The sequence below is a fragment of the Monodelphis domestica genome, chromosome 4 (assembly GCF_027887165.1).
Source record: "Monodelphis domestica isolate mMonDom1 chromosome 4, mMonDom1.pri, whole genome shotgun sequence".
NCBI classification, from domain to species: Eukaryota; Metazoa; Chordata; class Mammalia; order Didelphimorphia; family Didelphidae; genus Monodelphis; species Monodelphis domestica.
In genome coordinates this window covers 154,152,212-154,283,387 of record NC_077230.1, presented here as the reverse complement: position 1 = coordinate 154,283,387, position 131,176 = coordinate 154,152,212, and the positions used below count along the sequence as shown (strand labels likewise).

The following is a 131,176-nucleotide window of genomic DNA, read 5'->3' as shown; positions in this document are numbered from 1 at the left end:
GCCCTCTAACTCTGCCAAGAAAGGTGGGAAGGGGCAGGGGTAGATGCAGGTTTCTTCATTTCTCTTTTTGGGGACCACTCTTGCTCATTCTAATTTCTGAAGCATTGTTTCTACTGATTTGTAGCTATTGTATCTATTAAAAGAAATAAAGTCTCAAGTGAATTAGGGATAGAAATGATTACAAAAGACAAAGACCATTTCAATTACATGCATAATTCAGAATTAATAGGTTACCTATGCACAGAACATTAAAGAACTTTGGTCTTAAAGTCTTCTAGGATTTCCTGAACCTTTTTTATCTACCCATCCTCTCTCACTCTCTCTCTTTCTGTATGCGTGTGTTTATTTTATATCCTATAACACCAAATTTGAAATTCTGAAAATCAAAGGAGAGATTAATAAAGATGACAGGAAAAAATTATTTCCCCCTATAACTCATTTAAATTCTCCTTTAAGAATCTGAACGGCATTCAATTTATGAATATATATTTAATATTGTAGGGATTAAATTTATGGTTGGATTACATATAAAAGAATGTGGTTACTAATTAAAAAAATAATACAGCTCAATTCAACATGACTGTTTAGCAGCTTTATTTACAAAAAGAGAGGAAGAGTGAAAGTAGAGAAATATGAGAGGGTAGAGTAAAATATCTAACCTAATACACTAAATATTTGCGATGGCCCTGGCTCAAACCAGGCAGGGCTAATTAGCTCTCAGCCAAGGGATCCTCAACCTGAGGGCACAGTGGTGAGTACCCCACATGGCCTCCTCCAAGACAGGGAGGCCTCTCAGGAAACTAATCTCTCCAGAATCCAGGAAAGGAGTCAGTTTTTACTGACCCAAGCAGTGGCTCCAAAAGTAGAAGATCCAAGAGCAGTCTTACTAGAGTCCCCAGTCTTTCATTCTACAGATTCAGCCCAAAGATTTCCTGACAGGAAGTTTCAGCCTCTTTTAAAGACCTTTCTTAATGTCACTTCCTGTTCTTTTCTCCACTTTTGGGGGACCATTTGCATTCTTTAGATTTGCTTAGCACTGCCCAGGGGGCAGTCAGTTGCTTCTGGAGGTGTAAACCACTTTAGTAAGTGGTTTGTGGACTTCCCATACTTAACATTAAATATGGAGTCTTGCTTTTTGTTGATTAAATTTACAAGTAAGAAGGGGAGAGTTAATTCCATCTTCACAATATTAATATTTGTTTTCATTTTCAATGTATGAAAAGTGAATCAAACTCTCTTTGTCTATCAATAAACAACTTTTAAGTTAATCAAAAACTTAGGTACCTCTACTTAGTATCTTACCAGTCACTAAGTATGAAAGTTCACAAGTCACTTGCTAGAATGGGTGAAAACTCCAGAGGTCACTGACCCCTTTCCCCCAGTGCTAGGCAAATTAAAAGATTGTGATTGATTCCCATAAAGAGGGTAAGGGACATGAAGTGATGTGGAAAAGGGCCATAAAAAGTCCTGACTTCCTGTCCAAGGGACTGCTCCTTGAGGCTTCTTCTTTGGACTTCTTCTTTGGAGGACAGCTCCTTGGATCTTTTGGACTTCAACTTTGACTTGGAGCTTTGGACCTTTCAACTGGAGCTTTGGGCTTTGTAACCTCAACTTTTGGCTTTGGAGCTTCTTGGAATCAGGCAATTAAGCTCATGAGAGTTTTTCAGCATTGGGACCTTGCCTGAATCCTGCCCAGATTGCTGGTGAGTGACTAGGATTTCCACACGGAGATTGGAACTCTTTTGGGGAGTGAGCTTCATTTCACCAGATCAGCATTTAGGGTAGGTTAGGCATACTCCTACCTCTTTCCCTTCCACATTTCCCTCTTTTTACTGTGGAGATTGGATTTAGTAATTGTAATAATGAAGATACTTAGCTCTTCCTTTATTGTGAAGATTAAATTATAATATCCTGATTGTAACAATGAAGGTACTTAGCTCTTCCTTTGTTGGGAAGATTGAATTGTAATACAGTCTATTTTTAGATTTTAATCTACAAAAGGTGTTAACTAAGTATTTGAAATAGATCTACCCATTTTAACTAAAAAAAAGGTATTAACTATCTACAAAAGGTGAACTAACCAAAAAAGGTGTGAACTAAAGAGTGGGCAGTCCTGGAGAGGAGCATCTGCAGTGATTGGTAGAGGTAAAATTTAGGGGAGTGACACAAGAGAAAAAGATCTTTAAAAAGAGGACCAGAGGGCAGAAGAGTAAATTCGATTTGAGTTACATCAAAGAACTCTCATTTAGAGGAGAGACTGGAAGACAGATATTCGGACTTGGCTGTGTAACTGAATCCCTGGAAGAGTTCCTGCAGGAGACCTCAGACTGCTTTCCTTTTAGACAATCACCGTTGGTGAGTGATAAAAGGCTGACTTAGTAACCCTGCCTTTCTCAGAGGTGTAAACACCAATTACATTTTACTTTAGTAATTCATTTTGGGATTTAGAAATTAAATCCCTGGTGACCACCTAATAAATATATTCAAGTCCAACCACAATTAAATTTAACATTACTAATATTCAAATTAAACAAAATTGTTAAAAGCTGCTAACACTTTTTCTGACTTAAGGGATAATAATTGGTGACCACTTTTTTATAACTCTCTTATTTAGTCAAAACACTAATTTAACCATTATATATGATACCACTTAATAAGATATACTCTCCTTCCATATCTCTTTTAATTAGATCTATTTTTGCTTTTGCTTCATCTGAGACCATAATTGCTACCCCCTGACTTTTAACTTTAGCAAAAGCATCACAGATTCTACTCCAGCCCCTTATTTTTACTCCATGTGTGTCTCCTGGTTTCAGATATGTTTCTCGTAGTTGGAGTTTGGATTTTTACTCTCTCCTTTCATATTATGGGTAAGTTAATCTCATTCATATCCATAGTTATGATGTATATATATATGATGTATTATACTCCCCCTCCTATTTCCCCCACTCATCTTTTCTCTCTCTCTTATGGTCCCCTTTTCCCAAATGTTTTCCTTCTCTTTCACCTCCCCTAATTTCCTCTTTTTTCTATTGTTAAGGGTAAATTTTAGGGTTGAGACTGAATATACATTTTTATATATATCATCATCATCAGGTCATCAGGGTCATCAGGGATTTAAAATCTAAATACCAAGGAAATACTCAAGTCAGAATGGAATTTTATGGTGGTTTATTTACAATAGAAGGAAGAAATTAAAAATGAGGGAGAGAGAGAGAAAGGGAAGATCTGCTCTGGCCAGGTCTGAGCCAGGGGGAGTTCAGAGGCCTCAGCCAAGGGGCCTTCCCAGAAGATTAAATCTAGCTCAGCTTCTAGTCACGAGGCCTCCTCCAAGATGAGGGGCCTCATTGGAGACTGGTATCTTCAGAAAGGTCAAGGGAAAGGGGAGTTAGTCTTATCACTCACCACATGGTCCTTTCGGGAAAGCAGTCTCAGGTCTTACCTCCTCCAAATCAAGTTCCACCTCCAAAGTGTCTCTCATAGGAAGTTACTCAAAATATAAAGGCAGTTCTTGGCATCACTTCCTGTGTCTCACACATACCAATGGTGGCTTAAACTTGGCTTTGGACAGCCCAGGGGGTCAGTCAGTTGTTTCTGATTTGTCACTTGCTAGCACATGTGGGTCATAGACCTTCCTCCCCCACAGTTAATACTTAAATGGGGGTGTATACTTTCCTGGTTGCTAAAATTCTAAAGACTAAGCAGGGTGGAATAAATCTAAAATTCACACTATCAATTTCCACCCTCTTCTCTTCTCTCCTTCCCTTTCTCCTTTCTCATAGGATATAATAGATTTCTATACTGAAATGAATGCAGGTGTTTTTTCTTCAAGTCAATTCCAATGAGAGTAAAGTTCAAGTGATGCTTGACACCCTCCTATCTTCCTCTCCCCTGTAATAACTATTTCACACCCCCTCATGTGAGATAATTTGTCTCATTCTACTTCTCCCTTCCTCTTCTAGTGCATTATTCCTCATCCCTTAATTCTTATTTTTAAAAATACATGAACATTATATTCAACTCACTCCAATGCCCTCTGTTTATGCATACTCTTTCTAGCTATCCCAATAGTGATAAAGTTCTTAAAAGTTACAATTTTCAGCTGTGTGACTCTGGGAAAGTCAGTTAATCCCTCCCTCCCCCCCCCCCCCAAGCCTAGCACTTACAGCTCTTCTACCTTGGAACCAACACCCAGTACTGATTCTATGATGGAAAGTAAGGGTTTGGGTTGTTTTTTTTAAGAGTTGCAAGTATCATCTTCCCATATAAGAATGCAAACATTTTATTTATTGAACCCCTTAAATTTTCTCTTTCCTGTTTACTTTTTATGCTTCTCTTTCATCTTGTATTTGGCTGTTGATTTTTGTTTAGCTCTGGTCTTTTCATCAGGAATTCTTAAAAGTTCTCTTTTTTGTTAAATATAACTTTTCCCCCTGAAGGAATATACTTAATTTCACTGGGTACATGATTCTTTGTTGTAATCCTAGTTCTTTTTCCTTCTAGTATATCATAGTTTAAGCCTTCTGATCCTTTAATGTAGAAACTTCTAAGTCCTGTGTTTGACTGTGATTTCAAGTTTGAATTGTTTCCTTCTGGATGCTTACAATATTTTCTACTTGCCTGGGGAGATCTTGAATTTGACTAAAAATATTTCTGGAAGTTTTTATTTAAGGATCTCTTTTAAGAAGTGATTCATAGATTCTTTCCATTACTATTTTCCTTTCTTCTTCAAAAATATCAGGGCAGTTTTCCTTGTAAATTTCTTGTAATTTGATGTCCAGGCTTTAAAAAAAAAAATTATGGCTCTCAGGTAGTTCAGTAATTCTTATATTATTCTCCTGGATCTATTTTTCAGGTTAGTTTTTCTTTCCAATAAGATCACATTTTCTTCAATTTTTTCATTTTTTAAAAAATATGTTTTATTGATACTTGATGTTTCATGGAATCATTAGCTTCTACTTGTCTAATTTTGGTTTTGGGTTTTTTTTAGAAAACATTTTCTTCAATGAGCTTTTGTACTGTGATAGAGGCTGGCATTAGAGAAAAAGTGCCAGACTGAAGAGTATGTGAAATTGATCACCTCAATGGGGGAGGGGCCCAAGGAGTGAATTTCCTGAGGGAGAAGACTCTGGCTGGAGAACAGTGAGGGTCTCTCAATCTTGAGACTTGGAAGAGAGAAAATGGATAAAGTCTTTCTTATGAGGGTTACTCACATTTCCTTCTGGTGACCCCCACTTTTCCTGCTGGTGACCAAAAATCTTTCTCCCCAACACTTCCCAATTGAAGGGACTTTCTGAAGAGAAACCTGAGCAGACTTTACCTCAGCTCCTGTTGCTCAGGGGTGAGTCACACCTGACTTTCTTTCAGGGGGGCTCAGGCTCCCAAGGTCTGAATTCCCCCCCAAACTTGAGGGAGGAAAAGGATTTAGATAGAGACAGGGACCCCTTTTCCCACTTTACTTTTCCCATTCTTTCCTGCCCATTATTCCTTTTGTATTATCTGATTGAGTTAACATTAAAGTTATCTGTTCCCCAAGCTGAGTGTGAGTGAACGGATCAAGGGGAGACCTTTTGGACTCGAGTAGTGGAGGGCAACAAGAGGGACAAGAGTGAATTTGAGAGAGCAGTTTTAGCTAAGGAGGGAAGGCAGAAGGCAGAAAATCTTCAAACCCCCTCTCCTCTCTCCGAGTCAACCCATTACAGCTGTTGTCTCTCCTGAACCCTGCTTTGTGAGAAGGGGGGGTTCTCTTCTTTTTCCCCCCTCTCTATATCTCAGGGTCCAAGCTCCCCATCGGAGTACATCCCTTCCTTTCCCTTCCCTCTCTCTTTTCTTTTTTTAAGACAGTACTCCCTTTTCCATTAGGTCAACCCTACTTTTTAGAAAGTTTTATTAAGTGAATTTTTATGCCTCTCTTTCCATTTGACCATATCTCTATTTTAGGAAGTTGTTTTCTCTGGTGAATTTTTGTACCTTTTTCCATTTTTTGTGTTTCTTTTACCAAGCTATGAACTCTTTTCTTTTGTGATTCTCTTGTATCACTCTCATTCTTCCCCTCTCCCCCAAAGATTTCTTCTATCTTTCTTATATGATTTTTAAAATTCTTTTTGAGCATCTCCAGAAATTCTTTTTTGGACATGATACCTTTTCATCATTTCTTTTGTGGTTTCACGTGTATCCATTTTGATGCTATTGTCCTCTTCTAGATTTGTATTTAATCTCCCCTATCATCACAGAAACTTCTTATGGTCAGCTTTTTTCTTTGTTTTTTGCCATTTTTTTCAGCCCATTCATCAGATGGAGGGGACATTGGTCCCAAACTTCCTGTGCTAGGACCTGCTCTGGTGTGGAATGGCCTGTATGCTGGAGGGTTTGCCCCTGGTTCATGTGTCTATCTGCCTATGGGGCTATGCTAGTTTCAGGGACCTGGATGCCTGGTGGGGCTGTGTACCTCATATGCCTGACTTCCTGGGAGGCTTGGGGGGGGGGGCATGTGCCTGGCTATTTGGCCAGGTGAGGGGTAACTGCCTACAGAGAATGGAAGTCTTGCTGGTGTCTTTCTGGGACCCAGATGCTATCTACAAGGGAATGTACTCTCCACTTACTCTAGTAAGAGGGATCTTGCCTGCTGCCCTTTTCTGTTATGTTAGGATAGAGAATGAGTTCACCTTGCCTTTCTGTTGATACTATTGCTCCAGAATTTGTTTTGAGGAATTTTAAATAGTTGTTTGGAGGTGAATTTATGAGGGCTCTGCAGATTCCTTCCTTAACCTATCATCTTGGTTCTAGAAGCCCCAGCATCATAACTTCTAGAGATCTAGTATAACTCACCTCATTTTACACATAAGAAAACTAAGGAAAAGAAACTGTATAATTTCTCCAAGGACATACAGGAAATGATTGCAACAGCCTCTGACTCCAGTCAATAGTCTTTCCACTGTACTATATTGCCTTCACACCTTGACAGTGTGAGATTTAAAATGGTTGAGGTCTTAAACTGTAGTGATTAAAATAGTGGAAGATATAAATTGTGATAGATATAAGAGAGGGTGAGTAAATTTGACCGCAGAAAATATGTTTCACTACAGTTTCTTGGTTTTAAATCAAATATAAGGTCGTCGCCAGGGAAATATTCCCAATTATTCAAATACCCAAGTCAACTGGGTTTTATAGAGATTTTTAATTAATAATATAATGAGGAATTTGAGAAAGAGTAGGAAATGAATAATTATGAAGGGCCTCAAGCCAATATGGCCTAGACCTGAGTCTTAAGAGAATCAGTCAGTCAGTCTTTTAACACTCACCACAATGTCTGCTTAAACAAGGATTCTAGTGACACCAGGCCAGCTCCATCTCAGCTGACTTCACCAGAGAGAGCTCCAGAGAGACCTCCTTAGAGATTGTCCTCCAAGAGCTTCCCTTCTCCAGAGCCTCTCTCAAGAGATTCTTCCCAAGCGATCCTCATCAGAGATCCTCCAAAAGGATTTCTCCAAAAGGAATATCTCCTCAAGAGATTCTGCTTTTTCTTATATAGGGATTTTTCTCCCATGTCACCTCCCCTAAGTCCCTACATCTACCAATTACTGTAGACGCTTTCCAAAAGACTGCCCATCTAAATTCCTGCTAAGTCGACCAATCTCCTCAGTAAGTCTGAACAAGAGAAAACACAGCTGAGTCAACTAATCTCATCAAGAGAAAACTTGCCGGACCCTTTTAGGTACCTAGCATCCAATTGTATCAATTCTAAAAACAGGCCTGGCTCAAAGAACTCCTTGCCTTATTATAAGCATGGATCCAAGTACTTTCATTGTTTAGCAAGGAGTTTTCTCCCCTAAAGCAGTCTTAAGTACGGTTGGAGTAGAGGTCCTCCCATTTCTGATCCTGGCGAGTTCTCACATCAAAATGGGTGTTTCTCAGTAGGGAATTTGTTCCAATTAAGAATTCCCCGATGGGGAAATTTTTAACATTCACAAGTCTGAGAGATTTCAAGATTTACAACAGGAAACTGATGGAATGAGGGTACCTATTAAGATGCATATTCTTAGGTTTGGTCAAAGTGTGATTTATCTTGCTAAACTGTATTTGCTATAAGAGAGGGATTTAATTTGAGTGAGATGAGATGAGATTGATATGAGAGGATGGGAGTCAGAGAGGAGAGACAATGATATATTAAAATGGCAGAAGAGTATCAATTAAATTTTTTTAAAATTGTACAAAAAAGAGCTGAACTTCATGAGATAAAATAGGACAGTGTTAGAATTTCTGCATTAATATATATATTTTTTTCTTTTGGAATATATATATTTTTTGAACCTTATCTTATTTGGTCATTTTCAATTGGAAACAAAGATCATTTTCTTCTCCCCCCTCCTTCCCACCACCTCTCCCATAGCCAATGCGCAATTCCACTGGGTATCACATGTGTCCTTGATTTGAACCCATTTCCATGTTGTTGGTATTTGCATTAGAGTATTCATTTAGAGTCTCTCTCAGTCATATCCCTTCAACCCCTGTACTCAAGCAATTGCTTTTCCTAGGTGTTTTTATTCCCACAGTTTGTCCTCTACTTGTGGATAGTGTTTTTTCTCCTAGATCCCTACAGATTGTTCAGGGACATTGCATTGACACTAATGGAGAAGTCCATTACGTTTGATTGTACCACAGTGTATCAGTCTCTGTGTACAATGTTTTCTTAGTTCTGCTCCTTTCGCTCTGCATCACTTCCTGGAGGTTGTTCCAGTCTCCATGGAATTCCTCCCCTTTATTATTCCTTTTAGCACAATAGTATTCCATCACCAACATATACCACAATTTGTTCAGCCATTCTCCAATTGAAGGGCATTCCCTCATTTTCCAATTTTTTGCCACCACAAAGAACACAGCTATGAATATTCTTCTACAAGTCTTTTTCCTTATTATCTCTTTGGGGTACAAACCCAGCAGTGCTATGGCTGGATCAAAAGGCAGACAGTCTTTTATCGCCCTTTGGGCATAGTTCCAAATTGCCCTCCAGAATGGTTGGATATTAATATATATTTCAAAAAATATTTTCTTTTGGGGACAAATGGGTATCTCAGTGGATTGAGAGCCAGGCTTAGAGATGTGAGGTCCTAGGTTCAAATCAGACCTCAGATACTTCCTAGCTGTGTGACTCTGGGCAAGTCATTTAACCCCCAATGCCTAGCTCTTACCACCCTTCTGCCTTGGAACTAATACATAGTATAATTTGGGGGGACTCTTACTGCTTAGATGGAGAAATAAGGGTTAAAGGCAGTGAGGAAAGGGTTGATGAAAATGGCTTCTCTCACTACTCCCACCGAAAGTCCCTGAATTACTTGAGGGAGACAAAATGGAGATCTCCCCTCAGGCTTGCCCCTTGGTGGCCATACTGGCCCTCAAGGATTGCAGGGAAGTCTTCTCTATAAGGAGAGGTATGAGGGACCTCAATCTGGATATGTGCTGCTTTGGGGCATTCACAAGCCACCCTCTCCTGTCTTCTTGAAACCTGGCAACAAGATGAAGTCTGCCAATGGGCTTACTCTCTAGATGTAAATTAAAGGAGATTGAATTCACTATCTGACTGCTTATTTGATTTAATTGTTGATTGGGGTAACAGGGAAGAGGTTAGAGGGATTTTAGGTTACTTTAAATCTTTTTCTAAATAATCTAATTACTGAAGTAAAAGGTTTTCTCATAGGCAGGAGAGAGGTAGAAAAGGGGAGAGCACTGCTCACCAATTTGAATCCAGTGTCTCAATAGTTCATGGAATGAAAGTCTTTGAAGAAATTAGGTTTCTTGAAAGGAACCAGCAATGTTTTAAACAGGAACCCAGAACCCACAATGTTAGGATTTCTGTCAATGTCAGAAATCCCCAAAGGTGACTTGAATGGTCCAGAGAAACAGCTACTCCTTCCACTCCCCTCTGTGTCTCCGTACCCAAGACCCCCCTCCTCAGGAGAATTTCCCCAAAGTCCTTCTTCAGTTCCCAACTGTCATTCTTGCCTCATGTACTGTAGAGCTCTCAACTTCCATTTTTCCCCAATGGTTCTTTTGTCCTACTCCCCATCATTACAATAGTATTGATTCTAAGGCAGAAAGTAAGGGTAAATAAAAAAATAATTTTTTTTTCTTTCCTCCCAATTACATGTAAAAACAATTTTAATATTCATTTTTGAATTTTGAGTTCCAAATTCTCTTCTCCCTCTGTTTCTCTCTCTTCATTCTCCTTTCACTGGGACAGTAAGCAATCTGATATAAATTTTACATGTACTATCACATAAAAAATATTTTTCATCTTGGTCATTTTGAGGAAGAGAATTCAAACAAAAAAAATGAAGAAAGTGAAATATAGTATGTTTTGTATTCAGTCTCCATCAGTTCTTTTTCTGGAGGGTGATGGAATTTTTTTCATCATGAGTCCTATAAAAAAAAGAAGCTGAGATACCTTTCTGGGTAAAATTCTGGATTTTTTTCTTTTTGTGAGCAATGACAAGGCCAGAGGTCTGCAGATTCCCCAGTTAAAATCTGAGACTCTGAATTGAAAAATTCACACACTTATGGTTTCATGTCTGTCCCTAACCCCCCACAAGAGGTCTCAGAGAGGGTGGTCACTTTCTGACCACCTGGTTTCCAGGGACTTGATGACCTTGGCTATATTCACACACTTAGGATCAACATAGTATCTTACGATTAATATGACAACACACTTTAAATTACTATAACAATAAATACACTTGAAATTATAACTTGGGCATTACCCTGGGACTACATTGGTTACATACAGACTTGCTGGGACTTAAATCTTACTAGAGATTACATCTTATAGTTCTAAGAATCACACAGCAAGCATTAATTAAGCCATTATTAATTATTAATTTTCTGGTTACAGCCCTTTGGAATTATCTTGGATCACTATGTTGCTGAGAATGACTAAGTCATTCAAAACTCTTCATTATACAATATTGCTATTATTGTGTAAAATGTCCTGGTTTTGCTCATTTCACTTTGTATCAGTTCATGTCCTTCCAAATTTTTTCTGAAATTGTCCCGTTTATCATTTCTGATACAATAGTTCTATTACAATCATATGCCACAACTTGTTCAGCCATTCCTCAAATGATGGACATTTCCTCCATTTCTAATTCTTTGTCATCACAAAAAGAATTGCTATTCTTTTGTACAAATATGTCCTTTTAATATATATATTTAAAGCTGCACACAATTGAAATTCACTATATCATAGTTTTTTCTTTTTAGAATGAAATGTTGATAGTTATTGATGTTTAAGTTCATAATAATAAAAAAAATTTTAATGAAAAAATAGTACAAGGACTTAGATCTAGGCTAGAAAAAGTGTTATAATCTTACATGCCTTGAAATTAATTTAAATATAGTGACTAATTATAGAGGCTGATGTTTAATGTTATTTCTAATAAAATTTTTAATTAAAAAAAACTTTGTCATTTTCTAAATGCTTATTCAAATGACCAAGGCTAAAGTGTTCATAGTTATTGTATAAATGGAGATTTTGAACCTTTGAACTTCATCCCCCAGAAGTGCCTTAGTATTTCCCAGAATTCCTTTTACTATCTCCTGCGCTTCCACATTTGTGTGATCATGCTATTGTTATAATAAGTGGCTTTAACTCCTCTCTCTTTGACCTGCGACTGGGCTGAGTTCAGTTAGTTTTTTAAATTTTAGTTATTATTAAAACTTAAAATGTTATTAATTTTTAAAACCCACATTATCAAGCCATAAGCCAAGATCACCCCTCTGTAATCCAGAAGAGAATTTCAGAAGTGACCTGCTTCTTGACCTCCTTCCATCACTACTAGATCCCAAGTATTGTGAGCTGTTTGCACCACTTGATATTCCCAGTTCTCTTCCTAGGATGTAGAGGGGACCTTGGAGGCCGTCCAGGCCAATTCCCTCAGTTTAAGAGACAAGGAAATCTCTAGAATTTATAAGAATTAAAAGTCTCTGGAGACCTTAATTTTTAAATTACTTATAAAATAGCAAAAAGCAGGCCAGAGAGACAACCCTAGGCACTGTCTAGTTGTTGGGAGAGCTAGAGCTTTGGGTCCCCCCACTAGCCAGAGCCTCTAGTTGCCAGGTGTGGGAGCAGATGAACATGCCCAGAGGCAGAACACCAAGGCCTCCCAAATCTGGAAAAAGCCCCGACTTTTTGTCTCCTGTATCATCTTAAACTCTTCATGATGTCCCTTGTAAGGGCCTCTGTGATTGGAGGATTCAGACATCAATCAGGACAAGAAGTGGGTCCTCCTGCTGCCAAGACTCCGGACACATGGCTTTTTATGACCTCATCTCTCAGGGAGTGGCTACTTAGCGTGGCCTTCATCTTTATAACAAAGACCTCAACAAAGGGAAGGTGGACCAGACCCATTCTGATGGCCTCGGGGACGTACAGTTTGATCTAATTAAGAATCAGGCTGTTTTTCAGGAGGGCTGAAAATCATTTCAATTCAATATGTATTTTCTAGCCAACCCAGATCTTTTGACTCCAGTATTTTTTTGACCCTGGCAGCACAACCAGAGGAATCTTCTATTGATTTCAATGTTTTATTTAAAATTTAATATTCTACATGGGTCAAAGGGATACAGTTGGGGATGTAGACTCTAAATGAACATCCTAGTGTAAACATCAACATGGAAATAGGTTCTGATCAACCTATGATCAACAAGTAATACCCAATGAAATTGCGCCTTGGCTGTGGGAAGGGTGGGTGGAGGGGAAGGAGGGAAATAATGTGATTATTGTAACCAAGGAATAATGTTCTAAATTGACTAAATAAACATATTCAAATGGGGGGAAAAAGGAACATCAGGAAAGAACCCATGGAAATGGAAAAAAATAAAATTTAATATTCTCACTAGAATCAACTAAGCTTGATAACCACTTACTTTCATTGAATATGATTTTCTCCTCTTTTGTCAGTATCTGCTGTTTCACTTCCTACTCAAGTGGAAGCACTCCCATAATATGAAATATAGACAAGCAAGACACTGATCAACATAGGCTATTCTAAGAGTGCACACCTGGTTCTGTATCTCTACTCCATCACTATGCTTCATACTTGGAATCATGATTGGTTATTAATTTGAACAATTTGGGGGCCTTTCCTGGTTCTGCTGGCTTCACTCTGCATCCTCTGAATGTGGTATTTCAGCATTGCAACGAAATTCCATTACATTCACAGGCCATAATTTGTTCAGCTCTTCTCCAGTCAACGGGCACCTATTTTCAGACTGACTACAAAATGCTATTATATATTTTTATACTTTGGGTCCCCGACTGGTGAAGATTACTAAGTCAAAGAAAATATGCAATTTTATGATTTGAGGTATAATTACATATCGTTTTCCAGAATGAATTACTAGGTTCTACCAGTAGTACATTACTGACTGCCTGTCCTCCCATGTTGACTCTTAAAAATTGGGGAATTTTTCAAATTTTTTTTTTAGCATCTTTGCCTATCTGATGAATGTGAGATGAATTTCAGAATTGTCTTAAGTTGAACTTGATTAGCAATATGAAGCATTTAAAAAACTTGTTACACATGAAAATACTGTTAACATTATCTCTTTTCCTTCCCCTCCCTGCACCGGGGAAGGCATTGTTTGATAGAAAGATTTAAGTATATATAAATTTATGTCTTGCTCGTTACTCATTTCTTCTCAAGACGGACACACACGTCGTTCTTCAAACAATTGCTGCACATAACATTCTCTTGGCAGTTCGTTTCAGTCATAATTCATGTAGGTACCTCCCGTACTTAAAAAAAATTAATCAACTTTGTCATCAGTCACAACTTGTTTAGCCATTCCCCAATTAACAAGCATCCCCTCAACTTGGAATCCAATTCATGGCCACCACAAAGAGATAGGTGTAAATATTTTAAAACATAAAGGTTCTTTGCCAGCATTCTAAAAATGTGGTTGGTAGCTCTTATAACAATGCCTAATGTATCTTGAGTATTAAATATGAAAAATTTGCAGAATTTTTCATTTCTAAATGGTTTTACTTTTTATTCTGTTACTTGTGCAGAAAATGTTAATAAAACATAGGATAAAAACTTTTAGTTGACTTACAAACACATAATTTAGGAGAGAATTCTCCAAATAGCCATAATTTTGTAAAAAAGTAATTAATTTGTCCTCCAGTATTTTTATTTATCATCTTTTGAATATCTATTTGGTATTCAAGTACTTATCTAAGTCTAACTTCTGCCAGACTGCTTTCTAGTTTTTAAATGGTATTTGAATATCCCAAGACTTCATTTTCACCAAAAAACCAAACCTCCCCTAACCCAAACCACTCATACACACGTGTACAAAAGGTTAAAATTATTTACATTATACTTTTATTTCAGAGAAAAGTGCAATTAATAAAAAAGTTCAGTAATACTTTCCCATTCAATATCACATTTGTTAGAAACTATTTTCTACAGTCAATTCTTAATATTCCTTGAAATAAATTGTTCCAAGATGGCTTCTTCAGTGGGATTTCTCCTCCTCCTCACTTAGCTAAGTCACTGATGCATATGAACTCAAGAGAATTCAATTTTAGTCTAAGAAAAGCTAAGGAGGAAAGTAAACTTGCCACTGCAAAAGCATAATGCATTCCAAAGTCCAAGTAGATTTGTAAATTGCCTGAAGTTTCCTCTCTATTTGTGCAGCCGACAATTCATTTCTATGACTTATCTATTTCAATACATGTAAAACTTATCTATTGCATTTATCAAATATATATACATATATATTTCCTGTTGATGTAAAATTAAACTATCTTAGAACAATGAGTTCAAGTGATACAAAAATACTATAGGGAGGACCCCTGAACTGTTTTAAATCTTTGTGACTAGACTTTGCCAGTCAGTATTATTCTGTTAAGTGCATCTTTGGTGGTGAAGTACTTCCACCAGGAGAGGTAGAATGTTAAAATAGATGGAATTACTATGGAATCAATATTCTCCTGATATCTCCAAGCCCCAACCTACTTAATTCACAGGTATAATTTAATGCTCATGCATTATAGGAGAAAAACAGAGCAATAAGAAATTAAATACTTCAAGTTGATGTGTGGCAAACATATCCTCACTGGACTAACTAGGAGCTAAAAAAAAAAATACGTTGCTCAAGTATGTCATTAGAAAAGCACGCTTATGTAATTGGTAAGGACAGTGAGATGTAAGAATGAGATTCTCGCTTATGTAATTGGTAAGGACAGTGAGATGTAAGAATGAGATTCTATCTAAATAAAAAAAGGAAATGTCAATAGCACTACTATGCCCCCACTAACTAGACAGATAATCCAAATACAATGATCAAAGTCATTACTATCCTACTTCCTCAAAAGTCAGGTTTCTACCAGGGATAGATTTCTTTAGGCAAATATACAGATCAGATTTATCCCATTTAAACAACACAGGGATAAGTTTTATGCTATCTACCTGAAAAGCTTATAAGAAACAAGTTGTGCAAATCATAAAATTAAGATATAAGCCATTTCTTGTCTACCTAAGTCTGAAACCAAAGCCAATAGCTTTTATGACTAATTTTAAGTATATCACTTGCACCCTTTACAGGAATCCAGTTTCTTTCACTTATTCCATTAATACCTTCTTATCTTCAATTCTTCTAGAATAAAATATGGAGCATAAAACCTTCAGGCAACTGAAGCCAATTCCTTAAGTGGCAAACAATTCCAATCATTTTTGATGTAAAACATTCTAGAACATCTCTCAGTTCCCTGCACTCTAAAACACCAAACTCTGAACATGTATATTTTTTGATGATTCATTATTAAAAACAATGTCTAAACTGAGAAATAATTTCTCATAATGCCTCTGAAGCTATGGTATCAACTCAAGTATTAGAATGCTTTTTACTAAAAAGGGTGATAATGACAACAGACTGCTTGGTGGGATTACTCAGTTCTAATTTCTCTTCCCCATCTTCTAAATTATTGTCAATTTGTACATCTGATGGCATTTTCAGGAAACAAGCAGATCTGACACCCTTGTATGTTTGTACTTTAGAGCATGGTTGGGAGGCTGCTGGTGGGAAATAGTAGTGACATATATCATAAAGAAAAATTTTATAAATTAACATTCTATGTACTTCTGATTTTAGACTTACCCATGATACCTTACTGAAATATCTATTTTTGCTTCATTTCGTTATTGACTATAAAAAGCTTCACGAACCCCAACTCTTTATTTGATAAAGCTTTACAGGGAAAATGTGTTTAGCATAGCAGTTTGCAAATAGCATGTAATCAAGAATATCAGAAGCTAAAGGGATGTTAGAAAATATTGTTCACAAGGAGGTGATAAAAAATATTTCATTTAGATATGGTTTAAAAAAGATGTCAGGTTACCTTTTCAAAGCACATTTTTATTGCTACATGAATAGCATAGTTAATATTATTTTCTACCTTGTTTTCTTGTCAAAGAAAAGAAGGTATTAGAAAACCAAATGTTTCCAAAATCTAAATACAAAATTGTCTCTAGGTTAATAATTGAATATGAAACATCTTTTAGCTGGGATAGCATTTAGTGGGAAATTAAAGGTTAACATTTGCCTTCTTATATCTAGGCTATATATTTTTTAATGCTAGACCTCCTACCTCTGATTTCATAAAGTATAAGGCATTATAGTAAAGAAACTCCTTCTCCTAAAACTGTCAGACAAGTCTTTACAAAATTTTGCCTAGGAGAATACAAAAGTTAAATTGTTTACCCTGGGGTCACATAGTTAAGCATCAGAGGCACAACATGAACTCAGGTTTTGCTGAAGACAGCTATGTCAGTCTTTCAGCAAAATCTTGCCCTTGAGATAGCAATAGATGGATAGAAAGATAGACAAATAGATAGATCATATCTACTAAAGATTTTTTAAATTTGAAAACTCTGAAGATAAATCTTAAATCAGTTGATTTATCAAATAGCTTTGGAAAGTATACTCCCAATGCAACTACCTTCTAAGGGCTCTTTTAGTTATTACAATGAAATATTTCACAGCTTTAAAGATTTTTTGTAGGTCAAAAGCAAAAATCATCTTAATTTCATTAAGTTCTATTCTTGACATTTCACCTTTCTAGATTTTGTTTTCAGGCTCATTCTAAAATTCTGATAATCAAATGAACCTGATGCTCAGTATGAAAGGATGAATTTATCTACTCTATAAAGTGCAAAATAGCAAAATAGCTCCAGGAGGTTGGAGACCCCATTCCTTCCAGATACCCTCCCCCCAAAAGTTTCTCAAAGTGTAAATTGAAAAGCCCAAACCAGTCATAACAACTATCAACATTTTGTTAACAAGTCTATGGCTTCCTGACACACTCAATCAGATACAATAACCAAAATCAATTCAAGAACAAGAGAAAGCTAACTGAGCTCCTTCCAAATGAATTACAAAGTTGACCAAAATATAGGGATAGTTAACAAGAGAACTCATTAATGCCTTCAACCATATTATATCCCTTCTTAATTTCCATTTACTTTTTCTAATGCTAAATCATTTGGCCTTGAAAAACTAGATCCTTGATCCCAATCCACTCCATCACTTCCCCTGATATTCCATATAAATAGGAGATAGTAACCTATATTTAATGTCTAACAAAATACATAGTAATTTATTAATCTCTAGATGGAAAATAATCCATTGCCAAAGACTTAAACTTAAGATGTTTTTATTCATATTTAAGGCCGCATCCTCTCCCTGCCCTTCCCCCCCCCCCAACATTGTTATCCAATGGTTCTTTCCTATCAATGAAATCAATTCTTGTTCTGTAATTTGTAGTTAGGATATCAAGTTATTGAATCCCAGGAACCCAAAACATTATTGACAAATTTTAATAAAGCTCTAATAAAGAATCTGAATCCTATAGACTAAGAGAACTAAAAAACTACAGTAAAACCTCAGTATAATTTTTCTTTTTACAATAGTGCAGATAGAGCAGAGGTAAACTTCGACCTACTCTAGCAAAACAAAGCATAAAAGCAGATCTTAGAATGGAAAAGATGTTGAAGCAGGGCATGCCTAACCTACAAGAACTCTTTTTGGAGAGGAGCCATAAGTATGGCTAATTACAATTTTTTTTTTGCCTCTTTCCCAAGGGTCATTTACTTGCTAACCTTAGGTTAAATGTACAAGCCTAGTTTGATTACAGGGGCTCCTTGAATCACTTTTTCTACCAAGAATGCATATTTCAGTCTTTTTGTTCATTTTCATTGAATCCAAATGAGGTTTTTCTGTATCTAGAAATAGATGAGAAGGAATGTGTGTAAAGATGACAAAAAAAAAATTAAATTTAACCAAAGGAGTGGTGAATGAAACTCTCAGAATTGCCGTGCAAAACTTAAAAAAACAAAACATGCAAAAAAATTCAACTATATTTCAGAATCTATAATGAAAGTGAGAAATTATCTGCAAATTCATAAAGATGAATCTATGTGCCTATATTCTAATGCAACTTGAGTTTTGATTTTGTGAATTTGATGAAGTGTATTAAAATGAATGTTAATAGCCACTAATTTTCAGTGTCTGAAAATCTAAAGTTTTTTTCTTGCCATTCCCATATCTTGTTCTTGATCCAATGAAAAGTAGTGACCAGTTTTTTATTCTTTTTACTATTCCTTAAGAATATATATACTTTTTTGAAAAAAAAAAAGGCTCTTAGGCAAGAAACATGGTAATCATTTGAAAATGACAGATGTTAACCCTATCATATATGTTTAAAATATCCAGATAACACTAACCTATCCTCAAACTGTAATACATAGAATTATTTTAGTATTTCCAACAAAACAATACCAGTGACCTCATTTTATTAGGATAGAAGACTTGACTATTTTCTCTAAATGTTTAGGATAAGTCTTATTGATTTGCCTGTTTCCCCTAAGGCCATCAGCACATATGTTTAAGAAAGATATTACCCACCCTGTGGTCAATGGAACCTTAGAGGTCCAGTCAAGAACTGAATAGATGACTAGTATCATTAGCACTGTATCCTACCCAGTGAGCTAAATGATCAAAACCTATTTAAGAAGGTGTGCCTTTTGTACTGAAGACAAGGTTCTGCTAAACAAAACAAAACAAAAAAAAAAAATGAACTCGCCTGTAGTTTAAATCATGTAAGTGAAACTAAATGTAAAGTATGGAATGGGACACCAGGCATAACTAATGACAATGTTATTTGGCACAATTTAATTGTTTTTTTGTTATTGTTGTTGTTGTTCAAATTTTCTCAAGTCAAACCTCTGCATTTTTTGCTAGTTAAACTGAGTAAACAGTTCTGTCTAAACAGAATGTATTTTCATAAAGCATCAATAAAACGGGCAAACTTTCAAGTGGTCTTCCTTTGATTGAATCCTTTTATATATACACAAAACATAAAGGGAATTGAAAACCAAAATCATTTAGCATTTCAGTAATTTTATGATCTTGGTATCTTTTGGATAATATGTATTCTCTTTTCTGCTAAGATTTCAATGACCGATTACAGAGCTCACTGTTGTAGGCCTTTGTAGGTTTCTTTATGTACAAATAAAGTAATCTCATGAAGACTCTCCATACTGGTAATACAGTACATAATATATACAAAGTGGATTTCTATAATGTAAAACCAAGAACGCTTACCCAAAAAGGCCTTTATGAGAAGCAATATAATCCATGCAATTTATCAGTTGAAATTTATAAATTAAAAACCAAACATCTATAATCTATACAAAATATACAAATGGTTATGCACTTAACTGTATTGTTTATGACCCAAAGAAATAAGTCCCCTTGGGAAAATACCGTTGCACTTTCCTTTGCCAAGCAAATGAAAAGGGCCCAGGAAATTGCATTAATGAGGATACCAAAATGATGGTGGTTATTATTATTTTTTAACATTTCACAAATCTTTCATGGGACTTGTCCATAAAATCATGAAAAAGCATGTAACTTCTCTGTGGAAAAAAATAAACCAAAAAACCCCTTGATTCTGCTGCATCTCATTTGAGATGCTTCATCAAAAATGATTTGCTTAGCTCTTAGGCGCAACAAATCCAAGTAGGAATGGAATATCAAACACCAGTAATAGCTCTGCAAGTAATCTGGCTTTCAAATAAAACATTTTCAATTTCACTTAAAATGTCATTTTACATAAAGTTTTGAAGGAATTTAAAAAAATGTTTGTTTAGGAACATTTGATTTCAGTCTTTCCTCATGTTCTAGTAAAAATCTTGCTTTAAATACTTGAAAGATGATGCATAGCAGCAAATGAACAAACACTTCACATGGAAAAATGCTATCCCACAAAATTTTTTAAAATTCAATGTACATCATGATATATTTCTCACGGTTAAAAAGGTCTACCCTGCAAATATCCAGTCTCTTAAATTCTAAAATTTTGTTTTTGGAATGTTTCGGAGCGGCCATCTTCAGTTAACAAAAACTGTGATGTTAAAGAACTTCTATGTTATTCTAAGGAAATCCTAAACAGAGCTTTCGTGGGGTGGTGACCTCCATCGAGATTGTAGATTTTTCATTATGCAGTTAGTCATGCTACCAAGTTTCTCTTGCATTTCAAAAAGTTGACTTCCTGAATAATTATGCAGGTCTTCTGAATTTAGCTGAAGAGCAAGAGCACTGATTTGAGCCACAAGATTTCTGGCCTGCTGACAATCTGAGGCAATTGGCTCAATTAGATCTATAAGAGAAAACAAAAAAGAACAATTGATTTGGTACCCAGTGAAGCAAAGTATCATATGATTTCCTGAGTACATAGTGATCTGTAAAATTTTAATAACTAGCTTTATCTATTACCAATAAGTCCTACCATACCAGGAAAAGACTCATACAAATACTATCTTAGTTATATAAAAACAAACTCTTGGAACCAAAATGAGCTAATCACTAAACTTTATTCATGGTTTAAATTTGTAATCTGGAAAGGTATTTTGTACATTCACCTAATCCTCAAAACAATTAAGTGAGGTGAACATCATTACTCCCATTTTTAAAAATGGGAAACCTCAGCTCACATGCATACAAATTGATGCTATTCAAAAGTATTGTTCAAAAATCTTCTGTTCTATTCCATTTCATAATTTATCTGCATTAAGAGTCAAGGCACATCAGCATTGCTTTTCATTTAGACTTGAATGATAGACCCAGTATGTTACTTGTTTGGAGACAGGAAGGTAACAAAAAAAAAAGCCAAGCTTAAGGATTTATTCTGAATTATAACAATAGAAACAACATTTATAAATGAGAACTATACCTGAAACAAATGTTTCTTCATCAGGAGTAACTGGTTTATTTTCCATTCCATTTAATGATTTTTCTGAAACCTCAAAAAGGGTAATTTCTTCAAGTCCTCGAGACTTCATCTTCATATAGGAAATTTAAGAAAATTAAAAACAAAAATTTGAAGTGATAAAACACAAAAGGCATTTTAAAAAACCCTTACCTTTGTCTTGAAATCAATTCTGTGTATTGATTTGATTTCAAGGCAGAAGAGTGGTAAGGGCTAGGCAATGAGGGTTAAGTGACTTGCCCAGTGTCACACTGTTAGGAAATGTCTGAGGCCACATTTGAACCCAGGACTTTCTCTAGGTCTAGCTTTCAATCCACTGAACCACCCAGCTGCCTCCTACAAAAGGCATTTTTTCAACCTGAATTTCTTAGCTAAAAAATGAACTAGAATAGCAGTAATAAAGTACAATATAACCAAGTTGAAAAGACATTCAAAGGGAACAGGTCCATATCAGCAAAATAAGGGTGGTGATGTGGGTACTGTAATGACCAAGAACCCTGAAAGACTCAAGAACTCTCAATGCCATGTTGGACCACACAAATACTACTACAGAAGTACTACTACTTCTGAAAAGAAGAGATGGCTTCAAGATACATGATAAAGACACATTTATGGACATGATCAACATGGAAATTTATTTTGCTTGGCTATGTATGTCTTTTTTTCAATTGGAAGGGTGTTTAGATGCGGAGAAAAATTAATTGATTAGACATCTTAAAGAAAACCAGCTTTAAAAGAATTACTGAAATGACTACCAGACAGATGAAGCATATAAAACCACCTCTAAGGAAGAAGTGATCGTATCAAGATCCAGAATGAGAAAAACATTTTGGGACAAGGCAAATATGTGAATTGGTTTTGCTTGACTGCTTATTTTTTAATAAAAATTGTTTTCTTTCATTCATTGGTGGGCAAGCAAAAATGTTGCCAAGAAAAAAAAACCATTGAAGCATTTAAAAATGCATATAAGTAACAAATTAGAAGGAAACACAGAGAAGCAAAAAAGCAGGTCAGCTTTGGAAAGTAGCAAGCTGAATTTATTATATACTTAGGAGAAAATGATATCTGTAGTTTGACCTATCTTCCTTTTCTGTGTGGAAATGTTCATTTTGTAGAATGTCAAGTTTGGATTTTTTTTAATTAAAAAAAAAAAGTCTAATAAAAGTAATGGAAAAATGGGGTCAAAGATTTGGAGATATTAGAGGACAAAATAAATACGAGTCATGAGGAAATGAGAAGAATACTAGAAAACTGGTCAAAAGTCAAGCTGAAATCAAATATTCCAATCCTGAAAGGGAGCATATGTATGAGTACAGATGGAATAAAAAAAAAAACTCCTCATGTAAAATACCACAAATGTAATCTGTTAAGAGTATTCCATATAGACAAGTTTTCCTTCCACAGTAAAGAGCATGGTCTCTCACATAAGATATATTGTTTTAAAAACAGAAATTACTATTTAAAAGCTCCCTGAGGTATACGACATTTGTGTTCTCTTTAGTTTGCAATACTGGAATGAATTTAGACCCCATCCTGCCCACACAAAAAAGAAATAGTCTCTTAATAATAAGACAAGCATTATAAACATATAAAATTTTTTCTCAGATAGAAGAAAATATCACAAATATACTTTTAAATTAAGTATGAAAAGTCTGAAGTCTCTGTATAATGACTTCCCTTGGGCACTTTATTATAAATGATCAGTATGGTTAATTTAGAAAAATTATTTTTACCTGCTGTTCGTGATATACTCTGAGAGCCTTTTTAACATTGGAAACTTTTGGAGAACGAATAGGAAGTGTTTTTATTTCAGTTGCAGTAAGAGTGCTTAGATCACCAATCGTCTTAATATTCTTCGCTCTAATGAGCTGTCCCAGGCCTCTTGCCCTGAAGAGTAGAAAGTCAGAAGGGAAAAAGTCACCTTATAAAATGCAGTTTTACATTAAATGTTTACTTTCCATCCCAATATTCTCCAAATTGCTTTCCCCACTTTACTTCAAACATTGTCAAGGTTGCTTTCTCTTACTATCACAATCACATGTTTTTAATTCACTAATGTCAAGCTATTTACCTATTCAAGTGGCAAGCTGTGCCCTGTAATTTTTTCTTCCTCATCACTATTCATTATCCTTTACTACTAAACAATGCCACTGTCTTATTCAGGCATCTTTTGGGGGATTGGGGGTGGGAGATAGGTAGCAGGAGGGGATAGCAATCTAAACAGTAGTACTATGAGGAATAATAAGATTTTAACTCTATGATTCATAAAACATATGATTTCATAGCAGGTATCCTGGGACACACAAAAGTGTGTCACAAAAACCTAAGAGTAAAATGTCACAGCAACTAAGCTACCTTGCAGCTCTGGCTCCTTTCTATTTGCCCTCTACCTTTGCCTAACATCCTGATTCAAAACCCCAAACTCCACAATGAACACACAGAAGATGCCACAGATATGAGTTCTAGCAGAGAAACAAAGAAGCAACTACTTTTCATCTTTATCTGTCTTCACTGTTGTCAAATGTTTCAAACATACAAAAGATACAAGATGTTCTACAAACAAAAGGTCCCAAGTGAATGGTAAACTATTCACTACCTTTGGCATGCTCAAAAGGGTTTAACACCTATGAAAAATTATTATCTCAGCAATTAAAAAGAAACCATCATTGGAATGAGTCAGAATTCTCTCCCCATGGCCCAATCTTCTTCAACCAATTATGATGTCCAAAGATTCCAAACTGTGAATGCACAAGAGGTAAGGACAATACTTTGCTTCACCCGCATCATTGGAATTCTCAAAAAAGGAAGCATCCCTAGCACAATATACAGTTGAGACTTCTCCTATGCAACAGTAATTAAAGCTATCAAGGCATCTTGAAAGTTGTCATAAAGCCACTTAATATGAGGACAAACCCCTTCCCATGCCTAGCCTCAACTGGGGCCTTGGGATGCTAGAGTATTTTCAAATGAATCTGACTTGGCCAGCATAACTGTTTATTTTCCTCTGGGCTGATTTGTCACATAATCATTTGAGGAGGCCTTTTAGGTATGTAGGTATTGAAGTGGGCAAAAGAAACTGATAGAAACTAATCATTGGTGATTTCTTATATTGAACTAGTATCTAACCCAGTAATTTCAACCTGCTTTTCCTTTCTTTTTTTTTCTCCTTCCTTCCTTTTTCATTCTTTCTTTCTGGTGCCATGTAGGAAAGTTTCCCATTGTAACAACCCTTCAAATATCTGAAAATTGCCTTTCTATATCCACCTTAAAACATCTCTCCTTTAGGTTAAAAATATTCCTTCAAACACTTCTAGTTATTCTCATTTCTTGAATTGTTAGGATAAGCACTATGAGCAGCTAAGTGGTGCAGTGGATAGGATGCTGGGCCTGAAGTTAAGAAGACTCATCTTCTTAAGTACAAATCTGGCCTCAGACACTTATTTGCAGTGTGATCCTAAGCAAGTCCCTTAATCCTGTTTGCCTCAATTTCCTCATCTGTAAAATGAGCTGGTAAAGGAAACAGCAAACCACTCTTAATATTTTTGCCAAGAAAACCCTAAATAGGGACACAAAAAAGAGTTGGGCAAGACTGAAACAATAACAAAATGAACAATATTTCCTACAGAATAGTTTTTGGTTTTCTGTTAATTCATACTCATTGACCCATGAGTCCCTTAAAATATCCAGAACTTTATTATCAAGCCATATTTCCCTTAGTGTGTAATTATCTAGCCTATATTTTTAAACTGTGCTAATTTTACTACTGGTGATTTGATTTTATAGCTGAGGCCTCTTACCACATATTTGAAGTAATCTGAGGTAAAATAATGTCAACTGGTGCTCCACAGCTCACCAAGGCTGGATATATACTTTCATTGGAACACTGAGGGGATTCTTTGGTCATTTCAGCAATCTGAACAATTAGATAAATTGTTAAATAAGGATTACATTACTGAAAACGAATATATAAAGTTACATGAAAACTAAATTAGTCTTACTAAACACTTCTTTGAGCTCTTAAATTTAGGGCTACGTGATCCTGGGGACAGAAATCCTTTGGTTGGAGTGGTATTAAGCTAGATAGAAAAAAAGGAAAAAAAAAACTCACTCAGAACCCTAAATAACTATGTAAAATTTAAAATAGGCACTTCATAAAATGTTCAATGCTTTTATAAAAAATTAGATAATATGACAATCTATTTAAAAGTTAGGTTATAACTGATTTTTAAAAATTGGTGGCTTACCTTGGACTGTGCAGTAGGAGAACTTTTAAGACTTTTAGCTATTGAAGAATTATTTGCAGAATGAGAAGAATGTGATCTAACAACTGGGCTTCTCCTATCAATGTCATCTGCCAGTCCTTCCTGGTAAATTGGATCTGCAAATGAAACTCGTCGAACCTAAAAGAAACAGTTGCCTGATAAAATTCATTCTAATTAACCTAGTAATGTTAATTACTGAAAATGACTCTGTAATCTTTTTCTCTCACTTAAAGGTCAATAAATGAATTGCTTCCAATACTAGTACTAATGAATATCAGTGGTTAAGAAATTGCTAATATTCACACTATATAGACCTGCTAAAACCAAAATTTCATTTCATATTTTAGTTACTAGGTCTGACTACTTTCCCTAGATATCTGAAATCAAACAATTTAGTGGTGATAAAATTATAAACGATAGTGGTCAAAGCACAGAAAGAGCTCCCTATGACCACATATTTCATTCTATATTTTGATAGTTTCATCATTCTCTCTTGTGGAATTCGACACAAGGAGGCTTACTAATTCAAGTTTTAATGTAAAATAAATTATAAAGCCAGTTGAGATTTATCTGCACATTGTGAATCAATTTTTGGCCTTAGCTACCCAACTGACAATTAAAAAGTTCCAAAGTTTCATATTAGTGTCTAATTCATACCAACAACATTCCAGATCCAAATTAAGTTATTTTTGACAATTATTTAAATAAACCATTTTTTAATTGATTGCAGTGAGACTTACTAATAGTTGTCATGCCCCAGGTCAGCATTTGTGAACCTTTTTGATAGCATGCCCAAACTACACCTTTAAGCCACCTATGAGCACTTTGCATTACCCTAGACAGCAAAAGGAGGAAGTGCTCACACATTTGGCTACTGGGCAGAGGCAGGGTATATGAAAATTATACTCATACGCAGTGGAGAGGGGGAATGGAGCAGCCCCCTTCAGCACACTGGGGTATGTGTGTCACTTCTTTGCCAACACGGACCTAGGTCATGTAATTTTTCTGGGCCTTAGGAGATTGGAAAGATTAGTTTTATGATCCCTTCCAGCTAAAAATCTATTACTTTCTGTATCTCCCATTCCCCTTATAGCTGATTATATGACTGTAATTAGCTTCAGGGAGAGACTGTAAGCACAATGATGGCCTTAACAAAATTTCAAATGTGTAATTTTTTCTATTAAGATTATAGACTCTGGAGTATTTTTGACAATAGCTACCTCTATTTTCTAATCACATACCATTAGTAAACTTCTAACAATACTGGTTATGCTCTTTTTTTCCCTTCCTAAGTGCTTTTTCTGCACTTGGGTTTTCCTTGCTAGTTTTAGAGTTTCTTTACAAGTTCATCTTCTTAACATATTAATGTAGTCTGTAACCTCACTTTTATAGTCTTTCTCATCTCACCAAGTCATATCAAATATGCTCCCTTGTGTTATCTTTAGTTCACTTCATTCTGTAACTGTATGTAGAGGTAATAACGGGATGTCTAAAAAAGCTTCAGAAACAAAAAATATATATGTTGAAAAGGAACTACAAACAAGATTTTAAGACTGCCTTTGTATGTTGCCAAATTTCAATATGTCAGAAACAACCTTTTTAAAAAATCTTGCCTTTATTAGCTATCCTTTACAATGTCTTCATTTTTGTTCTGTCCACCAAAACTTCCAATATACTGAGGAATTTCTCTGGTTGTGAAAAAAAAGATTTTCCCAGAGGCACACAAACTAGTAAGTGTCTGAAGCCACATATGAACAGCAAGTCCAGCTCGGTATAATCTAATTACCTTTAGAAATCCTTCTCATAGTTCGTGCTGAAAGGCAGGTAAATGTAGAAGACTTCAAGAAAATAAACTATAAAACTGAAGGTAAGAAAAATTCCCTGTAACTCAAAGCCCTTCAGGAAAAGTTTGATTAAACTAATCTCAAAGAAACCTAAGTAAATGAGAATTATAAAACTTTACTAAGCAAGCTAACATATGAACATGAAATTTTACAAATTTAACGGATGATTCACTATAAAATTAGTGATTCAAGGAAATGTAATTAGTTGTGAACTAGTCATTGCAACGGGTTGACTATGGGTTATAGGTAAGTTAAAATTGTGATTTATTAAGTTATTAGGCTATGGAAATCCCCCAATAGGCAGCCATTGAAATATACATTCAAAATACCAAACTTTTAAAAATCTCAGAATTTTCTGGCTCTTAACTTTTTGCCTATGGTAGCAGCTTAAAAGACCAAAGAAAGAGCATTTAGATCTGTAAGGGCACAAACTTACATAGTAATACATATGTACCTCTACCTTTTACATATGAGGGCTCAGAAGTGATTTGCTCAAGGTCACAAATGTAATAACTGGCAAAATTAAGATGTAAAACTACTCTTCTGGCTTCAAAACTAACGTTCCTTCTAGCATATGCTACAACAAATATTTCAAAGTGAACGGTAATGGAATTTTGTCTGTCCTATTTGAATGAGAAATTGCTTTTGGGCTGTGACTATCATTAGACCATTGCTCTTCATTTTGTCCCTACAATCTGGAGCAGTGCATTTAGGGTGAGATTAAACTAGGTAATTGAAGTTCCTTATGGGCAAAAATCATATAATTATATGCACTGGGGAGAAAGGTAGAGATAACTTATATAAATGCATGTATACCTACATACACACACACATATGGAGAAGACAGCCTACCTTATTAAGAGGTGATGAGGCCTCATCTTCTTGTTGTCTTTTTATTCCTCTCTTCAAAATGCTGGTAGATGGAGAAGCCAAAGGAGACCATATACAACGTGTATGCACTCCACTTGGGCTTTCATTTTCAGTTTGAGTGTCTGTTCCCCTTAATTTTTGAGGTGAAACATTATTTTCTACTGTCACCAGCTCAGAAACATTTGCAAGTGTTTTTGTTGGTTCTTCCACTTTCTCTGAGGTATTCTGAATTTTTACATTAATTTCATCTACCACATCTTGATCTACCTTAGTTTCTTCTGTATAATTAGTGTCTGCTTTTACCTTTTCTGATGTTTCAGATTCTGCTTTCACTTTTATAGTATTTATTTCCTCAAATGATTCTAACATATCAGTTTCATCACTTGCCTCAAGTGTTTTGGCCTGGGCACTACCCATCTCAGCCTTGGTATCAGCAAGTATTTTGGTATGGGTATTATCTGCTTCAGTCTTAGGCTCAGTTGTTTCCCTTTCTGCCATGTCATTTTCCCCAGATGCATCAACCTGCATCCCTACCTCAGAGACATCTACATCAGCACTTGACTTAATCTTATCTATCTCAGCTGTAACAATTTCACACTTTATTTCTGTTTCTGAAATGTCTGTTTCAGGATCAGATTTTGTCTTTACATCAAATGTATTATTTCCATCATCAGCATTCCTAAGTTCTACAGACTGACATACTTCCTCTTTTAATGAAATTATTGCTGGGCCCTGGTTCACTTCTAGAAAAGGTTTCTGTTCAAAAGAATCTTGAGAATTATTAATTGATAGACTGGGATCATTTATCTTATCACCTTTATCAGAAGGTTCCTGCCCTAAAAAGTCTGTTTTATTATTAATAATGACGCAAGTTTTGTTTTGAAATTTTATTTTTTCCAGGGGCGAACAATCTCCCAAATTGGAATTTTCTTTCAATTCATTTTCTGGTGCAGTCACTGAAACAGTCACAGTCTCAGTCTCTTTACTGTGAATTAATGGTTCAACTACAATAAAAGATTCCTTTAAAGGTTTTACTTCTATGTCTGTGCTCACATAAGAAGTTTCCAAAGTACACTCAGACTGCAAATCTAGTTTTTGTGGTTCATTCATTTTTACATCACAATTATCTGTGTTTTTTAATGAAGTAAAGAATTTTTCCCGAAGTTTTGACTTTTCTCCACAACAATCACAGCTCTTTGATCTTCTTACCCTCCTACTTCTTTTGTGAAGACATTCAGTTGCCTGTAGGGGGTGGTTTTCAGAAAGCAAAGAGGTATCAGATATGTCCGAAACATCTCCTCCTGGAGAAATAGCAATATTGTCCATAGAATCTTCTTTATGTAGTTTTTTATTTACATTTCTAGTCCTTAAAATTAATTCTGGCTCAGAGTAGTTTGTATCAGAGTCTTCTATCAGTGTGTTAGTTTTACTTTTATCTTCATTTGTGTTCTCTGTATCACTAGAAACTTCTGATGGGTCTGTAGATACTATAGAATCATTAATAACAGAAGAGTTATGTTCATCCTTCATATCAAAAATTTGAGATGACAATGTTATTTCCATGTCCAATTCAGAATTTGTTTCTCCTTCATTTTTTCCTTCAGGAATTTTAGTTTCAGAGTCAACACAATCCTTACTTTCTATTTTTCCCTTAAGGCTTTCATTTTCAAGACTACTACCCTTATTTTTCCATTTTCCAGATCTTTTTTTGTTAGAAATTTCCTCTTTAGTCTCTGAACTATCAGATTCAGAGTTTTCGATACTAGAAAGTAAACCTAGGGATGCTCTCCTTGTCTGATACCTTGTTCGTCCTCTTAATGGTTTTTGTAAGGATTTATCTGAACTACAATCCTGAAAATCATCAACATTTGATTTAATTTCAAATTCAGGTTTTAATTTGTTAATTTCAATGTTAGTTTGCTCTGAAGTCTTTTCAAGCATATTGTTTGCTTTTTTACTTAAATGTTCTTGTTCACCTGCATTTTTTTCAGAAATTGGTTTCTGCTTTTGTGATACGTCATCTTTTATTTGTGAGAATTTCTTCTGAACACACTTCTCCTCTTCCTTTCGCCTTTCCTTTTTTTGTTGACCATTTTCTTTATCTTGTCTATCTGGAGTACCTTCTGTATCTGAGCGTCGTCTTGAAGACCTTCTAAGTGTTTTTTGATTAGATGATACCTGTATGTGACTATCATCATTAGGTATTTGTTCAGTTGGGATTATTACTTCTGGGGGGGTGTTTTCTTTGGATTCCAAATTATTTCCTACATCATTTTTTTCATTAATATTTTCTACCTTTCCAAGATTTTCTACTGGATGTTTACATTTTGTTTCATCACATTCCAATACTTTAGCTTGAGGAAGAATGTCCTGGGTATCTGATATGCACTCTGTATGATCAAGCAAATCGGCCAACTTATTTTCTACAGGTATTCTACAGGAACCACCAGATTCTTGTACATTTTTTTCTTGTTCTGATCTTAACAACTTAGGTCTCTTACTTCCTGTGTGTTCTGTTTTATATGGCCTTCGAACCATTTTTTTGGTTCCACCAACCATTTTTTCTTTATCAGGTTTTGAAATATTTATTTCTTTGGTCTTTATTTTCACTGAGGTACTTGCTACATCCATATTTCCTTGGTTCTCCGACACTGAAACGGCTCCTGATACAGTATTCAAGATAGAAGGACTAAAAGGTCTATTTTCTGATGTATCAAATTTCTCCAAAGTAATAAAAGACTGTCTTCGACTTATAGGTCCACTAGAAACTGAGCCACTACTGGTATTCAAGGTATTATCACTAATACATGTATTTTCTCCTGAAGGCTCTTTTGAAACAATTTTAGAATTATTTTTTTCAATGTGCTTTTTAATATTTAATACTGAATTGTTATTCTCATGGCAACTTTGCACCTTATGTTTTGGAAGAGAGGGTTTTTCAGGATGCTTCTCAATACTACTATCTACTATGATATTTTCAGTGTTATTCTTTGTATTATCATTTGATTCTTCCTCCTATAAAGTAAAAATTTAAATTCTTATGAAAATTAGGGTCTTGTCAATAACCTTAATTTATACAGAAAACACTTAAATGACAAGTGTTAAAAAAATAGTTATCACTTATTAATTCAAGTATAGTTGCCAAGTCTTCCCTCTACCTAAAATTCCTTATTTGTAAACTAGTGAAAAATATTTGCCTAATTGGTTTGCACAGGGATAACAAAAATATCCCATAACTAGTTATGCTAACCAAACTAACTGCTAACATACAGTAACAATGTTATTATTTTATTTTACTTCTACTCTATGAATTACAGAAAACAATCAATTTAAGTAGCACATGGATTTTGACCTAATAATTACTTGGAATCACAATTATATGTTCCTAGAATATTATCAAAGATTATACTATGTCTTGGAAAAAAAGAAATACCAAGATGTAAACATTAATGGAGAACTTCTGAAATCTCCAAAAAAACTATACCTTTGTGATAACCTTTGACTCTTCCTTGGGTTCCTCAGTTAAACTTGGATTTTCCCTACAATAAAAATATATGCAAATTATATTTTTGTTGGGCATTTGTTTTGTTTACTTCAGAAACTAGAAAGTTTTTGATGGAAGGTTTATTAGAACTTTGATTACTTACATAGTTTCTTCTTGAGTATGGTAAGAAAAAGAATCTTGTGATATATCCAGATTATTATAGAGAGTGGGAATATCACTTCTGTAAAGCAAATCATTTTATAATTAATTGAAGAATACTCCAACTAATAGTACATATTAAAGTTTCCAAAGAAACATCAAAACAAAAGTACAAATTTTCTTTCACTCTATAAACAAGCTAACAAACATTAGAAATGGATTACATTATTATGTATCATACTGACAACTAAAGTATAGCTTTGGGTTAGTTTTAGTGTAGAAGTTTAGTTATAATAACAAAAAATAGGCTTCAAATTTACTACATGAAATTCATTTTACATTACCAATAATGGGCTTATTTACAAACCTTTTTGTTCTAAGTACTTCTTTCTGATGTTCAGTTAGAATTCTTTCCTTTGTTTCTTTCTCATTAGGAGGTATAAACACAAAATCAACAGATGAACAATCTTCCAAAATGTCATTCTTTTTTAATTTTGGAGATAAAAATTCTAGTTTTAACTAAAAAAAATTAAAAAAAAAATAGAAACAGTATATTTTAATTTTTAGGTTTTAAAAATTTACATATTTCACTACTAATGTTTTTCTTCTATTAGAAATATAATGCAAATTTAGAAATTAAACATTTTCAATAATAAAGTATCTTACTATTTTGCTACTTCTTTAGAGGAAAGTTTATTTTAGACCACAATAAGATACACTGTTTGAAATCTATAGTTACCTACACAAGACGGCTAAAGACATTTCTTAAGACTATATAAAGAAGTCAAATAATCCAAAATTGTGGCACCAACTAGGAAAACTAGTAAGAGAAAGACAAGTTGCAACAGCTGCTGAGAAATTTTTAATGATAGTAATGAGGTTTTCAAAAGGACAGACATTTTACACTCTTCTTTAACAATAGTTAACAGGGGCCAAAAAGCTCAGGGATGCCATCACTGTAACCAAAATAGGCTACAAGAAATAATGCAAGTTCTTCCCAGTAAAAATAGCTCAGGCCTAGAGCCCCAGGGGAAGGCTCAAACTCTAATATTACACCTTTTCTTCAATTGTTTTACTTTAATAATTTTCAACTTTTAGTCCTCTATTTTGCTGCTTCTTTTTTTTCCTGGTAAAGCTGTTTTTGACAAATTAAGCATTCTTTGGTCTACAAATCTCAACGTTGTTATGTAAAAAGATTAACAGCTTCTTAAAGACAATCAAGGGAAAAAACATACTGATAATTTACTTTCTATTTTTTATCTTTTTAACAAGTCACTTAACTCTATTTCATTTCCCTCACCTATAAAATGTTGTCAAATCACTCCATAATCTTTGCCAAGAAAAACCCCAAATGGGGTCAGGAAGAGTCAGACACAATTGAAAACAAATGAAGAACAACTAAAACATCTTCAATATTAGCTGGCGTTTAACAATTACTAAATTAACAATGAAGAATTCTGCACCTCACATTTTTTCCCCATCTCAACTGCTGTAGTCTTTGGTAACCAATGCCCTGCCATTAGCCAAAACAATTACCATTTTCAAGCCTATCCAATTTCCTCTAAAAAATTTTCCCAATAATATTCTTGACTATTGTTTGTTAAATGTATGCCCATCTTTTAAAAAGGGTCTATTAAGTCCACTTTAAAGGACCTTACCTTAGATGGTGATTTTAGATCTTTTCCTTTCAAATTCCTCGCACGTAATGATAAAGAATCTTGTTTTCCAAGAGACTGTATTTCTATACCACTTATCTTTGCATCCAATTGTGAATTTTCTGTCTGTTTTTACAAAAAGACGCACATTTTCAAAAAACTATGTGTTAATTTTGATTAATAATGCTATTTATACCAGTTTATATCCTGGTTTTAATTATTTTACTATTTAAATTTAAATTATTTCAATACCATATCCTACATCCATGGTGACAATCTTAAGTCAATCTGATTTTTCAATTAAATCCTCTTAGAATAGTGGTTTCTTAACTTTTTTGTGTGTCACAGTTCCCTTTGAGAATTTAGTAAAACCTACAGATTCAAGTTTGTTCTAAAACATACAAAATATATAGTATGATATTTTCAAATAAAGATTTATCTATTTTTCTCATTTAAGTTCAGAGGCTCTTCCCTCCACCATGGGCCCCAGGTTAAGAACCCCTTTTCTATAATTCTACAATTCCAAATATAGGCACAAAAACCCACATCCATCTTCACTGAATAAAATGCCAAAATACCATATCAGTATCAAATCTATTAGAAAGATGCTTTTAGTCTTTATTCATTTCCCCTTGTAAATTCCTGTCTTATTGAAACTCAAATATGTTGACATTTCATAAAGCACCAGGAATACTATTCAAAGACAAAGGTTGAGGGTAGCTGGGTGTCTCAGTGAAATGAGAGCCAGGTCTAGAGTTGACTTCACACACACTTACTAGCTGTGTGACTCTGGGCAAGTCGCTTAACCCCAATTGCCTAGGGTTTACCACTCTTCTGCTTTGGAACCAATACACAGTATTGATTCTAAAGCAGAAGGTCAAGTGTTTAAAAAAAAAAAGACAAAAGCTTGAACCAAAAAAAAATTCTTATACTAACAAAGAAATAATGTCTAAATTCCCTTGGTATAAAAAGTGTTAGTGCTTTGCCAATGTTTTTAAATGTATGCAATAAAACATTTAAGATTTAAAAAGAAATCAATTATATTGTAGCTTTATTATTGATTTACTTCTATAAATAATTGGGGGGGGGGGGAGACAGACAAAAAAAAAATACCCTCGCAGACCCCAAGTAAAGAACTCTTATCTTACAAGGAACAAAGATTTGTCGACTTCATAAAAAGACAGAATATATGTCTGTTTTACTTCAATTTATTATTTTGAATAAGTCTTAGAGCAAATATTTCTATAACCATATTGACTTAGAAAATCACAAATCAACATTATCTATGAAGTACTTTTAAAATTTATTGTTTTAACTTAATCCTATTCATTCCAATCTGGTTCAGGCTAAATTTGGATACAGGCACTCATCCTGCTCAGTACTTCAGAAAATTTTTTTAAATGGTACTTACTCCCTCTGAATAGAGGCCACCAGATTCTTCTATTGGTTCAACTTCCAAACCAGGTAACAAAAGTAAACTTTTCTGTTTGGCTTGTTTCAATACAGTCCTTCAAAAAGAAAAGAGGGCAATGAGGAAGAGAAGGGTGGATTTAATAAGCATTATTGAGTCCTGAGTATGTAAGAAATTAAGATAAATGCATATTTTGTTCCTCCCCCCAAAAAACCAAGGATCTTTTACTAAATTATAGATATATCACAATTAAATTTACTATATAGAGAATTTTATCATCTGTGAATAACTTGATACTAAAAAGTATACAAAAATAATCTTTTATGTAGTTTACTATACAAGCTGAAAAGCACCATCAAAATAATTTCATGTGAGTGGGAATAAATGGAGTTAGAGGGGAAGTATGGAAAAATTCTAGGGAAACATTTTAAACCACAAACTTGCTTCCCCTTTCTGAACCTTTTAGTGAAGGAATCCTTAATTACTATTCTTTTTCCCCTATTAAAATCATTATTTTCACTTAACTTATATGATTGATGCCATGGCAAAAGAGGTCATCAAGTGTTAGTTACTCCCTGGGGAGCTAAAAAAGCAGAGTCCTCTTAATGTAATCTCAAACTTAGAGGTGTGATATATATATATATATATACTGCTAAAACATGTAAATAAAGCCCAGACAAGGCAGTAAACCTAGATTCAGTCTTTTAAATCTACTTAAGCCATAATAATGGACAGTGACAATCTTTTCTACACCACTATCTACCTGCTGAAGATTTATCTGGCTCAGATGTTTGTGGAGGGCAGTATAGAATCAATACTAGAAAATACTAGAAGCACATACAGAACTTGTGCTGATCAGTTTCTTACAAAGCTTGGGCCTTGCTCTGATCTGTGGAAGTGTGAAAAGGATCTTCACCTTTGATCCACTTTCCTCTTTTGCTTGAGAATACACTGAGTTGTCTTTGAATTTTAAAAACTCCAACCTCAGGTCTATGACTCTAATACCTTTTACAAGGGTTTGTAGTTACCATTGCTGCCTTCACTTTGGTTAGTATTTGTTCTTTTTATACTGTTAACTACTATGCTCATTTGAGGTCAAAGTATGTATTCCTATGCTACCTTGGCTATCAGGGAACTTGGAAGTGAAGAAACTCCATCTTAATACAGGTCACATCTTGTTTGCAACTTATAAGTTTTTGCTATAACAAAATTACCAAAGCTATATTGTCAAGCCCAAATAGAAACTGTGTCACTAAGAATCTCTATAGGCCCCATGAGTTTGTTTTTTTAATGTGATGTTATATATGGTTTATTACTATTTCCTTCCATTTTAATCTAGTTCCAGTCACAAACTGAAACGTTGCTGTTTGACATCTCTGACTTGATCTGGCCATATCTTTCTGCTTTCCAAGGAGTGTTCTCTATCTAGGGTTCCTGGCACTTTCTATATTCTAAACTATTATCCTGTTTTAAGCTTGACTATCTAAATTGGGTCATTAAGATGAAGAATCCCAAATGAGAAGTAGGAGTAAAGAAGGTTGCTGCCAGCCAGCATAATAAGAGCAGACAAAACTATAAAATACAAAGATTAATTAAATTTAACACCTTGAACCACTTTAATTTTCCTGTACCCTTAAAACAGGTTGAGTTATTTCTATAGCAGGATTCAATCCCCAAGGACTGTGGATAACAGTAATGAAGTCTGTGGGGTAAATTCACAGAATTAGAAGTCACCGTTATTGAACAAGACTAAAGTTCATGAATGTAAACTCAATAATAGTTTCATGTATAGCTATCTAATTAAAGCGTTCATTTAAAACTTCAATCTATACACATTACTGTAGAAATTAAACTTTCATCTTACTTTAGTTCTTCAGGATACTCCAGAACAGCCTCTTTAGCAAATGTATCATTCCAGAACTGGACACTCTGTTTGCGGATCTGTTTATTTTTGTGCAGAAATATTATGCACAATAATGGGGAGAGTTGTTGTAAAAGCTCACTGTTATAAGTGCCACTGTAGCGAACCTGAAGACATCTAAGAATCTCTCCCAAAAGCTTTTCTAACTAGGAAAAAGCATAATTTAGAAACATTATTTTTTAAGTTAAAATAAAGCAATACTCCCCCTAATCAGGTTAGATACTAATTCTAGGACATAAGCCATTACTATTCAATTTCAAAAATTATAGTCAAGAGATATTAAATCCAAATTGTGAGGGATTTCTAAGTGATTGGGGGAGGGGTGATGAATTTGTCATAAATTTTTACCTTGTTGTTGAGAGAGTTATAAACTTTAGGCACATCACTCAGTCTGGGGGGGGGAAATAAGATGGAAGAAACTATTATTATCTGGTAATTCAGGCTGTAATTACATGTGAAGTTATAACCTAACTAAATACTTGGTAAAATACTACTTCATATTTTACTATTTCTAAATTCCTATTTATATAACATAAGTAAATTTAATAAGAACAGACATGCATTAATGGAGAAATGCATTAAAAGACTTCATAAAATAGCCAATGATTTTGTTACTCTATCTAAAATGCTAAGATATAATCAAATTTATTTTAGGCCAAGGATTTGTTCTTTTTCAAGTCTCTCCCAATTCCTTTTCAAATCTGGAAACCATAACTCTTTACATTGCTAGGTAATGTACAAATTGGGCATGTATCACAGATCAAAAATCTAAAGCTACTAGAAGGGATCTCAGAAGCAGTGTGGTCTAATTGCTTCACTGTGGATAAAAACACACCCTTGCCCAAAGTTACACTGCTACTAACAATCAGGGTGAGAATTGAATTCAAGTCCTCAGAGTTTATAGACAGGGTTCTACGACACTATCAGTATAAGTTAAAATAACAAATTTTAGAAATAAAATATCTCAAAGATCATATAAGTTAAACACCTCATTTTAAAGATTCAGAAACTGAAGCACAGCAAAATATATTGACCTGAAGGTCACAGAAGAAGCAACAGAAAGAATACTCAAAAAACTTCAGATCTAGCAATCTTCCCAATATACTACATTCTACATTACTATTACATTAGTTACTCAGATATCACATTTTTAATTTATAAAAGCAGGTTGTTACTGTAGTAAGACACCTTGCTCTAAGGCATATGGGCAAATAGGATATGTAAGGCAAATGATACACAAAATACTTTTGCAAGTCATTAGCTATTATATACATACATCAATTAAGTAATAGCTTCCTCCACATATGTGTAGAGCAACAGGCAACAAATACTGAACTGGAAAAATAGTTTCAACATTTTAGTCTAATTTTCAAAATAGTTGATGGGTTCCCCCCACTTAAGGTTTATTAAAATAAATAATCCTTACTAACACAAAATTTTAATATTTGCTTTCCATTAACAGAAATTTACAAATGTAATTCTCTCCAAATGTCTCCAATAAGTTAATATACTTACTTAGAGTTTTCATATAACAATGCCAGAGGTTTTGTTAAAGTTGCAAAGATTGTTTGTATCACCGAAGGCAAAGACACATGGCCAAGAATATTAGAAATAATGCTGATAATTGAACTACCAACAGAGAGTAGGGTTTCTGAATGAAGGTCCTTAAAGTTGACATTATGAAAAGCACCCAGCATCTTCAGGATAAGTTTAAATAAAGAAGCCAACTTCCCTAATGGTTCTTTTTTTTTCTTGGACCAATCTGTAGGTGTCTGTGGTACTGAAAGTAAAAGTGGTTTGGTTAAAGACAGAAGTCATTTCAAGACTCATTCTTTCACAGAATATTTAATATCTTAGCTCCAATATAGTTTAAATAAGTTTAAGAATGTTTTATCTGTCTAAATGTTTCCCTAAATTCTGTAAGTTTATATATATATAAACAAAGAATACATTTAATTTATAATTTAAGGTACATAATAAAGATGAAATAAATATAAAAACTTCCCAATGTTTAAAAAGGTTCATAAATAAATTTTACTATTAAAAAAGCTGTATCTTCAGGGGCAGCTACATGATGACTCAAGGGAGATCCAGGCCTAGAGATAGGAAGTCCTGGTGTTCAAATCAAGTCTCAGGCACTTCCTAGCTGTGTGATCCTGGGAAAGTTACTTAACCCTGATAACCTAGCTTTTACCACTCACTCTTCTGCCTGAGAACCAATCCAGTGTTGATTCTAAGATGGAAGATATGGGTTAAAAAAAGAAAAAAAATATTTTCTTTGATCTTTACAACCTAGGAAATAGAGAGGATAAGTGGCATTTTCCAAATAAGAAAGGTTCAAAGCATGAAATTACTCTTTGTAATATACTACATTATAGCCTATTGAATGCCTACTATGTGAAAAGGAATGGGGATTAAAATAGACCTAAGAAATAGTCCCTGCCTTTGTTGAATTTAATATCCAGTTGAGGAGATCCAATGATAAATATCACAAGGCAAATACATATCTGAAGTGGTAAATGAATCAATGGGACTAATACTTGCTGTAGAATAATTAACAACTAAAGCTGTGACAAGCATTATCATCTCTATACAATTCTGAACCATAATTTACTGGCACAAAAAAGCAACAAGTCAAAGTTGTAAAACATTCGAAATTTATTTAGGTAAGATAAGAGGCAAATCTCTTTTTAAATGAAACGAGATCTGTCTCTAGCCCTGGGGTACAATATCATGGGCAATGTTTGGGTCAATAATTTGAATAGCTGCTTGGTCTATGAAACAACAGATTTAAATTATCTAGTTTAATCCCTCATTTTTCAGATTTTTAAACTTTAAAGTTAAGTTAATCATATAACATTTTTCAGGTTCATAAAACAACGAAAATAGATTTGTGTTCAATTAAAAGAATACTGAAGAGAATAAATCTACTAATACTCACATTTAATTTGGGGTTGATGTTTAGTACTATATGGTGAAAAATTGATGCATTCAACCATTACTATAGTAACATGAGCAATCCTATCCAAAAAGGACAAGTTCTAAGGGAAAAAAAATCACAAATACCAAGTCATTAATCGGCATGGTACTTTAGACTACAGAAAAAGCAGTAAGGTTGCCAAAGGTGATAAGTATCATATGTCTGCCTTTGCCTATATTCCCCAATGATTTACTTTTGTATCCTCAAAATCTAATGAGTCTCCTATCCTAGGGGTAATTAATTCACCTCTCTCTAGGTCATTCAAGCTGCTGTTGACTCCAACTATCTTTGCCTGGGTCCACATGCTTAATGTTGTTCTACTCTGTATTCACATACCTTTGTCTCTGGATACCTTCTTTCCATTACTTAATACAGGGTGAATCTTCTCAATTGAGTCTCACCTTTCACCCAATTCCCAACCAATCTCCTACTTATGATAAACTATTCTATAACTGTTTCACATAATTCAGGTTCAATTTCTAAGCAATCTCCTATGTAAGATTTCTATTAATTCATCTAATTTATTTTCACTAAGAACAATTAATATTAGCTGGATATACTTTTAAAAGAATTTGGGAATTAAAACTTACCCCAAAGGTGTTGTCATCTAAGCCAGACATCATTTTGAGACAAAGTTCGTCACAGCACAAATTTTCTTCTGCTGTTGCTACTAAAGCTGCACAACGGGCGAATGTTCGATACAATTCTGACCAAGTTCGAAGTAATGATTTCATAGTGGGCTTTAAAAAAGTCATGTAGAAAAACAATGAATGGAAAACTAGATCATTGTTAATTCCATTTAACTATATAAATCAGTCATCTCTGCTACCTAAAGAGTAAGATAGGAGCAAATCTCATTTTTAACAATTTCTTCTAAGACAGAAGTCTAATCTATTAAAAAGAAAGGAAGTTAAATATCAGACATAAAGGACTAGATATATCACAATGACAAAGCAAGATTTCAGCCTATCACTGTTAGAAAATGCTACCCTCACCCCTAACCCTTTATCCATAAACTTACCAGTGGAAACTCTTGTGATGGAAAGATATGTGTTATTGGTAGCATCAATGCATTATAGACAGCACTGAAATTGTGTTCCAATGCATCTCCCTGATTTACTTCATTGGTCTGAATAAAATACAAGAAGAAAATGCTATTTAGGCTGCTAAAATTAAACAGCCAATTGGGCATTTTTATAAGCATTAGAAAAGGAATTTAAAATGGAAGAAACTAATAGGGAAACTTATTTTCTGTTCTTAAAAAAAAAAAACAATCATATACAGGGTAAATAAAATACAGCTCAGGATAAAATCTAGCATAATACTTTAAATCTTACCTTCATTGGTCTGAATAAAATGCAAGAGAAAAATGGTATTCAAACTAAAGAATTATTCCAACATAACCTTTGATATGTCAGACTATATCTCAAAGAGAAAAGTCATGATTTCTCTGATTAACAAGGTTCATGAAAACAGGCATCTATCAACTTTGGAACGTGTTCACCATTAGACTAAATTCATTGGGAGTGTGTAGAGACTATTTTGTACTTATCTGTACTGTCAGTGTCTAAAACAATCACTGACAGGCAATTCATGTTTGACTGACACATCTTTTAGACTTCAGAACTCTTTTCAATGCAATGATTAATCACTACTCCAGAGCACCAATTTCAAAATATGTTACTACTTGGGAGAAAAAGATCATTCATTGTATTCTACTCTCTCTCAAATAAAGCCCCAAATGCATTATCTGGTATTCAAAACCATCCCCAAAGCTGATTGCAGTCTCATTTTTTTTACATTCTTTTCCATATATTCTATACTCTGGCATACTGAATCATTCCATATCACTAATATCCCTTGATTGTATCTATTTTGCCATTCCTTTATTGATATTCTTTGTAGGGAATGTTTCACTGTTTCAATTTTACCTGCTGAATTCTATCTTTTAAAGCACAAGCAATTAAGTTCATCTCCCATTATGAATGATACCCAGATCACGCATCAAATTGAGGAACAAGTTGTTTCCCTTTACCCTCATTTAGAATGCTTTTATACTGTCTCTAACATAACTCATTAACTGACAAGTCTTACAGATTCTACTGTGATAATATTTTTTATATCCCATCTCCTATCCAGTCAGCTAGTCACCACCCCAATCCATGCCCTCATTACCTCTTTCCTGGACTACTTTAATGAGCCTTCTAATTGCATTTCCTGCCTTAAGTCTCTCTACTCTCCAAGCCATTTTCCACACAGCTGCAAATATGAAATTGATAAAGCACAGGCTTAACCATGCCCCTTCCCTCCCCAGCAAATTTCCATGGCTCTTAGCACCTATAAAAACTGATAGCAAGGTACCTATCCCAGCTTTATTATATTTTTATGTTCTCTTTTACCATTCACATATAAAACATTCCATCTCGCCTCTCTGCTTTGTATAGCTGTAATGCATTCTCACCTGATATCTGCCTCTTAAAATTGCAGGTTTCCTTTAAAGATCAACTCAAAAGCCAACGAAGAGGCCTTTCCTTATCTCTCCAATAGCAAGTAGCATTCCTTCATGCCAAATCACTCTGTATATTTTTGTACATATTTGTGTCTGTGTATGACATTATCTCTCTGAAGAGAATGGAAGTTCTTGGAGGTCAGAGACTGTGTCTTCCTAATCCTAGAGCCTTGTATTTAGACGGCATTTAATAATGTTTGCTAATTGATTCTGTATTTCTTTTCCAAAGCTTAGCACAGATTTTGCAGATAATAACACAATGTCTACAGAATGGAATAAGCATAAGATGGAATAGAAAAATTATGCTTGAAAAAACTTTAGTAGAATGGTTTACCTGGTTAATCAGTTCAGTTAATGGATTGACTAGAATACTCCACATTCGCCACAGAAGTTCCTTGTTATCAAGGTGCTTTGCATTTTGATTAATAACATTTAAAACAGAGTCACTGAAAGCTAATGGAGAAGTTGGGCCAGTAAGAACACAACCTACAAGTGTTTCCAGGTTTTGAAAAAACCTAAAAAAAAAAAGAAAGAGAAAAATATTCTATTGAACAAACTTCTGGCATACATTAAGGTCTTATACAAATTATAATTGCCAATAGCATTCTAAAACTAAGAACAAACAAGAGGCAAAGAGATTTACACTCAATCTTTGTTGTCTTGTCCCACTTTTAATGTTTTTGATTTTTAAAATACTTATAGGAAGTGTCTGAGGTCAAATTTGAGCCCAGGACCTCCTATCTCCAGGCCTGGTTCTTTATACACTGAACCACCTCTAGCTGCCCCCTTTCGATAATAATTTAAACAAACTGTCTTTCCTAGATAAAATTTTACAAAGCCTTTAGTTGAATTATGATTAGGAAAGCTCACCTTTCATCAGCCACACCACATTCCAAGAGGTTACTACTAAAAATTAATTGAATTAAGAACAAAGCTGGAGTTCCCTGTATAGAAAAGGAGAAAAATATTTGTTTAGAATTATAAATCTAAATATTTTTCAAGTTAAGCATTTGAATAGCTATATAACAGTATATATATATATATATATATATATATATATATATATATATATATATATATATATATATATATATATATATATATATATATATATATATATATATATATATATATATATATATATAAAATAAAAAACAGTAGCCCACTTTTACTATTATCATTCCATTTGTAGATCATACTTCCAAATAAAGCTTGGTAAAGGTCAAGCTTAAATATGATACAAATAAATTTAAGTGATGCCTCTTGGCAATGACAAATTAAAAAAACATACCCAACATGTTTCCATCTTCCAAATTGTTAAAGCCAGACTTGCCATAACCTGGTAGTTTATCTTGATTATTTTTATCATTAAAAATTAAATGCTTTTAAATTATGGTAGCTTTAAGAAAGTTTTCTAAACATGTCATTAGTTTTGTTACCCAGAAATGTCTTTAACAAATAAAGAATACTTTCATTATAAGCCGCATTAAAATTGTCAGACAGAATGAAGGCTTTTTTTTCTCCTTCCATAGGGATCCACACATCAGTAAAGTGCAAGTAAATCAATTACTAGCAATCAAGTAGCATGACAATTCTTGGATAGTACTGAGGCAAATGTCATGGATATACTCTCTGACAGATCTAATTTCTCTGACTGATACAGTCACACATGTGCACACACACAATTATCATATTTAAGATACTTGCATTAAGAAGATCCATGTTAGCAACTTGATATGCTGGAGAACCTAATACTTTCTGAGGTAGTCCTTTAATTGTAATTTCTATGAGGACCTACGAAAAAATTTTTAAAAATGGAAGAGAAATTATTCCAAAAGAATACCCTAACTTGGCACAAATGAAATACAGGACAAGGTTCTACAGACATTAATTATAAATGCCACAAGTTTGACCAAAAATAAACAAGCTACTTTTATAGGATATTAGGAAGATTATATATCTAATAATTTAAAAGTGTTTATATTTTCACAGTAATTATGCAGATATTAATTTCATAAATGGATAAATTAGAGGGCAAATGATTTGCTAAAGGAAGAGCTGGAACCATGCTTTAAGTTTCTGAATGTATTTATTCAATGTTCTTCATACATTATAGCATATATATTATAAAGCAGATTAGGAGTTCTAGATGAAAGCATATAACACACAAAGTCATGGAAGAAACCATTTATTTCTTTCTAGTATCACTTTTCCCTGTGATTTTGAAAGAATTCATCTGTATATGACTTTTGAACACCATTCTTTTGATCTGCCAGGTTAACTTATTTAAAATCTAATCCACTGACAAAAATTTTTATTTTCCCCAAGTCACCTTCACTATTCTTCAAAAAAAATTTCCTAAGCACCAAGTGAGGCACAAAGGGCTAAGGGTACAAATCTGAAAAAACAATTTAGAAAATTTTGTGAAGATTAAAATTGTAACCCCTGCCTAGTTTTTAGATTTAATCACTAAAAGTGTAAATACCCTACTTAAAAATTGAATATGGAAATCTGCCCACTTTTAGATTTAATCACCAAAAATGTAAACATCCCACTTAATCATGAGTGGGAGGTCTGTGACCCAAGTGTGCAATAGTGGGTGATGAATCAAAATGAAACTAACTGCCCCTGGGCAGTCCTAAAGCAAAGTTTCAAGCGTGAATGGTAGATGTAAAATCAGGGAAAGACACAGGAAGTGATGAAGAAGAAGCATCTTTAAAAGGAGCTATCACTTCCTGTGAGAGACAGTTCTTTATTCTTTGGAAGTAGAGACTGGAGACAACTCTTCATTCTTTGGAGTAGAGGCTGGAGGCTGGACCCGAGACCCTGTTCCTGTTGAGGTTGTTCTAAAATCTCTTTGGCAAAAAGAGAACATTAGAAGGCTCTGTTCCTGTCACTCATATAGAGGACAGAAATTACCTGATAAGAGACAGGGTAGCATGGAGTGGAAGAGTTCTATTAAAACATTTAAATTACAGTCAAGTTTTAATAGCAAAGTTAGATTTTTGCAAATGTACAAAAATATTTCTCATGAACTTATTTTCCAATGAGCAATTGATCCCTTGGTGTTCAGCCTTGTGGCAAAAATGGAAATTTTTTTTCTTTGCTTCAAAAACATACAAAAAAACTACTAAAAGAACTTACCAATGTTTTTGATACAGGAAATGCATTGGCTGTCACTATGCTTTTCAAAGACTGCAGCAAAAGGGTCAATACTTCTGAACCCTGTCTTTCTTTTTTGTTACCTAATAGTTCAGAAATCACAAACATGTTGAAAATTCACTTAATAACAAGCAAGTTTTCAGGTAGCTAAAAAAGCTCTTTACTGAGTTTAATAAGTGGATTAATTCAGCATTAAAGTTAACATGTCAAAAGATATATTTAAAAGTATAAATAGCATATGAGCTTCAAGGTTTTTATTTCTTAGTGCAAGCTGAAGATACTAAATAGAAAAATATCAGTTAAGCCAGGCCTGTCAGCTTTATAATTACCTGATTCAATAACTGACTTCACAAAGCAAATAATATCTTTCCATATGGCATAGATCACAGCATCTACAAAAGAATAATTTGTTAACAGAAAAAAATGGAAGTCCTGACTACAACATAATGCTCACTCATAAAAATATTTTTTCCTTAAAGGCGAACTCAAAATACATTAAATTTTCTTTAGGAATCTAAACGGGAGGAAAGTATCTTTTTTCCCCCCTTCCCTTCCCTTCTTGGAGTCAATACTGTGCATTGGCTCCAAGGCAGAAGAGTGGTAAGGGCTAGGTAATGGAGGTCAAGTTACTTGCCCAGGGTCACACAGCTAGGAAGTGTCTGAGGCCACATTTGAACCTAGGACCTCCCATCTCTAGACCTGGCTCTCAATTCACTGAGCCACCCAGCTGCCCCCCAAACCCCTAGAAAGTATTTTTTAAAATAGCCACTGAGTGATGCATGTAAAACCCAGTGGAATTGCTTGTTGGTTCTGAAAGGGGGGAGGTAGAGAACATGAATCATGTAACCATGAAAAAATACTCTAAATTTTTTTAATTAAAAATAAAGATATGGACAATTTTCAAAAGAACTCCAAATTCTAGTACAAAACAGGATCCAAAATGTTAGTGTTAAGAGAAACACAAAATAATAAAAAATAAAATACAATAGCCATTGATGGGGGCAGCTGGATAAAATAGCCATTGATACTAACTAAACCAAATAGTTTAAATTTAAAAACTCTACCTGAAAAATACTTAAGATTATTAAACAAAACTGCCAAACAAAGGAACAAAAGGCCACTATCTCAATCTTGAAATCCTAACTAGACTCTAAATGCCTGATAAATGACCAACTATAATTTTTAATTAAATGCTTACCTGAAGCATCTTTTCCAACAGCAATAAAGCTATCTTGAACTGCAGCTATGAGTATATTTGCATGTTTGCAAAAGAACGAAGGGCTACTGATTAAAGGATGCTGAAGAGGCTCTAAAAAGGAAGGGAAAGATAACTGAAATATCAAATAAGATTTTTTTCTATAATAGCATAACAAAAAATTAAATTTCACCATTAATCCATGTTTTGTGATTGTTATTTTTGCATGTGGGCAACATCTAAGAAGTTACACTGTAAGTATTAAAAAGTACAAGCTTTGTGGAAGTCTCAAAAATATTTTAAAGATGAAAATTAAAGTACCTAAACTCAATGCAAGTTTGTTTTTCTTAGCAAATTCCAAAACATCTGGACCTAGCAAGAAGTGAAGTAACATTTCAATTCCCAAGAGTTGAATGGACGGGATGGCTGCCATTCCACTGGTATTAAGAGACAAGTTCATCCTTGGTGTAACAGGAGTCCCAAATGGGAATGAGCCTTAAAGGGGGGGAAAAAAAAATCAGAAAATTTCTTTTAAGTGGTTTACATTAAAATAAAAACTGTCCTAAGTTTAAAATTGTCCTTCTAATTCTGTTTATTTCACTTTCAAACAGTTCATTCATGCCTTCCCAGATTTTTCTAGAACTGTATCATTTGTCATTTCTTAAAGGCACAATAATATTCCATTGATGTAATTCATATAATCCAATGTCTTGCCATTTCAATTGATGGTCACATCTACATTTTCTGACATGTTTGTGCACACACAAAACTTTCTTGTACACACTGGACTATTCCTTCTTTCTTGATCTTTTTGTTCCAATGTTCTAAATGCATAATTAAGCGAGCTTTCCATATTAGGACAGAGAGGTGATAAAAAGGAGGAGATAGCTTTTCAGATAAGATTAACATGGAAATTTGCTTTGCTTCACTATGCATGTTAGTTTGTTTTACTTTTCTGTTAAAAAATATTCAATGTGGTGAAGAAAGTGAATAAAATAGCAGAAAAAGTATGTCACTGAACCATCTTTTAATAAACTACTGAAAGTAAAGCCAGAAAAAAATGACACGATAAACAAGGCAGCTATGTAAGTACAAGTTGGATTTATTACATAATTACAAGGAAATCGATATATAAGATGCTTAAAATTTTATATGACCATTTTTTCAGTTCTACTTTGTATGTGGAAATGTCAATTTTATTTGGTGTTGCATATTTTTAAATTTTTTAAGATTATTTTATATTAAACTAAAGATTGGTTGGAGAGAAGGGAGTATAAGATTTGTAATAATGCTCACAACTGTTGTAAATGTTCTTGAACTACTACAGATGTTCTTAACCTGGAATCTGTAATTTTTTTTATACCATGTGATTCCAAGGCAGAAGAACAGTAAGGGCTAGATTATGGAGATTAAGGGACTTGCCCAAGGTCACACAGCTTTGAAGTGTCTGAGGCCAGATTTAAACTTAATAACTCCAACCTCTAAACCTGATTCCTAACCTAATGAACCATCTAACTGTCCCCTTAGACCAGCAGTTCTCAACCTCTCAATTTTAGCAATGAGAATACATAATGCATATCAGGTATTTACATTCAGAATCAGAACTATAGCAAAATTAGTTTTGAAGTAGCCACCAAAATAATTTTTTGGTTTGGGGTCACGGCATTAGAAAAGTTGAGAACCCCTGCCTTAGACTATGACTCTTAATGAAAGGAAAACTAGCATATGCACAAAAACAATTCCAACAAAGACTAATGCTAGTATAATCCAAAGAGTAAATATCAATAGATTTCTTAATTTCCAATTACCAACTAAAAACCCCACATTCTTTATCTGACAATGCCTATTCTTATAAATACGGAAAATTAATCTCCCCATAGCCCACAGCAAAAATTTTATGAACAGAATCTTATAATTGCAAGTGCTGTTGGACTGGTAACTCTGGTTAGCACTTGTTTAACTTTGTATATGAAGAATACTAAAATAAGTAACTTTTCCTTGTATAATACAACTTGGACACATTTTTCTTTTGAATTTATTGTTACAACCAAGTGGAATGGCATAGCTAAGAGTATTAACTGTAGAAGTTAAGAACGGGGCTTAGATTTCAGCTCCATCAATTATTAGTTGTGTGACCTAGTCAAATTTGTTTCCTCAGCCCCATATACTTGGCTTATTATAGAACAGGGAACTGTTGTCAAATGAACTTGCCACCCAGCTCCATACCTAAAATCCTGTCCCCACATTGCCATCCTGTTCCATTCAAATAGCACAAAGTAAACATTCCATCCGTAGGCCAGAAAGAAGCAGAACAGATGGAACAATTCTTTTTCTGTTCTATATAGTAATGTTCCATTTATTGTTTTCATTCATATATTCCTATATGCATAAAGGCAATTGGTGTCAAAAATAATTACAGGATTAAACTTCTACTGCTTTAGTAACTAACTACTGACAGTTAAATATTTAAAATGTATCTGTTCCAAAGACATCCACATGTACAACTTTTTCTAGGATTTTGTACAAGCTATTCATTTCAAATGTCAAATACATATTAGGAACCAATATTAAAAAATCTGCATATACATCATTCTATAATTCAGCACATTACTTTAAATTCCAACTACAAAAGCATTCAAACAGAAAGAAATCTTCAAACGTGAGGATTTGTGATAAGATTTTAATAGGAAGACACCAAAATAAATAGATGGCTTTGCTTTAGAAGGGGGATTTAAATTAGTAAAATCTACTTTTTTATTATCAGTTTCCAACTTAAAATCAAAGTCTATTCTGTACCTGCTTTCTGGTTAGGAGTAACAGGGGTTAAACTTGTATTAGCTGCTCCACGGGATGGAGTTCCTTGGGATACAGCATGGCAGTCTATGCTTATTGTACTTTGAATCAAGGGTACACAAACCTATGAAGAGTAAAAAGGAAACAATGTACATTTAAGTGTTTAATGATGTAATCCTATTCAGGTATGCTCAGAGTTCAATAGTCCAACTGCCAATTTCCCTCTCTTCCACCCCACAGAAATATACCACTAATTGGCTAGAGTTTATTAAATTCCTTCAGTCAAACATTACAAGTAAGAAAATAAAAGCAAAAAAGGGTAGAATATCAAGATAAGGAAAAGACTATTAGGGGCAGCTAGATAGCTCAGTGGATAGAGTCAGGACCAAGGACAGGAGATTCTAGGTTCAAATCTACCTTCAGACACTTATTAGCTGTGTGACTCTGGCCAAGTCACTTAATCCAATAACCTAGCTCTTACAAACTAAAAATAAACAAATAAAAATAAAAAAGGTGGGTGGGTGGAGAACTACACTACGAATCCAGATGATCTAGCGTAGTCTAACAATAAAAAGTCCTAAATTAAAAACAAAAGCTTAGTAAGAATATTTCAATTGTTACTGATTTCATTTCATGACAAAACCATTAAATGTTTGTCATTATCACCTGAAAAAACATCATTGGATGACATCTGCATCAATTTTAAAAAATCGTAATTCTAGGTTTAGTTTATTGGGGAGAAGAATGCATAGAGTAGTCAAAATATAATAGTTCACATTCCATGCTTTGTTACCTGTTCAAAATTAGTAGGAAGATGAGGTCCAAGCCTCATTAGCAGATACCACCAGACTTCCAGCTTTGTCAGTGCTAGAGCTTCTGTTCTCACATGGATAGAGCTCAATGGCTGCATCAGTAATTTGAGTCGCTTTGTGCTGCACAGTATATCTTGATTTTTAAGAACAGATTAAAAACATGAATTTAATTTATGCTTTAAAATAGCTTTTTTAGTAAACTTAAGTTCAAATAAAGGCAGACATCAATAAATTATTCACAAAATTTACCTATACAAAGAAAAAGTTCAGTCAATTCTGAGAAGACTATTTTCCTAGATTTCAAGACTACCTTTAACTAACCATTAACCATTTAACCAATTAACCATTCCTGATTTGTGTTATTTTTTCTACTCAGTGTTTGAAAGGTTAATTTTTTATGTATTTCCAATAAAGTCTTTAAGTGAGTGTGCAGCACTGTTACCCCAATCTTTCTTTAAACTCCTAGTATATTAAATTAATACCAAAACATTTTAGTTACGCTAACAGATGGTATGTGAGCCATCTCAAATAATGTTACACCATTAAAGCAGTATATAGGTTATTATTATATTTGCAAAGTACTTTAACATACAAAACTGAGCTTTATAATTTCCTATTAAACAAATACTATAGTTTAATGCCCATTTTATAGACAAAAGAAACTCAGGTTCAGATGATTTGTGATTTGGCCATGATGACACATCTAGGATCAAAATGGAACCTTGCTCTGCCTGATTCCCTATTCACTAATCCCTTGCTGCATATTACTAGTGATTATGGGACACAACTAATTTTTCTACAAGTATCTAAGGGGAAAAGCCTTGTACATCTAAGTCACCGCATAAACACATCAACATTCAAAAATCCTAAACTAAAAATAATTTAAGACTAGCAGCTATAACTTCATTTCTTCTCCTCAAGTTAGCAGTAAATTTAGAAAATGCTTTTTTAAAACCTTTTAACTTGCCTGGATTTAATGCAAAATTATCTATCAAACTTTTCCAGGCAATAAAGGCAATTTTCTTTATCACGGGTGCTCCACTACGAAAACCAAGTTCTTCTAGCTGTAACAGTGAGTTGATGAAACTCCCACTTCGATGAAGAGTCTAGAGGTAACACAAAAAACCAAAAGGAAAGTTTTCAAAATTGTATTTACTTGCAAAAAGTACAGGAAAGTATACCTATAGCAATATAGACTTAAAACAGGCAAAAATGAAATACAGGATTAGATAACTGCATAGCATAATATAGACTTAAAACAGGCAAAAACGAAATACAGGATTAGATAACTGCATAGCATGAAATGTCCCCCTTTCCCCCCCCCCATCAAGGGTAAGAAGCTCCTATATTCACCAAAATCTTCATGGTAGCATTTTTTGTGGTTGCAAAGAATTAGAAACAATGTTATGCATCCACTGATTGAGAAGTGTCAAAACAAATTGTGGTACATAAATGTAATGGAATATTAATCTGCTATAAGAAATAGAAATAGTCCATCAGATTAAAAAAATGATCAAGAAAATCTATTAAAAAATTATAGTAAGGGAGCAGCTGGGTAGCTCAGTGGATTGAGAGCCAGGCCTAGAGACAGAGGTCTTAGGTTCAAATCTGGCCTCAGACACTTCCCAGCTGTGTGACCCTGGGCAAATTACTTGACCCCCCCCCCCCCCCCATTGCCTAGTCCATACCACTCTTCTGCCTTGAAGCCAATACACAGTATTGACTCCAAGACGGAAGGTAAGGGTTTAAAAAAAAATTATAGTAAATAACTTCATCTACCTACCCTAAGACTGTAAAAATTCAGCCAGAAGCTCATGGGAAATAGGAAAGGGGGATCACTATAAAAGCAAGTCAAGGCAAAAAAGGGCAGAATTTTACCAGTAAGATAGAGATGGGAGTAGAAATACTTCTAACCTGTAAGTTTGTGCATGTTGGGTCAGCAGAGGCCACCCACAAGAAATTCCCATAGTGGTTGGAAACCACACTGTGAACTAGACCACAGAAGCAAAAAGGTACAGTAATGACTAGTGCAGGTACACTAGTGATTAGACTGTGATATCCCAAGTCCAGATACCTGGCCAAATAATGAGTAAGAAATCTGATGGGAAACTATAGTTAAGTAATCTCAATTATCCCAGAACAGAATAAAAAGTGGCCCAGATATTCAGGAACAACAGGAAAAGAAACTGCCAGAAAGCTAGAGCCAGCAAAGGCATCAATAAAGAGGACAGAAACCCGTCATTAGACTGATCAATCCCTTAAGAGAGACCCCAGGGAAGTTGGAAACCCACAATCTGTGACCTTAAAAAGGACAGGGAAGCTGATCTGAGTGGTAGTGACTACTTCCAAGCTATTCACTTAATTTTTTCCCCTCAGCAGTTCTCAGATTAGGAAAATCCAGGAACAGGAGCTCCAAGGTCCATGAAATTGTGTCCTGAGATGCCACAGAGGACCCTGAAGATTGTATCATCACAGAAACACAACTCAGGAGATGTAGGTCAATGTAGCAGTATGTCAATACAGTAATCTAGATACATATCATTTGAGGTCTTCTGCCTACCCAAAACTATGACCCTGGCTTAAAGCTATTCCAATGTAAGAATTATAACTAAAAAATAAACGGAAGGCACCAACTAAGTTATTACAGAACCACCAATGAGGTAACCCCATAATAAATTCAAACACTCACTAGCAAAATATATCGTTAACTAGTAACTGCATGAATTCATGGAAGAAATTAAGCAAGTGATCAAGAACAGCAAACAGAAATAATTCCATGAAACAATAAAAAATACCAATCAAAACCATTAGATTGAAAAAGAGAAGAAAAACATATAACTACTAGCAATTGGTCAATGGGAAATCATTTGAAAATAAAACTCCCTGAAAATCATTATCATAAAAGGCTTAGACTTGGGATTTCAAAAATCCTAAAGGAAAACTTCTCAGATCTACTAGAACCGAAAGGCAAAAATAGAATCTATCAAAGTTTCAGGAAGGATATAATCTCAATCCAGAGCTTTTTAAGTCAAAGATAAAATCCTATAAATAAGCAAAAAGAGTAATTTCAAATAGCAAGAAACCAAAATCAGGATGACATAAGACCTGGCAGCGTCTACCTTAAGAATTGATCAATTTGTATGATATTCCAAAAGGTAAAAGTAACTTAGGATAACTTAACCTGGAGAAAAAGGGACCTCTGATGGAATACAGTACTTTCAAGCATTTCTGGCAAAAACAGTGGAACTCAGATTATAAAATACATAAATAAGAATCAACAGAAAACTAGAAGATAAATTTACTAGACTAAGGGAGGGAAGCTGACTGACCATAAAGATTTAACATGAGAATAGGGTGCTTACTATGTGCTAGGCACTATATTAAGGGATGAAAAAAACACGAGTGATTCTTAAGAAGGTCAATGTCCTCTACTGAGAGTGAAGTAAGACAGAAGACCTGGCATTGGACTGGTTCTACCACCTGAAGGTAAAATGTAGGAGAGTCTTGTGTTAAAATTAGAAAAAAGTGAAAAGGAATAGAATTTTCTATTTCTACCCTCACATCTACAAGATGTTGAGAAAATAATAAAAACATGAGAGAATAAGGGAGAATGAAGAGATCAAACAGAGCTCACTAAACTGAATGAAGAACAGAACACAAACATATACAGTGTGATATATAGGTACATTAAACTGAAGAGGAAAAATCAGGGATAGAGAAAGGTGAAGTCAAGGAGTGTAAAGAAGGGAAGAAAAAACAAAACAAACCAACTTTCAAAGGTAGATTCTGAAGGGGGGAATGAAAAAGGAAAAAAAAAGAAAATGTAAAAAGAACCAGAAACTAAGTGGGTGATAATCAATTGGCAAACAGCTAAACAAATTGTAGTATAGAAATGTAAAGGAATACATTACTTGAGCAAAAAATGTTGTCATGCCTACAAAATACTAGGAAGGCTTTTATGAACTGATGCAGAGTAAAAAGTGTAGAAACAAATTGTAAATGAAACAACTTTGAAAGTCTTAAACAATTCTTGTCATAGTAGTAGTCAGCCATAACTATATATAGGGAAACAATGATGAAGCATGTTACCTACCTCTTCACAAAGTGATGGATCAATAATACAGAGAGAATACATTTTTGGATAAAGCCATTCTAGAGTTATTTTGTATTACTACTATTCTTATAAGGATTCCTCCTCTCTTTTTATAATGGGGAGAACGTAGTAATACAAAAGGCCTTTGAATTTTTTTTTTTAATTCAGAGACTATAAGTTTGAAAGAAGGCAGACAAACAGGAAAGCTATGGAAAGAATGTGTTAATATGTACTTAATAAAAAAAAAAGCAAATTGTACAGAATAAATACCAAAGGTTTCATATGTAATCCTTTTTATGTTTTTGTACTTTTTCATGGTGTTTTTTGAGAATTAAAAAATTAAAATTTATAAAACAGCAACAGATGTCATGAACCCAATTCAGGTTAGGAACGTTTTTTTTAGAATTTATTATGCAGGGAAAAATGTAACTCTTACCTTTCCAAGAAGTTTAACAAATAAAGGCCACAATTTTAACACATATGTTTCATTTTTACTCATGAATAGCTTTTGTAGTTCTGGAATTAGTTTCTGGAAAAAAAATTTTTTATGGTGATAAGCAAATGGTGAAAAGAATTATGAAGAAATAATGGTTCTTAAGAACTCTGCTCTAAGTCAATAATTTTGTTCCCAAAATAATTTTTTAAAAGCCTTTTCAAAATAGCTAAGACCTTAGAAAAGAAATGAATTTATTCATCTAAAACCATACCCCACTGAAGAAATTTCAGTCTGATAAATTTGTTAAGTATTTTACATGCATTTTTAATTATGTAAAGCTTTCTCTAAATGAATTATGTTATCAAATCCTGGCACAAATCTATACCATGTTAACATGGCAACATACAGAGATCACTCAATATATTTCATAGCAGATTGATATTCCCTATTTCCTATTTTAAAATATCCCAAATTCTGGGCCAAATTTACCAAAATTTAAATAGTAAGATATTAATAACTTTATAAAATGTACTTCCTTTTTACAGTTACCATTAATATGAATTGAAACCTAGTAAACCTACATATGTAAGGTAGGCTTGAAAAAAATGATAAAGCAATTTTCCTTCATGAGAATTATAGGAGTGGGAACTGAGAATAACTAAGGCTTCTAGGCTTTCTCTCTCTATGGCATTCAAATTTTTATTTTACCTCATTTCTATTATTCATACCCCACTATTCTGATATAAAACTTAGTAGGTAATCTTACTTGAGAAGTTCTTCACAGCAGCCCTTAGAAAGGGCAGGCTTTGACAAAAAGCATCTCATTCTTAAGAATTTCTATATTAAAAAATGCAAAATACCAAAGTTTAATGTTCTGTCATTTCCACAACCAGTACACTCAATGACAGTAACAACTACTAGTAATAATGATGCAATGTCTTTTCATCTAAACAGAGAATCAACATTAAGTTAAAAAGACATCATTTATCTAACCCCAAGGTGTCAAATTCAATGTAGTCCTTATACCTCTTCAGTGCAGCTCAAATCAGATTAAAATAGAATTGGTAAGTGTTTAACAAAATAAAAATATAACACAGAAATATTAATTTGTAAGTTTTTGAGTTTGAATGACTGGTCTACATCAGTGAGAGCTGACCCTAGATTATTAGGTTATTCTAATGAATTGACTCTGGCAGGTTCCATAGAAAGCTAGAAAGACTTTGACCTACTGAATCTTGAATCTGCTCTCCAATATTTTTCTCTTGTCATTTATATTCCCAATCATTTATTAGGAAACATGTCATTTTGATTCAGTCAGAAGATTAAGAATGCAGAATGCAATCTTTGCATTGCACTGTCATTTCTCAAAAAATTTAGCCTATAGTATAGCTATTTTGTGTAGTATCCTGTTCCCCTAGATATAAATATCATGAGGGCAGAAAGCCTACTAAATACCTTACCTCCAACACCCAACACATGTACGTATATATTTATAAGAGACTCTTTGGTCTTAGGAGTCAGAAGAGTTGAATTCACAGATACCTCTCTCAGTCTTAATTTCCTCATCTAAAAATGGGGATAATAAACAGCATCTATCTCTCAGGGTTATCATGCCAACAAAAATGACATAACAAAGTTCCTTTCCAATCAAGACTCTTGGATATATAACCCATTATAGAACATTTTGAAAGTATTAACTTAAAACATAAATTAAATATGAAAAACATCACTTAAACAAAATAAAATATCATAAATAAAATTACCAAAAATTAATTTTGGCATAAAGAGTTAAAACAAAAACAAGCTACAATCTGGAATTCAATAAAATATCAATTTATAATTAGAAAAAAATTATTAATGCAGTATCTCAAACAATATAGGGCTAAAGGTTAACTTGGAAATCTTGATAAAATTTTTAGTTGTAATACTAAGCACGGCTTATTACTATTGTACCATTTTTAATACTGGGTATTATCGTGCTAAGGACATACAACATGTAAAGACAATTTTCTGTCCTTACAATTTTTTCGTCCAGTTTTCCAAGAAATTTCTTAAAGATTTCATTTAAATAATTTAAAATTAACACTTACGGTCGTCATGAGCTGCTCAGTAACAGCTGCTACTTCTTGCTGCTTCTTAAGCAACAATGGCATCCCCATCTCTAGGGCAGTAGCTCCCCGCAAATGTACCTTTTGAGCTGAATGTACCACTAAAGGTATGATCAGCTTTGCCCACCTCACTGCTTCTTCTTCCATCTGAATAGGGGCTTGTTCTATTAGTCTGGAAAGAATAGAAATTAATGTTTAAGAATTTGTGTAATTACAATAAGTATCTAAGTCAAAACCCATAGCTTATTTGCAAGTGATTAATAATTTTTTTCTCAAGAAAATTACCTTGCCAATATTAATATTAGATGATAGACTGAAGACTAAAAATGTACATGTTTCCTGTAACCTTCAAAACCTGCCTCCAGAATTCAACTTCATTCAAATATTTATTTAAATACCTACTTTATGCAGGGAACTATGTTAGGTACTGAAGATGCAAAGAAAAAAAAAGAAGTGCTTTGTTGTTAAGGAGTTTATCAGTACATTCTATATGAGGTAAAGTTACAACAGACACATGAGAATTATATAGTAATTTTATGGGGAAGAAAATGCTAACAACCACTGGGGAGAGAGACAGGAATCAAGTAAGATTTTAAGAGGTAGCACTTGATCTGAGCCTTGGAAGATAAAGATTTTAAAGGGTTGAAATGATGAAAGAATACATTTTAGGAATACAGAAAATCTGGAGAAGTGGTTTAGGATAGGATAGCTGGTGATGGAATTTAACTGGGATGTAGAATGAATGGAGATTAATTTGAAATAAGGCTGGAAAAATAGGTTAAAGACTATAAAGAAAAAATATTCTAAATAAGTTTTTATTAAAAAGACCTTAAAGGGCCTTAAAAACTACTTAGCAGTTTGCATTTTTACTAAAGCAACAGGGAACCACTTAAAGTCTTTGAGTAATGCCAGCCCTATGATTTAATAAGGGTATTAAGTAGGAAATTGGAGATGCAGCAGGATTTCAAATGAATAATTAAGATTTATGGATCTCTAGATATCTTTCTTGATATTTACATTCATATATATGTATATATATGTATACATTAGGAGTCAGTGTAGAGAAAAAGTGAAAGAGAAGAAGGGGTATGTGTGCAGAAGAAAGGACAGGAGTAAAAGATAGAGGAAGGGAAAAAAGAATAGAAAGACTCCATGATGACCCAGTAGGAGACCAAAGTAGAAGTCAGAAATGAAGGAGAAAAAAGCTGAGAGCAGTATCATGGAAACCCCAACAGCACCAAATATTTATAAAGAACAGTTGGTCAACAGTGTCACAAAGTACAGAAAGGCAAAGATACTGAATATTGAAAATAAGGGAGTCAAAAATAAATCATCTGTTAAATATTAGGCAGTTTTGCTTAAACTTTTAAGCCAATATTATTTAAAAAGCAAAACACTGTACTACACTGCATTATTAACATTTAAGAGGGACCTGCTCTTTTTCAATCTCCTTTGCTAGATTCTCATGGAGAACATGTAGCTATCTCAGAGCTCTTTCCTGGGTCCTCTTCTACCTCTATACTTCTTGACTTAGTGATCTCATTAGCTCCCATAGATTTTTCATTTCTATGCTCATAATTCTCAAAACTATCTATCCTTCCCCCAACCTCCCTGCTAACCTCTCTGTACCTCAAAACTGCCTTCCACTTTACCTCAAACTGGGTATCTTCTAGACAACTTAAACTTAGCATGTCCAAAACTGAACTAGTCTTCCTCCCTTAAACCTTCTTTCCTTCTAAACTTCTCTATTACTGTTGAGGGCAACAATGTCCTCACCAAGTCTTCCAGGCTCAAAACATTGGCATTATTCTTAACTCCTCACTCTCTCTCATTCTCAGATGCAATCTATTGCCAGAGTCAATTTCATCTTTGTATTCTCTCTCAAATCTTCACCCTGGTTCAGACCTTCATCACCTCACACTTGAACTATTGCAATTGCCTGCTGATGGGTCTGCCTGCCGCAAATCTTTCCCCATTCCAATCTATCCTTCATTTAACTAACTTTCCCCCTAAAGCATAGGTCTAATCATGGCACTCCTCTCCTTAAAGAATGCTGGTAGCTCCCAGTCACCTCCAACTCCAAATAAAAAAACCTTCTGGCATTCAAATCCCTTCATAAGCACTCACCCCATCCAAAGTCTTCTTATACTTTCTTATACCTGCACACTTGGATAAAATGACTGATTGCTGTTTCTAGAATAAAATGCTTCATCTCAAGGCTATCAGCATTTTCTTTTGCTATCCCCCATGTCTAGAGTGGTCTTCCTCCTAAAATACCATCTTCTACAGGAATCCTCTTATATTCTCTTAATTCTAATGCCTTCCTTATGCTAATTATTTCCAATATATCCCATACATAGCTTGTTTGTATTTATTTTCTTGTTGTTTGCCCATTAGATTGTAAGCTTCTAGAGGACAAGTTTCATTTTGTATCTTCAGGAATTAGAACAATGCCTGGTACACAGTAGGTGCTTAAAAATGATTACTGACTATGATCCTAGGATGGACTGCTTCCCAGTAAAGAATATATAGTATAGGTTTACCCCACCTTTACAGCCATCAATCCCTTACATGTATCTCAGGACTATATCCTACCATTCAATTAATTCTAAGTTTGATGATCTTACACAACATTAAGAAACCAAATGTTCACCATTTTATTTTGATCACCCTCTTTAAATGAGTCTTTCCACCAGATAAATGAGCATACTGTACAACTGATAGAAATCAAAGCAGTAAATTTCCTACATGTGCTACTATAACCATTATGATATTTGAATCAAGAAATCTCAAGAGTCCTGATGTATGCCAAATGCAATGTTAGAGCACATTTCAACTAATTAGTGAGATTTGGGCAATGAAATACCTAGCATATTAATAGTCTACTCCTTCAAACATCATAAGTGTATTGTCTTTCAATAAGCATGACATTCAAAGATACATACCGTATGATAACATTTAGTGCTTCATAATCAACCACCATAGAATGCACATCCACCTTATTAAATACTACTTCTAACATGGTAATTATACTGGGTACCTAGAAAAGATATATATACACATATATAATCAAAACTAATTGTGATAGGCATAGGAAATGGTATGAAGGTACAAAAAAAAAAACTACACTTACTGCTTTGCCAACAATTTCACTGGGAATTGTCTGTTTAGACATTACCCAAAGTGCTCGAGTACGTGTGTTTTTGTCTGTACTCTTTGTCGCAATATCAGTCAACTGTGAAAGCAGCTCTTCCATTTCTCTTTCTGAGAAACAAGCATTTAAAATTTGGGTTTTGTAGATTATGGAACATATTTTAAATCATAAAATTCATTTGCCCTGTTAATATTTTTTAAAATGAGCCATATTTTATGCTACTTAAGATGTATTCCACAAACACCATGTTCATATCAAACAACCAGGAAAAAAAAGGACACCCCCCCCCCATTTGAATTTCAGTTAAATATAGTCTCAGAATGTTCAACTGTGATGATTTCAGAACACTTTTGGCACTTCGTTTTAAACAAATTCATAATTTCTATGGCATACTAAGAGTTCAAGCATAATTTAAAAATTTTAAATTTAGCAAATATTTGCTGCAACACGTAGAGGAAGAAAATGCTTATAGCAATAAGAATATTATATCTTCTTAAAAGCAAAGATCCAAATTACAAAGGCCCAAAGACAACATAGTACAACAAAGGGGCAAAAAGGCTTTTCTCTTATGATATTCTGAAAATTTAAGTCACAAATAATTTTATACCTGATAATCCTGAGGTAATCTGGGGATTATATAAACAAAACCCCATAGCTTGTAGAGTAGCACTATTCAGTTCTGAGTTTTGACTAGAAATGTGGGTCTGAAAAAACAAACACAACCGATATATCAACTAGAAACTGTAATATTGAAACCAAAATAAATTAACAAAGCCTTTTAAGAGATACAAGTAAAATTTAAGTTGACAAAAAGTGATCATCATAACATTTAACTCAACTTACAAAATACATCAATCAATGAGATAACATTGCTGCAAAGTATGGAGCAGGTAGGGGAAAAGGGGAGACAGGAAATGACAGAAGAAATCTAAGATAGGAGTAAGTATAAAGAACATTCTTGGAGAAAGGAGGACCTATCTCATAAAGTCTTCCCCTGCCTAGATACATAAATACATGTTTGAAAGCAAAGAAGAAAATCCTAGCAGAAAGGATAAAAAGTAGAGAGAAGGGAAAAGTCAAAATGTAAACACTTTAGAAGTTGGAGCAAGCATACAAGCAGATAGCTTTAAGGACTCTTCCAGATGCTAAAAGAAAGGACAGGTACAGAAGATAAATAAGGAAAATTTTGTCTATCCTTCAGCCTTTATATTACAACTACTCACAATTTTTTTTATTCTTTCTTTGATAGGTCTCATGTTTTCTTTCTTTCCTTTCCCACAAACTAGTTTAAGAATTTATCACTGCCTAATTATAATAACCATCTAAATGATGATCAATTTCCTATTACATTCTCCTCATGTAATACTAAATTTGCTAAAGCAATTTTCCCCCATCACTCCCATTCTTAAAAAATGTTGAAGATTCCCTCCTATCTAACTCAAAATTGATCAGTCTTTAACATTCAGATCATCCCTCCATAAATTCCACTGTCCTGACCTACTTAAATTTCTCATTATTCCCTGTCACAAACTTTCTGATCTTCCTATACAAGACTGAACGATATCCACCCAAATTTCCGATGCTCATTTTCTATTTTGTACATGGGGTTCTCTCCCCTTTCCTGAAATGCATTTGCTGCTTTCCCGACTTTTGCCTATTTGCAGTTAGACCTATTTATTCCTCAAGGTCTAGGTGACACATGATTTCTATAGTTGCACCAAATCACAACTCCCCCTGCCCATTAATGTGCCCACCAGGTATATATCTGAAGGAGCTCAATGGCGAAAAAGAACATAGTCTCTGAAATATTTCTAGCAGCACTCTTTGTTGTAGCAAATTAGAAGAAATCAAATAGATATTTGCCAACTGAGGAATGGCTAAACAATTTGTGGTATGTGTACATAATGGAAATATTACTATATCAGAAATGATCTTAATAAATACAAATACAAAGACTTCCAAAATGCCAGTAAGTAAAAATATATAGCTAAATGGAAATAATAAAATCACCAAGTGTTGAAAATTTATAAAGAACAAGTTTAGTCCCAAAAGGACAAAATGAGAAAATAGCCTTCCTTTGTTGCAGAGGGTGGGGGGCATGGAATTAAGGATGAATGTGGAACTTGAAATATTTTTGATATACTGATTAGTTCTGCATAACTTGTTTTCTTCCTCTTTTAAAAATTCTTTATCATAATTGATAGCTTTTGATGAGGCATGGAAAATATTACATGACCTGTCTGTAGCCTTGCCTAGAAACTTTTCCTTTCTCCCTGTTCTCTGGAATTCTATAGAATTACAACCCCCTTGTAAAGAATACTCTTAATTTTTTCCAATGTCTGTGGGCAAGACAAATACAGTTCCTTTATCCATAGCACTCATAATTGTGAGGAAAGTAAGTCAATGCCACTTCCTTTGGTGCTACCATTCCTCAAAACCCTATAATGGAATAAAGTAGAAAAAAAAGGTGGGGGGGGCCTTATCTAGCAAATTGGACTCATTTAGGATTTTGAGATCAGTAGACTCCTAGTTACTGGAAGAACTCTTTAACTTTTATATTAATACTCTACCCCTCAAACTATTAATTTCTTGGGAGACAGGGACTAAGTTTTTTACTTCCATATTTATAAAAAATAGAACATATATAGTAAGCACTCAAATACCCCCTTAATTTATTGCTCTACTATATTTTGGAAAGTAGTTTAAAAGGATAGTTAATCCCTGCTCTCAAGAAGTTTCCTCAAAAGAGAAAACATATTAAGTATTTACCTACTTGATATTTTATATTGATTTTGTCTCTTTTCTATCTCCCCCCTCCCATTACTGATCACTTCAAATTTATGAAGTATTGTCCCATTCATATGGGAAGGGATATAACATTAACAAATGCAAAACTGAATGCCTTAAATGTCAATGTTTGAACAAGGCTTTATAAAACACCACCTCCAGTCTGAGAACTCAAATATAAAATGCAAAAGAAATATAGAATTATGTTAATATTTATTATTTAAAGTGACATGAGTAAAACTAAGTTAATAGTTAATAAGGAATTAATTCTTTGATTATATGGATACATATTGAATATTGACTAGGATGCTTTGGGTGTTTCTCAACTAATATGCAGCCCTCAAGAATCTATAGTCAATGCCAAGATCAATTCAATGAGTAGGAGAAATACTACTTTCTATTTGTATATACACACTTGGGCAGTGGAAAGATATTTACAGTTACTCTCAGCTGTTACTTTCAAGTATGACTTTCAGCATGTCATTTAACCTCTCTAGGATTCAGTTTATTCATCTATAAAGTGAAGAGGTTGGACTGGTTGTTGCTTTAATGTCTCTTCAATTCCAAATACATAATCCTAATTATACAGTAAAATTGTTACTTTCTAACTTAACCTGCTCAACAATATTAATATTGTTTCACTTTGAAACTAGTTGTGAAAATAAAGGCTCAAAGAATTTGTAAAACACTTTAAGGAACTTCAGGAATTACAAACCTTAAATGCTTTATAAAGACGAGGAAGCTGTTTCTTGATTTCTACAATGAATTCTTTCCCTTCTTCTCCAGTCAGTCGACTTCCAAGAATATGAGGGGGAAAAATTTTAATCATTTTTAAACTTACTAAAAATGTTGATTCCTTTCTTAAATAAGGTTTATATTTTCATTCTTAAGACATTCTTGGCCTGAAATACACTCACATTAGTACTCATATTAGAACACATTTAGGAAAATTTTACCAAAATATTAAATTAAAATAAAGTTACTTGCTAAAAAGAATTGCTTTACCGGTGTGGCAGTACATCATCTCAAAATAAAACCAAAAAAATTCTAGTTTTGCAACTAAATCTTAAAAAATATTTTGCATTATTCAAAAAGAATGGTACAGCTACATAAATGCTTGCAAATATGTGTGAATATGCCCATCCAAACAACAAATTAACTTTTTGTTAATGTTTAGGCAAGCCTTTTCCTGGAAGAAAAATTAGATCCTTTTTGTCTTCAATAAACGAAGAGGCAGCTGCACACAAAAAATGTTCACCAATCTCTCAAAAAAAGATCTGTCCTTATGATGAGAATAAACGGGGATCTTAAGATCCTGAGTTGTGGGCAGATGCAAGCTACCTCTATTTTGTAATCTACTCTCCCCACACCAATCCATGCCCAACCAAGACTAAGAGGGAGGAGTGAAAATAGTACTGATTGGATACCCGGAGAATGGGGGGTGGGGGTGGGGAGAATTAAAGTATATATCGGGGTTTACTAGGGGAATTGGAGGATAGAATGTTAAGATTGGAAGCAAACTAAGACTTACCTGGCTAAAGTCAGGTAGGCATCCACCTGCTCCCCCACAGAGGTGGCGGGATCCTCCAGCGTTTCCAACAGCGGGGTAAGGGGGCTACAGTCCCGAGCAGTCATGATGGCTACACTTTGGGACTGGAAGCGGGAGTATAAGGAAGGAGACAGAGGCTGTGAGACTACCCTCCACCTCTGACACCGAGTACTTACCCCCCCCCCCGTAGGTGCCCCAGAAATGCGCACAGCTATCCCCCAACCCCCACGGTAGTATCTGCGCCCTGCCGCGCGCGGACCAACACACGCGCGCATGCACTCCCCACAGAAAGACACATACACACACGCACGTGTGTGCCCACAGGGTCCCTCTTTTACACTCACCCTCAGGCCGCGTTCCCGCGTCCCGATATAGGGCGAGGACCGGAGGTCAAGCCAAGCGGCCCCGCACCTGGCCGACCTCCTGAACACGCGCCGGCCCCGACGCCGCCTATCCCGCCGCCACCCGCGTCCGGCGCCGACGACGTGAGAATTTCCCGGGCTCTTTTCAACAGGGGGAGGCGCCCGCAGCGGGCGAGGGGCGGGAGGAGGGACCAGAGGAAGGGCGCGACAGGCCCAGGCAGAGAGCGGAGGGGGTGGGGCGCGGCGTAGCGCCTCTCACGATCGCCTTCCCCCGGTCCGCCACGGTCCGGGCTAACCGTGCGTTCCCCGCCCGGCGAAGCCCCGTCAGCCTGCGCGCCCCGCGCGGTCCCCCGGCTCCGGCTTAGCAGCGGCGGCGGTAGTGGGGACGCCCGCCCTCTAGCTGCTTCCTCGCGCGCGTAGTTGCTGGTTCCGGCCCAGCCTAAAATGGCGGCGGCGGCGCAGGGGGGGGGGGGGGCGGGAGGGGGCAGGGAATAGAGGGAGGAGGAGGAGGAGGAGGAGGAGGAGGGTCCAGGAGGTGGGGAAGCCGCGGAGTGCGCGGGAGCGGAGCTCCTGTGAGAGGAAAGTCCGGGAAACAGATGCCCGAGCCAATCGAGGTCTGGAGCCTGAGGAGCAGTGAAGTCATCGATCGCTCCCAAGCAGCTCCCGCTCCCACCCCAGCCCCTTGGTTATATGGATCACTTGCTTGTTAATCTTTTGCCTATAAGGCGCCATTTCTTAATTTTTTTTAATTGCTATCTTTAAAAAATTGCCTTGGTGGAAAAAGTGAGGTTGGGTTATATCTGAAAGTGGGATACAAGCCAACAGGCTTCCCCCTCCTCTTTTATTCATTCATTCTTAAAGAGAACTTAATATAGTCTTCATTTCCTTTCTTGGGAACTGAGGTCCAGAGAAGGGCTTGTGATTGACCTTCAACTTATGCCTTAGTGAATGACCACTTCTGGATTTTTAATTCTCTTTATTTTCCTTATTTATTTTTCTTTTCTCTTAACTGCCTTCATTCCTTTTTTTCCTTTCTAACTTCCTTTCTAACATCGTTACTATTCAGATTGCAAGAAAGGAAATTCTGTCTACTTAAGCACCTGCTCTGTAACCTCTAGAATTGGAGAGTGGCCTGCCCTATTGACAAATAAAACCGCTCAAAATAACACTGACAATTCATCTCAGGCAGAGCAGGTACTTTAATTTAGGTGTTTCTAAATTCCCCCTCCACTACTCCCAGCTCCCTTTAAAATAATGATTTTTAACTTTTTTGTATATATCGATCCCTTTGACAGACTAGTAAGCCTATGGATTCCTTCCCAAAATGTTTTTAAATGCATAAAATAATATGAGATTACAAAGGAAAACAGTTAATGAAAGAAGTTAACAAAATATTTTCAAATCAAATAATATTTATCAAGTATCTTTGGTCAGGCATTGTGCTAAGAGTTGAGGCTACAAAAAAAAAAAGCAAAAGACAGTCCCTGCCCTCAAGGAGCTCACAAAGTTGTTTTAAGCACTTATTTTGTTAAATTCACAGTATGAGTGACTTCTAATTGAAATTTCAAATTTCTTTTGAAAGTATAGCATTTAAGTACTTAAAAACCTTATTCAAGATATTGGCAAATTCCAAGAATATATGTAAGTGCTATTTTTTCCAGTATATTTTATTCATTCAACATAACATTACAGACATCCCTGTTTGCTCTATGAGCTCTTGGTTGTCAAGCCATGCCAGGACTTAAGCAGCCCAATGTAGTAGAAAGAATATAGCCTAGAGAATCAGAAGACCTTAACTAGTTATATGAACAAAAGCAAGTTTTTCACCTTATTGAGTTTGTTTTCTCATCTATAAAATGCAACTTGAATGCCACCTTGCTGTAGAAGACTTTTCCTCATTGCTTCAGCTGCTGGTGCTTTCTTTCTCTCCAAAGTAACCTTGTATCTACTTTGATCATATCTTGTATATACCTATACTGTATATGTACTTCTTGTCTCCCCATTAGACTATGAGGTAGACTCAAGGGTAAAGACTATTCCACCCTTCCCTCCACCCCACCCCAGTGAAGCACAGTATTTGCCACAGGTGCTTATTAAATGAATAATGATTGTGATCACTACTGTGTGTTTAAAACCTACTTAGGCCACCCAGATGCCTAAAAAGAAAAAATATGAAACCTCATTTTTGTTTGCTGATCCCAATATGTTAAAACTGAAGAGGAATTAGCCATTGGAGATGACAGCATTTTGCAGCTTAACAAAAAAAGGAACAGGGCTACGGGACACGTATATGGATAGAATTTGGTGGACTGAAAAAATGCAAGTTGGAATCAGGGCTAATTTCTAATTACAAATTTGTCACTCACTGTGCCTCTCAGAACTTGTGTAAAATGGGAGGGAAAGAGAGGTATTTAAAGGGAATAGGGAAAGTTGGACTTAGAATGTAGTAGTACCAGAAGTCAACAATACCACACCAAAAGATAAAAACTTGAATGTTATGGAGTTTTAAAAATGGGAGTTGCACTTAGGAAATAAATTGATTAAAGAATCAGCTAGGTAGTGCAGTAGACAGAGCACTGGGCCTAGAGTCAGGAAAATCATAAGTATAGGCTCTGATTTTTGCTAGTTGTATGACCCTGGGCAACTTACTTAACCCCAATTTGCCTCAGTACCTTATTTGTAAAATGGGTAAACACTGGAGAAAGAGAGGACAAACCACTCCAGGAATTTTCCTAAGAAAATCCCGTTGAATGTTTGTCCATGGGGTCACATAGAGTCAGACACATCTGAACAACAAAAACTCTGAAACATGAAAACATGAATGTATGCATTTGGTGTTTTTAAAAAGGAAGTTACCCTTAGTAAATTAGTTGAGTAAAGAAAACTTCTTAAAAGCTTACAGTTCAGAAAGATATTAAATGATCATTTGATATTATCATGGTTCAACCTGAGTTTATATGCCATTTGGCCTGGAAAGACCTCGTTTTTAAAGTCAGTAGTATTTTGTGGAAAACGTATAGGGATAATAACATGAAAGGAACTTCCTTAAACTTGTCCATGCTATGTCTCAAAACTTCCATATTATTTCACTCATTCTCATATCTCCCCTAATATCTCTTTAAAAATCCTACTGAACCTTTCCCCCACATCACTGAAATTTAAAAGGAACAAATTTAATCAAACTTAGCAACTAGTTAACTAAAATAATGACTTAAAATAAGTACGTACATAAACAAATAGTTAAAAATAGATAGCCATGTGTGAGCTATTATAGTAATTAATAGTGATTCGTTCTCATATAACAAAATTCTCCTTTTTTTTGTTTTATTTTTAGACCATGATTACAAAGCTGTTTTTTATGCTTCTAGACTCAAAATTGCTGTTACCTAACACTCTAATCCATGTTAAGTACCATCCCACAACTCTTCTAGTGTTACCATAGAATTTCCCAAAAGATAAGCCCACAATAGGAACTTGGAATTACATATAAGAAAAATGTATAGCCTTTGTGGGATGGCCCCTTATTTACCAAAATATTTATAGAACGGTTATAGGGTAGAAAAACATTGATAAAGTAGTCATCTGTATGTATTGGGGAGTGGGTCAACAAGTCCTGCTATAGGAATTTAATGTGGTATTTTTTGTGCTATTTAAAAAAAAAAAACAAATATGAAGAATTCAGAGAAATAGGGAAATATTCCTATGAACCAATACAGACTGAAGTAGAACTAGGGGTACAATATAAACAAGGAAGCTGAACTCTAAGTAAGCCTAATGACCTATGTGTGACCTCAGAGAACAGAAGATGAAATTCACCCCTCCCTTTTCATTAGAATGGTAGGAGATGATGGCTACAGAATGTCATATATATTCTCAGATGTTGTCTCTGTAAGTTGGTGTTTATATATATATTTATATATATATATATTAGCTGAGAAGACAAAGTAAGCAGAATCAAGAAAAATAATACATGCTATTAAAAATTAAAATTAATACAGTAATGGATCCTGTGATTTAGATCTCATTCTATCAGAAAATGTTTATTTAACATTAATCTACATCCAAGGCATTTTTGTCTTGGAAAGAGATGTCTAAAATGGAATTCTCCTCTTTTCCTCCCCCACATGACTGTCCCAAGAAGATTTCAGGTAACATTTATAGCAATCTCAAAGAAAAAGATCATAATATATTAAAATTATTTTTGGCTTAACATTCTAGAAGAGATAACTATTCATTTGCTTTAGACTCCTTCCCTTATTCTTGAAATTCAAAAGAGATGATACTGCCCCTAGGTAAGTCCTGGCACCAGTCATTTTTTTTAATTAATTTTTTTAAACCATTACCTTCTGTCTTGGAACAGAACCAATATTACATATTGGTTCCAAGGCAGAAGACTGGTAAGGGCTAGGCAATGGGGGTTAAGTGACTTGCCCAGGGTCACATAGCTGGGAAGTATCTGAGACTAGATTTGAACCTAGGACCTCCGGTCTCTAGGCCTTGCTCTCAATCCACTGAGCTACCCAGCTGCCCCCACCAGTCATTTTAGATGAATGTGAAAGCAACAATGGCATCTGGACCAGAGTTAAATTTATTTATCACATTTACTCCACTTTTGAGGAAGACCTATTGGTCTTCCCTTTTGCCCAAGGGAAAAGCCTGGAAAGGAATTTAGCCTTGAGAAATTGTATTTCTTAATATTTCTAGAGAAACTAAAAAGATATTTTAAAAATGTACTTCTACAATACAAAGACTACAAAAACATAAAGGGTAAGAACAATGACAATGAAGAAACAAAATTAAAACCTCTGCAATTATCATGATGGTCTTAGAAGGTAAGAAGGTACAATTCGAGCAGAGTTTTGAAGGAAGTTCCCAATGCTAGGAGGATGGCAAACAGTAGCTGGCATTTATTATTATTTTTTAAATTTGCAAAGCACTTTACAAATATTACTTTATTTTCACAACAACCCTGGCAAGTAAGTGCTATTATTATCCCCATTTTACAAATGAAGCAACAGAGTCTAAGAGATTAAGTGACCCAGCTAGTAAAGGTCTGTTCAGGATTTGAATCTGAGTATTCCATCCCTATGTTACAAGTTAGCAACCAGAGCTGATTTATCTACTATGTCACCTGTCATCAGATGAGAAGGTAGCACATTCCAGGCACCCAGGAAAAGTCATGGAGATGTTAGATGGAGTACAATGTGTAAAGATGAACAGAGATCATAATTACAGCTTAGGAGAGAGACAAGGTTGCTATATAGATTTGAATATCATCTGCATAGAGATGGTAATTGAAGTAATGGGAGCTTATGGGTGCTTATGTGGCAAAAAAGTGAAATATATTGAGAAAGGACATAGTATGATAACTTGGGGGCACATCCACAATTAAGGGATGTGATTCGGATGATCAAACAGCAAAGAAGACAAGAATAGACTAGACAGGTAAGTTTGTCTCAGATTCGTCTACTATAAAATAGAGTTAATAATAGCACCTATTTTCCAGAGTTGCAATAAGGATAAAAATGAGATAATATTTATAAAATAGTATATAAATGTTAACTGTCCTTATTATACAAAACTTTATTGAGTCCATGCAGAAATAGAAAAGGGGGTAATTTGAGATTTGGTCATGACTAAAAGACAATTAGAATAGTGCATTTGTACTCCTTAGATATTTTCTTAAAAATAGATAGCCTCTAATGAAAATGTGTATCAGAGAAGCTATGAATAATAAGAATTGCACAAAATGAACATGTACAGAGGGACTGCAATTTATGCTGGTAGAGAAGTTTGTATTCCCAGACTTATGAGATCACAGATCCATTTACAAATTTGATTGTTTTCAGTGCCTTCTAAATAAAAGAGGTATTTCCATTTTTAATAAGTTCAAATGTTTCAATACTTCTCTAAAAATGCTCTAAAAACAAATATATTTAATTGATTCATTGACTTTATAGTAATCATTTCTGAAAATCTCTACCCACTCCCCATTCTTGATCTTTCCCTTGTGGCAGAGTAACAATTAAATAAAATATTTGTTCCAGTGACTGCATTTGTCTTTACTTTCCATCCTAGCACCTCCCTTCTTTGACAGAAGTATACTGTATTTAGATTTTTTTTTACTTTTTTTAGATTATGAACTTCACAAACATAAAAAAATTGAACATTCTCATCCACAAAGTAAAGTAGAAAAAATGAAGTCTTCAAGTAAAACCAGTGCTTAGATTCTTAAAACCATTCCTATATACTATATAAAACAGAAGACAGAAGGGACAACTCCAAGAATTTAGCTTCTGTATTAAATGAAATAAGTTAATATCATCTTCTATTTCTCAAGAGTGTAAAACTTAGTATTTGCAAGAAAGATTTTTGATGTATAGTTGTTTGGTGACTTCTCTACCATTATTATTTGGCAGATGCTAGCAAGTAATATTTTTGTTAGCCTATAATTCTAACCTCCTTTTATGACTTCCAGTTAATTATATATTTCATTGGTGTCTTTGTTAAATCCAAGGTCCTCGATTTTTAACTAGCCCTTGATTTGTGATTTGGAAATATCAGTGATTAAAACAAATGAAGTTTTTTGAAGTAAGAATAAGGAATTTCATTTCAGAACTCCAAAAAGAAATAATACTCATTTGATACAGCAGGGGTCAGAATTTCAGAAAACAATGAAATTAGTCAACATGTACATGTTAAAAATTTTCATGAAGACATCTTGATTCAATTAAATTCTGTTACATAAAACTACTTTCCTACTATTATTCTGAGACTTGTTGTGAAGTTATTTAGAATTTGTTTTCCACCAAATAAAATAAGAAAATTCCCATTTTATATAAAAATTTAACAAATAGTATCATAAATATTTATTTTTAGAGGGGATCTATAGGAATTTTTTTTTTTGTTTAGACTCTTGGGAGTCTCTTCTCTTCTTGTAGGCTGGCACTCATTCAGGTTTTTACAGTAATAAAAAAAAATCTGCAAACATATTTTAGAAACCTAAAAAAATAATGAGATGCAAAAGGAACTAACCTCTGCAAAATAGGCATGAAAAAGTGATTCATTTTTAACTCTTATCTTCTATCTTAGGATCAATAGTGTTTTTTGATTCCAAGGCAGAAGAACAGTAAGGATATGGCAATGGCAGTTAAGTGACACAACTAGGAAGTATCTAAGGACAAATTTGAACCCAGGACCTCTCATTTCTGGGCCTGGCTCTCAATCCACTATGCCACATAGCTGCCCCAAGAAATGTTTTTTTTTCTATTTTTAATTTTATTTTTATTGTCATGAAAACACAGTTCTAGATTGGTCATTGTTGTAAGAGCACATTCATACATCACCAAAACCCCAAAATAAAATGATAAATACACTGATGTGAAAGATAACTCCAGCAGTTCTTTCTTTGGAAGTGGAGAGCATTTCCTATCATAAGTCTTTCAGGACTGTCCTAGATCATTCCATTGCTGAGAGTAGTCAAGTTTTCACAGATAATCATCATACAATATTGATGTTATTATGTACAATATTTTCCCAGTTCTGCTTATTTCACTTTGCATCAGTTCCTGCAGATCTTTCCAGCTTTTTCTGAAGTCATCTTGCTTATCATTTCTTATAGCATAATAATATTCCATCACCAAAATATACCACAATTTGTCTAGCCATTCCCCACCTGATGGACATCCCCCCCCAGTTTCCAATTCTTTGCCACTACAAAAAGAGCTGCTAAAAATATTTTTGAACAACTATGTCCTTTCCCCTTTTTTATTATCTCTTTGGGATACAGACTCAATAGTGGTATTATTGTATCAAAAGTGGCATTATTGTTTACACAGCTTTATAGACCTTTGGAATAGTTCCAAATTGCCCTGCAGAATAGGTAGATCAGTTCACAAACTCTACCAATAATGCATTAGTGTCCCATTTTGTCACTTCCCCTCCATCAGTTACCATTTTCCTGCCATGTTGATCAATCTGATAGGTGTTAGGTGGTACCTCAGCATTATTTTAATTTGCATTTCTCTAATCAAGAGTGATTTTGAACATTTTTCACATGATTGAAACTTTTTTTTTAAATTAAAGTGAAACATCTGTAAGAGATATTACAAAGAAATCGCTTGGGATTAGCCAAAAAGCTTCCTTTGGAAAAATCTAAAGTTCAAATTAAGGAGAATTAATAGTCTTGAAAAAAGCAAAATGGAAGATTTGATGTTTGAATAAAGAATGAATTTTTTTTTTTATTCCAGCAAGTGGACTTTACAATATAGTTTATTGTAATGAGGACCTAACCAATGGAACTCCAAGAGTATACACAGTTTTCTTGAAGCTGTAAGCCAGGAGAACTCAAGTGACTTGAAGTTCAAGACTTAAAGCCTGACCAGTTTTAAAGGGTACTGGCCCTTAAAAGCGTGGTATTCCCTCTTGAAGAGTTCCACAAAGGGGACTAGCCCTTGAAGATTTTCAAAGGATTATAGCAAAGGCTGGAGCTCTCTGGTTCTCACTCCTCACAGAATATGGGGCCTTCTTCTCCAACAATAAGGGTAGAGTTGCATACCAATAGACTTTGGAACAGGGATTACATATAGACTTTCAAAAAAAATGTTTATAGCTCTAAAAATCCTCTCAGGCTATATATTGGAAAAATCAGAACACAGAAATAGGGCACAAGGTTTTATAAGATAAAATAAGAAAAGGTAAGAACAATTAGAGATAATGAGACCACTAACTTGGATTGTGCCTTTCTCAAAATAATTTTTTAAAAATGATACAGGTATTAACTCTAGAGAACAAAGTACTTATTGGGTAGATTTCAGTGGAATGAATAAACATAATTCACATTTATTAAAATATATTTAGGGGGCAGTTGGGGTAGCACAGTGGATTGAGAACCAGGCCTAGAGACAGGAGGTCGTAGGTTCAAGTCTGGTCTCAGACACTTCCTAGCTTTGTGACCCTGGGCAAGTCACTTAACCCCATTGCCTAGCCCTTACCAGTCTTCTGCCTTGGAACCAATACACAGTACTGATTTCAAGACTGAAGGTAAGTGTTTAAAAAAAAAAAAAAAATATATATATATATATATATATATATATATATATATACTTAGTGTAAATCACTATGCTGCTTAGTTTCAAGGATACAAAAATATAGTACAAATTCTACTCTTAAGGATTTTACAGTCTAATAAAGGACAGGAGTATGTACATAAATGATGATGATTTAAAAGAGACAAAGTACAAAGGAGAGGTCTAGGCAGAATGCAATTAGAGCACATTTTCATATGGGAGGAGAAATAGAAGTTGTTTAAGAAAGCTTCAGGGAAGAAATGGCACCTGAGTTGCAATTTGAATGGAAAAACAAGCCAATTTCAATAGACTGGGCAGTGGCTTATCAACTATGAAGAAATCTGGGTGGGGAAATCATAAATCTGATATTAAATGTAAATAATATCTTTTTGCTACATTAATCACATAATTGTAGTATCATAACTATTGACATACAACATATTAAACAATTTCAAGTCAATGGAATTCATCTAAAATATTTATTAAGCACCTATTATGTGCCAGGCACTGAGAATACAAAATAGAAGTGAGTGTCTGAGCCTGTCAGGCAATTACATTCTATTAGGGGGAGAAACATGTACACAGATAAATACATACAAGATAAATACATAATAAATACAAGGTGTTGGGGGTTAGGCAGTAACAACTAAAGGAATCAAAAAAGGTTTCTTGAAAAAAGTGACACATGAACTGAATCTTGAAAAAGGAGGTATGAGTTCCAGGAAGTGAAGAGAGAAAGCATCTCATAATTAAATGATTTCAGTACTTACATACAGTGCCAAGCACATGGGCTTTAAATGAGTAATGACAGTAGTAGGATACTAGAAAAAGTGTTATAAATGTGCTTAAATATTGTTATAATTTTTCAGTATCTTAAAAAATTAAAAAAATAATAATGATCATCGATGACCAAAAATCTAAAACTAACCTTGTTATCTTATTGTAGACCTTGAGGTCTACAAACACTTCTAGAAGATTTCTGCCCTCCTTCCTCTAGTCTCTTCCTTCATGTCCCATATTTATAGTGATAGAAACTTAGATCAGTTTTACTGGTTAAATGGGAAGGAATAGAAAAGGCAGAAAGTGACAATTATTGCCTTAAGGATATCAGTAAAAGAAATCTAAATCAAACCTCAAAGTTACCTACATATCCACAGTATGTGCAAAGTTTATAGAAATATACTTAATAATATGTTAATGTTTTCATATACCTGAATGTAGCTAATTTGAAAATCATGGTTGGTGTACATTTACTAATGACGATACTTCACCTTTGTATAGTTCTTTTATTTTTCAAAGTATATTCATTATTTATGTATATATGTGAATAAAATTCACATACATTATTTTATTTAATAATTATACTTCTTTAACATTAGTTAATATTTCTAAAGAATCCTAAGTATTTAAACTTTGAGGCTGTAAAATCACATTGTTGAAATTGAAGGATAAAAAAAAGAGAGAAAGCTATAAATCAGAATCCCAGGGGGTGGATACATAGTGAATGAGAAAATTATAAAATGTTGGGTCTAAGTAACATGTAATGCTAATCATAAAAGCTCACATTATATGTGGAAGAGGGTGAAGAAAAATAAAGAAAAGTTAATGGGTGTTAAGTAATGCTCACTCAGGAAATGCCTTGATTTTATTAGGTTCAGAAAGATAAAGTTATCTTCTCTTTAGTGTTTCTTCTCACTTTTATTTTTTTAGTTTAATCTTCAGCTGCTAAGTTTGCAGTTCACCAAAGTGGTACATAGGTTAGTGTCAACAAGACATTTGGTTCCAGTCCCTCTGGATGTCAGCAATGACTTCTTTTTAAAAGTAAGATACAAAGAAAGTTGTAAAAAATGCAAACACCAGTATCCTATTTTGATGATGCTGTGCTGGTTTACAAATGGCTGAATCTTCCAGCTAAAAAGTTTTTATTTCCATGAGAATTTGTGCTAGCATTTTTTCCTTCACCGGTTTTGGGCGTGGTATCCACTGTGACATACTTGAGTTGAAAACCTCCTGCTGTCACTGAAGCATCAGATAAAAACTTTAAGGTCATGACATTTCCTATGGCAAGAAATCACAAAGATTACTTCGTCATTATCTGTTGAAAATTCCTCAGATTTAACGTTTCTTCAAGAACAAGAATATTAATAAATGATGTTTAAAACTACTGTATCTATCAGTGCTTTATCTGTCAGTTCTTTAGTTGTAGAGGCTCTCTATCTTACTAAGAGAAATGGGGAACTTCTCTCCAGTGAGATCTTATTCTGTTATACTTGTCCAGCCTTTGTTCTAGGTAGTTAAAACAAAAACAAGAGATTTAGGCTGGAAATAGCATCCAAAGCATTCAAACAAAATGGCCTGAGCAGTCATTTTTCAATCAGAACTAGGTTGCTATCTGTCTACAGGAAGAGTTAATAAATATGAGGTGTCCCAGAAGTCTTAGGGCATTTTTTTTTCAGTTTTAATTGTTTAGGTCTTCTTGATCAGGGGGCACCAGCAGGTTCTAAAGTCCTTGATATTAAGGATGGGTTTTTGTTTTGTTTTGTTTTTAATCTTTTTGCCTCCAGCACTTGACATAGTGTCTTGCACACATGGTAGACACAATTTTGCTTCATCTAAGCTTTAAAATTGTAGACAATTCCTATAACTGTCATAGAATATTGGAGTTGGAAGAGACCTTAGAAACCATTTAAATTTTAAATGAAGTTTTCCTTTATAATTTAGGGCAACTAATTTAGGTGGTCCAGTAGATAGAATGGAGTCAGAAAGATCCATCTTCCTGAGTTCAGATTTGGCCTCCAACACTTAGCTGTGTCACCTAGTCAATTAACTCTGTTTGCCTGTTTCCTCATCTGTAAAATAAGCTAGAAAAGGAAAGGGCAAACAATTCTAGTATCTTTGCCAAGAAAACCTCAAATGTTGGGGTCAAGAAGAGAGGACTCAACTGAAAAGATTTGAACAACAACTATAATTTACCAGACAAGTTTTCAAGGCCCCACTTAAAGAGTTTGATTGTTTCTTTCCTCAAATCAAACCAAAATCTCCCTTACAGGGGCTTCCACACATTTGTTCCAAGTTTTGGTCTCTGGATTCAAGCAGAACAAATCTAATTCCTCTTCAATGAGGCAATTTTTCACATGCTTAAAGAAAACTATTAATCTCCCCTAAATCTTTTTTTAGTCTAGGCTAAATACCTCCCAGTTCCTTCAAATGATTTTCATGTGCCAGGCTGTTTGTGATCTTCAGTCATCTATACAAATATCATTAAAGGGATTTTCTTAATCTTTCCCTCTGTCTAGCTTAAGAGGGGAGAGAGCAGGGTTTCTCAATGGATCAGAGAATTGAAGATTCCGTTACCAAGGAGACCAGGACACTAAGGAGAGGAAGTAGAAACTGCTTTCTGGCAGGAAGGTTGTAAAATGGCTGTTGGTCAGTGAGCAGATAAAGGAAGCAGCAGCTGAGGAAATGGAGATTTTTGCCTCTAGGATCTCTAGAGAGCAGGAGGTCTGGCTCCCAGGCAAGTGGCTGTCTATTGTTTTAGAGAGTTAGAGAATATTTTATAGATAGAGTAGATTAGACCTGGTGTGCCAGGCAGAAAAACCTGTCCTGAGAAGACAGACTTAGTTTTAGGAAATTTTAGGTAGTTATTGGGAATTATTTATTAGTGAGACTTAGTTTAGGTAGATTTATAGGGTATAATATGATTAATCTCTCTCTTTTTCTCTTTTCTTTCTTTCCATCTATACTTCTTTCTAAATTAAACAAAATTTTTATTAAACTGCTCTCCTCACTTTGTCAGACTCCTACATTTAACCCTTACAATATGAATAGGGATATCATTTTACCTCATCATCCTTGAGGTCTTTTATCTAATTGGCTCATATACCATAAATCTTTGAACAAATACTATACTACAAATGCTTAAAGGAACTCTAAATAGTCCTTCCTTCAATGTTGATTGCAAGCCCTTTATAACTCAGTATATGGTCATTAAAAGTTGCTTTGGTGATGGTCCTAGCTTTGTCAATTGAACATCAGCTGGAGACTTTCAGCTTTGTATAAGTGGATGCTAAATAGTTAATTATTTTTTCTTCTAATTTCAGAGCTACTGAGAAGAAAGACAACTCAATTTTGCCCCATTTCCTGGTACACCATATAGAGCAAAGAAAGGTTGAGAATGATGTCCAGAAACTGAAAGATTGATCCTAAGGTAGTCTTTTGGCTTTAAATGCTAGGGGGGAGCTTCCACAGTCTCTACCCCAATGAAAGAACCATGTCCTAAAACTATGATAACGCAGCAAATATAACAGAGTTTGGGGGAATGTCTAGACCACCTAACATGCCATCTATGTAGAAGATGTTAGCCAACTGCAGGCCTAGAGCATGCTTGGACTATGCTAGCTTGCCTTATGTTTGGGACCAGTCTTTTTACAAGGACAGTAGTAGACTGGTCACTCTTTAAAACCATCATTATTTAGCATAGGCAGAGGCTTTTGCAACATTTCTGTCTGAATGTGAAAGGTCTTACTCATAGCTAGAAGGAATATGGAGTAAGGGGGAAAGCTTTACCTACTTCTTTCCCTCCTTCCCCATTCCCCATTCATCCCCCATCCTAGGGCTTGGAGCCCAGAAAAAAATGGGCATTTTTATTTGCTCCTTTCAGTTCTAGGTGATAGTTATTTAGTTGATGATTTGGCCCAGGAGTGTGAGCCATCGAAATCCAGGAAGTCAGGCTGTGTTACAGCCAGCCCAGAATGAGCACCCTGAGGAACAAGGGTCTTGGACTCCAGCCCAGCAAAAGCCTGCACTGATGCTGGCTTTGGACATGAACTATGTGTTGTGTGCTTTGGACATGAACTAATGCTATTTAGAAATGGAGCTAAGCTGTTATCCCAATTCCTCCATATCTCTTACTAGCATATTCCCCAAGATAGCCTAAGAGGGATTATCTTACTTGATGGCTGGGTGAAATGTTTGTATGTTTGTTCTTGCTATATTTTTGAAGTAAATATCCCTTTGTAAGAGCTAATCCTATGTTTGATTGTTAAATAAAACTGGGGTGCAAGTCATTAAGCCTGTAAGCATGGGAAAGGGGGTCAACAGCTGGTAGGACCTCAAGAATTAGAGAAAAGAAAACTCCAATCTCCTCAGTGCTTGAGAACACTGAAAAAAGGAAATATAACATATCTGATCCCAAAAGAATGGGACCATGACAATGATGTTACAGGTAAGACTTCCTCTGGATTTAAATTGGGCCCTTCCCATTTTCAAGGACCCTTGAGAGATTCTCCAAATAGCTTTAAAACATAAAAATGTTCATTTTATGTAGACCAACATAGTTGGCATTAGGTTGCAAAGTATGAAACATAACACATTTTTCTTCTCAAGTTTTTTTTTTCCCCTGTTGCCTTTTTCAATCTGGAAGTCTTGTTTTGCTTTCTATAAAATGCTCTTCCTCCCCTCTCCATTTATTCATGCTAATATTTATTCCTCTTGGCAACTAAAATTTTATTTTTTTCTGTTTTTTATCATCATGAAATAAATTAGCTTTTGCATTTTCTTTTGAACTCTGCATTTAGTCTCACAGTGACCCCATTTTTGCATTTATAATGAGTAGGCCCCATAAAACTGAGAAAAGAGTAGACTTTTTTCTTTTTTTTTTCTTTTGGGTCCATAATGTTTATACCATTCTCTAAACCTTCTGGAACAGATACTCAGAAACTTTTTCTACCATTCCTCTTCCCATCTCTCTGTGATAGAGGTTTCAAACTCAAGAACTGGAGTTAGTCTGGAATATTGCTGGAACCTCAGCCACAACGGGAGAGGGGCTCCAGGAGAGATTCTGGAATCTTGAGAGGAGATTCTGTGGAAGAGGCAGTTAGCTCTCAATCCAGAGATAGCCTGAGGAAAAGGTCTGGGCAAGACTTGCTCCTGAGAAAAGTCTTACATCTTTCTCTTGGTGACTGGACACCTTTACTCCCCTCAATTCCCACCGAAGTGGCCAGCTGGAGAAGACACAAAGCAGCTGACAAGAAGATCACCTCACAGTTACTGGTGCACTGGGTCTGAACTGTGCCCAGTGGGGCCAAGACCAGTGCCATCCAAGCCTGAATCTCTCAGGGCCCAAGGCTGCCAAGGCTTGGGTTCCCCAACTTGAGAAGGGAGGAAGGAATAGTTAGAATAGGGACACTTTTTTTCCCTCTTTCCTCACAAACCTCTCCTGCAGCCATTTCCCTGTGTTATCCCAATTGATCAGTTAGTTTTTTTCTTCCCCAACTGATTCTAGTGTAAGTGGGGAAACAGTTCCTGCTTGAGGGGAAAAGTAACTTCTCTCTCTCTGAGGAGGGAAGCTCTATCTATCATAGTATATTAGAGGGAAGTCAAGAGGCAGTTTGGGTGAGCAGCCATAGCTGAGGGGAGGCTGAAGTGGGGAGGAACTACGGACTTGCTCCCCCTCTTCTCTCCCTCAGCCAAGTTAAACAGCAGCTATCTCTCCTGGACCCCGCCTTGAGAAGGGAGGTCTCCATTCTTTCTCTCTTTACCACCAGACTAACCCTCTATTACATCTCCCATCAAAACTTGCTTTCAAAAGGACCTAATAAATTCATTCTTGAAAAATGATATAAATGAATGAGAAAGATTAAGCATTGTATTTCCCAAAGAGATATGTAGCAGATAAATCAAGTATAGAATTTCAAGCTTTTGCTAGCCTTGTTGGTGGAGAGGAGTATTTTTTGGTCTACATGATTCTTATAGGCCTATTTGTCTTTGTAACTTTTTAACAAGTCAATTAACCACCCAGAGCCTCGGTTTCTATATCTATTAAATGTAATAATCCTTGTTACTAATTCTTAGAATGTTGAGAATGAAAGAAGATAAAAGATATTATGTAAACAGTCTGAGAACATAAAAGTGCCACATAAATGCAAGGAAGGTGGTGGCACAGAATTAATTTTCATGACAATCTAACTCAAAGAAAGAGAAATCTTTTAAAAGGCACCATTATAAAAGGATCAGACTGTGGGGTGAGAGTATGGATTCAAGTCATAATAACACATTTAAATAGTAAAGTGGTTTCTTCATAACAATCCTCTAAGAATGGCATCACAAATAAAATTATAATAATGCCCATGAGTCTCCAAAGTTATCACTTGCCAAAAGGGGCACAGTGTATGAAACAAAAGCATTGTTCCCTGTAAACCCATGCTTGTCACTTCATTATACTTGCACCTCCATGCCTTCTTTTGTAAGAAAAGGGAGTTGAACTAGAAGATTAAGGACCCTTCCAAATCTAAAAATCTGTGATTAAAATTTCTTCTAAGAAATAATGTCTCATTCTCGGTGACCCAAACTGGACCCAAATTACCTGTACTAATGATGTCTTCTGGTAGCTCATCTCCACAGTATCTGGAAGGAAAAAAAGAAAATAAATGATTCACGGATTATTACTTGGTCTTTACTACTGGTAAATATGACTTATTTCCCCTTAAGCAGTGATTAGTTTTTTTTTCAATTGAGGTAAATTTTTTTCAGAAATTATCATCAACTGACTGAATAATTAGGTTTAAAAGTGAGAGAAAGGACAAGGGGGACAAGAAATTAGTGTGGCAATTGAATGAACCACCTGTCAAATAACAGTGAACCACCTGTCAAAATGAAGGAGACAAGTGAAATAAAGATTTTGGCATTTCTTCATTTGTGTTTTTGTAATTGTTTATATAGAGGTAATGTAAAATTCTTTGGAAAATGCAAATACAGGGTTCTTTATTCTATACCATAAGTTTCCTTTCTAAAAAAGGTGTCAATTAAAGAAAAGGGACAATATAATTTCCTTTTCTGAAGATATTTTTGCTAACTAGAACTATGGGATGATTTTTGAATGGTAAAAGTATCAAAGGAGTGTTGGTTTCCCTTTCACAGGATGAAAAGAACTACTTGGAACAATATAAAAAGCTGGAATTATGTAAGCTATTAGGAAATGAATTAATTTAAACAAAACATTACATAATGTAATTTAAGTAGCAGAATAATAAGCTTTTGAAAATTACCGCATGAATAGTGTCTTAGATGTTTTTACTAAATATTTGAAACTGGTTTAAAGGGACAAAATAGCTTTTTTTGTGACTTTGAGGGAAGGGCACTCAGTTTTTTAAAAATTCCATTCCTCTTTCATATACTTGTCCTTCATGTTTCTTAAAAACTATTCCAGGGGGCAGCTGGGTAGCTCAGTGGATTGAGAGCCAGGCCTAGAGATGGGAGGTCCTTGGTTCAAATCTGGCCTCAGCCACTTCCTAGCTGTGTGACCCTGGGCAAGTCACTTGGCCCCCCATTGCCTAGCCCTTACCACTCTTCTGCCTTGGAGCCAATACACAGTATTGACTCCAAGATGGAAGGTAAGGGTTTAAAAAAAAATATATTCCAAAGACCCATTTTCCTGCTCAATAATATTTTTCACCAGTTTTTTTAATAGTCCTTTACTACCCTAAAACAACATTCTATTTTAAAAGAATTTTAGAGTAACATATTAGATTACCATTTGCATGGAAATTATAGAAATTTGCCACATACTTTAAAGAAGGTAGTTATAGAAAAAGATCAAAGTGCCACAGATGTGAACTTCTACAACATTTGTCTAAGTTGATCTCTGTAGAGTTCAGAACAATAGATTTTTATTGCTATGTTCTTTTAAGAAACAAATGCAAAAATTACTATTGCTATCCATAAAGACATCTTTAAAGAGAGATTTTTAATAGCAGAGCAACCTAAATTATTAAGGTAAGGCTCAGTGATTCTTTGGAATTATTTAAACAAGATGGGCAGGAGGGAATATTGAAACTATTATGGAGCTCATATACTACATTTTCCTTAACCTTGAATGCATTGCTAGAGGATCAACACTTGAATATTTTTTAATTGACTATAAAGCTAATTCTTAGCAACAAAGAACAATCAGAAAATGAAGCTACCATTAAATAATATAGTAACAAGCCAAGCTTTTTCTTACCAAAGAATCCTTTGTCAAACCAGACATTCGGTCAAGGATTATCTAAGCAAATGATTGTAGGAAATTAATACCATAGAAATGCAAACCCAGAAATGAGAAGTTGTTACCTCTCAATTTAATTAGACATATGAAAGTCAATTTTACCTTCCTACAAAGCCATGAATATCATCATAGCTGTCATATATTTCTAAGTAGTCAGCGAGGCAAGCTATGTCATCTTCAAGATTGAAGTTCAGAAAACTTAGATGAATACGTTGACCATACTTTAATCGAATATGCCAGTAGCAGATTTGGTTATCTTCATATTCCTTTGGGTATCCTGGAGATTTAATAATTCGTTTTGGGTCTGTGAAGACCCCTCCACACTCCTTTGCTGAAAGGAAAAATAAGGTAATAAAACAACAACCCATGTCTTGAATAGATTAGCTTCTTGGTTTTAACACATTTATAGTTTTTTTCACAGAATCTAAGTTGGGACTTTTGAGTTTTGAAGGAGCAATGGCATACTGGTAAATTCTTAACTGATTCTCAGACAATGAAAATAGAAGTACAATACACTTTTAAGCTTAATCTGTTTATAAACATTTTACCCACCATTTTAATTCTAACCAATCAACAAGGCATTTTGTTGTTAAACTTTGAGTCATAGTTTTCACTAATTTTAGAGGTGCAAATGAGCATGCTAAAAACCATCACATGCCTAGCAAGATTTCCTAGGGTATCAAGAGCTCTTTACCAAAGTCCTTCAAACACTTTTATACTCTTTTTGTCCAAAGTACCCATTGCTGAAACCCAGATCAATTTCTAGAGGCAAAGTTAGCCCAAACTGCCCCCATTTATTGGACACCTTCCTTGATAACAACAGTCCCTCATGTTGTGGGAATGTGAGGTTAACTCATGCCTCCCCAGTTCCACCAGTCTCCTGGCCTACAACACCCCAACATTTTACCCCCTTAGGAATTTGCCCACTCTGCCTACCTCTGGTCTTATAGTTACTTCATAGAGATTATAATTTGTAAAAGGTGATTACCAAAGATTGCTGTATTATTTGTTCTTTAATTTCCTGTATTTATAGTTCTTCTATATTTAATACTATTTCATGTTAATCAATTGTCATACTACATTCTAATTTAACAAATTAACTTCAGAATAAAACAAACATTATTGTGCATGTTTTGTTCATTTCCCCCAGAAAGCTAACATTTTAAGTACATTAAACATTAAAAAACATATCTACTTTGTGAAGATTAAATTTAACTCTCCCCTGATTGTGAAAATGAAAATAACTAATTCTTCCCCTGATTGTGAGGTTAGATTGTAACCCCTGCATCTTTTTAGATTTTATCACAGTTTCATTTTTATGGACTAATTTTGATAAAAATGAACCTGGTGAAATCAGTTCTGATAAACAGAATATATTTAATTTTTAAAGACACTTTAAAAAGTAGTCTTTTCATCTAATTGTTCTTGATTGACTTTGTGCTATTTCCAATGTATGCTTGTTTACTTAGTCCCTATACTCAATCAGGTTAGGCACTTCCTTTATAATTAAGAAATCCACTAAAACCAAATATGATCTAACAATTCCAATTGTGTTAGGGGTAAACTATAATCCAAAAAATACTGGGCTATTTCCAGGAAGAGAATGCAACTTTTGGAAACATTTGGTGTTGTTCAGTTGACTCAGACTCTGTAACTCTATTTAGAGTTTTCTTGGCAAGGTTTCTGGAGTAGTTTACCATTTCCTTCTCTAGCTCATTTTACAGATGAGGAACTGAAGCAAACAGGGTTAAGTGACTTGCTCAAGATCACATAGCTAGTAGATTTGAACTTGGGAAAATGAGTCTTTCTGACTTCAGGCCCCTGCTCTATCCACAGAGCCAACTATCTGCCCTTTGAAAACACAATACCTTCCAATTCACTAAATTCCTCTTGTTCAAAATGTTTTTGGAATAATATTTTTTGCATAGTTGGTAAAAATAAAAAATATGTAGCTACTGTTCATATTTGCTATTTAGTATACTAGTTTCTCATAACTTGAATTTTTCTAGAGTACTTTTTTTCTAGATTCTTCCTTGTTTTTTATGTATTATAACATGCTTATCTAAACATGTTTTATCTCTGTGGCCCATTTCCATATACCCCAGACCTTAGTGAGCAGCTACAACATATTACATCATTTCTTTATGTCCCCAATGCCTTCTTAGCATAGGGCTCCATATATAATGGGAATTTGACAAATGATTGGTGTATTAAATTGAATTATGTCAGTATCTATAGGTAGACTTTTGAAGCATATTGTCTGCAGATGATTATCTAAAATAAATTGCTGCAGATCAATATAAAACTGATTGTTTGAGGAAGTTCCTTAAGGATAGAAATGGCAAGTAAAAATGATCTCCAGTACTGTGCTGGTTTGAACCTAAAGCATCATAGCTCAGGCAGATTTTGTTCAGTTTCTTAAAGTTAAAATAAATATGTGAAGTTCACCAGGCATTTTCTTGGCATTTGCTTCAATGTCTAATTCTATTCTAAGAAGCATAGGGAGATTTGCAAAAGAAAGAAATTTACTACTTATTGATAATTATGGGATGGAGTAAGTAAGGAATAGATCCTTGATGGAGAACCTATGGCACATGTGGGAACACCTGCAGTCACCCACCAGAGTTTGTTACCAGAAAACCAGAGCTGGTCCCCTCCCCCTTTCCATGCCCTGAGGACGTTCCTCACTTTCTCACCCCTCCATAACCTAACTGTATCTGTATAACTTTCTTGATCACAGTTTTTTGACTTGCCTCAATAAATATATTTGCTTGCTGTCTATGATTATCTTTCATGTAATTAGTATTTGGTGCTAGGGCAGCTAAACTGGAAGAGATTAAACTAAGTATTATCCTCCCATCCTTAGGTGGGACTACTTCCTACCTGTAGTAAATAGGTAAAGTGACTTTTATCTTGAACTCCCCCAAAGCATTGTATTGCTAAAGTGCAAATGTGGTACACATTATAATTAGATATAATTTTAGTTCCAATAACCAACCTTAAGATAGGAGAGTAAAAGAGTGATCACAGAATCTCAGCTCTCTTATTACTCTTCAAAAAAAAATAGAGGAAACCTCTCTTACAGATATAAATAATAATGGTTAAAAATTTCTTTATCTTTTTAATGTTACAAAGCCCTTCAACATATTACCTTATTTGAGGTTTTGAATAATGATATATATATAACCCAGTGGAACTGCTTGTCAGTTTTGGGAGGGGGGAGAAAATGGGGGAGGTAGATCATAAATCATGTAACCAAGGAAAAATATTCTAAATAAAAATTAGAAAAAAAACCCCAACATATTGTATTTCATCCTCATAAAAACTCTGGAATTTAGATGCTATTAATAGTCCCTTTTACAGATGAGAAAATTGAGGCTGAGAACAATTGATTTGCTCAGGGCCACACAATTAATGCTTGTATCAGGCAGGATTTGAATTTAGATCTTCATTATGGCTGCAAAAATCTCCTGTGGAATGAAGCATTCTACATCATATTTGAATAAATCCTAACAGTCCTCTCTAGGTCCCTGTGGCTCACTTTAAACTGCTATTCACAAAAGGCATGAAATAATGTTCTTTTACAAACCATGAGGGTTGTAGCAATAAGCATCCCATCTTTCACTTCTGTTGAGACGGACTCCATAATCAATAATGCCAGTTTTTCCATATCCACAGTTGGGCCCTGGCTTCACAATGGGATAACCAACTCTACCCTTAGCCATCCATCCTGCAGCACACACATGGAATCCTGTAAGAGAAAGTTGTATTGCATAGATTCAATTGGAAAATTCTATCACAAATTAGCAAGAACTACCATAAAAATAAAATATAACAGGCTGTGGTCGCATTCAATTTCATGTCAGTTTTCCAATCCTCAAATGCATTTTGTGAAAGAATATTTTTAGGGAGTGGTTTCAGTGAAACAGTTCTCTCTGAGAAATGGAAACATTTATCTATAAAATATCATCACTTATCTTTTATAAGAAAAGATCATTTTTACTTGGTATAAAATGGGACACAGATGGACCATAAATTTCAATACCATAAGTCTGTAAAGAAATATAACTTCAGGCATGGTATTTGACATGGAAATACCCCTCCCTCTCCTCTTCCCAATTCTAATCAAATATAAATGATCTTGGAGGCAGCTGAGTGGCTAAATGGATTGAGAGTCAGCCCTAGAGATGGGAGGTCCAAGGTTCAAATTTGACCTCAGATACTTCCTAGCTGTCTGACCCTGGGCACGTCACTTAACCCCCATTGCCTAGCCCTTACCACTCTTCTACCTTGAAGACAATACACAGTACTGATTCCAAGACAGAAGGAATGGGTTTAAAAAATAATAATAATAAATGATCTTACCTAAAATGATACTAACATAGTTTATCATTTCTAGTCTCTTAGCTGATATTTTCTAAGCCTCAGTTTTCATGCCGAGATTAGTTTTAGTAAGGTATTTTATCAAGACATATGTAAGGAAAAGTAATGCTTCATAAATCAATCAATAAACATTTATTAAACACTTATTATGTGCCCGACTATGGTCTATAGATACAAAAACAAGTAAAAGATAATCCCTATATTCAAGTAGCTAAATCTAGAATATGTCATCATTCTATTTTCCATAATCTACTTAGGGCACTCTGCTTTAAAGACATACAGCATTTCTAAAAATCAATTCAACAGACATTTCTTACTTTTTTTCAAGAATGAGCATATGGCTTTGGTAGGGATACATAATACTTCACAGCATCATACATTCCTTAAAAGAGGCTCAGCTGAAGAGTAGCAAAACCATGGAAAGTCCCTCATTTACCTACATGACTAAAGCAAGACATCCCTTAAAAATTTATATAGGCAAATCCCTATTTTTTATAGATGAAAAAACTGAGGGCCAGAGGTAGAAAATGATTTTTCCAGTGTTAAATAGGATGTGACACAAGAACAGTATTTGTACCTAAGTTTGCACCTAACTCTAAATCCAATGCTGTGTCCTCCATATGATGGAGGTCATGACCCCAAAGTCCAAGTTATTGCTTCTTTCAAAAAAGAGCAATCCTTGGATAGCCTGGGGGTAGGGGGGAAACAAATATACTTTCATTCCAGGAGAGAAGATAGATTATTAGTAACTTGACGACAAGACTGCTAACATAGTACTATTTTAGTATCAAGAAGTTGGAAAAAATTATATGGCCAGGGACTGGGAAATATCTGAACAAATCATGGTATATTAATATAATGGGATATTATTGGGCTTTAGGAAATGATTGATATGAAAAATTTAGAGAAAGATGAGAAGCCGTGTAAGAAGTGATGAATGAAGTTTGGGTCCACTCTTCCCAAAGTGGTATAGGGGAAATTCTCATGCTACCAGGTGTTGAGAGGAAATGTTTTATGTCTTCTGTCCTTGCTAATATATATTTGCAAGAAATAATTGTTGTAAAAGACAAGTGGTATTAATGGTATTAAATTAAATGGTTTAAGAAGCTGGAATAATATCCAACGTTAAGAATGGGGCTTCAAGTGTACCCTAGAACCCTGAGGAGGACATAGCCAGCTTAGCTCTGGACCCTGACTCTGTGTGTGTGTGTGTGTGTGTGTGTGTGTGTGTGTGTGTGTGTGTGTGTGTGTGTGTGTTGAGAAAGTAAGCCTAGAATTGCTACATTTAGTTCTTCTGGATTCCTTTTCCTACTTGCCCTTTTTCTTTTTAAATTTGTGTTAATAGCTGGGTGACAATAAAATATATCAATATAAATAAGATTAAATGAAAAACAAACAATTCTTTCCTTCCCCTGCTTAATAGCATATCTTCCAGCCAGTTTCATGACACCGCCATTCCTATTTTTCCCCTTCTTAAAACCAGTATCATAGCTTTTCTCATAACTAGAATATGACATACAGATATTGTTGGATTTGTCGTACTTTAATTGTTTCTCCAACTGCAATGACATGTAATGACATGTTATGTTAACTATTATGATAGGGTTTGAAAAAAACCAGTAGCCTAAAATAAAATGGGTAAAGAAGCTTAACTCTAACTCTACTTCTAGAAGAAATATGCTCCATAAACTTGAAGCTTTTTTTTAAATGAGAAAGGAAATATGCTCGAGTAGATTAATAATACTGAGAAGGAAAGATATTTCAAGAAATAGTCATAGACTGAATCTTAGTAGGAAATCCAAAAGATGCAATAAATAAACTAAAGACTTGTATATTCTCTTTGTGGCACCTTTTGCTTCACAAAGGCATTCTCCTTCATATTTACATACTGTACTTGCTTGCCTCCAGAACCTAGAGGAATTTGCCTGAGCAGGAAATAACTTAAGCTTTGTGTCATGCAGATATGCAGGAAGAAAACCTCTTCAGTATTTTTCTATCTCTTCTCATTCTTACGTTGTATAAGGCTTCTCTAAAAAAGGTTTGAAAAGAACTTCTTTGTTTATTGCTGTTCAGTAGAAGTTTTTTGAGGTCTATATGAGACAATTCATCATGATATAAACGCCTGCATTCTATGGAGAATGGAACCATCTACCATTGAAAATATTCAAACCATTTATCAAAAGTAATATGAAGTGCCCCTTGTTTTATCTCCACTGCCTCCTATAATCCTGGGCAGCTGCTCATCTTACCTGTATCTGAGACAACCATTCTATACGTCAAGGGACATTAAAGAAATCTTGAAAGGGGATTATTGAGGAAGTAAACCCCCTAAAATTCCACATTTCCTAAGAAGATCACGTACCTATTTTTCTGGCTGCCTCCAGTTGTTTATAAGTGGCAAGGTGTCCTCCTTCATATTCACATACAGCCTTTGCTTCTGCATAGGTAAGCTGATATTTGCCAGCACGAGCTTCTCTGTGATAGACACCTGCTGCTTGTTCTGTGAAATGACAAAATTTCAAAACATCAGTGTAATGGGCCCCATCCAAAAGAACTAATTGTATTTCCCATAGGGCTCAAGGATGAGCTTGATTGAATTTCCCAGCACTTCGAGTCTTATGAGCCCATGTTATCACTGGGACAGGCATATTATATCACAAGGACTCTATTTGAGGGGAGAGAACAGAAAGTCACATGGAGAGGATCATGGCAGTTCCTGGCAGAGGAATAAGGGCAATAGAAATAGCACAGTCTGCTAACTGGCTAAGTGAAGTTAAAAGAAAAAGATCTGCTGCTTGCTGCAGATGGGATGGTGGAAAATGGCAAGTGCTTGCTGGGTTTGTACCCCAGAGATAATAAGGAAAAAGACTTGTACAAGAATATTCATAGCTGCGCTCTTTGTGGTGGCCAAAAATTGGAAAATGAGGGGATGCCCTTCAATTGGGGAATGGCTGAACAAATTGTGGTATATGTTGGTGATGGAATACTATTGTGCTCAAAGGAATAATAAAGTGGAGGAAAACAACTGCTTGATCACATGGGTCAAGGGGATATGGCTGAGGATGTAGACTCTAAATGAACATCCTAATACAAACACCGACAACATGGAAATAGGTTCTGATGAAGGACTCATGTAATACCCAATGAAATTGTACATTGGCTGCAGGAAGTGTGGGAGGAGGGGAGGGAGGGAAATAATATAACTCTTGTAACCAAGGAATAATGTTCTAAATTGACTAAATTAATTTTAAAGAAAAAGAAAATGGCAAGTGCTGGGTGACATTCTGATACCATATGGCTGAATCTTTTCTTCAGTTAGGTTCAGTTATGAAAATATTTTGCCATATCCTCCTTACACAGGAATCTTCCAGAATTGTTTCCCCGATATCCCCCACAATTTCTGTATAGAAATATAGAAATAGCCCAGAAATCTATGCTGAGATCAGTTTCCTATTCTTTTGCTAACTTAGTCCCAATGAAACACTTGATTCCTGTTACTTGATTGGCCTTCTGGTACAAACTGATTTTAGATGATTTTAGGGATTGGTGAATGAACCAAAGAAAGCATACTTATTATCCATTATTCTCCATAATCCCCATATTCAATTCAGTTGTTTATGGGGATTTAGGATCATGTGGAAAATGGACTATATCATTATCGCTCAGACTTGTAATTCACTGGAAATTTTGTGTCTAATGTTACAACAATTACATCAGCTATTTTTACTGCCAATTTGTTTTCCAGAACTATTCACTTTGGGCAGCTGACTTTGTTAAAAGTTTTGGGGAAAAATATGAATGAGGGAAATTTTAGGGAAAGAGGCAAAAATTTTTAAGTGAATATCAACCTAAAAGTAAAAAAAAAAACTAATATTTTTAGCATATGTGACATAGTAACCTACTAACAATGTACATGAATGTGTTTTAGATAAAAATATTAATTGTTACAATATTTTATAACTAGAAATAGATATTTACATACTAGTACAGTGATAACTGATGTTGATAATGATGATCCTCAGATATCATGAGTCATTGAAGTAGTATCTGAATATTTGAACAGTAAATTAGTTCAGTGTAGATTTACTATTAAAAATAATTCCTTAATAAAGTGGAGGAATTCCATGGAGACTGGAACAACCTCCAGGAAGTGATGCAGAGCGAGAGGAGCAGAACCTCCAGAACATTGTACACAGAGACTAATACACTGTGGTATAATCGAACGTAATGGACTTCTCCATTAGTGGCGGTGTAATGTCCCTGAACAATCTGCAGGAATCTAGGAGAAAAAACACTATTCATAAGCAGAGGACAAACTGTGGGAGTAGAAACACCGAGGAAAAGCAACTGCCTGACTACGGCGGTTGAGGGGACATGACAGAGGAGAGACTCTAAATGAACACTCTAATGCAAATATTAACAACATGGCAATGGGTTCGAATCAAGAACACATGTGATACCCTGTGGAATCACGCTTCGGCTATGGGGGGGGGAAGAAAATGATCTTTGTCTTTAATGAATAATGCATGGAAATGATCAAATAAAATACTATAAAAAAAATAATTCCTTTGTTGCCCTACCTTCCTTCCCTCCCCCCATCAGAGATGGTAAACAATTTGATTTGGATTATAAATGTATTATGCAAAACATACTTCCATAATTCATCATTGTTGTAAGAGAATACTCATATAAAATGAAAGCCCCCAAAGAAAAACATAAATAAACTAATGTGAAAAATAGTATGCTTTGATTTGCATTGACTCCAACATTTTTTTCTCTGGAGGTGGATAGGATTTCTTGTCATAAGTCCTTCAGAATTGTCCTGGATCAGCGTATTGCTGAGAGTAACTAAGTCTTTCAGAGTTGAGCATCATAAAATATTGCTATTACTATTATTCTCCTGGTTCTGTTTATTTTGCTTTGCATCAGTTTATATATAGATTTTTCCAGCTTTTCCTGGAATCATCCTGCTCGCTGTTTCTTATAACACAATAGTATTCCAACACCATCATATAGCACCATATGTTTAGTCATTTCCCAATTGATGGACATTCCTTCAATTTCTAATGCTTTGCTACCACAAAAAGAGCTGTGCTCTCTAGGTTGCTAAAGGCAAAGACTCTGTGAAGACATAAGAAGAGCAGGTAGTCTTCAACATGTCCCCATTCTCAGTTTGCTACTCTAGAACAGTGATGTTGAACCTATGGCATAGGTGCCAAAGATGGGATGCAGAGTGCTCTCTGTGGGCACAGGGCTGCCCTCCCTGTCTCCCACAGTTTGTTATTAGAAAGGCAGAGGGATGAGGGTAGAACTGCTCTCTTCCTCTTTCCCCTTCTTCACTGTTCCTGATGACATTTTTTCACATCCCCCTCCCCTCTATCCAGCAGCCCAATGGGAGGGCATAGTGGGTAAGGTGGGCAGCTCACAGGCAGAAGAGCTGGAGGGGAACAGAGTTCCTGGCCACTCCCCTCTCCCTCTGAATACTCGCTAAGGACATTCCTTACTTTACCTGCCCCTCTGCCCAGTAGCCCAACGAAAGCACTTTCTTCCTCCCTTCTATGTGGTAAAGTTGGGGGGCAGGGAATTCTAATACTCAGTCTGGGAGTTGGGGTGGGGCTGGCACTTTGTCTCTAAAAGGTTTGCCATCATTGCTCTAGAGGCTTCAAAGATTTTTCCCTTGGGTGAATCCAGGCTCTTCTCTCTTGGTTGAGCTGAGCTGTCTCACTCTCAGTGAGAGAGCTCCTTCAGTCTTATTGTCTGGTACATGTTCTCTGCCTTCTCTAATTTCTGTTTTGCTATGATTTGGATAAATGGGTTTCTTTGCTTAAAAAAAAAAAAGCTGTTCTCAGGAGCTTTTGAAGGATTAATATCTATTTTCTTTCCTGCATTTATAGATGTGCCCCAAAATCCCGTCCTAGACTTTCTATATATATAGATGCTTTGTCTTGGTGAATTCATCAGCTCTCATGGATTCAACCATCATCTCTATGTAGATAATTCCTAAACCTATATATTCAACCATTCTTTCGCTCACCCAACACCAGTCCATAATGTCCAATAGTCTGCAAAGCATATTTATTCACCTGGAAATTCCATAGGCATTTCAAATTTAAAACCAAATTCACAAAATTCCTTGAAATAGTACAACTATAGGTTTTATTCAAATGTCTTTCAATAAATAGAAAAATACTGACTTTCTTTGGACATTGATTTTATTTATATAACAGGGATAGGAAAATAAAAATAAGAGTATAATGAAGGCAGAAGAAAGTAATGAAAATTGATCCATTTTGTTGATGGACTTGGAAAGATATCAGATATTTGATGAGAATAACTAACAGTGCCTAAGAGTTTAATAAACAAACTAAAAACTGGGCAAAACTTTAAAGAAATCCAAAAGAAACAAATACTGTATTGAAACAAAAATAGTATGTTCCTTACGTGATAAGGAAAGCATAAGATGAGAAGCAATGTGAAGTAATCAAAAGAATGTTCATTTCAGAATGGGAGATTCTTGGCTTGAATTCTGGTTTTATTTTTCTCCTGGGTTACCTTGGGCAAGTCTTTTAATCTCTGGGTCTTAGATACCTCTTCTGTAAATTATCTTCATGGTCACTTTCTCCAATATTCAGTGTACCTTCTCTCATCCTACTAGACCTCTTGGACTAAGAGGAAGAGTAGGTATGCTATTTGTTCCTCCCTGCCACTTCTAGGACCCAATCATTATCATTCAGAGAATATAATCCTGATTTAGTTGCATTATATACCTTTTCTCTACTGTTTTTGCCTTCTAGTGTAACTGGAAGAAATTGTGCTGACTGCTTACACTACAGTCTAATTTCATGTAATTTCAACTGGTTGCTCATTTCTGCACATCAATCTTTTTACTCTCCCCTGATTTATTTTATCATACTCCTGGCAGCTTCTGTTCCAAAAGTTTTCTTCTCTCCTTAATTTACTTATGCCAATCTGTCCAATCCCCCATACCTGATAAAGAATAAGCCTCACATTTCCCTAAAATATTGAGGTCATGAGAGTGATCTTCCTATCCGTGGCAATTCCACACTTCTGATCAAGGACACAAGTAATACCCAATGAAATTGTGAGTAGGCTGCAGGAAGAGTGGGTGGAGGGGTGGGAGGGAAATGATGTGATTATTGTAACCAAGGAATAATGTTCTAAATTGACTAAATAAACTTATTCAAATGGAAAAAAACAACAAAACAAAGTGGAGGAATTCCATGGGAACTGGAATGATCTCCAGGAATTGATGCAGAGTGAAAGGAGCAGAACCAGGAGAACATTGTACACAGAGACTGACAAACTGTGGTACAATTGAATGTAATGGACTTCTCTATTGGTAGCAATGCAAAGATCCAGAACAATTCTGAGGGATCTATGAGAAAGAACCCTATCCAAATTCAGAGGAAGAACTGTGGAAGTAGAAACACAGAAGAAAAACAACTACTTGATCACACGGGTCATGGGAATATGATTGGGGATATAGACTCTAAATGATCGCCTAGTGATCTTTTAATGTCACCTATTGATGTTTAGATCACCTATATTAAACATCAATAATATGGAAATAGGTCTTGATTAATGACATATGTAAAACCCAGTGGAATTGTACTTCAGCTACAGGAGGGGATTAGGGGGAGGGGAGGGAAAGAACATGAATCTTGTAACCATGGAAAAATATTCTAAATTAACTAAATAAAATTCTTCCCCCCGGCCCCCCCCAAATAAAATTGAACTCCTTATTTTACTTCCTAAACCCATCCACCTCTCCTAACTTTCCTGTTTTGGTTAAGGGGCAGCATCATCCTACTAGTTCCACAGATTCAAAATGGAGGCATTAATTGTGATTCTTCACTCTCACTAAGCCCCAGTAGTTGACCAGTTTCAAGTCTTCTCAATTCTACCTCTGTAACATTTTTATAGTCATTTCTTTCTCCTGACCTATATGACAACCACTTTAATTTGGGTCTTAATTATTTCTATTGCAATACCCTTATACAGTCATCCCTTGCTATATTGCAGTTCACTTATTGGGGCTTCATTGTATCGTGGGTTTAAAAAAATGTATATCTAATTCTGTATTGCAGAGTTTTTGCTATTTTGTGGAATTTTGCAGATGAATACCACACTATACACAATATGAAATATAGTATGTCACTACTACTTGTGCAAGTTTGCCAATGTGAGATTGTACATGGTACACTATTGCTGATGGAATAAAGACAACCAGCCACAGTGCTGTATTCTGTATCCTGGATGCTGATTGGCTCAGTGATTGTAGCATTGTTCTGTTTGCTCTCCTGCACTGTGCCCATACATTCAGAAAGTGTTTAAGAACATATGAAGTGTTTAAAAGAGTGTGGAAAAGGTTTATAGGAGAGTAGGAAGGGTTTATAAAGGCTTAAAATACATATAAACAATAAAATAAATATAACACCACCACTTCACAGATTTTCACCTATCAAAGGGGTCTTTGGAACGTAACTCCTGTAATAGGTGAAGGATCACTGAATACTCAAAATGTTATAACTCCTCAATATAAATGTTATATTCCAGCCAACCCTTCATTTCCCACCAGATTTAATCCTGAGACTTGAACTCTACTGTGCCCCCATGCACTAACCTTTACCCTCAGTTATTTATTTATTTATTTATTTTTATGCTTTGTCTTTACCAGTTAGATCATAAGCTTTTTGAGGGCCAGAATTGTCTTTCTTTTTCTTATTTGTATCCCCAGTGCTTGGCACAGTATTTGGCATAATGTATGTATTTAATAAAAATTTTTAGACTGACTGAATTGAATTTTAGCTTCTGATAATGGCTTTCTCACTTTTGTATTTGTATTTTTAGTGCCTAGCACATATTGTGGTAGGAATTTAACAAATGCTTGTTAATTAAGTAATGATTCCCAATTTTAAATGTATAATTCCATTTTTTTCTTTTGTAAAGCTAATAAAATTATAATAACATCTCAAACATATAATATTTTAAAAGTTGAAAAGACTTTTTCACAATTGCTTCATAAGAGAAGTAGCAAATATTATTATTTTCTCCTCTAGTGATGAAGAAATTGAGTCTGGGAAGTTAAGTGACCCATTCATGGCCACACAAATAATAAGATTCTAAGGCAGTATAGTAGTAGAACCCATTTCTCCAAACTTTAGGTCTGAATCTCTACTGTTATTGCCCCTTTAATCATCATCATCTTAATGAAGACATGCTCTATTATCAGAGGGCTTTATTTCCTTCTATTCATAGTAGGTATCAAATGTGTGATCTATTTTTCTATTTTCTCTTTCTTTTCTTGCTTTCCCCTCTTTTTTCTAAAAATAATTTCGATGGGCAGGCACATGGCTACATTTCCTATACACAGTATTGATTCTAAGAGGGAGGTAAGGGCTTAAGGGGGGAGAAAAAGAACTTCAGAGGTCATCTAGTCTAGCCACCTCACATTATAATATACAATCTGAGATCAGTAGAGACAAAATGATTTGATTGTAGTCATATATGGCAGAGAAGAGATTTCAGCTCAGGCTTTCCTCCCCATATTTGGCAAATATGATATAGTCAATATCATTTTTATCTACTTCCAAAAGATTTATTGGTAAAATTTTATTAATTACCCCACTGTCCATGAATTTTAAATATGCCATGGTTTGAAGTCTTCATTAAATAAAGAGCTTGACAAGCAAATGAATAGTTCAGACAGGCATGTTTAAAAATTTATGTGTTTTGCTTGCAAATCCTTTTGCTAATTACAGATTAGACTTATTTATTAAGGAGGTATTCTACAGAACTTAGAAAAACTGTTAGTAGTTAAAGTACTAACAAGTACTTTAAAGTACAAGTACTTGACTTATTAATCCTTTTTATTTAAATTTTACTTAAATATTCCAAAATTTAGAATTTTCATATATTGAGACTAGTCTTCAGGCAGTCCTAATTTTACCAAATAATAATTATATATGCATAATAATATTTAGTACTTACATTACACTTTAAGATTTTCAAAGCACTTTGTAAATATTTTCTTATTTGATCCTCATGAAAACCCTGGGGGGGGGTAAGTATTATTATTATGCTCATTTTACAGATGAGAAACCTGAGGTGGACAGAGATTAAATAATTTTCCCAGGATCAAACAGCTAGTAGTTGTCTGAAGCAGTATTTAAATTTAGTCTTCCTGATTCCAGGTCTAGCATTTTATCTACTATATCACCTAGGTGTTATCATCATTATCCTTGTCATACTCAATATATATATATATATGTATATATGTATATATACAACATTTAGAAAATTTAGGTATGATTTTTACATTGGGAAACAAATATAGCACTTCTGTCTTTAGGTGCTTCCTATCATAGAAAAGTTATAGTAGAACAATCAGAGAATTGTACTTAGGACACTGGGGTTCTAGTTCTGTCTCAACTAATAATACATGCTTTGACTTTGTACAAAATCACTTAACCTTACCTGGTTCCCATTTACCACATTTGTAAAATGGGGGTTGGGTTAGATTAAATGATTGTTGAGGTCTTTCCCATCTCTAAAATCTTTTGGTTCTAGTAGAGAATCACTCCAGAAAATGATTGTAATTAATTCTCTGTGCTCTTTTCATAGTGGCAAAATCTTTTTCTTTAAGCGTTCAGGCCATTATTCCTAAGAAAGTATTCTAATAATACTAGTCTAATGAGGGATAGCAAGCTATGGTGCATGGGCCAGATTTAGCTTGCTGCATGCAGCCCACAAACCAATAATACTTTTTACATTTTAAAACAGTTTTATTCTATTTAATTACTGATTTGACTTTAATGAATCATAAATAATTTTATTAAGTTCTCTGATGAATAATTGGCACTAGATTTAAATGATAATTAAATAATGGGAATATTAAGAAAATTTCAGTTCAAAAACAAATTTAATAAGTCAAAACTTTATGGGGATTTTAATGCCACAATGGTAAAGAATTAGTGTTATTCTTCTTTCTGTGGGACAGCATTATTACCATCAACCCATATGAAATTTTTGTAAAGCACAAAATTAACATTTTTCTCCTTTAAATGATGCTGCCCCTGGCCAAGAAATATGTACATATTCCCAAAGGACCTTAGATGACAAGCAATATAACTAAATGTATATATTTGTTGCCTTTTTAGCAACAAATATCAGCCTAGTTCCATCAAAGGAATAATGTTGTTCAATGAGAAAATGATTCATAGGAGCAGGGTAAAAATAAAGAGAAGAAGGCTCTTATTAAAAGTATGACATGCTGAAAAGAAAAAATGATCCAGATCCAGTTTAGCTAGTGGGAAACTAAGATCCAGGCAGATCCTCTTACATTTCATGACCACTGTAATTTCTATATTTTCAGCACTATTCTATTCATTTTCCTTTCTTCACTTCAAAAAATCTTTCCATTATGACAGAGTAGGCATAACGTGATAAAAAAATGTATTTTCATTTTGAGAATTAGGGAGAATTTCATCCCAAAGTTAATATTGAAGTGCTTGGAGAATTTGAGATATTTTCTTTGTTCTCTCTGTTTTTGGGGGAGGGGAACTTTTTTACATTCAATATCATATCACCTTTATTTTTTACATTAATTTGCTAAACCATATTTTTAATGACATAAAATGTAACCAGAAGGAAAAAAAAGGCATGAAACAGAATATTGTCAGAAAGCTATCCTTTCCTTTGTTTGCATATAGCACATGTAAGTTTTGCTAAAACTCAATAAAAACTGAGGGAAATATAAAGCTTACATGTACTCTCACTGGAGAAAATGCTTTGAAGACCATGTAGATTGCAATTTGAAGCCCTAACTACATTTTCCATTTACATCATCAGAAGCAAGTTCAGATAGAGAGGGAAATTTAGGCAAAGTGAAAACAATGATATAGTTTAAAAGTTATTTAAAACATTATTATAATAATTCCTCCTAACTCCTCCAATTTTTTCTGGGATCTTCTGAAAATATTCATACAGAGAAAGAAATAATCTAAACGTTTATGTCAAATGTGTTCAAAAGTCAATTATTTTCTCCTCTTTGGAAATTTATTCTTTTGAAACCACTTCTAAGCTTTAGAGGAGGGGGATGAAGACTTACCAATATGTCACTGACAAAGTAGTTTTGGAATATAAATCTCATTGAGATCTTATTAAAGACATTTTCTTTAAATAACACTCACCTCTAAATGAATAGGGGGGGAGCTTGCTGGTTTGGCACGTTTCTCTACAGTTTGAAAAAACAAGACACTGTTTACCTAACAAAAAGCATATGAATGAAGTTTCTTACCAAGCCAAATGGAGTTATGAAAGATTCCATCCTTGAATCCCCAGCTCTGCGCCTCATCCCACAGCAAAACAAAGAAATAAATTAAGGCGATCATATCTTCAGTTGTAGAAAATGGATAACAGTCTTTTGGGAGCTACTCAGGGTAAACTCTTCAAGCAGCTGCTGAAATTTGACTGGAACATCTGGTTTCCAGATCTTTTAAAGAGTTTTTTCAGCTGTGAGGTCAGCAAGTATGCTCCAATTGCGTTCGCAGCTGTATCGTAATACAATTAAGACAGTGTCTGAATCCATTAGTCTGACTCATTTGCGTTGGAGTACACAACTGAGAGTATAGAATAATTGTCTGAATTCTAAAATCGATAGGAAAATTCCTGCCCATTCCAGAAATCCTTTTTTCCCCCATGGCTAACACATATTTTATCACTATTGAGAAGTTTATTTAACTTAGAGGAATATAGTTGATATATTTTTATGAGTTTTATGAGTTAAGATTCAGTTTTAGTAAAAAGCTTTTAAAGCAAATTCCCAATGCATTTACAAGGTGTCTATCTTAATACCAGAATTATTCTTCTTTAATTTACCTGGGTGGTTACTACAAAACTAGAATACCTCATTAGTCTCTCTCATGTCAGAGAAATTTAGAAGTGTTATATGAATTAAGGAGGCCCCAATTTCAAGAATTGCTTTAGGGATGGACTGGATGAGGGAATAAACATTTATTTATGTAGTATTTATCTACTATGTGCCAGGCACTGTGCTAAGAACTTTTACAAATATTATCTCAACAACTCTGGGAGCTGAGTGCTATTTTTATCCCTATTTTTAGAGGTAAAGAAACTGAGGCAAGAAGAAATTAAGTGAGCTCTCCAGGGTCACACAGCTGGTAAAGCATTGAAGGCTGAATGTGAACTCAGTTCTTTTCTAACTCTAGACTAAACCCTATCTTCTGTGCCACCAACTGCCTCTGTGAGTCCTTTGATTGAGGGTTTGTTTATTCTATTGTTCAATGTAGGCAGGGGACAATCTAGCCATAGCTAATGAGTTTCTCTAAGATCTTTTCCTTCTCCAATTGATCTTTCACATAGCTTGTCAGTGATATCGCTAAAATACAGTTCTGACAATGTCATTTCCCTACTAAAGTAACTATCGATTTGGGTCCTTACTACCTTTAAGTATAAAATACAAATCCCCCTGTTTGGCATTGGAAACCCATCTCAATTTGGGTTCCCTCTTCCTTTTCAGGCTTTCAAAGTAGATGATTTGCTATTTATCTCCAGGACATTCCAACTCCTGCCTCTTCTTCCAGAATTATCCGCCTGAAATGCCCTTCTTTCTCATTTCTGACTCTCAAAACTCATATTTTCCTTCAATAGTCACCTCAAATGCTACCTCCTATACCATGGGCAGCTAGGTGGTATAAGTACAGAGTGTCAGGCCTAAAGTCAGGAAGATGAGTCTTCCTGATTTCAAACCTGGCTTCTAAAACTTACCAACTATATGACTGAGAAAGTCACTTAACCCTGTTTACCTCAGTTTCTCATTTGTAAAATGATCTAGAGAAAGAAAAAACAAACCAGTCCAGCATCTTTAACAAGAAAACCCCAAATGCTGTCACAAAGAATCAGACAAAATTGAACAACAAATGCATGTCCATCTTGATTCCTAATATGTTAGTGTCCTCCCTGGCCATGGAATATTACTTTAGATTTACTTTACATACATCTTATTTGTAGGTATCTGTATATATGTCATCCAACATAAATTCCCTGAAGTCAAGGACTGTTTCACGTTGTTGTGTCATCCATCTACAATGCCTGCTGCATAGCTGGAAAGTAATAAATGCCTCTTGAATACATTTCTGAATTAATGAATAGCTGATGTTAGTCTTTTGGAGAGTGGTTTAGTTCAGGGTTTTACTTCTCTCCTTTCACCCATCAGTTATAATATAATCTGCAGTTGGGGTCCAGAACTAAGTCACCTTCCCAGAAGTGTTCTAGTCTGGTGTCATTTTGGGATTGGAGTACTCACATCTTTTAAAACCAGATTTATTAAATTTACATCATCTAATCCCATATTTAATGACTTGTTATCACTTTGTTAATTTTCAATAACAGATAATCCTTACCATCTGTCTTATCTCCACCCATTTCTGAATTACTGAGTATTTCTGACAATATCAATAAAATGGTGCTAAGCCTAGGGACCTTATTGTTGTATAATCCTTTTACTCATTTCTTATTAACTCCTTCTTAGACCCACCACAGAATGAACTTTTTTTAGTTCTTTAAAAAAAAAAAGGCTAGTGTTATTCTCCAATTGATGTCAGGAGTTGACCTTGATGAAAAGATAGAGGCTATCTGATCTGAATTCTCTCAATGTATGTCTTTTATATATAAAAATAACAATTCAAAATTAAAATATTGCTTTAATCTGCAGCAAAAAGGTTCTGCCTTTCTTTATCTGTCCTTTCCTTCTTTCCTTTAATCTTACAGAATGAAGAATTCTTTTTCCTTTCTAAAACTCCCTTGGGACTATACAATTTTCTTCCTTACTTAGGATGTCATTATATTAGTAGTCATTTTGCTCTTTCCAAAGCCAATCCAAAGGCCCTTGTCTCTGGCAGAGAAACAGGCAGAAATTAAGAGATAATGATATTGGAAAGACATATGATATCTTAATAAGCCAAGGAAACCAAGTTTGAAGTTAGGATACAGAGATAATTTTTTTCAATTATAGGTTTTCCAGGAAAAAATAAATAATTAAAAATTCTGAATAATATTTCTGGAAATCTTATGAGAAAATTGCCCCAAAATATGGAAAATAGAAGGTAAAGTACAGTTCTATAGAATCCATACAATGCTGACAGAGAGGAAACCAAAGTTTAACTCATCAGGAAACATTTTTGGCCAGTATCCAGAATCAAACCACACATTTTCCAGACATCTAGGTGCTCTTTATATACTAGGAAAAATCAGTCTGGATTGCTTGATTGCTTATTATTTATAAGATGACTAAAGACAAATTATAATATAATATGCCAAAAAAGCAAAGGTGAAAATTTGAACCACAAAATAACATAGCCTGTGGGTTTAAGTTTACTTATTAAAGCAAAAATGGCCTTTCAGCAAAAAAAGAATTTTTAAAGGAAATCAGAGAAGAGTAAGGTTTTTGATTTGCAGATCAAAGGAAGAAAAGAGTTAACTGAAACAATAAGTAACAAGGAAAAAATCTAAACTATGCAATCAATTATTTCATAATTTTTTGGTGAGATATTACTGTTAAAAATTCATATTCTTTAAGGGTCAATGATACAAGAAAGAAAATATGCATGAGTAAACTTCAAGGAAAGCAAAAGAATTGATAAGAGGAAAGAGAAAAGGAAGCAACAAACTGGGGGAAACAGTTTTATAATAAATTTCTCTGATAAAGGTCTCATTTCTCAAATATGTAAAGAACTAAGTCAAATGTATAAGAAACCAAGTCATTACCCAAATGATAAGTGGACTAGGGATATGAATAGGCAGTTTTCAGATGAAGAAATCAAATCTATCACTAATCATATAAAAATGTTCTAAATCACTCTTGATTAGAGAAATGCAAATTAAAACAACCCTGAAGTATCACCTCACACCTATCAGATCAGTTAATATGACAATAAAGGAAAATGATAAATGGTGATGGTGATGTGGCAAAATTGGGATACTAATGCATTGCTGATGGAGTTGTGAACTGATCCAACCATTCTGGAGGGCAATTCGGAATTATGTTCAAAGAGCTATAAAACAATGCATACACTTTGATCCAGTAATACCAATACTAGGTCTGTATCCCAAAAAGAATTTTAAAAATCGGAAAGGGCCTGTTTGTACAAAAAACATTTATAGTTGCTCTTTGTGGTGGCAAAGAAATGGAAACTGAAGGGATGTGCCTCAATTGGATAATGACTGAACAAATTGTGGTATCCGATGGTGACAAAATACTATTGTGCTATAAGGAATGATTAACAGGATGATTTCAGACAAAACTGGAAAGAGAAACATGAACTATCCAGAGTGAAACGTATCCTATACTAGAATTCATTTCTTCATTAGTGGATCAATATTTTGCGGTTATGGAAAAAATAAAGATTTTTGGATTGGGAGAGTGAAAAAGACTGACTGAATCGATCATGAGAGACATTACTCCCAAGTCTGGCATTGAAAAAGCAAAGGAAATTTTTTGAAAATAAAAAGGAGTCTTTTCTAAAGTTGTTTAGATTCCAAGGTTATTATGTTGAGTACAATTATTTGTGAATCTTATTTATCTGTTCATTTCATGACTTTTCTGGTTTTTTATCTAACTAGTATCAAATGGTTTGCCTTTTAATATGAAAGCCACTGTATTTATCATAATCCAAGTCCCCAAAGTATTATTCTCCCTTCCTACTTTCCCCCCTTTTACTTCCTTTAAGATTCTAGATTATTTGTTCCTATAATGCATTTAATTACTATTTTGTTTAGGTCTTTGATGTAGTATCTGGATTGCCACAGCATTCAATTTGTAAATTGATTTAAGTAATATTTTTCTTATATTGGTATTTCCCAGGCATGAACATGTTGACATATACCAGAAATGAATACCATTACTAATACTAAATATTCTTTTGTTTCTGTAAAGAAAAATTTATAATTATATGTGGTTTAAATATGTCTTATTTGACTTCCAGGTATTTTATGAAATTTGGTGGAAAATTTAATAAGATTTTTCTTCCCATTATTTCTTTTGGGACTTTGATATTGATACATGGAAATGATGATAATTTCTGGGATTTGTTTTACATCCTTCTGTTTTACTGCAGAATTTCTATTCCTTGTAACATTTCTCATATATGCTCCCCAATCTCCTTTGACATTGCTTCCACCCTAATGCTGGCCCTCATCACTTCATTTCTAGACAAAGCTTATTTGGTTGAGTTCTCTGACTCATCTTTCTACACTCTAGTTCATCCTCCATTCTGTTGCTAAAAGGATCTTTTTAAATCTGAGGTCTGTCCTTGTCACACCACCATCACTCCACAATTAATAAACTCCAGGAACTGACTACCTGTTACCTCCAGGATCAAATATAAACTCTCTTGTTTGGTTTTAAAGCCATTAAAAATTTGGTCCCATCCTACCTTTCTCATGTTCTTATACTTTATTATTATCCATGTACCCAGTGGTCTTATGATACCGACTTCCTTGTTGTTCCTGACATGATATTCCATCTCCTGTCCTCCCTGCCTTGAATTCTCTCTCTCCTTGTAGCCACCATGGGTTACCTGGATTCCTTCAAGGTCTCAGCTAAAAATCTCATCTTCTGCAAGAAAATTACTGAGATTACCTTTAATGCTAATACCTTCCCTTTAAGATTACCTCCAAGTTATCTCACATAGATGATCGTTCGCATGTTTTCTCTCCAATTAGACTGTGAGTTCCTTGAAGGAAGGGACTATTTTTGCCCCTATTTTATCCCCATCACTTAATATTGTGTCTGGAATATAGAAATCTTTTAATGAATACTTGATATAATTTGACTTGCTAAGTATACATCACCATCATCATCTTCTTCTTCCAAGAATATTTTGGTATATATGTTACTTTTTCTCCTGTAATTAAACTCCTGGAATATATACCCAGTAGTGGGCTTGAGAACATAAACAGCTTAGTGACTCTTCTCATAATTTCAAATTGTTTTCCATATACTAGCTCCATCAAGAATGTATTAGTGTGTCCGTCTTTCCTCAGCTTGCATTAGATCTGAATGAGAATGTTTTGCTTTGCTACTAATTGTACATGGACACTGTCACCAAAATAACTTTCTATGTTGCTTCTTTTTTTGCTTGCTCGTTTTGCTGCCTTTTTCTTTTCTTTTCTTTTAAAAATAAACCCTGTAACTGTGGTGAAGGGAGCATTATGCTAAGCTTCAATTTCTTTGTGCAGCTGCCTTCAGAGCTGGCACTATTTGCTTTCAGTTCTTCCAAGATGGCATAATATAAGGAGAGGTGTGTTTAATACTCTCTGGGCTCATGAATAACCCCAAGCACTCTTTTACACCTTAGAACTGTGATCAGGATCCCCTGCTCCCCTGTACCTACAAGTGCTGATGTCTGCCAGTGCTCCTCCTCACCCTGTGACTGTCCCCCAGAACTGAGATCTGGTTCTGCATATGAGCAATGTGGTCAGCAAAGGGACGCCTGTAATCTCCTGATCCACTGTCTGATCCCTCCTCTCTGTCATCTGTAGATGAAAGCTCTGAAAGCCTTTGCTGCTTCAGTTGCTCCTAATATTTATTTTTCCTGAGTTGGGCCTGAGTTGGCACTCTGTGCTTCAACTCTACTCTGGTGCACTAGATCCCTTCTGCTAGCCTTCTAAGTTGTTTTGGAATGAAAAATTACTTCACCTGTCTTTCTCCTTGCACTTTAGCTTTAATCCTTATTATTCCAATAAAACTACAAAGATATAAATGACTTCCTCTTTGCCAAATTCAGTGGTCTTTTCTTAGTCATTAATCTCTGATTTTTTTCTAAAGCATTTGTCATTTGGAACATTGCTTATGCTCTCTGTATAGCTTAGATTCTAAGACACTGAACAATCATGTCTGTTCCAACTCCCATATGTTCATATATACATTTGCTTGTTGTCTCTCCCATTAGATTGTGAGCTCCTTGAAGGAAGGTACTGTCTTTTGCCTCTTTTTGCATTTCCAGTGTATAGCATACTGCCTGACACACAGCCCTTAATAAATGTTTATTAAGTGATTGTCAGCGTCAAGTGAGATTCCATAAAAAACACTTTGCAAAGTTTAAAGTGCTGCACATAATGTCCACTATTAATGTCCAACCTGATGCTCCTTTTCTATTTCCTTTTATAGTACATGTCCACTAAATGTTGACATTCTTTTTTTTTATTTTTTAATTTTTTTTTGGTTACAATACTCACGGTATTCTTCATAAGATCTCAAAGGATAAATTTCAGTGGTGTCTCCCTAAAGTAGAATATTTGGGGTTCATCCTGACTGCGGGTGCCTGCTGTATTTCTTCCAAACGAATTGAGAATATTCAAAATGTAAGCACTCCTACCACCAAGACACAGTTGAGAGGAATTTTAGGAGCAACAGGGTTTTGTAGACAATGGATTCCTTGCTATGGGAAAATTACTAAACCCTTATAGCACTAACAAAGGATTTGGCCCCTGAACCCCTCAAATTAGAGCCAGAAAACCTGTCAGCTCTATCAGATCTAAAAAAGGCTATCCTGTCTGCCCCAGCTCTAGGCATCCCAGATTACAACAAGCCATTTACTTTGTATGTACATGAGCAAAGAGGGGAAGCTTCAGGTGTTTTAACTCAGATTTTCGGGCCTTTTCAGCACCCAATTGCTTATTATTCTGCCCAACTGGACCCAGTAGCATCAGAAGCACCACTATGTCTTAGAGAAGTAGCTGCTACAGCCTTACTAGTGACAAAAACTGTTGATCTGGTATTGGGATGCCCATTAACAATTATGTGTCCCCATGAGGTAGAAGCATTGTTGCTAAATCATAGAACACAGACATTCTTGGATCAGCAAATTACAAGGTATGAAATAACCTTCTTAAATAGTGAAAACATTAAAACTGATTCCAAAACCAGGCAGATCAAAAACAGAGAAAGAAAACTATAGACCAATCTCCCTAATGAATATAGATGCAAAAATCTTAAATAGGACACTAGCAAAAAGACTCCAGCAAGTGATCAGAAGGGTCATCCACCATGATCAAGTAGGATTTATACCAGGGATACAGGGCTGGTTCAATATTAGGAAAACCATCCACATAATTGACCACATCAACAAGCAAACCAACAAGAACCACATGATTATCTCAATAGACGCAGAAAAAGCCTTTGATAAAATACAATACCCATTCCTATTAAAAACACTAGAAAGCATAGGAATAGAAGGGTCATTCCTAAAAATAATAAACGGTATACATCTAAAACCATCAGCTAATATCATCTGCAATGGGGATAAACTAGATGCATTCCCAATAAGATCTGGAGTGAAACAAGGATGCCCATTATCACCTCTACTATTTGACATTGTACTAGAAACACTAGCAGTAGCAATTAGAGAAGAAAAAGAAATTGAAGGCATCAAAATAGGCAAGGAGGAGACCAAGTTATCACTCTTTGCAGATGACATGATGGTCTACTTAAAGAATTCTAGAGATTCAACCAAAAAGCTAATTGAAATAATCAACAACTTTAGCAAAGTTGCAGGATACAAAATAAACCCACATAAGTCATCAGCATTTCTATATATCTCCAACACAGCTCAGCAGCAAAATCTAGAAAGAGAAATCCCATTCAAAATCACCTTAGACAAAATAAAATACCTAGGAATCTATCTCCTGAGACAAACACAGGAACTATATGAACACAACTACAAAACACTCTCCACATAACAAAAACTAGACTTGAGCAGTTGGAAAAGCATTAACTGCTCATGGATAGGACAAGCCAATATAATAAAAATGACCAACCTACCCAAACTTATTTATCTATTTAGTGCCATACCCATTGAACTCCCCAAAAATTTCTTTACTGATTTAGAAAAAACCATAACAAAGTTCATTTGGAATAACAAAAGATCAAGGATATCCAGGGAAATAATTAAAAAAAACACAAATGATGGGGGCCTTGCAGTCCCAGACCTTAAACTATATTACAAAGCAGCAGTCATCAAAACAATTTGGTACTGGCTAAGAGACAGAAAGGAAGACCAGTGGAATAGAGTGGGGGCAAGCGACCTCAGCAAGACACTATACGATAAACCCAAAGATCCCAGCTTTTGGGACAAAAATCCACTATTCAATTCTAACTGCTGGGAAAATTGGAAGACAGTGTGGGAGAGATTAGGGATTGATCAATACCTCACGCCCTACACCAAGATAAATTCAAAATGGGTGAATGACTTAAACATAAAGAAGGAAACCATAAGTAAACTGGGTAAACACAGAATAGTATACATGTCAGACCTTTGGGAAGGGAAAGACTTTAAAACCAAGCAAGACATAGAAAGAGTCACAAAATGTTAAATAAATAATTTTGACTACATCAAATTAAAAAGCTTTTGTACAAACAAAACCAATGTAACTAAAATCAGAAGGGAAACAACAAATTGGGAAAAAAATCTTCATAGAAACCTCGGATAAAGGTTTAATTACTCAAATTTATAAAGAGCTAAATCAATTGTACAAAAATCCAAGCCATTCTCCAATTGATTAATGGGCAAGGGGCATGGATAGGCAGTTTTCAGATAAAGAAATCAAAAGTATTAATAAGCACATGAAGAAGTGTTCTAAATCTCTTATAATCAGAGAGATGCAAATCAAAACAACTCTGAGGTATCACCTCACACCTAGCAGATTGACTAACATGATAGCTAAGGAAAGTAATGAATGCTGGAGGGGATGTGGCAAAGTAGGGACATTAATTCTTTGCTGGTGGAGTTGTGAACTGATCCAACCATTCTGGAGGGCAATTTGGAACTATGCCCAAAGGGTGACAAAAGAATTTCTACCCTTTGATCCAGCCATAGCACTTCTGGATCTGTACCCCAAAGAGATAATGGAGAAAAAGATATGTACAAGAATATTCATAGCTGCACTCTTTATGGTGGCCAAAAATTGGAAAACGAGGGGATGCCCATCAATTGGGGAATGGCTGAACAAATTGTGGTATATGTTGGTGATTGAATACTATTGTGCAAAAAGGAATAATAAAGTGGAGGAATTCCATGGAGACTGGAACGACCTCCAGGAAGTGATGCAGAGCGAGTGGAGCAGAACCAGGAGAACATTGTACACAGATACTAATACACTGTGGTATAATCGAACATAATGGACTTCTCCATTAGTGGCGGTGTAATGTCCCTGAACAATCTGCAGGGATCTAGGAGAAAAAACACTATTCATAAGCAGAGGACAAACTGTGGGAGTAGAAACACCGAGGAAAAGCAACTGCCTAACTACAGTGGTTGAGGGAACATGACAGAGGAGAGACTCTAAATGAACACTCTAATGCAAATACTAACAACATGACAATGGGTTCGAATCAAGAACACATGTGATACCCAGTGGAATCACGCGTCGGCTATGGGGGTATGGGGGGAGGAAAAGAAAATGATCTTTGTCTTTAATGAATAATGCTTGGAAATGATCAAATAAAATATTATAAAATTAAAGAAAATAAATTTGTAAAATATATGAAGTTTTTCTTCTAAATTTATCCTATGAATTTCCTCCTTTTATGCTTTTCCCTCCTAGTTCAATTTCAACCTTTCTCAGATACCTGATGTCCTTTCCTTTTTATTTTTATTTTTAAATATTTTTCCATGGTTACATGATTCATGTTCTCTCCCTCTCTTCTTCCCTCCCTTTCTCGGAGCTGACAAGCAATTCCACTGGGCCACACATGTGTTATCACTTGATACTTATTTCCATATTATTCATTTTTGTAATAGAATAATCTTTCAAAACCAAAACCCCAGGGGACAGCTGGGTGGCTCAGGGAATTGAGAGGCAGGCCTAGAGATGGGAGGTCCTGGGTTCAAATTTGACTTCAGACACTTGCTAGCTATGCGACCCTGGGCAAGTCACTTAACCCCAATTGCCTAGCCCTTACCACTGTTTTGCCTTAGAACCAATACACAGTATTGGTTCACAGGTAAGGATTTAAAAAACAAAACCCAAGTCCTATACCCATATAATCCTATACCCATATAATCAAGTGATAAATCATATGTTTTTCTTCTGTGTTTCTACTCTTTCTCTCCATGTGGATATCATTCTTTTCATGAGTCCCTCAAGATTGTCCTGGATCATTGCATTGCTATTAGTAACAAAGTAGATTACATTTGATTGTTCCACAATGTTTCATTTTCTGTGTACAATGTTTTTCCGATTCTGCTCATTTCACTCTGCACCTGATGTCCTTTCTCAGTGTCTTAGCTTTCTCCCAATAAATACCACTATTTCAGAGAGGTGATTAGAATAGATCAGTGTCATTAAATGGCAAGGATATTTGCATTTTAATGGAGTTGAAAATTAGCTAAAATGAATACTTTTTAATACTGAATTTCAAACTTCAGTCTGGTTGCAAATATTAGGAAGTTACCTACTTAAACTGATTGAGGTTTAGTGGGAAAGAGCAAGATGGCAGAACAGACTGAGAAGGAAGAGAATTATCAGAGATCCATAAAGAGGAAGAGAAAAGAGAGCAATGGATTTTAGAGGTGGTCTTTACTACTTATTACTTTTGTAACCTTGGGTAAATCACTTAAACTTTACGGTCCCCCATTTCCTCTTCTTCAAAATGAGGGGTTTTCTTCCCATCTTCCCATCTAATAATACTAAAGAAAATGAGAAAGGAAAGAGGAGAAAGCTAAAGAGACAAGACTGAGAGATCACATACTTGATCTTTGCTTTAGAGAGGAGTGGAGGGAGAGAGAAAAATCCCTGAGGGAAGGGTAAAAGGTGTCAATAGAGGACATTTAGAGGAAACATTTCCTAGAAGAATTTGAAATTTCCCTAGCTCCCTTAATTTCACAGGGAAGTATAATGTAATGATAGCACTTGTGCAATCTGATACCAAAGTAACCTCTGCAAATCACTGAAAAGAAGAGAAAAAGAAATCTTTTATTCCTCCATTGTCTGACTGAAGTAAGAAAACTTAATCTTTTTTAAAGTCAAAAAAGAGATTAATAATCCACAATGAACAAGTCCTTTGCCATCCTGTTTTGAAGCATTTTTTCTATTTAGTCTCCTGAGTGACAATATTATATTTGACATTATTGTTACCATAATCCTCTTGGCGTAAAATTGAAAGCATTAGGAATTAAATGAAAAGGTATATTTTCCCAAGAGGTGTGGGTAAACAAGTAGAGAGAGTCAGGATTTAAATCTCTTCATGTGGCTATAATTCTTTCAGCAGTGAGATTTTTAAAATAACACTGCTGAAGAATGTTGGGAATCCAGAAAAGAGAGTTTAAAAAGTCTTCAGAACACAGTGGCAAATGTGTTCACAAAATTGTACATTTGGATAACAACAGCAAATCTACATGCCCCATCTAAAAAGTAAGCTCCTAGAACTGTACTGTATTGTTTTGTCAACATCCAGGCTTTTCGAACCTGGATCTTTTTAAGACAAGGGGTGTTAAACCTTTTTTTGCTTTATAGACTCCTTTGGCAGTGTAGTGATATCCATGATCCATCTTAGAATCCTTAAAAAGTCTCAAATAATATACTTAGGATTACAAAAGAACCAATTATACTGAAATGCAACTATCAAAATTTTTTCTTAAGAAGTTCATGGGGGGCAGCTGGGTGGCTCAGTGGATTGAGAGCCAGGCCTAGAGATGGGAGGTCTTAGGTTCAAATCTGGCCTCAGACACTTCCCAGATGTGTGACCCTGGGCTAGTCACTTGACCCCCTTTGCCTAGTCCTTATCCCTCTTCTGCGGTGTGGAGCCAATACATAGTATTGACTACAAGATGGAAGGTAAGGGTTTAAAAACAAACAAACAACAAAAAAAGTTCATGGATCTGAGGTTAAGAACCTCTGTTTAAAGATAATCGATGGGGTGAGGTTTTCACACTGGGACCTGGAATCGAATGGAGTGCTGAACCCCTCTCTCATCTTGGAAACTCTTAGTAAATAATTAATTAATTTTTTAGCAAATTACTTACTGATTTCAATTGATTTTAGGTGGAAGCAGTACACCTTGATCCATTTATCTTGATAGGATTTATTAAAATTTAATAGGATTTGTTAAGTGATCACTTTTCCAGACTGACACCAAAGCCTTGGGGAACTACTGATTAGTAACTACTAATAACAAAAGCTCTGAATACCAGGTGGGCAATATAGGTATGTCAAAGATAAACATACCTTCACACTCATTTCCCCTAATTTTTGTATTTGGGGGATGTTTCAGAGCTATCCTTACTAACTACCAGTTAGGTCCTACTAAGGGCAGGTAGATGGTACAGTGGATAAAGTACCTGGTCTGGAGATAGGAGGACCAGAGATGAAATATGACCTTAGACATCAGTTGCTATGTGACCCTGGGCAAATCAATCAGTTCTGTTCACCTCAGTTTCCTCTTCTGTAAAATGATCACTGTGTTCAGAATGGCGAACAAATATAAAACAACATGGATGCACCCACGATCAAAACAGTGGCATCTCTTTGACTACATCATTGTACGCTGGCAAGACATCCAGGATGTACAAATCACCAGAGCCATGAAAGGAGCTGAATGCTGGACAGACCACCAATTGGTTACGCCTCGCCATCCAAAATGCGCACAGACAGTTCGTGCATTTTACAATGTGAGTCCTCTTAGAGATCCATCTTATTTGCAAACATTCCAGTCCTGCCTGGACAACAAGCTGTCTGCCAAGGGAATACTCACTGGAAGCTCAACCGAGAAATGGAACCAGTTCAGAGATGCAGTGAAGGAAACATCAAAGGCAGTCCTAGGCCCCAAACAACGCAACCACCAGGACTGGTTCGATGAGAACAACACTGCTATTGAAGACCTATTGAGCAAAAAGAACAAAGCCTTTATGGAGTGGCAAAATAACCCAAACTCTGCTCCTAAAAAGGACAGATTCAAGTCTCTCCAAGCCACAGCTCAGTGTGAGATCAGGAAGATGCAAGACCGATGGTGGGAAAAAAAGGCAGAAGAAATCCAGTGCTTTGCTGATACGAAAAACTACAAACAATTTTTCAGTGCCCTCAAGACTGTCTATGGGCCATTAAAACCCACCACCACTCCCTTGCTATCCTCTGACGGTGACACTCTCATAAAAGATAAAAAAGGCATCAGCAACACCTGGAAAGAACACTTCAGTCAGCTTTTCAACCAACCCTCTTCAGTTGACCAAAGCCCTTGACCAGATCCCCCAAAACCGCACCATTGAACAACTTGATGTCCCTCCTTCAATAGAGGAAGTCCAAAAAGCCATTAAACAAATGAGTACAGGCAAGGCACCCAGTAAAGACGGGATCCCAACCGAGGTGTACAAGGCCTTAAATGGAAAGGAGCTCCAGGCATTCCACATAGTGCTGACCAGCATATGGGAAGAGGAAGACATGCCCCAGAACTCAGAGATGCCTCCATCGTAGCCCTATACAAGAACAAAAGTTAAAAAAAGTATAGCGCATAAGTAGCCTGTGGCAACTACAGAGGCATCTCACTACTCTCCACTGCTGGAAAGATCCTCGCCCATGTTATACTCAATAGACTCCTGTCATCTGTTTCAGAGCAGAACCTGCCTGAATCACAATGTGGCTTCCAACCAGATCGCAGCACCATCGACATGGTCTTCACGGTGAGGCAGGTGCAGGAAAAATGCCTTGAGCAGAACCTGAGTCTCTACATTGTCTTCATAGACCTGACAAAGGCATTTGACACAGTGAACAGGGAAGCATTGTGGGTGGTCCTTAGCAATCTCGGTTGCCCAGCAGAATTCGTGAAACTGATCCAGCTCTTTCATGTCGACATGACAGGGGAAGTCCTATCTGGTGGAGAGACTTCCCATCGCTTCAACATCTCCAATGGCATGAAACAAGGCTGTGTCCTCACTCCGGTACTATTCAACCTATACTTCACCCAATTATTACGACATGCTGTGATGGATCTAGACCTGGGCGTCTACATCAAATACCGACTGGATGGCTCACTATTTGACCTTCACCGCCTGACTGCAAAAACAAAGACAACAGAGAGACTCATTCTGGAAGCTCTCTTCGCAGATGACTGTGCTCTCCTGGCCCACCAAGAAAATCATCTCCAAACCATTGTGGACAGGTTCTCCACCACAACAAAACTGTTTGGCCTGACTATCAGCCTCAGCAAAACAGAGGTGCTGTTCCAACCTGCACCAGGGAGGCTAATGAACCAGCCATGCATTACAATTGATGGCATGCAGCTTTCTAACGTCAACACTTTCAAGTACCTGGGCAGCACCATCGCCAAAGACGGGTCCCTAGACCATGAGATCAATGCCAGGATCCAAAAGGCCAGCCAGGCACTCGGGTGGCTGCACTGCGAAGTCCTCCAACACAGAGGTGTAAGCACTGCGACGAAGGTCAAAGTGTATACCGCAGTGGTCCTCAGCTCGCTCCTGTACGGTTGTGAGACATGGACACTGTACTGGAAGCACATGAAACAGCTGGAGCAATTCCACCAACGCTCTCTCCGGTCAATCATGAGAATCCGATGGCAGGACCGAATCACCAATCAGGAAGTCCTCGACAGAGCCAACTCCACCAGCATCGAAGTCCTGGTCCTCCAAACCCAGCTACGATGGTCTGGACACGTCATCCGCATGGACCCACAGCGAATACCAAGACAGGTATTCTACGGTGAACTGTCAGCTGGACTCAGGAAACAAGGCCGGCCAAAGAAAAGATTCAAGGATCAGCTAAAGTCAAACTTGAAGTGGGCTGGCATTACACCAAAGCAACTAGAACTTGCTGCCTCTGTCAGAAGCAGCTGGCGAATCCACATTAACCATGCCGCCACCACCTTTGAGGATGAGCGACGTCGACGTATTGCCACTGTGTGTGAACGCCGACACTGGGCCACAACCGCACCTCCCGTAACAACTGGCATCCCAGGCCCCATGTGCCACACACTGTGCGCCTCAGCCTTTGGATTCCAAAGCCCCATGAGGGTACACCGTAGATGAAACTGCACAAAGACAATTGTCATTCTCGGTCACCGAGAGACTACCACTATGCTAAAATGATCAAGAGAAAGAATTGGCAAACAACTCCAGTACCTTTGCTAAGGAAACCTCAGAATAAGAGAGATTTGTGGTAATAGGGGATTGAAAGTAGGTAATAGATAGGAGCCAGTTAGAAAGGTCTTTCAGTTGTTCCTGACACTGTCTATGAAAACTGAACAAATCGGTGCCTCAGGAAATTCTCTTTTAAGAGATTTTAAGTTTCAGCATAGGTGTAGACCTGTACTGATAAGGGAGTCTCCTTACCACCCAAGGAACTTGGAACTTTTGTCCCTACCTCCACCTACCAAAATAATCAAGCAATTAATCAATCAAAGAGTTTAGCCTTTTTGGTTTTCTCTTGTTTGTAACTTCAATATCACATAATTGATTTTAGTGAACATGTAAGTGCAAACGCATTGCTCTGGAGATACAAGGGCAAAAGAAGAAATAGTTCTTTCCCCTGTTTGTTGCTGTTCACTTGTATCTGACGGGTTTGCTTGGCAAAGATGCTGGAATCCTTTGCCATTTCCTTCTCCAGATCATTTTACAGATAAGGAAGTTGAGTCAAACAGGATTAAGTGCCTTGTCCATAGTCACACAGCTAGCAAGTATCTGAAGCTGGATTTTAATTCAAGTCTTCCTGACTCCAGGTCTATTCATTGTGCCACCTAGCTGACCTCAAGATAAGCACCTGAAAAAGTGTTCTGAATCTCCTATAAAACAGAGAAATGCAAATCAAAACAACTCTGAGGTATCACCTCACACCTAGCTGATTGGCTTACATGACAGCAAAGGAAAGTAATAAATGTTGGAAGGGATTGTCTGCTCCATGCTGTGTTCCCCTGCTGAAAAGTAACTAGTGCAAGCTTGAGACCCATGTCAGGGAGGGGGAGAAGGGGATTTATAGCTCATCCTCTATGTAGGAAACCAGCTCACTCAAAAGACTCAGCAAGCTGGGGTAGCTCCAGGCTCTGCAAGTAACCCCAGGATAAGTCCTACAAACAAAAGCAAGCAGGCAGGGATGCCACTTCAGGTCCCCAGTGCCAGGAAGATTCTGAAAAGAGTTCCCCTGAGGGGGAGGGCAAAAAGGACCTCAGCAGGCCAGAAACATGGGTTTCTCAAAATAATGTACTCCCTATCTTTACTCAAAGGCTATCTTATGTTCTTTTGTGGTTGCCAACAATGTAAGATTTAAATTAATATCAATAACTCCAAGTATTATATTTTGTGAGATTTATTAGTAATCACTTGAAGAAATAAAAGAACAAAAGTATACAAACTTAATAAAAATGCATGGGTAAAATTCTCCTGACTGACTCTCACCCAGCATCCAAAACTGCCTTCCTGGGAGCAGAGAGAACCAGGGGCAGGGTTACATCAAATATATCCTCCCTATGTTAACACATAACATAAGAAAGAATATGGAAAGCTGAGAAAGAGAGTTCTGGGGAGAAAATTCTAATTACATTCATAGAACTCTCTCTATAGTAAAGAAGTCCAATAAACCCCCCAATACATTGCCCAAATCTTATTCTTCATTTAAAAGAGTCCATCACCTATCTGCTAATTCTAAAATTCCATGATTCTAATTTACTTGGCCTAACATCAGTATAAAATTCCCTAAATTAACACGCCATTTAATAAAACTGGTCTGAGAAGATTGTGCTCATAGTGTTGAATAATTTATCTAATGAATTTGTAATGAAAGATTCCATGATACTTAAAGAAAATCCATAAAAATCCCTTTTTTTCCTCAAAAGCTTTTGTTGTTATCAGTCAAGTGCTTTTTAAAAATAAAAGTACAGTGTCATCTCTACCAACTATATTACTTCCTAGTAGAGTGCTAAATAAACCTGGAAGTACAAGTAAATTGCAGAAATAATATATTGTACCTATAAAGTTTTTTTTGTAGTATAGATTACTATGGCTATTATTGCAAGGAAACATCAGATATGTTTTGTTTCATTCTAACTTCCCTCTCCTCAGGTTTTCCATGATCCTAAATATGTTAGAGGTGTCTAGGCCCTCTTCCAATGGTCCCAGACCCCACTGACAGTGTTCCCCAAGTTGTAGGGGGTGATGCTCCACATCTGAATTCCATTTAGCGACTAACAATTGGATTGACTTTTACCTTCTAGTATTTTCTTGGAAAGGTATAATTACAAATTTACTTCTATATCTAGGAGGCATAATTCTCCTGCTTAATTAAGGAAGGTGACTGATTAGGTTCATAGATAAGCCATATTATTTTCTATCACAGTCCCAGCTCCAAGTCCAATCTTCCCTCCTACCCTTCATTCTTCAACTCTCTGGGGAGTCCTAGGCACTCTGGTTTCTCAAGGTTTCCATGCCAGGCTGGTTGGCTAAACCACTCTGTCTGCAGTCTGGGCTTCAAGGTCTCCATATCCCAAGGTTCCAGTTTAATTATCTCAGGCACCAGAAATTGAGGATAAATAGCACAACACGGAATAGAAACAAACATTCCCAGGCTTGTTTCTTGAATCTAGGGTAAAAGAGAAAGAATAAGGGAAGAAAAAAATCACCGAATCCCAGAATCCCCGTTTTTTGTTTTTTAAGTGATGAAGCCTATCGTGACTGTGTAGCCACTTAAAAGAAGTTACTTCCATTGAGGGGAACTCAGGATATTTCCTCCTAAAAGCTCGATGTCTCCATATTGGGTGATCTGGGCATGTCCAAAGCAAAGCTCTTAGTTACACTTGAAATGAAAGTTATCTATTTATCTTTTGGAGTTGCCTCTTTCCCTTGTTTAGTTAAGCATATATCCCCACCCATAAGTGTGAGAGGTATAAAATCTATTTCACTTCTAATTTTTAAAAAATAATATGATCTTTTTATTGAAGGGTTATGAATGTTTTGTGGAATATAAAGTGTTGATTTAAGCCATGTTTCTTCCAAATTACCTTCCAGTTTTCCCAGCAGTTTTTATCAGAGATATTTCTTTAAGTAGGGATTTAAAGAAATTCTACCCTATCAAATAAAAATTTATTTCCTCATATTTCCTACATTATTCAACAGTGAATTCTTGAGTTCCATTTTTTCCTCATTCTTTCTTGTCCAGTTTATTCCATTGATCTACCTTCTATTTTTAAGCAGTTAGTTACCAGATGGTTTTGGTGACTGTTCAGTCCTTATTTGGGGTTATATTGACAAAGATATTGTAGCGGTTGGCCATTTCCTTCTCTAGTTCATTTTATAGATGAAGAAACTGAGGCAAACATGGTTAAGTGACTTTCCTAGGATCACATAGTTAATAAATGTTTAAGGCTGGCTTTTTACGCAGGAAGATGAGTCTTCATGACTCCAGGTCCAGCCTTTTATCTTCTGTGCCATGAAGCCCATGATTACTGTGTTGTGATATAGTTTGAGGTTTGGAAGTGCTAGTCTCTCTTTGTCCCTAACTGTTTTCATAATTTTCCATGTAGTCTAGAACTTTTATTTTTCCAAATGAATTCAATTATTATTTTATCAAATTTCATAAAGAGGTCACTTGATAAGTTGTTTGATATAGCATTAAAAGACACTTGAAAAGTTATGAGTTAGATTTATATCATCTTTGATTTGTCTTTAATTTTAAAAAATAAGAATATTTTCTTTCTTCCTCTGTAAAAATAATTCTTTGGGGATAAATATTTTAAATTACAATTCTTGTGAAGTACTCAAATTTGAAGCTGTGGTCCTTAGCAACTTTTATTTCTGGTTCCATCTACATTTTTCCTTAAGAAATAAAAATCAATATAGATGTTGAACAGGAAAGGATTAACAAAGGTAGGGCTAAAAGAGGGGGAGTTGTGAATGGTTATTTCTCAGAAGTGAATTTTTATGTCCCTGAAAATTAATACTCCAGTGGGATAAGGATCGAAGAGGCTTGTACTCTCTGAATTTCAGAGTTTTTAATTTGGGAATCTTTTGATTATTTCACAATTCTGGGCTCTCTCAGAAGTTGGAAGCCTGAAGATAAATGACAGCATCTGTTCTGGCAACCAGATTTGGTTAATTCCTTCATTTTATATCAAATCTAAGTCACTGAAAATGAGAACACGAGTCCCCACCTACCTCTGTGGTTTTTCCTGACATTATGATGACATATATATTGATGTCACATATTAAAAGTTGATTCTTCTTTGATGTTGTATTTTCTTCATTTTTTCTACATCTATATTAGGAAATTTTGTTTGATAGAGGATGTCAGGCTTACTTGTTTGACTTAACTCCTCCTTACATCTTTTCTTTCTTTCTTTCTTTTTGAAATTATTTTCCAATTAACAAGCATTTATTTTCTTTCCCTATCACTTTCCCACCACCACTAGAAAAAAGAGAAAAAGAAAAACATGCATAATCAAGAAAAACAAATCCTCATATTGGCCATGTCCAAAAATGTGTTTTTCATTCTGCAGATTTAGTTCATCACCTTTTTGTTGGGCAGTCTCCCTTACTTTCCTCTTTTTTGAAAAAAAAAATAATTTTATTGATATCTGTTGTTTTTACATCTCTGAAATTTTTCTCAATATCCCTCTTTCTTCCACTTCCCAAGATCCATCCCATATAACAAAGAACATTTTTTAAAAGAAACAAACAGAAAAATAGGATGAAAAAAATTAATACTACATCAGTAAAGTTTAAAGATATGTGCAAAATTTTACACCTGTGAACTTCTGCAAAGGCATGGCAGAAGCATCTTCTGCATCTCTTCTTTGGGGCCATGCTGATTCTTTGAATTCTGCAACTTTAACTTTCCAAGGTTTTGTAGTGGTTCTTTTCCAATTATGTTGCTGTCATCATTATGCATGTTTTTCTTTTGGCCCTGTTTACTTCACTCTTCATCAGTTCATGCTTATCTCTTTTCTTAAAAGCTATAGTACAATCTACTCATTTTACCAAGCAGGACCCAGAGGCAGAAAGGTGAAATCAACTCTTCCAAGTTGACACATGCGGTTTGTTTTTAGCAGAACCAGAATTTGAATGAGCCCAAAGAGGTGAAATTACTTGTTCAGTATTCATATTGTTGTGTTAAGTTGTTTGAGTCGTGTCTAACTCTTCATGACTCCATGTGGATTTTTTATTTTTTGAAAAGACACTAGAGTAGTTTCTCATCCTTCTCCAGTTCATTTTTAACAGATAAAGAAACTGAAGCAAACAGGGCTAAATGACTCGCCCAGGGTCACATAGCTAGTAAGAGTCTGAGGTCACATTTGAACTCAGGAAAATAAGTCTTTAAACTTCAGGCCCAGTGCTTTCTCCTCTGCAATGCTTAGCTTCCCCAAGATCTTATAGCAAATCTGAAAGGGCTTGAATCTAGTTTTTCCAACTTCATAGCCATTGTTCTTTCCAGTGTACCACATTGCCTGCCTATCACTGGTTTTTTTTTTGTTTTGTTTTGTTTTGTTTTCTCCTCTGGCTTCTTCATAGAGCATACATATTCTTTTTGAGTTAGAAAATCTATGATTTGCTTAATGTGGGAAATCCATATTTCTAGGTTGTCAAATACATCCTCTTTGGCTTCTTAAATACAATGTTAATACTTTGTTAGGGTATTTTTGTGGATAGGTGCTAGGGAGCTATTCAAGGCAAATAGAGGTTTAAATTAAAAAAAAAAACATTTTTTTAAACCCTTACTTTCTTAGAATCAAAACTGTGTATTGATTCCACGGAAGAAGAGTCATAAGGGCTAGGTAATGGGGGTTAATTGTTCACATATGGCAGTGCTGCCTTGGGGATTCTGAATCTGGCCCTGGGACCTTTGGATGCTTCCAAATAACTGGAGAATGGCTATCCTGTATCCACAGACCTAATTGGCAACATGCTCCAGGCTTTTTTTTTTCTTCTCCAACCCCCAATCTACTTGGAAGAAGCCTTTGAGATGATGTAGTTGAACCTCTTTATTCTACAGATGAGATACAGAAGAGAGTTTCAGAGTAGTGAATGCCCTGTTTAAGTCACACAGCAAGTTAGTAGCAGAGTTGGTACCAGAAATAAGGAAGGAAATCAACATTTATTAAGTAACAACTATGTAACACAAGTACTGTGCTAAGCACATTATGAATATTATCTCATCTGAGTCTCACAACCACTCTAAGAGGTAAATGCTTTAATGTCGCCATTTTCCACTTGAGAAAATTGAAGCAGATAGATTAAGTCACTAGTCCAAGGTCATACAGTTATTAAATGTTTGAGGCAAGATTTAAATCTGGGGTAGCTGGGTAGCTCAGTGGATTGAGAACCAGGCCTAGAGATGGGAGATCCTTGGTTCAAATCTGGCCTCAGGCACTTCCCAGCTGGGTGACCCTGGGCAAGTCCCTTAACCCTCATTGCCTAGCCCTTACCACTCTTATGCCTTGGAACCAATTCACAGTATTGATTCCAAGATGGAAGGTAAGAGTTAAAAAAAAAAAAGGATTTAAATCCAGGTCCTCTTTAGGCCCAGTATTCAATATTCTGAATCATCTAACTGTCATAGACATTCTGATTCCCAACTCAATAGTTTTTCTTTTAATTCACCATACCCTTCCCCTAATCCCATATCATTAAAAAAGCCATGAGATCCTAGGATTTAGGTAGTTTTTGCTGAGTTATTCATAAGTACATGCATACCACAACATAGTGTTCTATAGAACAAGTCAAGTTAGGAAGCAGTTATTAAATGTCTATTGTGTATCAGGCACTGTACTAATCTCTAGGAATATAAGGAAAGACAAATAAAATGAAAAACAAAACAGTCCCTATCCTTGAGGAGCTCACAGTCTAATGGAAGAGAGAATATGCAAAGAATTATTTACCAACAAGCTATATGTGGGATAAATTGGGTAAAATCATAGGGCAAAGGCACTAGTAGTAACAGTATTAGGGAAAGGCTTATTTTTTTGGAGAGCGTAGGATTTTATCCCAGAATCTGAAGGAAGCCAGAGAAACCAAGAGCCAAAGACTAAGAAGATGAGAATCCCAAGCCTGGAGGATAGCCAGTGGAATATCCTATAAAGAATCTGGCAATGGAGTATCTTATTCGAGGAATAGAGAAGAAGCTATTATCATTGGATTTCAGAGTAACAAGAAAGAAGCAGTGCCAATAGAGTTGGAATACTGGTAGATTCAGAGTGAAATTTATTCTTTTAAAATGAATTTCAGTGAAAACCAGATGCAAGAAAACTTGGGTTTGATTCCTTTCTAATATATACCCTGTTTCCTTTATCCTCCTAAAAAATTCATGGAACCTTTCCCAACATTTCTTGGACTACAGTGATTTCTTTGTGTTTATTGTTATATTACTCTGATTTTCTGCCAAAAAAGCAGAGCTTGGTTCCAATCCTAAATGGGATCTGATATATTATTTTCACTATATTGTTGTTGTTGTTGTTTTTTCAGATGTCCTTACTGGGTTCATTTTCTTTGGTATTTCTTTGTGGTAGTGTGTTTGCAAAAGAAATTCCTAATAACCGTAACTAGCCCAGAGACCATCGTGATACTGAAAAGTTACAACTTCTTTGTGAAGTAAATCCATGTTGACTCATGAAAAATGATTAATTTATAAGTCTGGGTGGAAAGTTATAATTTTTTACCCTTTTCAGTTTGTCCCATAGCAGATATGTTCAAATAAAAAGTTCTCTTTCCCAAACTGTTTTATTAGGCTAGGATTTGTTAGCAAGTGAGAAAAGCTGTATCCCTTGGACTCATGCCAAATAACACATTGTTGTGAGTCAGTATTACATTGAGTTCTGGAGATGATGATCGAATAAAGCTTTTCCACCTCGTCAGTCATTCGGCCTACATCTAGAGGACATGTATTCATGACGAAAGAACTGTCTAGGTCAAAGTGATTCTTATATTTTTAATTTCTTTTTACGCTAGGCTAGACATGAATCATATTTTTACTCCAGATGTTTACCAAATCATAGAAATTATTGGCAAGTGGGACTTATTAGGTCATCTAGTCTACCTTGATGGAAGTAAAAAGTTTCTCTTGATCTACATTATAATTACTTTGCATTTAAAAATATAGTGGCATGGGGGCAGCTGGGTAGCTCAGTGGATTGAGAGCTAAGCTTAGAGACTGGAGGTCCTAGGTTCAAATCTGGCCTTAGGTAGAATATCATAACAAGAAGGACTTTGGATATCCACTAGTCCTATCACTATATAAATGAGGAAATGAGAACACACAAAGTTTAAGTGGCTTATGCAATGCCACACAGAAAATTGGAGGGAGAGCTGGCAATTTAATCCAGGTATTTTATGTACTAGTCCAGTGGATTTTTCAGTACAGTGTACTGGTAAAAAATAACTGAGCGGACAATAATTCAACTAAACTTGAGCCCTCATTCATAAGTATGGAATGAAAAATGAAGATTGGATACTCCCTCTTCTGTAGATTTTTAAGTGATGGGCAACAACCATTTACTAAGCATTTACTATGATTGAGGTCCTATGGAAATGCAATGGCTACAAGTACAAGTGAAAAGAAATGAAAATGTCTTTAAGGAACTTACATTAGGTGAAGGCACCCATGTAGAGGTATGCTGCCAAAGTACAGAAAATCAGAAGCAGAGTCAGGAGGGGAATGAAATTTGCCTAGCCTAATTTCCTCCCCCAAATAGGAGCCTCAAGGAGAAGCTCTCCAATGGGAGAAAAGGCCTGGAAAGGCACAGGGATGTTCTATGATCAGAAAGTTATAAAATAAGATGGATGTTCCAGAAAGAATGAAGGCTTTTCCTTGGTAGTCACTGAAATAACAGGGTAGCAATGGAGGATCACAAAAATCACAAAGGACAATTTATATGATATAATTTCTTTTTTAAAAAGTCTTACTTTCTGTCTTAGAATTAATATTGAGCATTGGTTTCAAGGCAGAAGATTAAGGTTAAGGTATTATCTCTGGAAAATTCTTGTTAAAGGGAAAATTGTTACCAGGAAGAGGTAAAATTCAATGGACAAATATTTAGTCACTGCTACATGGAAGACATTGTGTTTTGTTCAATGGAAGGTGATTTTCTGGCTAGTTACTTAATTTAGAATACTTTCTTGTTCTATTCAACCAGCCCCACCAAGGTTGCTATGAGAATCAAATGAGATAATGAATGAAAAGTGTTATATAAGGGGGCAGCTGGGTAGCTCAGTGGATTGAGAGCCAGGCCTAGAGACGGGAGGTCCTAGGTTCAAATCTGGCCTCAGATACTTCCCAGCTGTGTGACCCTGGGCAAGTCACTTGACCCCCATTGCCTAGCCCTTACCACTCTTCTGCCTTGGAACTAATACATAGTATTGACTCCAAGATGGAAAGTAAGGGTTTAAAAAAAAAAGAAAAGCACTATATAAATGTTAGATACTATTAATTGCATGTTATTATTACATAAAAGAATATAATGAATAACACCAGATCAAGTATAGAGATAGAAATTTAGGAATATAGGCATTTTTAATGCATAGAAAAGAACAGGAGGAAGGTCAGAAAGAGCAGATGGCATAGTTTTTAAAACTACATGATGAATTTATTATATACTTAAAAAGAAAAAGCAAGTTAAACCTAAAATTATGATATAATATAAATATTATACTATCATATGTTATAATATGAATATATCATATAAGTATCATGCTATAATATATTATAATTTATAATAACTGTATCATATGTCATATACATAATCCTTAAAAGGAGGTGTGTGTGAATAAAGGGCACCCCTGATGGGGTACATTGGCAAAGTTCAAAGAATCAGAAGCATAGCCAGGAGGAGAATAAATATTCTATGCCCTACCCCTAAAAGGAATTCACCAATATGAGAAGCAGGACAGCACAAAAGAAGGATGTCCAGCTTGGAGAGTCTCCAGGCACTGATGGAATTTCAGGCTGAGAGGGCAATTGAGTTGGATAGATGTATTCCATAGAGTTAGAGGCACTGCCAGGAGGGGAATTTTACTTAGTGCTTGTTAGGTTCAGGATAAAAATAAATTTTAAAAAGGTGAAAAGATTATTTACTCATAGAGTCATTAGGAGGATTAATTGATCAGATATCTTAATTCTAAGGAAGGTCCTGTGGCAATGGAATTCATGATTTCCAAGTTTGGATAAATTAATGGGAAGGGCCTAGAAAATGTCTAACAGGGAATGGGAACACTGTTGGGGAAAGGAAACCCAGCCAAGGCACCATAATAGCTGGAAAGCTAGGAATACCATGAATATATGATACATCTCTAAACCAGATTAGAAGTGAGGTGAAAACCCCAAGGTAGTTATGTAAAAGAGAGAGAGCTCTTTAAAAACATGATGCTATTCTTTATTATCTGTGGTTTTAACTATTTTAAGAATTTTTGTGGAGTTGGAGAATGGGTTGTAAAAGGCAGGCTAATGTTCCTTATTCACATCTTCTTGTTTTTTTTTCACTAGAGTACACTCTGATGATTTATTTGTTTAATTAATAATTTACAACAAACATTTATTAGCTACTTTACTTTATCATGAGGACAGTTTTGTTCATTAGAAAGTAAGACAATTAAAACATAACCTTTTTTCAAAGAAACAATAATATATAAACAATAGAAACTTTTAAAATTTGCTCTTGTGATGATCAAAATGAAAAAGATGCAGCTAATTTTTTACAGTTATCTCTTATCAGACAATGAACTAGTCCAAATAGACTGAAGCAAATAGCTTTACTTTTCTCTCCTAGAGGATTATGTATAGACTATACTACAATAATATATTGAAAGTCTATTCTTTAAAAAAACCAACATGGTATTATTTTAAAATGTGAAACTAATTTTAAATATATATATACATATATGTGCATATGTATGTGTACTATGTATACAGAGAGATGCCTTTATTCTGTGCCCATGCCTGTGAAAGTCTTATTGAATCCAATTACCAATTTGACTATGGATGTGTTAATAGCTTAGTTCTCTAGTTATGTTTGTTTTTTTTTTTTTAATTTTATAATATTTTATTTGATCATTTCCAAGCATTATTCGTTAAAGACAAAGATCATTTTCTTTTCCTCCCCTCCACCCCCCATAGCCAATGTGTGATTCCACTGGGTGTCACATGTGTTCTTGATTCGAACCCATTGCCATGTTGTTAATATTTGCATTAGAGTTTCCTTTAGAGTCTCTCCTCTGTCATGTCCCCTCAACTGCTGTAGTCAGGCAGTTGTTTTTCCTCGATGTTTCTACTCCCACAGTTTATCCTCTGCTTATGAATAGTGTTTTTTTCTCCTAGATCCCTGCAGATTGTTCAGGGACATTACACCTCCCCTAATGGAGAAGCCCATTACATTCGATTATACCACAGTGTATTAGTCTCTGTGTACAATGTTTTCCTGGTTCTGCTCCTTTCGCTCTGCATCACTTCTTGGAGGTTGTTCCAGTCTCCATGGAATTCCTCCACTTTATTATTCCTTTTAGCACAATAGTATTCAATCACCAACATATACCACAATTTGCTTAGCCATTCCCCAATTGATGGGCATCCCCTCGTTTTCCAATTTTTGGCCACCACAAAGAGCGCAGCTATGAATATTTTTGTACAAGTCTTTTTGTCCATTATCTCTTTGGGGTACAGATCCAGAAGTGCTATGGCTGGATCAAAGGGTAGAAATTCTTTTGTCACCCTTTGGGCATAGTTCCAAATTGCCCTCCAGAATGGTTGGATCAGTTCACAACTTCACCAGCAATGAATGAATGTCCCTACTTTGCCACATCCCCTCCAACATTCATTACTTTCCTTAGCTATCATGTTAGCCAATCTGCTAGGTGTGAGGTGATACCTCAGAGTTGTTTTGATTTGCGTCTCTCTGATTATAAGAGATTTAGAACACTTCTTCATGTGCTTATTAATACTTTTGATTTCTTTATCTGAGAACTGCCTATCCATGCCCCTTGCCCATTTATCAATTGGAGAATGGCTTGATTTTTTGTACAATCGATTTAGCTCTTTTTATAAATTTGGGTAATTAAACCTTTGTCAGAGGTTTCTATGAAGATTTTTTTCCCAATTTGTTGTTTCCCTTCTGATTTTAATTACATTGGTTTTGTTTGTACAAAAGCTTTTTAATTTGATGTAGTCAAAATTGTTTATTTTACTTTTTGTGATTCTTTCTATGTCTTGCTTGGTTTTAAAGTCTTTCCCCTCCCAAAGGTCTGACATGTATACTATTCTGTGTTTACCCAATTTACTTATGGTTTCCTTCTTTATGTTTAAGTCATTCACCCATTTTGAATTTATCTTGGTGTAGGGTGTGAGGTGTTGCTCTATTCCTAATCTCTCCCACACTGTCTTCCAATTTTCCCAGCAGTTTTTTATCAAATGGTGGATTTTTGTCCCAAAAGCTGGGATCTTTGGGTTTATCGTATAGTGTCTTGCTGAGGTCGCTTGCCCCTAGTCTATTCCACTGATCTTCCTTTCTGTCTCTTAGCCAGTACCAAATTGTTTTGATGACTGCTGCTTTGTAATATAGTTTAAGGTCTGGGACTGCAAGGCCTCCATCATATGTGTTTTTTTTCCATTATTTCCCTGGATATCCTTGATCTTTTGTTATTCCAGATGAATTTTGTTATGGTTTTTTCTAAATCAGTAAAGAACTATTTTGGGAGTTCAATGGGTATGGCACTAAATAGATAAATAAGTTTGGGTAGGATGGTCATTTTTATTATATTGGCTCGTCCTATCCATGAGCTGTTAATGTTTTTCCAACTGCTCAAGTCTAGTTTTAGTTGTGTGGAGAGTGTTTTGTAGTTGTGTTCATATAGTTCCTGTGTTTGTCTGGGGAGATAGATTCACATCTTCTAAAAGCAATGTAGCACAGTGAATTGTGCTGGAGTTAGAGACAGGAAAACCAGGGTTCAGACTGGCCTTTAGGCAAGTCACTTAACTTCTTAATACCTAAGGTGATAATCTCCATCTACTAAATCATTTTGTCTTTTGTGTAGGGCTTGCTCCAGCTCATGTGAGGCATAAGATCACCTCAAAGTTTTTATGATTGCAGCTTTTTGTTGATTATAGCTCAGTAAGGAAGTTGAAGGAATGATAAGAGTGAAAGGGAAAGTGAATGGAGGGAGCAGGGACCTTACTGATCAGAGGTACAGAGGAGATGGAGAAGAAAGGAGGATTTTCTGAAGGATGATTGCTGTAGAAGTCAGCTGGTTTGGTTTGGGTGAAGTTGCTCAGGATTCCAGGGAGTTTCATATTATACTAGTAATGCAGGTTAGTTTCACAGGGAAGCCTGAGAATTTTGGTGGTGGGAAAATTCTTTTTGTCTAGTCATGACTCATTTAAACTTAGAGTAATGGTTCTTGGTTTGGCCACTTTGGGGAGGCAGGGCACTTGGAGGCTGAGTAGACTAAGTGGAATTTGGTATTGTGATTATTCTCTAATAGTTTCTTTAATCTTGATCTTAAGGCATAGTCGTTATCTATCTAGAATTAACCCCTAGAATCACAGATCCTTCCCATATCTGCTTCTTGATGCCTTTCATTCACTTTACTACTGAAGCTAAACATTAACCTTATCCTTCCCCTTTAATCTCTAACATACCTTGCCCAACATTCTAATTTTTTCTCTACCTCTACAAACTTTCCCAACAACTATCCAACCAAGTCAGTTGAATGGAAACTTGTATCTGGAAGGCAAATTCTTGCTCTTTAATAGAAACTATGATTTTAATTGTGTATCCATTGTTAAACAATTAAGTGTGGCCAATGTTCCAGGAAGAACTGGGGTTCATTTTTAAAAAAAAAATTATTTAGTTTAGAATATTTTTCCATGGTTACATGATTCATGTTCTTCCCCTCCCCTCCTTCCTCCATCCTCCAGTAGCCAATGAGTAATTCAACTGGGTTTTACATGTATCATTGGTCAAGACTTAGTTCCATATTATTAATATTTGTAATAGAGTGATCATTTAGAGTCTACATCCCCAATCAGGTCCCCATCAAACTATGTGATCAAGCAGTTGTTTTTCTTCGGTATTTCTGCTCCCACAGTTCTTTCTCTCAATGTGGATAACATTCTTTCTCATAAGTGCCTCAGAACTGTCCTGGATCATTGCATTGCTGCTAGTAGAGAAGTGCATTACATTCGATTGTGCCACAGTGTATCAATCTCTATGTATGATGTTCTCCTGGTTTTACTCTGTTTGCTCTGCATCAATTCTTGGAGGTTGTTCCAGTCCACATCGAATTCCTCCAGTTCATTATTCCTTTCAACTCAATAGTATTGCATCACCAACAGATACCACAATTTGTTCAGCCATTCCCCAATCTAAGGGAATTTTCTCATTTTTCATTTTTTTTGTCAGACTTTTTCCTTATTATCTCTTTGGGGTATAAACTCAATAGTGGTATGGCTGGATCAAAGGGCAGGCAATCATTTAAAGCCCTTTGGGCATAATTCCAAATTGCTTTCCAGAATGGTTGGATCAATTCACAACTCCACCAGCAATGCATTAGTGTCCCAATTTTGCCACATCCTCTCCAATATTTATTACTTTCCTTTGCTTTCATATTAGCCAATCTGCTAGGTGTGATGGGGTTCATTTTTGAATCATTAAATACCTCATTAGAAAAAAAAAACATAAAAGGATGGTTTGTGGGTAATTTATTGTTGCTATTTGAGAGAAGGGAGAAATTCATTTAAAATGACTGGTTTAACTGGTTGGTAAATTAGTGAGGCCTTGAACCCTCAAGAATTGAATTTTGCTTCTTTAAAGTATAAGAGATAATTGGGGACACCAGAGCTAGAAGTTCACATAGTACTAGTGTAAAAATGGAGATTTTGAACCCCAGATTTCACTTCCCAGAAGTCCTTGGTATTTCCCAGAATTCCCTATAATCTCACCTGAGTCAGGTTGGCGAGATCACAATTGGTATTTAACTGGCAGTAATGGCTCTCTCTCTTTTCTTCCATTGCAATGATGTTGTAAGTAAGCTAAGCGCTGAGGATTTTGAATGGGCTAATCAGCCATGGGCATGTGGTTTTTATTTTGTATCCTTGATTTCTAATAATCCTTAATAAACTTCATAAAATATAATATTTTTATTAGCAGAGATATAATTTAAATTTTACACTAGGGAGGTACCTCCACTCAACTCAAACCACAGGAAGTTCCTCTAGAGGGAGGTTACTTGGTATCCTTTTTGGGGGAGGCATGAGACAAAAAAAATCACTGAGGGAATGGTAATTATCTTCCTTTATCTCACTCTTGTCATGTTTGTTTTCCATAGTCTCATCTTTCACTATATGCTGGTGGAGCACATTCAGGCTGTGAGGTCATCTTTTACTAAAGGATGCGAAAAAATATGCTTATATGCAACATATCTGTCTTTGGAAAGGGAACAGAGAGTTTCTATTCACTTCTATAAAAAGAAGTGAATCTTTGCCCTCAAAAGAGATATTGGCCAATTCTTTTGGTTTTCCCCATTTCTATTTGCCTTACTCTATGTGATGATGATAGTAGCCAGCATTTATGTAACACTTTAAGATGTGCAGAGTTTTTCATCTTATCTTGTTTGATCTGCATAACAACTCTGTAAGAGGGGTATTATTATTCCATTTTAGAGTTGAGGTAAATTGAGAAAGGCTAAATGACTTGCCCAGAGTTACAAAGCTAATAAGTGACTGAGTCAGGATTTGGAATAGGGGATAAGGAAACATGGATGTTTTATCTCTAGATAGGAAAAGTCCAAGAGACCTTCCTT

The 131,176-nt window shown here is 35.4% G+C and overlaps 2 protein-coding genes and 1 long non-coding RNA gene across 9 annotated transcripts; 1 reads left to right on the top strand and 2 right to left on the bottom strand.

Moving 5' to 3' along the window:
• Nucleotides 1-20,312: 20,312 nt before the first annotated feature.
• Nucleotides 20,313-65,476, bottom strand: RIF1 (replication timing regulatory factor 1). Of its 2 annotated transcripts, XM_007494154.3 has the most exons (36): nt 64,854-65,476; nt 64,492-64,613; nt 63,676-63,754; nt 60,781-60,877; nt 60,153-60,283; nt 59,965-60,059; nt 57,002-57,191; nt 54,912-55,004; nt 51,350-51,488; nt 50,364-50,515; nt 49,574-49,694; nt 47,099-47,272; nt 46,781-46,891; nt 45,912-45,974; nt 45,565-45,665; nt 44,128-44,214; nt 43,291-43,364; nt 42,755-42,935; nt 40,933-41,040; nt 40,502-40,651; nt 39,873-39,972; nt 38,447-38,711; nt 37,280-37,322; nt 36,875-37,077; nt 35,011-35,107; nt 33,603-33,725; nt 32,312-32,463; nt 31,949-32,026; nt 31,786-31,840; nt 28,284-31,316; nt 25,570-25,725; nt 25,324-25,401; nt 25,123-25,238; nt 23,059-23,212; nt 21,290-21,398; nt 20,313-20,716 (listed from the first exon to the last, which is right to left on the bottom strand). In XM_007494154.3, the coding sequence occupies exons 2-36, from the start codon at nt 64,593-64,595 to the stop codon at nt 20,502-20,504; spliced, it is 7,227 nt and encodes a 2,408-aa protein (XP_007494216.2). In that variant the 5' UTR covers nt 64,596-64,613; nt 64,854-65,476; the 3' UTR covers nt 20,313-20,501. The 2 variants fall into 2 exon arrangements, with proteins under 2 accessions (XP_007494216.2, XP_007494217.2); XM_007494155.3 differs by lacking the exon at nt 25,324-25,401 and having other exon boundaries at nt 64,854-65,311.
• Nucleotides 23,532-81,631, top strand: LOC103092561 (uncharacterized). 6 transcript variants are annotated; one of them, XR_008911205.1, is made up of 5 exons: nt 23,534-24,176; nt 51,388-51,494; nt 52,759-52,875; nt 78,040-78,146; nt 79,696-81,631. It is a non-coding gene; the product is annotated as an uncharacterized LOC103092561 (long non-coding RNA). The 6 variants fall into 6 exon arrangements; XR_008911207.1 differs by lacking the exons at nt 78,040-78,146; nt 79,696-81,631 and having other exon boundaries at nt 23,532-24,371; nt 52,762-53,015; XR_001629935.2 differs by lacking the exons at nt 78,040-78,146; nt 79,696-81,631 and having other exon boundaries at nt 23,533-24,371; nt 52,759-53,015.
• TNFAIP6 (TNF alpha induced protein 6) lies at nt 74,400-99,960 on the bottom strand. Its single transcript, XM_001365235.4, has 6 exons — nt 99,685-99,960; nt 89,728-89,865; nt 86,572-86,733; nt 83,085-83,313; nt 81,303-81,343; nt 74,400-75,997 (listed from the first exon to the last, which is right to left on the bottom strand). Exons 1-6 carry the CDS (start codon nt 99,776-99,778, stop codon nt 75,828-75,830), a joined length of 834 nt encoding a protein of 277 aa, XP_001365272.1. The 5' UTR covers nt 99,779-99,960; the 3' UTR covers nt 74,400-75,827.
• Nucleotides 99,961-131,176: the final 31,216 nt, after the last annotated feature.

Coding starts and splice junctions, on each gene's coding strand:
- TNFAIP6 (XM_001365235.4), bottom strand. CDS start 99,778: ATGATCGCCTTAATTTATTTCTTTGTTTTGCTGTGGGATGAGGCGCAG. Junction 89,866..99,684: donor TCATAACTCCATTTGGCTTG/GTAAGAAACTTC, acceptor GTCATTTCACAG/AACAAGCAGCAGGTGTCTAT. Junction 81,344..83,084: donor ATTCATGGCTTTGTAGGAAG/GTAAAATTGACT, acceptor TTTTCCTTCCAG/ATACTGTGGAGATGAGCTAC.
- RIF1 (XM_007494154.3), bottom strand. CDS start 64,595: ATGACTGCTCGGGACTGTAGCCCCCTTACCCCGCTGTTGGAAACGCTG. Junction 55,005..57,001: donor CTGAGCAGCTCATGACGACC/GTAAGTGTTAAT, acceptor TTTTTTTTCCAG/AAACTAATTCCAGAACTACA. Junction 35,108..36,874: donor GAGTATCCTGAAGAACTAAA/GTAAGATGAAAG, acceptor TTCTTTTTGAAG/GACTGTATTGAAACAAGCCA.